Source organism: Balaenoptera physalus (assembly GCF_965194825.1).
Source record: "Balaenoptera physalus genome assembly, chromosome: 21".
Lineage (NCBI taxonomy): Eukaryota > Metazoa > Chordata > Mammalia > Artiodactyla > Balaenopteridae > Balaenoptera > Balaenoptera physalus.
Window position 1 is genome coordinate 1,089,532 of NC_138902.1, and position 144,179 is coordinate 1,233,710.

Sequence of the window (144,179 nt, forward strand, 5' to 3'; positions counted from 1 at the left end):
GGACTTTGAAGATCTATTCTCTTAGCAATTTTTAAATATGTAGTACGGTATTATTAACTATAGTCACATCCCCAAGACTTATTTATTTTATAACTGGCAGTTTGTACATATTGACCATCTTTACCCATTTCACTCACCCTCCACCCCCTGCCTCTGGTAACCACCAGTCTAGGTATCTATGAGCTTTTTTTAAAATTCCATATAAAGTGAGATCATACAGGATTTTTCTTTCTCTGTCTGACATATTTTACCTAGCATAACGCCCTCACGGTCCATTCATGCTGTCACAAATGGCAGGATTTGCTTCTTTCTCATGGCTGAATTATATATATATAATATCTATATATAATATAGATATAAATTATATACATATATAAATAAATAATTTGGCATATTATGCCAAATGTCCTTTATCCATTTATCCATCGATGAACACAGGGGTTTCCAAGTCTTGGCTATTGTAAATAATGCTGCAGTGAATACGGGGGTACAGATTTCATTTTGAATTAGAGTTTCTGTTTCCTTCATACAAATACCAAGTAGTGGAATTGCTGGATCATATGATAGTTCTATTTTTAATTTTTTGAGGACCTCCATACTGTTTTCCATAGTGGCTGCACCAATTTACATTCCTACCAACAGTGCACAAGGCTTCCCTTTTCTCCACACCCTTGCCAACACTTGTTAGTTCCTGTCTTTTTGATATTAGCCATTCTAACCTGTATGAGGTGACATCTCTTTGTGGTTTGATTTGCATTTCTCTGCTGATTAGTGATTTTAGGTGCCTTTTTAATTACCTGCTGGCCATCTCTGTATCTTCTTTGTAAAAATGTCTATTCAGATCCTCTGCCCATTTTTTAGTTGGATTTTTTTTCTATTTTTTTGGTATGAGTTCTTCATATAATTTGAATACTAACCCCTTATAAGATAAATGATTTGTAAAAATTTTCTCGCATTCGGTACGTTGCCTTTTCATTTTGTTGTTGGTTTCCTTTGTTGTGCTTTTTAGTTGGATATAGCCCCACTTGTTTATTTTTGCTTTTGTTGCCTTTACTCGGATCAACGTCTTTGCATAAGTTCTGGAAACAACTCTTTCATAGTTTCCATGGATCGTTTTTAGGGGAGAGGGTGAGTGAGATGAACTACTAGTGAAAAGAGGGTCAGTGGGTCGAACTATAGCCTCTGTTACTGTAGGTGGCCTCAAGGCCACAACTGGTAGTCATTGTCTCCCTCCTGTGCTATCCATTCTCAATTCCCCTCATCCTTGGATAATACCTCTGCTAAAATGGATGGCTTACTTGGTGGGGTGACCCTCACCCTCGTCCCTGAGTGAGTGTTCTGAGCCCTGGTCATCATTTCTTTCTCAAACCATGGCTGCTGTACTTGACCATTTACTGTGTACTTGACCATTTACTGTGAAAATTGGGAAAGGCAGTACCAAGAAATACCCCACAGACTTTTGTTTTTAATCAGTCATTTTCCAATTAAAAAAATTTTGCTTCCCACAGACATTTTTATCACCCCAAAAGGAAGCTCTGTACCCATTGAGAAGATACTACTTCTCTCTTTCTATCAGGCCCTGGAGACCACCAATCTGCTTTCTTTCTCTATGGATTTACTTATTCTGGATATTTCAGATAAATGGAATCATACAATGTGTGACCTTTGTGTCTGGCATCTTTCACTTAGCATGATGTTTGTGAGAGTCATCCACACTGTAATATGTATTAGTATTTCATTCCTTAAAAAAATGTTTTTGGCCGTGTAATTGTTTGATATTTAGTTGCTCCATTCCTTTTTATGACTGAATTACTATTCCACTCTAGGTATATACCACAATTTGTTTATTCATTCATCCATTGATGGACATTTGGGTTATTTCCATGATTTTTCTACCGTGAATAGTGTTGCTATAAACATGTGTGTACGTAGGTTTGTTTGTTTGTTTTCAATGATTTAGGTGTGGAATTGCTGAGTCATACGGTAATTCTATGTTTATCCCAAAAAACACACCCCAAGAAACTTCCTGAAAGTCTGTCCTTGTCTCAGAATCAGCTTTTCAGGGAACATGACCTGCAACAGTATGTACAGTGTCCAATGAGAGCTTATTTGTGATGCCTGGGGGTCTGGAGTTGGGAAGGGCTTCCCTTAAGAAGTGGCAGCTAAACTGAGGGCAGATTCAATGTTTTTTCCTTCCTTCCTTTCTTCCCTCCTTCTTTCCTTCAGAGGGATGACATAGATGTTTTACACAGTATATCCTTTTAAAGCTTTTGCATTTGAACCCTGAACTTATTCATAAGACAAATAAATGATTATTTTAAGCAGGGTATTAGGGCTCAAATTATTAATATCATAGAACCATTATAGTGACAACTTGGATTGGAAACAATTTATTAGGAAAACATATGGAGGGTTTTTTTGTTTTTTTTTAAAATTTATTTATTTATTTATTTATTTATTTTTGGCTGTGTTGGGTCTTCGTTTCCGTGCAAGGGCTTTCTCTAGTTGCGGCGAGCAGGGACCACTCTTCATTGCAGTGCGCGGGCCTCTCACCGTCGCAGCCTCTCTTGTTGCGGAGCTCAAGCTCCAGACGCGCAGGCTCAGTAGTTGTGGCTCATGGGCCCAGTTGCTCCGTGGCATGTGGGATCTTCCCAGACCAGGGCTCGAACCCGTGTCCCCTGCATTGGCAGGCAGATTCTCAACCACTGCGCCACCAGGGAAGCCCTGGAAGCTTTTTTTATAACAATTTTGATAAATAGAAAAGTTGAGAAATCAGAGTGTATAGACAGAATATTGGTTATTTGGGAAATTGTATCATAAAATGGATGGGCTCCACAAATTCTTCCATTTAGTTGAAGAAAAGAGTGCTAAGCCAGTTTGGGCTGCTGTCACAAAGTACCACAAACGGGGTGGGGTGGGGCCTGTAAACAACAAAACTGTATTTTCAGTCCTGGAGGCTGGAAGTCTGAGATCTAGGTGCCAGGATCATCGCCTTCTGGTGAGGACTCTCTTCCGGGTTGCAGACTGTCCACTTCTCATTGTGTCCTCACAGGACAGAGAGTAGAGAGAAAAAATCAGCTCTCATGACTCTCACAAGGGTAAGAATCTCATCATGAGGGATCCATCCCGATGACCTCATCAAATCCTAGTCACCTCCCAAAAGACCCACCTTCTAATACCATCACATTGGAGGTAGGGTGTCAACATGTGAATGCTGGGGAGACCCAAATATTCAGTCTATAACAAGTACTAATGGGGAAATGAGAGCTTCTATTGAGGATGTTAAGGGCTGCTACAAAGATCAACGGTACATGTGTTTCCAGAGAGAACTACAATATAGAATAAGTTCTATAAGGCGTTCACCGAATAGATTCGTCTTTCTTCCCCAAAACAGTCCTTGGTATCCAGGAACCTGTTCCTGGAAATTGACTCTTGCTCAAGGAAATCCATCCTCTCGTTAAAAAAAAATCTTACGAAGCTACATGAATGACACAAAAGACTTTTCCCAGCTCTAAGATTCTGTGTGTAAAACCTGTTAGTCTAACTTTATTTCCAAAAGATAGACCCTCCGCGGGGTCTGCTCCTGCGGGCAAGGTGGGACCCCCGCTTGTGCCCCGGCCCCCAGGTGTGGCTTCCTCAAGTTTGGGGTGAAGCCCCCAGCCCCCTTGGGCTCTGCAGCGCTGCGGTGGGCTCGGGGGAAGGAGTACGGTCTCTGGGGTTTCTCAGCAGGAGATGCTGGGGCTGCTGCGCAGGAACCCAGCGGCCCTGCGTGGGGTGCAGACTCGCCAGGCCTGGGTGTCCCTGCTGCGCATGGCTGCTGAGAACAGGGTCCGCGATGAAGCTCTGCCTGGCAAACGGGGACTGTGGGCGGCTCCATCCTCCCCTTCTGTCGGCACAGCCCCATCGCAGCCCTCCTTTCCGACAGGCAAAGCCTGTGACCTGTGGCCGGACGGCTCCACACCCTCAGGCCCTGGTGCTCGCCCCACGCCGGGAACAGGCACAACCCCTGGGCCGGCCTCTCCAGACGGCAAGAGAAGGATGGCTTCTTCGGCGCACCTGTCGCCCACCCCGAGCCCAGGGGCCGGCAGGGAGGTCTGAGGGCCACTCGGGCCTGGGCGGGGCGGAGACACGGGCTTCGCAGCTGGGCCGGCCCGCCTCGCCACCTCCTGCCTCTGCGCCCCGGCCCGGGGTGGGCTTCCCGTGGCCCCATCTCCTTCCCAACCCCGTCGCGCCTCTTGCCCCCCGGGCCGCGGGCTCCACCCGGAGCAGCACCGCGTCGTGAGGGTGCGGGAGGGCGCCCGCCCTCGGGGCTTCCCCGACACCTACCGGCTGTTCGGCCGGCCACGTCCCGGATGGGCACCGGCAGGTCAGTGGAGCGGAGTCGGCCCGGGTCTCCTCCCCCCTGAAGAGGGGCCGACCGGCACCGCGCACGAAGCAGCCCTGGCGGGAGGGAGACCAGGGAGGAGGGGTCGGTGGGGAGGTTGACTCACAATCACTTCCGAGGGGAGGCTGAGCCCCCAGAGCTGGGGGCTGACTGGACTCAGCACTCCCACGAGGGGGTGGTCAGGAAGGAGGGACCCTGTGCCTGGGGCCCAGGGCGCTCCCGGGTCAGGAGGAGTCGCCAAGTGTGTCGGGTGCCGTGGACAGCTGAGGCATGTTTAGCCCAAAGGAAAGTTCCAGCGCATTGCAGAGAGCAGACGAAATACCCGGTGGTGAAAATTCATTGTTGCTAAGGGTTGAAACGAGCCAATAATTCCTCCTGTTTCTCAGGGTGTTCCATTTGGCTGTAAATGAAATGTATTTCCAAGGAATGCAGGCATGTGGCTGGAAAGGCCAGCGGTGCCTGGGGGTCACAGCGAGACCCTCCCATCTCGCCCCCCTCGGCCACCCTGTGCTCTGGGAGCAGAGCTCTCAGCTACAGGTGAAACATAGTAGCTTCCATATCCGGATTCTAAGATTTTCCAAAGCGCTTTAAAGACCCCCTTCTCTGAGTGGTGCTTGACCTGCTGGTGTTTGGGGCGGGAGGGTGGGCTGGGTGGAGGGTCTGAGCGCCATCCTGAGGGAAGGGCTTTGGAGGCCTGTGTGCGCCTGAGACCGGGGGCCCAGTGCCCGTGTCCGAGGGGAGGCTAGCGCTGACTCCAGCCTTGCCGAACCAGACGTCGCCCTCCTTCCCGACAAGCCAGCAAAGCCTGTCGCTCACCTTCCTGGCTGTGCTGCTTACACGTGCCCTCTGGGAAGGCCAGCCTGGCAGAGCTCTGTTCCTGCCCTTTGGGCTGCTGGTAACTGAGTACCTAGCCTGGGTGCTGGAGGGGGGATCCATAGATGGTGGAGGCCCAGCGCCTGCCCAGGGTGCTGCCCCTCTGCTGAGGGGCGCTTGCCCAGCTGGTTAGACCTGTTCGCACCCAACTGCCCACAGTCAGCACCCAGGCTAGGAACAGCAGCCTCTCCATTTCCTCGGTGTCTTCTAGTTTTGTTCCTTTCTTCTTTTCGCTGCCTTCCTCCCCAAAGAGGCAAGATACTAATCTTCAAGAACCAAATCAGGCCATGATTTTCCAGCTAAACTCATGACAGTTCTGCACTTCTGAATGACTGGGTACAAACATTTGCAAGGATGCGCTCTTGGGTGAGGCGCCAGCCAACTTTTCTAGCTTCTTCTCTCTTGCTCGTGTGTGGGCACCCCCTGCTGCCCCAGATGCCTTGACTCCTCCATTTTCATATATTCCTCCTCAGAATGCTGCCACCACCCCATCCTGGCCTTTGGGAATGTTAGCTGGCTGTTCCCCACAGCATCCTGTCACCCTGGTCCACTCTTTCTAACCTCTGTATGCCCTTCTATGAAATCTTGTCAGGTCCAACTGGAGGAAGACTACCGTATAGGTCAGTTAGCTTGGGAAGGAACCCAACTGTGTGACCTGCTTCCCCTTTTCCAGTGTCTTTAAAATAACGTTAAAAAAAAAAAGAAAAAATGTTGTTCTAGAGCTCCTATACCATCTCTTACCACCATCAGAAAACCACCCCCCAAAAGGGGAACCTCATTCATAGTGAAAATAACTTCTTAACGTGTAGCCATTACCTTAGGGCATTCTAGACACTGGGGGAGGGAAAAACCATTGTATTTTTTTCTAACGTGCATGTTAAACTTCTTTCCAAAGTTCTTTAAACTGTGGTATTCTTACAGATAGACAATGTTGCTGATCAAGCACTTGTTTCTTCCCTTTTTCTTCCCCCAGGCTCAAAGATTTGGAAAGAGATAGTTTAACAGAAAAGGTAAGGAAATCTCCACCTTAACAAAATTTATGATCAAATGTGACCATTTGACAGACACTATGTAGTTCCTAAAAACAAATTTAAGTGGAATTGGCTCTCTTTTCCCTGAAGTTGAGGATAACGTGGATGTTTTTGTCTAACGTGCTGGACTAATAGACTATTATTGGTTAGCTTTTGGTAACTCATCGAATTTCCCAGTCTGGGTTCCGTACCATCAAGTCTGGATTATAATTTGTCCTGGTCACACTGTTTTTCAAAATCAGGTTTGTTCTAGTATGCTATTATGTGTCTGTTTCACCTTTAATCTTTCCATTTTTCACCACTCTGGAGATGGTGCGATATGATCTTAACGAAAACAACAGGAACATGTCTTGTGAATGTCTTGTGAATATTTAGTTTTCTTTTTGGCCGACTCAGCATTGCCTGCCATTCAGTCATTGTTATGTGACCAGGCAGTGTAACTATTTGTGTATTAGTCCATTGGTTCATAGCTTGGGAATGTGGAGACTTCTAAACCTATATCCTTCCCTTAGGAATGCGTGAAGGAGAAATGGAATCTCTTGCCTGAATTTCTGCAGACAGAAATAAAGAATCAGTTATGTGACTTGGAAACCAAATTACATAAAGAAGAATTATCAGAGGTTAAGTCGTCAGCATCCTGGTGGCTAGAAAACGTTTCCTCCCATGTAACTTGTCTGTGACCAGGGAGGCAGGATAATCCCACCTCTCCCTGTTACCTGATAGTTATAAAGGAAGCGCATGTGTTTCCTTATTCTCTCATGGCCACTTGTTTACATTCACTGCTACTTAAATTATCCTTTCCTGCTGTAGGAGGGCTACCTGGCTAAAGTCAAATCCCTTTTAAATACAGATTTGTCCTTGGAGAACGGAGCTCATGCTTTCAGTCGGGAAGTGAATGGATGTCTAGAAAACGGGAGCCAGACAAGTGGTGAGGAGCTCAGAGTGGAAATAGCAGAGAAAAAGAAATCCCCCAAACCTGTTTCCAAACTTTGCATGCCCAGGAGAAGCAAGTCCGATGGAGAAACAAAATGTAAGAGCACTTGACTCGTTTGACCTCGTTGGAATCTGGTACAGCCTAAGGGGAGGACAGACTTGGTGCCATAGGGTCTGTCTGTTCCCCCCACACACAACCACTCCACTGGCAGTACTTGTTTTTTGTGTATCTTTTTTTATTTTATTTTTTGGGGGGTGGGGGGTGGGGGGGTGGCTGTGTTGCTCGGCTTGTACCATCTTAGTTCTCCAACCAGGGATCGAACCCGGGCCCTCGGCAGTGAGAGTGCCAAGTCTTAACCACTGGACCGCCGTGGAATTCCCTCTTGTGTATACTTCTAACTAGCTTAGATATATACTTGAAATTTTTGTCTTCGACCAAGTTATAGAGCATTAGATCCCCAAATGTGGTTGAATTTATGAGGTATAAGAAAACAGGAGCTGCTGATATTTATGACTTGTAAGTTACATGCCTGTTTAAGCTAAACATTTATTCTTAGACTCCTTCCCCGCTTGTAGTCAGAGTAACTCTTCTGGAATTTTAAAAAATAAGAGCCTGGGACTTGAGCTCAGGTCAAGTGCTTGGCCACTTCATCGTTTGACGAAATAAGCAGAGGCTCTGTTTCCTTGTCCGTCTCAGGGTTGGGCCCTTCATACGAGAGTTTGTGTTAAAATGGCCTAGCAAACTGGCAGGTGCTAATTCGATGACTTTATGAAGACGGTGGTTGCTTAGAATAAGAAGAGAAGGATACTTAATCCTCAGAACCTGGTCTCTGCACCAGCTTGCTAATGCTGAAGAACTGTACCTTGGCTGTGAACTCTTTATTCACAGTGGCTTTTTTTCTGTAAGCAGCTGAATTCTCATGTAGCCCCAGGATTACAAGGTCAACTACCAGGCAGACCACCATCACATCTCATTTCACAAGGGGGTCAGTATATAATGAATGGACAGCCCCCATTTTAGGGGCCAACTGTTTTTGGTAAAACACATATAGAATTAGTAGGATGTAACTTAGTAATTCTGACTTCCACATTGCTTAGGTTTTCCTTTTGATATTCTGTTTTTAGACATTCATGAATAGCATTTCTGAAGACCTCATCCATTTTTACTCTTAACATCTTAAACTTCAAATGTACATACACAAAATACCAAGGACAGTAAAATGAACCCCTGTGTACCTATCAGCCAGTATCAACAGTTAACAGCTCCTGGCTGTTGTTTCATCTATACCCCCATATGCTCCAAGTGAAAATTATTCCAAATGGATTACAACTCCATACACACCCATGTCCCCCCAGTTGGATTACTTTGAAACAAATCGGACATGTCATCTTATCCACAAATACGATATTTCTAGATGACAAGGTCTCTTTCTCTGACAAGTTTTTTATTCATATTTTGCTATAATTGCTAACATCTAGCAAACAGTCTTTTGAAGAAGACAAAACATGCCTTATAAAGTGTAACAGTTCCTTACTAACAAATATATAGCAGTGTTCATACCTCCCCTTGTGTAACAGAGTTTGGTTGATTTGTTCCTTAAGCCTTTCAAGTGATAGATTCCTTATTTTCTTGTCATTTATTTAAAGAAAATAGGTCTTTTGTCTAATAGCTTCTAGGTCTGGCTGACTGCATCGTTTTGGTGGTTAATGTGTTCCCTTGTCTCCAGTTTTCTGTCAACTGGTAGTTAGGTCTAGAGTCCTGATCAGATTCCAGCTTTATTTTGTGCGACTTCATTGACGGTATGGGGCTGTCCATCAGAGGCATGTAATGTCTCTTCGGTGATTCTAGCAATCGTTGATCAAAGTCTAGATCCATTATTTCTTAGAGTTTGCAAAGCAGTGGTATTCTAAACCTTTCATCCAAAGAAACATTAAGCTCGAAGCTTGTTTTAATGTCCTGGCCAAAAGGGCTTCTCCTTGGAGGGAAGAGGGTGTCCATGCCCTGAATCTTTCCAAACAGAAGGTACTCTTGGTAGGGAGGAATATAAGTTGTTTTGTGCCCACTGAAAGTCTAGGGTCTGGCTGAGCTAACAGCTGGCCTTACTGTGTGTGACAGCCCTGCCAAACAGAAACCTGAGGAAGACCCTGAAAAAGCAAAATCAAGTGATTCTGTCGGTGAAGAAGAAAAAGACCAGGTAGGGCTTGCGTTTAAGTTTCTTAACTCTGCCTTATTTTGGTACACTTGCTGGTAATTGTGAATTTACACTTGGTCTGTGTATGGACCGTAAGTGACTGAGAGGGTGTTAGAACATATCCCTGGACCCAGGGCAGTACGAAGTGTATTATGGTTAGACCCGAGGACTCAGCAGGCCCGTAACTTTGGTGTGTTCTCTCCTGTCTACCTTCCTACCTCTCCAGCTGTCAAGATTTGACAAACCAGCAGATGTGATGCGTTTAAAGCATTTCCTTCTGATGTCAGATAAGCTCCTTTCCCACATCTAATCTCTCTATAAAAGCAGAGTTGTCGTGTTACTATGTGTATTGTAATAATGCTGCTTCGACTTTTTAGGTTAGAAAACTGGTGGCTTGCCAAAGGCCTCCAATATAGAAAATGTCAGTCTCTAGCACTGTCCCATGTGACTTGAGGGGCAAACCTAGATACTACCAGATGGTCACATGCTATTTCATTCCTGCCACAGGATTAGCTGTGTAAGTCGGGAAGTCTGTAGGTTTACAGGTGGGTAGTAAATGCCCTGTTACCTGCTAAAGATGAGTATCCGTGGTTTGCTCTAAGGCAGGGTTTCTCAACCAAGGCATTGACTTTTGGGGCCAGATAAACCTTTGCTGTGGTGTGTGAGTCCTGTGCATCGTAGAGTGTTTAGCAAGGTCCCGACCTCTACTCACTAGATGCCCGTAACATTCCCTCTCTCTCCTCCCAGTTGTGACAACCAAAATCACCTTCTGACTTTCCCCATTTCCCACAATTGCACTGAGCGAGAAGCACTGGACTCAAGGCTAGTAATATCATTGAGGTAGACATGACGTCCTGTTGTAAAAGGCATACTCATTCTCCTATTTTTATTTTGGAAATTAGATGCCACTGTTCATGATCCTTATTCAGATGTCTGTAATTAAGTTGAGTCAGACTACTCACTCACAGGTGGGACACTGAGACAGAGGGAAACAACTTTTCCAAGTCACATGGCCACATCCCTTGCCTCCTAAGAAAACGTGTCACAAGGGAAAGCAAGCTGGCTCTGGTAATATTGACAAGTGTTTTTTTTTTAAACAAATGTGCCAGTTTTAGAGTTGTTCTTTGCCCTCTAACCTTTTGGAGGGCTTACACAGCCTTCAACCTTCTGAAGAAACGAACTGGGGCACTCTTTCCCAAGCAGGAAGCAGTTTCGCTGGCAGTGTGTGAGAGGCCTTGGGGACTTGGAGGATGAACACTTGTCGCAACAGGGTTTATCCCGATATGCTAGAGTAAGGCTCAGTGCACCACACCGGTGTTATCAGGTAGTGTTTGTTGGTCAAATAAGTAGTACTACAGAGAGAATCTTACTTTAGTCAATTTAAAGTTTTGAGATCTCACTATGTTTTTTAAAACAGGTATTAAATACATGCATTTGGTAAAACAGTACAAAAGGCTGTTTGGTACATAGCAGCCAAAGAAAAACAACGTGGCTATTCCGTGCTGAGCTATGCTGTGAGCGTTATCAAATAGATACTGGATTCTGAGGCCTTTGTTCAGGAACAAAAAAGAATATAAAATATCTGATTACCACAACTAAGGAGCCGGCCTGTGGAAACTAAGACCCAGCACAATTAACTAAGTAACTAACTGACTAACTATTCTTTAAAATCTCATTAATAGGTTTTTACTATGATTTTTAAAAATTTATTTATTTATTTTATTTATTTTTGGCTGCGTTGGCTCTTCCTTGCTGCGTGCGTGCTTTCTCCAGTTGCGGCGAGCGGGGGCTACTCTTGGTTGCGGTGCGTGGGCATCTCATTGCTTGCTGTGCGTGGGCTTCTCATTGCGGTGGCTTCTCTTGTTGCGGAGCACGGGCTCTAGGCATGCGGGCATCCGTAGTTGTGGCTCGCGGGCTCTAGAGTGCAGGCTCAGTAGTTGTGGCGCACGGGCTTCGTTACTCCGCAGCGTGTGAGAACTTCCCAGACGAGGGCTTGAACCCTTGTCCCCTGCAGTGGGAGGCGGATTCTTAACCACTGCGCCACCAGGGAAGCCCGAGCTCTAACCTTTTAAGAAATGTGTTCCTTCCACCTTCATGGAGCAGGCGTAGGGGATGAAGAGGAGTGAGAACCCGATTGGCAGGGGTCCGGTCGCAACCCCGGAAGGGGACGGGGGAGGATCTAAGAGGTGGCACCGGGCCACAGTCGACCCCCAGTGACAGCTAAGAGCTGCACTGCTGCCCCTTCCTGCCCCAGGACCTGAGCTCAGGTTCCGGGGCGGCTGGAGAAGCGCACTGTTTTTGGTGAGATGCTCTTACTTACTGTGTGGAGCTGCTCCAGCTGCCCCGGCGACCACACCCCTGCAGGGCCCTGTGCCCATCCTCCCTGCCCCCTGCCCAGGGCTCGGGGAACAGCAGTCTCTGTGGGGCAACCTGCTTCCAAGTCCTTCAGTGACCACGGAGGAGTGGGAACGGGCTGGGCTGCCGGGGAGCCTGGGCATGCAACACCTGAGCTCAGCCCTGGGGGCTGACGTGAGGGCAGGGGCTGGGGGGTGCGGGCGGTGAGCGGAGGGCCCTCCAGTCGGTGTCAGTCTGGGCCCTGGACCTGGGGAAAGGCCTCACCCTCTCAGTCCTGACCTGCCGCTCAGGAACCCTGTGGCCCACCAGCCCGAGGCCTGTGGCACCCGCCACAGACTGCCCGGCACACAGCTGGGGTGCCAACGCCACACCTGGATTTTGCACGGGGACCATCGAGGGGCTCGGTGCACGGGAAGACGAGCAGCCCCCAAGCCCCAACACGCCCCTTCCATGTCCATCGAGAAGTGCTGGATGGAAGGCCGGCTGTGTTCCTTTTCGAGCCCCAGGGAATTCGCAGGAACAGCCCTCCCGGCCACGGGGTGCCTGCCCACCGGCTCTGGGCCTGCGACCAGCCCAGAACACAGAAGGCACAGAAGTGGGTGCAGGGAGCTGAGCCGGGTCTGCAGAAGGGCAAACACCACAGCCTGGTCCACAGCCGACTGGCCCAGGGCGGGTGAGAACGGGCAGGCAGGCTGAGGGGAGGAGAGAACGTGGCACAGCCTACCCGCCTGGGCCCTGGGGAGAAGGTCGGGGCACTGCCCGCTCCCTCGCTCCACTGCCTGGCATCCTTTGTGGGGGCGAAGGGCCGGAGGCAGGGCTCCCGAGGAGCTCAAAGGCCAGGGAAGGGCACACGGGATGGTCCAGACCCACCCTAGCACTCCAGTGGTGCAGCACCCTCTCTGAATTCCTACTGCCACCAAACCACATCCCTAAGGCCTTTGGGAAGAATCGCTAGGACCCAGGAAGGCGGCCCCTTGCTGTGGTCCAGACTTCACCAGCTGCCGATGACCGGAGAGAGCCAGCCGGCCGGCCACGGGGACAGGGACAGCCACAGCAGGGCTTCCCGCAGCTGTGCCCACCGCCAGAACCAGCTGCAGCCAATCACAGCCCCCGACATGCCAAACAGTGCCGGGCGAGAGGCCGGCAGGAACCTGACACCCCCTCACTAGAGAGCCGGCCCGGCCAGGGTCGGGGGAGCCATCCCCGTCTGAACTCACCCCACAGCTCAGCCATCTCCCAGTGACCCAGACGCTACACCAGCAGAGAGCAGCCTGCAACAGCCGCAGGGCTGATCCCCGACCAAGGTCAGAACTCCCCCCAGTGTGACGGCCCCCATGACGCTCCTGTGGTGGAAGGGACCGCAGGCAGAGACCAGGAGTGGAGTCTTTTTATTAATGGCTGCGTTTTCAAAGAACCGTTTTGTAAGCAGGAAAGGTCCCCAGGAAGGGATTGCATTAGTGCAACAAGGGGGAGCCTTGACGCCAGGCTCTCCAGACACGTCCAGGTGGAGACTTTTGGCCAAGGCCGGCCGCCAGGGACTCAGGGGCTGGGAGGACACACGGCCCCTCCCCCATCCCGGCGGGGCGCTAAGGCACCGGGCCTGCCTGGGTGGGCAGAACCACGTGCCATCAGCAGGCCGGTGGCTTGCAGCCCTCAACCTGCAGCCCTTTGCTCAGGAGGAAGGCATCCTGCGTGGGGTCGCAACCCAGGAAGAGCTTCACCATGCCCTTGGCATCCTTGGAGCCGCCTGGCCTCAGAATGCAGCTTCTGTAGTCCATGGCAACCTGCCGAGAGGGGGCGGGGCTGCAGGAGGGTGGAGCTCCGCCTTCACTGAGGGTGTGGGTGTGGCCACCTCTGCTGTGACTCAACAAAGGGCAGGGGAACAGGAGGTCCAGGGCAGGGCCCTCAGAGCCTGGCAGGCCCAGGCGGGCGGCACAAGCATCTAGGCCGAAGCCGAGGACCTCCGTGTTGGTCTGCGCGGCAGGACGGCCTCTCACCTTGCCACTCAGGATGTCCTCCTGCTTGAAGCGTGTGTGGAACGTGTCCGCGGAGTACACCTCGCTGCACAGGCAGCCATAGAACTGGGCGGTGTATCTTTCTGCCGGGCAGCCGAAGGTCGCAGGCAGGTGGGTCCCTGGGACACACGCGGAGAGGCTCCTGCCCGGCCCCTTGGCCGCTCCGTGCCCCTTCCCCAGAGCGGGGGCCTCAAACAGCCCTGTCTGAGTCCCCTGCCACTAGAGGGAGTATTGGCCCAACACTTCTAGAAAACGGGGACCTTGAGGGCAACTCAGTGGAGGGACACAAATCAATCTTTGCCGACTTTCTGCTGAAGCTCACGAGGGTTCGCCCCTAAGCCTCTTACAAGGTCAGCTGCCGAGGCTCCGAGGGATGAGTCAGGGCTCGCCCTCCAGCATGGGGAGAGCGTGGGTTAAAGCACTCACGAAGGAGTGAACCGCGTGTCCGCACCGACACGCACGGGCAAACCTCGTTGACGCGTTCTGTCCGGGCTATGAAGCCCTCTCCTGCCTCTTCCAGGTTCTCCAGAAAGCACGTGCAGATACGCCCACCCCACCCTCGGACACCGCGGGCCACAGCTGGAGGTACCAGCTAAGGACCTGAGGCAGGAAGAGGCCAGAGGTCACCGGGCCTCGGCCAGAGCCTGTCAGTCGGTCCCCTTTCACACACCACCAGACGATCCTCTTGACCTGGGCAGTAGCCGCCAACCGACTGCTAAGGTGAGCCCAGCTCGCGCTTGGCTGCCTGGCATGGCTGGGCCCCCGAGAATCTCCTGGCAGAGGCGGGCATTCTCCTGGGCCGGGTCCACGGGCGTCTGCGTATGCAGTGCCTGGTCCACCTCAGCCAGGACGATCTGGCACAGGTTGAAGGGGCCTGGGGGGAGGGAGGAAGGAGACGGGGGGATGGCACTGTGTCCAGGCCGCGCTTTCCAGCCAGGCGGTCCGGGCGCCCCCTTCCCTTCCCTCGGCCCGGCCGCACCTGGGTTGGCCTGCCGGGACTTGATGAACTTGTCCCGCAGCCCCTGGGGGATGGTGCTGCCCGTGCCCCACCGAGACTGGCAGCAGCGCCAAGGCCTCACAGGGTGTGGTGCCCCCGGCCCCGGAGCCTTCCCTCTGGTTCTCATCACCGGCTGCGCAGGCAACGTGACTTTCTTTTCTTTTTTCTTTTTTCCGGCCCTCAGCCATGCAAAGGGGTGAAGCCCTGACACTCGCTGCCACGTGCATGGACCCTGAGAACACGATGCTCAGCGAGAGAAGTCAGACACAGAAGGACACACAGGGTGTGATCCTACTGAGAGGAAACGTCCAGAACAGGTAGATCCACAGAGTCAGAGTGGGTTCCTGGTTGTCAGGGGCTGGGGAGGGGAGGGAGTGATAACTAAGGGCGTGAGGGACATTTTTGGGGTGATGGAAATGTTCCAAAACAGGGCAGTAGTGATGGCTGCACAGCTCAGTAAACTGTCCCCACGCGCTCCGGTGCAGCCTGTGAGAGCATTGCTCTCAGGACGAAGGGCTGACCGCAGGAAGACTGAACGAGCACTGGGTCCGGGGCCCAGACGCTGAGCTGGGGTCCCCCCGTGGGGAAGTCACTGGGACTTGCTGAGCCTCCACGGAGACTGGCAGCAGCCCCAGGGCCTCACAGGGCGCGGCGCTCCCGGCCCCAGAGCCTTCCCTCTGGTTCTCATCGCCGCCTGTCACCAGACTTGCAGGCAACGTGCCTTTCTTTTCTTTTGTCTTTTTAAAAGGCAACTCTTGAGTACATGTACTTAACATGCAGGGAACCAGTCCTGACTCCTTGATCTGGGGCTTCCAGACTCCAGAGTCTCGAGGACATCCATTTCTGTTGTTTACGCACCCAGTGCGTGGGCTTTGATGATGGAAGCTGACACCGAGGGCGTCGCCACGTGCGGGGTGACATCACCAGAAGAATCCCGTGGCGAGGGCCTGCCTGAGGACCACACGTGCCCGGGCCCTCCCCGGCCCCTGCCTGCAGCCCTGCGCCCGCACCCACCTGGGAGCGGAGCTGGTGCATCGCTTGCCAGAACTCGTAGAAGTAGGTCTCCAGCTCATCGTGCTGCAGCAGGGAGGGCGGGTCGGGCGTAGGCTTGGTGAAGTTGGCCACCATGGCCACCATAGCGATCTGGCGGCTCCCATCCTGCTGCAGGCAGCCCGGCTGCAGGCCGAAGCAGGCCGCGTGCCCGGACTTCCCTTCCCTGGGGAGGGACGCGGGGTGAGGCCCAGCTTCCTCAGAGGAGCTGCAGCCCACGGCCGACAGGTTCCCACACGCACTCACGCACCGAGGGTAGAGGTCCAGGTAGAACTTGCCAATGGATGACCTTGCCCGAGGCCGCATCCCGGACCGTGTAGAGCCTCACGTCTTCGTGACACACGTTGGCGCCCTCCTCCAGGTAGAAGGTCAGCCCCAGCAGCTCCTGGGAGATGCCCAGAAGCCCGTGCGTGACCACCTGCATGGGGAAGGACTCATTGAGCAGGTACTGGTCCTCGTGGTAGCACGTCTCCTCCCCCTGGTTCATGTAGTAGCGCAGGTCCCAGGCGTTGATGGGCCCGTCACAGTGCAGGCCCCGCCTCTGGCACTCGGCCTTCTTTAGCTCCAGGATCACGGCCGCTCCTGCTCCCCGAGGGGCTTCAGCTTCTGGGCCAGCTCATCTGCGGGCAGAGGGGAGAGGCTCGGCTACGTCCCTGTGGCGGCTCCCCAGCCGCCCCCCACCCTGCGCCCCTCGAGGCAGAATGGTCTGGGAAGGTGACCCCCAAGGGCTGACACAGTGGGGTCTCAGGCAGCACCACGCCCAGTTAAGGTCCGCCTGACGCCCTCCCCACTGGGACTCAGGTGGAGGCGGGGTTACCTAGGAAAGTGGCCACCACCTGGCTGGTCTTGGCCACGTTCATCTCCAGCACGGAGTCGGCACGCGTGCTGAACCCCAGCAGGCAGGACTTCTGGGCCTGCAGCCTCACCAGCTCCCCGAGGATCGTGCAGTTCTCCTGGAACCCAGAGACGGCCGGCGCTGGGGACCGTGGGCCATGCTCTCCCTGTGGGACCCCGGGCCAGGTCTCTGCGTGTGGGCAGGGCTCTCAGGCCACTGGCGGGCACAGCCAATCCCCCTCCCTCCTCCTCCTGGCCCAGATTTCTAGACACTTTGGTGCTGTCCTAACACGTGGTCTTTATTAACACAGGTCCTTTTGGAACCAGAAACAGCGTGAACCGTGATGGGCTCTAAGGCCAAGGACAGGAAGAAATGCGGCCAGGCTCTCCAGGAGCCACCCAGGGGCCTCCCTGGGCTCAACAATACAAACTCGGCTGCCGTGCAGACAGCAGCTCATCCCCACGGCGCCCAAACACCCAGTCCCTGGACAGCGAGACGCCTGTTGCTGCAGGTGGCCCGTGGCTCGCTGGTGAGGCCCGGCCCCAGGCGTACGCCACCTTCTCTGGGGCCACCTCTCCGGTTCTCCTGGGAGCCCCCAGTCACCACAGGACCAACGTGGCCTGTCTGCAGCCCAAGAAGGTGGGGACACAGGACTGTTCCCCGTGCCCCCCGCATCACCCGCGAGGCCCGGCAAGCACCAGTGGTGTCTGCCGGGAAGATGAAGGGCTCGTGCACAGCCCCCATCTACTGAAGATGCTAAACGGTAGAAGCACAGACTGCAGCCACATGCGGTGTGGACCAAACGCAAGTGTCCTTGCACGACCCGATGTCTGAATGTCAAGGCCGTGCCCAGGCCACAGTGAGAAGGCCCAGACCCCACGCAAGGCACAGAGAGGGGATGGGGGGAACATCTGCGAATCTGAGCTCATCAGGCATCACCCCAGAGGGAGAGGGAGAAGGAGAGGGAGAGAGGCAGAAGGAGATACGGAGGGAGAGGGAGAGAGAGGGAGGGAGAGACTTCTCTCCCTTTCCTGGGGGTTCTCTAGTGCAGCCAAGGCCGAAAACCACTGCATTTCGGGAGATGGGTCCTCGTAGAAAAGTTAAATAATAGCTCATGGCATTATGGACACATATTAAAAAGGCCCAAAATCTTGGGGAGTCAGGGAGGGGAGCTGGCGGCTGCCTCGTAAACGAGGAGAGATTGGGCGTCAGAGAAGGGGCCTGTGCAGCCTGCCGCCCAGGGCCCCGTAGACTTCATCTCCCAGCTGTGGTCCAGGGCTGGAAGTCAGCGGGGAGGTCAGGCCGTCCAAGCATCAACGTTGACTTCAGGGCTGATCTAAAAGGTGCCTGATGTCTGTTGAAGCAGAAAAAAGAGAAAACAGTGGGGAGAGCATGGGAGGGGGAGGGAGCCCCCCTCCTCAGCCCTTCTCCCTGTCTTCCTCCCTCCCTCTCCCTCGCTGCCTCTCACTCTCCCTCTCCCTCCATCTCTCCCTCTGCCTCTCTCTGTCCCTTCCTCTCCCTCTCTCCTTCCCTCTCTCCTTGTCCCTCTTTCCCTGTCCCTCTTTCCCTCTCCCTCTCCCCCTACCCCTCTCCCTCTCTCCCTCCCACTTTCCCTGTCCCACTTTCCCTGTCCCTCTCTCCCTCTACCTCGTTCCCTCTCCCTCTCTCCCTCCCTCTCTCCCTCTCCCTCCTTCTCTCTCCCTCTCCCTCCACCTCCTTCCCTCTCTGGAGAGGGAAGGAGGTGGAGGGAGAGGGAGAGAGAGAGTGGGAGAGGGAGGTGGGAGAAGGAGAGGGAGAGGGAGAGAGGGAGGGAGAGATGTCTCTCCCTCCCTCCCTCTATCCCTCTCTCCCTCCCTCTCTCCCTCTCCCTCTCCCTCTCTCCCTCTCCTCCCTCTCCCTCTCCCTCCAACTCTCCCTCTCCCTCCGTCTCTCCATCTCCTCACTCCCTCCCAGAGAGGGAGAGACAGAGGGAGAGGCAGAGACGAGGGAGAGGGAGATAGGGAGAGGGAGAGGGAGGGGGCAGAGAGGGAGAGGGAGAGAGGGAGGGGAAACAGGGAGAGAGAGGGAAGGAGAGAAGTCTCCTTCCCTCTCTCTCCCTGTTTCCCCTCCCTCTCTCCCTCTCCCTCTCTCCCCTCTCCCTCCCTCCCTCTCCCTCCCTCTCCCTCTGAGTCTCCCTCTCTCACACTCTGTCTACCCTCTCTCAGGAAGGAGTGGGAGCAGGAGGGAAGGAGAGGCAGAGAGGTAGAGGGAGAGAGAGACAGAGAGACAGACAGAGAGAGAGGAGAGGAAGCAGGGAGAAAACAGAGAAAGAACACACCATCTACATTTCTGTCAAATGACACCGGGGATCCTTACACAACCAGGAGAAAATTACACAGCGAGGCTCTTTCTCAGCTGGAGCTGGAACTGCAGACGGGGCCAAACACCACCAGGCTGGCCACACATGTCCAGCCGCTGCCCCAGTCCCGGGAGTCCGGTCAACAGGGCTCTGAGTGTCTGCTCCAGGGAGCTGGGGTTCACCCTCTCACCGGGGAGGCTGGGCCAAGCCAGTAGGGCCCCGGGCTGGACACATAGCGGGGAAAGCATCCCCACAGGACAGCTTGTGCGAGCAGATTCAGCTGCCAGATTCTAGAGGCCCGGGATCACCCTGTGGCCCGTGAAACCCAGGAGCCACGTGGGTCTTGCATCGTGATTCCTGTCCGTTGGACTGTCAAGTTTATGTAGGGAATCTTGGAAACAGTGGTAACAAGACTGAATTGGAACGAGCTTTAGGCTATTATGGACCACTCTGAAGTGTGTGGGTTGCTAAAAACCCTCCCGGCTTCGCTCTTGTTGAACATGAAGATCCCCGAGATGCAGCCGATGCTGTCCGAGAACTAGATGGGAGAACAACATGTGGCTGCCGAGTAAGAGTGGACCTGTCGAATGGGGAAAAGAGAAGTCGAAATCGTGACCGCCTCCTTCTTGGGGTCGTCGCCCTCGAGATGATTATCGGAGGAGGAGTCCTCCACATCGCCACACATCTCCAAGACGGAGAAGCTTCTCCCTCAGCCAGAGCAGGTCCCTTTCTAGATATAGGAGAAGAGAGAGATCACTGTTCCAGGAGAGAAATCACAAGCCGTCCCGATCTTCCTCTAGGTCTCCTAGCCGATCTAGGTCAAATGAAAGGAAATAGAAGACCACTTTGCAAGAGGAGTGGTGTACAGGAAATAACTTCATTTGACAGGAGTATGTACAGAAAATTCAAGTTTTGTTTGAGACTTCCAAAGCTTGGTGCACTTTTTAAATGTTTTAGCTGTTCACATTTGTCTCTTGGGACAGTGACACATAAAGGTGTCATTCTCTATGGTTTGAAATGGGTCATATGAGGCATGTAATATGAAGAATTGTTACCTTACAATGTTCCCTTAAGCAAAATTGAATTTGCTTTGAATTTTTGGTCTTGCCTAGACTGATAATAAAACTCTGACTCCTGCCCAGCTAAAGTGTGATGTTTACTATTATGGAAACAACACTGGCAAACATTGAAAAGGCTTTCTGTAGCTGGGATATGGTATGCAGCTGTAGTTAAGCAAGCAGTCTTTAAAAGGTGCTGTGAACACAGCCAGCAGGTAAAAATTAAAGCTGCACCCTTACCCTAGATTAGACGTTTAAAAATTCCACTAGTCTTCACACCGGACAAGAGGTTGTCCAGTGACTTTAGAATCTAAGAAGTTTCAAGAAAGTTAGTTTACCTTTGATTTAGGTCATAAGTCCCCTGTGTGATTGTTGTACATGAATACATGGCTCTTTGTAATATTACTTGGGAATTTGAGAGTATTCAAGACACCAATGTCCTGCCAGATTAAGAGTATATTGTAGAGCTGAACTTTGAGTTACTGTGCAATTTTATTTTTTTTAATAAATTTATTTATTTATTTATTTTTGGCTGTGTTGGGTCTTCGTTTCTGTGCGAGGGCTTTCTCTTGTTGCAGCGAGCAGGGGCCACTCTTCATCGCGGTGCGCGGGCCTCTCACTATCATGGCCTCTCTTGTTGCGGAGCACAGGCTCCAGATGCGCAGGCTCGGTAGTTTTGGCTCACGGGCCCAGTTGCTCTGCGGCATGTGGGATCTTCCCATACCAGGGCTCGAACCTGTGTTGCCTGCATTGGCAGGCAGATTCTCAACCACTGCACCACCAGGGAAGCCCTGCGCAATTTTTCTTTCATGCTGTCATTTGTAATATGTTTTGTGACAGTCCTTGGGATTAAAGTTTTGGTTCCAAAAAAAAAAAAAAAAAGAATCCGCCTGCCAATGCAGGGGACGCGGGTTTGAGCCCTGGTCCGGGAAGATACCACGTTCCGCAGATCAACTAAGCCCATGGGCCACAACTACTGAGCCTGCGCTCTAGATCCTGGGAGCCACAACTACTGAGCCCCCGTGCCACAACTACAGAACCCGGCACGTCTAGGGTCCGTGCTCCGAAACGAAAGAAGGCACCGTAATGAGAGGCATGTGCCCGCAACGAAGAGGAACCCCCGCTTGCCACAACTAGAGAAAGCCCGCGTGCAGCAACGAAGACCCAACACAGCCAAAAATTAATTAATTCATTAATTTTTAAAAGAAGACCGCCATTGGGACGGCTGTGGGACAGCTCCACGCTCTGCTTCCCGAGGGGGACCTGCACCCAGGGACTCAGGAGGCGCCCTTGCTCCTGGCGATGCGTCCAGAGGCCCCAGCGCAGGAAAAGCACACATGGCATCCACGCAGGGAGGCCAGGCCCGGGGAGCACACGGGGTCTCCCTGGTACTATTCTTGCCACTTCCCTACAGGTGTGAAGTTTTCAAAATAAAACATTCGGGCAAGAGGGCAGAAGCTGAAAAAGCCGCCCAGGCCCCAGCCCTTCAAGACCCCACGCCGGGTCAGGTGCGGGAGGACCCTGTGAGATTAAAGAAACATCACAGAGAGCAGGGGCGGGGTGGGGTCTCGAGGGACAACCTCCTTCGGGGCAGAATCGAGGTAGACAGACCACCACCTTCTCCTAGGAAGGATCCAGAACCTTGGGACCCAAACACTCTGAGCGCCTCAGGAGAAGAAGACCTTCCCGGGGGCAGGGCACACGGATGCCTCTCGACCACCCCGCGGGGCCCACAGGGCCCGCAGGCACCCAGCTCCTCACGCGTGAATGGCAGGAAGGTCACGTCCCCGTTCAGGTTCTTGTTGAAGTCGATGCACAGGAGACTCAGCTTCTTTTTCTTTATTTTTTAAAAATTTTTAAAAAATTAAATTATTTATTTATTTATTTATTTATTTATTTATTTGTGGCTGCATTGGGTCTTCGTTGCTGCACACGGGCTTTCTCCAGTTGCGGCGAGCGGGGGACACTCTTCGTTGCAGTGAGCAGGCTTCTCATTGTAGTGGCTTCTCTTGTTGCAGAGCATGGGCTCTAGGCGCATGGGCTTCAGCAGTTGTGGCAAACAGGTTCAGTAATTGTGGCTCACGGGCTCTAGAGCGCTGGATCAATAGTTGTGGCGCACGGGCTTAGCTGCTCCGTGGCATGTGGGATCTTCCCAGACCAGGGCTCAAACCCATGTCTCCTGCATGGGCAGGCAGATTCTTAACCACTGCGCTAACAAGGAAGTCCTCAGCTTCTTCTTGATGCTCTCGATTTTCTGAAGGAAGAAGATGGCTGTAAAATCGGGGGGTGGGGGCACGAAGGGGGGGTTCAAGGAGAAGAGGTGGACGAGAGGAGGGAGATGGGAAGAAAGGGCCTCGGGTCCTAACTGTTAGGACCCTCCTCAGGAGTTACCCCAGAGTGACAGCCTAAGCTTCAGCCGTTTCAACGGACCTAAGTTTCTGTCCCTTCAGGGTCTATCTGGTTTGCAGAAACAGGTAGAAATGGACCAGCCTGGGGGAGGGAGCGACGCGGGGCGCAGAGGAAGGTGCCGGTTCCCCGGGGCCCCTGCCGGGCCAGCAGCAGGCGGGGCGCCTCGAGGACCTGCCCAGGCTGCGCCCCCTGCCCAGCCCAGGACTCAGCGCGCCTGGCCCCGCTCCCGGGCTGAGCAGACGTGCCTGTCCGAGGACAGGAAGGACGCTGGGGGAGCGTGCCCGCTGGCTCTGCCAGGCGCAAGGGCTCGTCGGGCACGCCTGGCTCAGAAGCAGCCCGAAGGACGCCGGGCCTCTGCGGGCAGCAGGCGCCATGCCGGGCACTGGCCTCCCTGCAGCCTCACGGCCCCACCGGCCACGACTGGGCAGGAGCACAGGGCGCCCTGGGAGGGCGGGGCGGCACTCAGGACCCCGCCCCACGCCAGCGGGCCGCCTCTCCTGGGCGCCCGCCTCCACGGGCGTCCCCGTGGTCCCTCGGGCCAGTGGTTCTCAAGTGTCAAGGCAGTCTGCGCAGCCCCACTGTCCACACCGTCACCTCCCCCAGCCTCGAAGCTCCATGTGCCCGCCGCTCCGGAGGACTTCGGGGCCCATGTGCCGAGGCCCCACCCTGGATGCCGGAGCCCCACAGTCCTCTGAGTCCCCGTTTCCTCCACCGCAAGGCACAGCACCGGCCAAAGCGGGACAGCGTTTGTGCTGAGGAACAAGAACTGTCGCTGAGCCCTGGGTCGGGCCTGGTACCCGCGTTAACCACGTCTATCACTTTCTGACGCAAACCAGCCAGTGCAGGGCTGCACCCCAGACCCTTCTTTATGGGGCTCCCACACTCGGGGCCACCGTCCCCTTGCCCTCATCACCCCGGAGCCCCAGGGTCATTCTAGCCAATCCTGAGCCTGCTTCTTGCCGGGGACCCACACCTCAGGCTCCAGTCTCCAGCCACCCCTCCCCTCATTCCTGCTGAACCCTCGTGCTCCTGGGAGGCCCTAGGTGACAAGGCGTGCCCCTGCCCAGAACCATGAGTGACAAGCTCTTTCCTCATCTGCTGGCCTCACTCTTCTCTGTCCTCCACACAAACCGACTCGGTCAGCCCTCACGACCACCTGTGAGGGGGTCCTCGGGTCACGCACGTTGCAGATGGTGAACAGGGACAATGGGGTCCAGGGACCGGCCTCCGAGGACCCAGCCAGTTGGTGGCAGAGCTGGGTCTGATCCCGGCCATCAAGATGCGTGTAGCCACGGCGCCCCACGCCACGCACTGAGGTGATGCGCTCGACCATGGGTGGCTCGCAGTGCCCGCCCCCCTCCCCACCCCACAGGGCTGCCTCCCGGGAGGGGCCGGGCTGCCCATCGCCCGCCTGTCCAGGGTGCCACAGGGACCCCGTCCTGCTGGACCAGGAGTGGGAAGAACTGAGGGCTCTGGGGTCCACGCTGGGGGCAGAGGGTTGTCAGGCAGCTGGGAGGACCTGAAGGGACAGGCCCCCCGGGAGGGGCCCACTGGGAACCCGCGCGGCCGCAGGGCTCAGCCAAGAGAGGGGAGAGGGGGTGAAGGCGGACGCCATGCTCTTCAGCCTCCCATCGTCCCCCAGCCTCCGTGCCCAGCAGGAGCCACGCTGTGAGAGGGGTCGGGCCTTGGCCTCCAGTCCTGGCACACAGCTCCTAAACCTAAAGCCACAGGCCGGGTTGCATCTTACAGCCCCCCTGCCTGCCCACCTCCTGCGAGGGGACAGGGCCAGGGGTTGCAATGTGAATCCGTTGCCCATGGTCCCCGCTGTAATCGTGCTCATGGAACAAAATCTCGGTAGACACAGGGTTCAGAGAGCTGCGGGGTGGGTACCTGCAGGCGGCCTCGAAGCCCTGCGCCCCGCCCCACGCCTCCCCACCTCCTCCTTCCACCTGGCTGTTCCTTTATAATAGCCCGGTGCTCTAGTCCGTGGACTGGGGGCCTGTGTTCTGGGGGCCCATGTTCTGGGGGCCCGCGCTAGCCAACGAACGGAACTCGGGTTGGGGGCGTGGGAACTCCTGACGCAGCCTGTCGGCCACAAGCGCAGAGGACGACGTGGACCTGTGGCTGGCGTGGGCCGAGCCCTGACCTGCGGGCTCTGACTCGGGTAGATGGAGTCCGAACTGAACTGCAGAAACACGGCAGTCCCAGCGCTGCTGCTGCAGGAGCCCCACGGGCCTGGCGTCGGGACGGAAGCTCTGTGGGAGCGGGGGCTGAGGGTGGAGTAGGCTCGGAGGAGGGGGTCCTTCCTTGAGACCCTCCCACCAAAGCCACGGGGGGCGGGGGGCCCGGATGAGGCGGGGGTGGGGCGGGACGCAGGGAGGGGCCCACGCCGCCCGTGCTCTGGGGAAGCCCTGTGACCCTGAGGACCGAGGGCAGAGCAGGTGCAGAGGGAGCGCTGGTCCACGTGGACCTTCCTTCCTAGGGTTGAGGCGACAGAGAGATGGGCAGAGGCCGGCACGCGGAGCTCAGGCCAGGCGCTCCCCTACTGTGAAACTTCCTAAAAAAGCAGCCATCGCAGGACTCGGCAACCGCAGTCATGGGCACTTACCCCGGGGAAATGGAGACTGAAGTCCACACAGAAGCTGTACACAAACGCTCTCCTGACTGGGAAGAGCCCCAGACCGAAAGCCGCCGGGGGCCTTCCCAGGGCAACGGATGACAGGGGCAGTCGTGTCAACGTCAGGATCCTGCTGGGACGCTGACTTGACTTTCACAAGAGGTGACATTGGGGAAAAGTGGGCAATGCAGTTTCGCTTTCTAGGAAGCTGGCCAACTCCTTTCCAGAGTGGCTGCACTGTCTTCCGCTCCCTCCAGCGACGACTGCCCTGTTCTGTGCTGCCTCGCCAGCACTGGGCACCGTCTCCATGTTCTGCTGGGAGCAGAACTTAGGTTTTCTTGTTCTAGGAGAAGCTCCAGAGTGACTCGCTAAGGCCATTAGCGAGTAATTATTTCCCAATGAGTAGCTATTTCCAGTTAAAACCAAAAGCCACGTAATTATTGCTTTTCCCATAAAATTAAATATGGAATCTACATTATGTAATTGTACACTTATTTCCCCCTTTGTGTATTCTAATTTCTTTCTGAGAAACCTAAGATGCCATCTTGCAGACTGCTCACAGTGGCTACGATTTGGGCAGCAGCAAAGGTCAACTTTAAACATTTTGCATCTAAAGTGGCTTTGGATACCTTTGGATAGAAAGTACAGTCTGAGCCATTTTACAAAATGTGCGGCCATTTTACAAAACAGCTTGACAGTTCCTGCAAGTGTTAAACATAGAGTTACCCTATGACCCAGCAGTTCCACTACTAAATATATACCTAAGAGAAATAGAAACTTATGTCTGCACAAAAGCTTGTACGTGAATGTTCATAGAAGCATATTTCTAAAAACAAAAGGTGGAAAAAATTCAAATGTCAATCTGACAAATGAATAAACAAAATGTGGAATATCCGTACGATAGAATAACATTCAGCTATAAAAAGGAATGAAATATTGATCCACGTTACAACATGGATGAACCATGAAAGCATTCTGTAAAGAAAAGCAGCCACTCTCAAAAGATCACATATTGTATGGTCCCATTTATATGAAATACCCATAATAGCAAATCTGTAGAGACAAAAAGGAGATTAGTGGTTGCCTAGAGCTGAGAGGGTTGAGAGAATGAAAAAACATGGTTAATGTGTAATGGGTTTCTTTGTGGGAGGACAGAAATCTAAAATTGGATGGTTGTGATGGTTACACACGTCTTTTAGTGGTTACACTAAGAACCACTGGGGCTTCCCTGGTGGCGCAGTGGTTGGGAGTCTGCCTGCCAATGCTGGGGACACGGGTTCGAGCCCTGGTCTGGGAAGATCCCACATGCCGTGGAGCGACTAGGCCCGTGAGCCACAACTACTGAGCCTGCGCGACTGGAACCTGTGCTCCGCACAAGAGAGGCCACGATAGTAAGAGGCCCGCACACCGCGATGAAGAGTGGCCCCCGCTCGCCACAACTAGAGAAACCCCTCGCACAGAAACGAAGACCCAACACAGCCAAAAAATAAATAAATAAATAAAATTAAAAAAAAACCCCACTGAATTGTATACATTAAAGGGTTAAATTATGGTATGTAAATTACATCCCGATAAAGCTGTTAAAATTATAATTTTATATTTATAAATTTGAAAATTCATCCAAAATTACAAATTCTTAAAACACGCAACCTAACAAGACTAACCCAAGAAAAGAAATATCTAAAAACTCTGCAACTACTCAAAAAGTTGTTTGTATAATTAAGTCCCTTTACAGAAAATGATTTCCAGGGATAAATGGCTTTCCAAGTAAATTCTTCCAAATATTTAGGGAAGAAATATTGGTAATCTTACATAAAACCCTTCCAGGAAACAGAAAATAATATATTGCTCAAAATTTTTATAAGGCCAACATAAGCTTCAGATCAAAAGTAAAAAGAATATTACAAGAATAGAATCATAGACCAGTTTCTCTTTTGAACATGCATGCAAAATTTGTAAATAAAAGCACAAACTGTATCCATGGTATGTAAAACAGTAATATATCACAATCAAAGTGGCTTTATTCTAGTAATGCAAGGTTGGTTTAATGTTCCCACATGAAACTGATCCCAGGAATGAATCAGAGTGGGAAAAAAAGTCATTTAAAAAAGAAGTCTTGGGAATTCCCTGGTGGTCCAGTGGTTAGGACTTGGCGCTTTCACTGCTGGAGGCCTGGGGTTCAATCCCTGGTCAGGGAACTAAGATCCTGCAAGCCATGAGGCAGGCCCCCCCCAAAAAAAAAGAAAAAATGAAGTTTTAACCAGGAGAAGCACAAGAGTGAATAAACATAACAGATAATGCCTTATGAAAAGTAGGTGATTATGGAATACTCTAAACTTTTAAAACAAACAGAAATTGCTAAAGATTCAAGAGGATGTGACAAATGTTGTACATAGGCAAAAGATAAAATAAAATAAAATATACAAATGATGGGAGCCCAAAAATCCAGATGCCCAAGTCCCATCTCTGAAAATCCTCATTCAATGGGTTCTGGATTTCCTCTCTGTTTAAAAACCTACAGGTGATTCTCATACGATTCATAGACACAATGTAAAGCTTCTGCTTTACAGGAAATAATACCAGATTATTTTGTTATTTTGTAGTTATATTAACAGGCTGTACTATTGACGGATAAGTCTGATGTCAAAATGCACTCCCCACTAGGGTTAAAAAAGGAACTAGTACTCGCTACTTCTACTTGGTGGCAGCACGCATAATTGCAATGGCAATTATTGTAGGAAGCCAAATTAATGGAACATTTTAGAAATGCAAGGCTACATAGAGGTCACCTAGTCAAACTTCCAACTATTATAGTTGTGAAAACTAAGGCCCATATAAATGAAATGATTTATCTCCAAAGAGGGTTAGTGAAAGAGTACGAAATAAAAAACATCTCTGAACTTTTAATTTAGTGCTATTTTTATTAATCTCAATATTAGCTCAAACTTCAGTGTGACAGATTTGAGATTGAATTCTTGCTTGAATTTAGTGGTTGCGTGCCTTTTAGTAAGTTACTAAAACACTTTTAACTTCGCTTTTCACATATGTAAAATGGTGAGCCTTGACTGATATAGAGTATGAGATAGCCTAGCACTGTTTTTAACACAAACAAGTACTTAAAATTTTTTGCCTCTCATCCCTCTTAAACAACCTCTACCCTCTTAACAATAAAAGTGTCTTTCAGCTAGCAAAGCACCCCAGAGCTGACCACATTCTGGCAAGAGATATAAGATTCCTTTTCTTACTGAGGGCTCTTTATACCTGATATTTGAACTGCACTGAAACATGAACATCTCTTGTTTATACTGTATTAATGGATTTGATAGATGAATTTTAAAAAGTAATATGCAGGAGTTAAGCTGCATTAGTCTCAAGAAATATGATTCGATAGTGGTGGCTAGAATGATAAACAGTGTTTGGACAGGAAGTCCATATTGGATATGAACAACCTGTACTCCCATTCGTCTGTTAAGTATAAATAAAATCCTTTCAAAATCTGTTTTAAAGGGCAGTTAGTTTCTTCTGCCTCATTTAAGTTACCTGCAAGAAAAAGACAATCTCCTGAATCCTTGTTTAAAAGGCTTTTAATATAAAGCAAATAATTTTTTGCAACATTTCCCAAACTTTTCATTATCAAATTAGCTGAGGCTTCTCAACGATTATCATTTCACAACAATATCTCCATTTTCACCTTCTTTAAATGAATTGGCCTAATAGATGTGCCATTAAAACAGAGCTTCGCCCTCAACATATTTTAAAGTTTGTATTCAAACAGTATGAAGAAAACAGGATCAGGGAATTCAGCAATAAAAGTGAATGGATTACTGATACATGCTACATCATGGATGCAACTAAGTGAAAGAAATCAGGCACGAAAGGCCACATATTGTATGGTTCCATTTATACGAAATGTCCAGCAGTGGCAAATCCATACACACGGAAAATATTATACATTAGTGGTTGCCAGGGGTTTGGAAGAGAGGGAAATAGGGAATGACTGCTTAAAATGGGTGTAGGTTTCCTTTTGGGGTGATGAAAATGTTTTGCAACTAGGCAGTGGTTACAGTTGCACAGCATTGTGACAGTACTAAATTCCACTGAATTGTATAGTGAATTGTAAAATGATCAAAATGGTGAATTTTATGTTATGTTCATTTTACTACAATAAAAAGGAGAAAGAAATAGGGAAAGACTTTGAGTTTGGGAAAGTAAGGTGAACTGGTCAAGAAAAAGACAGCTCTACTATTCGGTTTTCTCTCAGCTCTCCCAGTGCATTAATCGTCAGCAAAAAGTAGCTTGAACTTGTAGATGACAGTCATTCAACAGAGTCCAGGGAAAAGTAAATAAAATAAAACCCAACTATTCTGATTTAGCACATCTATGACAGGTTAACTTCCTGCTCAGCCACATGGACATTCATGAGGACGTTTCAAGTTAGGTGTCCTCTACTCCAGTACTTTACTCACAGCTCATACGCACATGTATGCAACAGCATTTCTTCATTTAATGGACTCTGCACGGCTGGTTGTGATCAGTCTCACGAAAAAGAAAGGAGGAAAAAGCCTCCACACTGGTTTGGTGGTCTTGGGATGAAATGGATGCAGAAGACAGCTTGATTGTCAAACTGGAAACTTTTATTTTCCTTTTCCTCTTCTTTTTATCTTTCCTATCAGGTCTTCTGTCCACTTCCCACTGCCTTCTTTCAAACAGGAAAGACACTGATTAGCTGCTGGATTTTTTTTTTTTGTTAAAACAACTATTGTTTTAGATTTCTTGTTGTTCGCTGAATGTTATTGTTTTTACTGCCAAATGAGCTTCGGTGGGTGATGTAGGGGGTCTCTTGGGAACTTAACTTTTTCAAGTTGAAGTGGAAAAGCTTTTTTGTTTGAATTGGCTTTTACTGGGTGCTTCAAGATTTGCTCTTAGCTCTTTGATGGGGGACTGAATAGCACTATGTTTCCTTTGAGGTCCCAGTAAATAAAGGATCCCATGTCCTCCTGGGCACTTTATCGGGATTTTGTTGTGTGTGCTCTCTAACAGCCAGATACAGATTCCAGGAAAATGACATATAAGTGAATATAAATAATCTAATATTTTTAGAATTTGCTTTGGCCATACTCCTGGTCTCATTCTACTTCTTGTAGCAGATGGCTTTAAAGAGCATTAGCTATGTATATATTAATATAATATACATATACCAATACTAAATATTATATTGGTGTATAAATGTAATATATTACTGTTTATATGAATGTATAACAATTATATATTATATTAACATGTATTTTTGCATAGCATATATTATACACAAACTATATGACTAATGCAATGTATTTATATGTTTAATATGTTCACAGTATTAATATGATATATCATGTAATATTGATTATTAAATAATTATATCATAATATAGAAATATATCATTGTTATCTGATATAATACATTATATTTAATGTATTCTATATAACAATACATAATATATTATTATAAGACAAGTATATTATATAATATAAATATAATACTTATATAAAAGTATATATATTTTAATTATACACTACACATACAAGTATGTATAACTATTTATAATTTTATTTACGTAGGAATCTGTTCATAACAATTGACGTAAAAATATGCAATACTTTAAATCAAATGGGCCATAATCTCACTACCTACACATAATTACTTTTAAAATCTTGAACCCTGTCTAAATCATGCTTACATATCTCTCAACCTGTTTTTCTACACATGCACATATACACACATTTATACACAATATATATGTATACTACCACTTTTCAGTTCAATGTATATAAATACATGATATATATAATTATATTCCTGTGTATGTAGACAAATATAAATCAAAGGTATGGGTATAGGTATGTATTTCACATATTTATACAAATATATCATATAAATAATGTATGTGTATATAAATACATGATTATATACATACATATACAGAAATATACTTATTTAAACAAGAGACCTAAATAAACATAGTTCTCAAAGAATAAAACTAGTTATGTCTCACCGTTTCAATAACAGTTTATAGTTTTCTACTGTATGTGCTTCTATAATTGTTATGAACAATTCCCATTTGTTGAATGTTAAGTTGTTTTAATTTTTGCCATTATTAATGAGGCTCTGAAGAACATGGTGGGCAAGATTACTTGAAAAACTCTCCTAAAAGAAAAGAGTTCGGTATGCTAGGTGAAATGGAAACAACTTATTTTTAAGTGCATGTCTGATTTTTGAAGTGTGCAGTAGAAATTTCCAGGACCCCTGAAAGAAGGGGAGTACATGTGTGAGAGTTATAGCTATATTAAGAGTGGACTGAAGATCTTGATAGCTTAGAACAGAAGCTGGCAATCCTGTTTTTATGGAGCGAAATAGCAAGTATTTTAGGCTTTGTGGACCAAAGAAGCAAAATTGAGGATATTATTTAGGTACTTAAGTAACCATTTAAAATATTACCAGTTAAAATGTGAACATTATTCATAGCTCATAGGCCATAAAAAATAGGCAGCTGTCTGCATTTGGAATACAGGCCATACTTTAATGACACACGTGACCTGACACAGAGACTTGCTGTTAAAATGGCCATGACCACATGGGAGGCAGGAGATAAGACTCCATCCCTCCTAGATGGGAAGTTAGAACTAAACCTATCTATCCCTAGGTTCACCTTTAATGAAACGGCGTGCCATTAAAAAATATATCTGCTGGCAAAGGGAGACTAAGACCAAATTCTCTTGACCTCTGCTCTGGGTAGGAAACAGGTAGGAAATCTTGAGAATTCTGAACCCCAGATCTGTGTTCACAGTGTTTGGGTTGCAAATTTATTTGCGGTCTTGCAAACAGAAGGGAAGAAATTACCTTAAAATGCTCCCAGATGGGTGGTATTCCAAACACAGAACTAAACACTCTCTGGAGAGGTAGACCTTCAACCCAGGCCTATAGCGTTCCCACAGATAAAGTTTAGCTAAACATGAGCTCATGATCTAAATTTACACAATAATGAAGAAATCAGCTACAATGGGAGAGAATCAGCAAAAACAATCAATAACAGAATTAGATTCCCAAGGCCATCCATTGAATGTTGGAATTATCAGGTGCAAGGCAGAAAATAGACATAAAACTAGAACTGAAACAAGGAACAGGATGTTTTAAAAGAGTGGGTAGGCTCTTTAAAAAATTTCTAAAGTACATGTCATTGATAAAGCTAAAAACTCAAAGCTTGTGTAAAACAGCAGATTAATCATGGAGAAGAGTGAAATTATGCTGTTTTTAAAAATATGGCAAATCAGATTTTCTGCCTAATTATATAAGTAGATTTATCTTAAAAAAATACACATATTTTAAAGACTTATTGGCTGGAAAATAACTAAAGGATATTTCAGAGGGCTTCTCTCCAAAGAAAAGTGAGAAGTAGCAAAACACAGAAAGTCGAGGGGAAAAAATGTCAATATATACATTGCTATAGGGTGCACTAAGGCTTAGGCCAGCAATAATGTGGAGGTGCTGACCCTTAGATACTTACAACTAAGATGGCATCTTCAAAAAGTGCAACTATTTATAAGTAAAAAGATTTATTAAAATTAATAACCAAGTGTTTTGACATCAGAACAGCAAAACAATAAACCCTGAGAACATAGAAAAAATAGATAATAAAGATATGAGCAGAACTTAATAAAACAGAAAACAGTATAAAATTGAGGTGATTTAGTAAGTCAAAAGAATACTCTTTGAAAAGATTTTAAAAACACACTTTGATTAAGCAAAACAAAAACGTAAGTAAATAATACACAGAAAGAATCAGGACAATGTTATAACAGAGGGTACAAACAGAGAATATATGAAATGCCAGTAAATTTGAACATTTATGTAAAGTGGACAATTTCCTAGCTCCTAAAGTTTACCAAAACTGACACAAGAGGAAATATATAGCTGGAGTTCTTTCACCAGTAAAGGAATTAAGTCAATAGTTTACAATCTTTCACCAAGAAAATACCAGACCCACCCAGAACGTTTGGGTGGGGAATTCTATCAAACTTCTATTAAACAGATAACATCAGTATTAATAAAGAAAAACTGCTAGAGAGTAGCAAAGGAAGAATGCTCCTTTATTCATCTTAGGAAGTCTATATAATCCTATTACTGAAAATAGATTAGGACTGTAAGGAAAAAGAAATTTACAGGTCAAATTTACTTGTAAATATAAAAGCAAACATTTTAAGCTATGATATTAGCTACTCAGGTTCACTAGAGTAAGAAAAAGCATGAGCAAGTTAGGTCGTCCAATGAATGAAAAGGTAGTTTAATGTCAAGAATATATTTCAATAGATTGAAATCACCACATTTTATTTCTTTCATCTGTCTCTTTAAAAAATTGATAAGTACTTATATTGATCTCTCTTGTACTAGGCACTGTCCTAAGTCATTTACATATTTACTCCTTTAAACCTTCTATTATCCCTAGGGGAAGGTTCTATTTTGCTTCCTTTTCTTAGCTACGACTCTAACCCCCAGGAGAGTAAAGCAACATTTGCAAGTTTTTGTGGATGGTCAGTGATGGGACCAGTAAAGGAACATCCAAAGCCTGTGCTTGGAAACAGTGCCCCATGTTGACACTCACGTTACAGATGAAAGGAAAGGAACCATGCACTTACCATACAGATGAAATCTCATGTTACAGGTTAAAGGAAAGGAACCACGCACTTACATTATAGGTTAATACCCACATAACAGGTTAGAGGAAAAAGAAACATGTGCTTCTCTCAAAAGCTGTAAAGAGAGCATATCTATTTCTAAATATATTTCCCAATTTCTTTTGCTTGTTTTCTGACCTTTGTAGTGCATTTTGCCATGAGGAAAATTTTAATTCTTATATAATTAAATGTATCCTTTTTTCTTTGTATCTTAGAAAGGTGTTCCTCATGAATAATTTATTTCAAGTCTCCCAGGTTTATGATACTTTTACAGTTTCATAATTTATTACTTTTAACTAGTTGCTATATCTAGAATTTATTAATGATAGCCATATTTTCCCACTTTTGTTGAATAAGTTTGGCTACTGATCCAAAATGTCAATTTTATTTTAATCTCAAATCCCTTACGCTCTTGCATCTAATTTTAAGATGCTTCTTATTCCACTGGTTGTTTTGTCTATCTGAAACAAAATGCTACCTTAATTATAATGTAATTCTAATACAATAAATGTAATTAGTAAACATAATACCATATATAATAAAGAGCATAATATAAAATAACCAAATATAATTTACCATATAACAAGGTCAAAAGAGAACAAAACTATACAATCAGTTGAAATATCCTCCAAAGACATTTTATAAAATTCAATATTCATTTCTAATTTAAAAGAAATAGTAAAATAGGGGTTGATGAATGCTTCCACAGTAAGAAGAAATTATATATCTAAAAGAGAAAGAGATAAATGATAACCTTTAGTAACACTGGCAATAAATACAGGACAAGATGAAGATGCCTGATATAATGTTAAAGAAAAACTATTATGTAACATTGTCTTTGCAGCACTGATGAGTTCAGTGAAAAGAGAGTCTCACAGAAAAGAGTATCTCGTTCTTCTTAATGTCTGTACACTTGTCCATTGCATGAACAGAACAGCTTATTTAACCAATATGTTACTGATCTGCATCTGGATTTCTAGGTTTTCATGGAATTTTATTAGGCACAATTGTTACAAACTCTAGGACTTCCTCTTATGTTTATATCTTTGGAAAGAAACAATATCTCCACAGATGATTTATCTGGGCTGGCTGCTAGCCGACCATGGCTACTTCTCAGTTCTTCCCTTTACATTCCTAGTCAATATGAAAACGGAAGGCAAGAAGGTCTTCTGTTTAGAGACTGTAAAGATAGGTCTTGGTGATAAAGTCTTGGTGGTAAAGGCTAAACATATCAACCCAGAACAAGTGTTTTTCCAGCTGTAACTATGTGTGATTCCCTTGGCTTGATGCTGTAGAGGATGTACGACAGGACTGTAGGATCTGCACTCAAAGTGCTTCCAGTAAGATGAGCTAAGTCAAGTATGGTGGCATATCTAATTCAAGACAAAATATAATGGCTCCTTTTCTCTCATAGCAAAACTTCGTGGAGTGAATGTACAAGTCACTGTAGGCTCTTAATTAAAGGAACACAATAAATCTTGTATTGGAAGGTGATTATTCTGGTCTCTTTGTAGAGATGAATTGGAAATTGCCTAGAAGAAGGAAAATTAGCTTAACCAAAGTTAAACTCATAAATAATTGAGCATTAATTAAACATCTGTGGCCTATGTTTCTCTTTGATCATACTTTCTCCCAATTTATACACCTCTTTGATACCCGATTAATCATTGTCAAAGATGCAATTAACAATGATTATTACTGTGTATTAGGTTTTGCCTGGGCCCTGAAGAAACCATCCTAAATTATGAGCTATGACTGTCACTTGATTTTCTCACAAAGAAAAATCAAAACTCCTGGTCTTAAGTGGCTTGGAATGTGAAACTAATGAGTCTCTTAGATATTATTAGAGGACCCTACAGAGCCCATTGGTGAAAGTTTGGAAAACACTGGGCTTCTTAAAATTAATTCTTGTAGTGTGTTATGAAAGATGACTGAACCAAAAGGATAACGGTGTTTCTGGTTCTGTTGTTAGCGTTCTCCATGGAAACATCGCGGAAGCTTCTGGACTCAATTTCCTTCCCCATGTGTGAATGTCACTGAAAATATCCAACTCCATTCTATCCACATAGAACTTCAGAAACTAAGCAAAATGAAGACTCAAAATTCATTTCAAATAATGAAATGAACATATAATGTAGAATGGAACTGGGAAAATACCTGGTTTAAATTCTGGGAAGTACTAACTATACAACTCTGGGTAAGTTGCTTAATCTTGTTTAGTCTGATTTCATGCGGATCTCACAGGATGTTATGATGATTAATTTAATACCTTTGTATAACGTACAGTGTTATGTAATTTCTTCTTGTTCTTCTTGAGTCAATTCATATCTTTAAGCAACTCACTTTAAAAAATAGTTACTTACTTGCTTAAATTACTCTTACCTTCTATTATCAGCTGAATTGTGTCCTGCTCAAGTTAATATGTGGAAGTCTTAACCCCCAATACCTCGTAATATGACTGGATTTGGAGAAAAGGCCCTTAAATAGGTAGCTGAGGTCAAACGAGGTCAAATGGGTGGGCTCTAGTCCAATATGACTGGGGTCCTTATAAAAAGAAAATATTAGGACACAGACATGCACAGAGAGAACAAAGTGATTATTAGTAACCACGATCATGTCCTGAATTCATGGAACACGTCACCATTTGCCAACCACAGTGTCAAGTCCGCAGAAACTACAGAAATTGAGAGCTCTCCGCAGAAATTCACACACCCGTGCACCAGGTAACAGACCACAGGCAGACGTTCACTCAGCCTTTCACGTGTCCCTCACGGAGGGCACGCTCTCTCCTGGGCGGGTCGAGCACAGACACTTATCGGGAGTTTTACTACTTTTAAAATGCGTTGAGTCTGGAGCCTGTGCTCCGCAACAAGAGAGGCCGCGACGGTGAGAGGCCCGCGCACCGCGATGAAGAGTGGCCCCTCACTTGCCACAACAAGAGAAAGCCCTCACACAGAGACGAAGACCCAACACAGCCAAAAATAAATAAATAAATAAATAAATTAATTAAAAAATTAAAAGATTAAATTATATAAAATTAATTAAATATAAATATATAAATATATAAAAAATATATATTTATATATAAATATATATAAATGTAAATAAATTTATATATAAATATATAACATTAAATTAAATTTTAAAAATAAATTAATTAATAAAAAAACAACACTGCAATTAAATATTAAAAAAAAATGCGTTGATACAACCATGTCTCACTTTTGCTTGGGTCAGTCAGCAAACGCTTCTTGGAAACCCCAAATTATCCACACCTCCTACCTTTCCGGCTGCCCTGCTCCTCAGGCCGGGTCCCCAATGGAGGCGGGGCTGCGTGCAGACGCACGGCGAGTGCACTGACGTCCTCGAGCCCCGCCCCCACGGGGCCGCCTGCCGGTTGGAACGGCAGCCCCCCGGTGCGGAGGGCGATGAGGCCGGCGATGTGGCCGTCGCCGAAGTGAGCGCGGCATGGAGGGGCCTGCCTAACTGGGGCCCGTGGCCCTGCGTCTTCTGGCTGCGACGCGGGTCTTACCATTTTATTTGTCAATTATATCTCAACAGAGCTGAGGAAAAAAAGAAGGAAAACAACAGAGTCATCTTGGATATTTTCCCTTCCTGTACTGCCACACTGTCCCCCCAAGTCCCTTAGGATAAAATATAAAAGTTAAATAGTTAAAAACAGAAAGAAAGAGCCACTCCCTTACCTGAGGAAAGAAGGAACATTCCACTCAGACACAGTAAAACCGGCCAGTGCAACCAACGGAGCCAGGGGTCAGGGGCAGGCTGTCACCCTTGCTCCAAACAATGGTGTGGAGAAGCAAAGAGCAAACCAGATCAGAGAAGGAGGCTGCACTGCACAGGGAAAGCCCACAGAAAGGGACTCACACGCAGCTGTTCCGAGGCCAGAGATGAGAGAGGAAGGCCTGCTGCTGGGAGAGCCTGCTGACCGCCCTTCAAGATGGGCACTTAGTGCCTCCACAGAGAAAAGAACAGCCGGCCTTCCCGTGGAGGTAAGTCTCCATCAGTTCCGCAGGACCCAAAAAGAGGTACCCTTCAAGAGCATTCCAGGTTAGGGCAAATCTAAGCATTTCAGCTGAAAATCACTTCTGTGGAGGGCCACAGACTGCAGGTGCTTTAAATCTGAACTTGCAGACATCTCATGTACCAAAGCTTCCAGGAGGTCAGTTACAGTAGATGAGAGCATGAGATAATAAAAGTGTCACCTTGTTTGCAACTCCAATACCAAACTCGAAAATCAGTCCAGTAATGTCATCTCCCAAAAGTACAGTCAGAAATGATTTACACAGTTCTGAGCAACGGTGTTTATTTTCATACAAGGAACGGTGCTTGTACACTTGCCAGGCTGGGCCAGAGGCAGGGCCATCCCAGACCTCTACCTCGAATGAGGAGGACTCAGGTAGGGAATGGTGTACTTTATGACATCAGTCTCAAAAGTTCAAGAAAACAAGTAAATAATTTAAAATGTGAATAAATACTCATGTACAAAGATGTTTATTAACAGGGTCGTTTATAATGATCATGAAAAAGAGGAAACCACCTAACTGTCCCCAGACAGGAGAATGGCTGTGGAAACACGGGTGACTTCTAAAGACGAAATATTATGTAGTCACTAAAATGGTGTAACTTGAGAGTTCTACATGACATTGGAACATAGTAATAATGCTAAGTGAAAAATCAGTACACAAAATGGCCTGGGCCATATCTCAACTGTGTTTAAGAATGCACCGGGGTCTAAGGGACTAAAGAAACACGCCCAATAAGAGCGACTCTCTCTAGGTGTTCTTTACATTTTTTGATATTATGAAAATTGTCTACAATGAGCCGTTACTACTTTTATCAATAAAAAAAAAACCTTCAAACACTACAAAGAAAAGTACTTTTTTTTTTAAATTAGGTATGTACAACCAAAACATGCTTAGTTTTTCCTAGTAAAGAAAATGAATTTCATATGAATCTGTCTGTTTTCAGCCTAGGCCTCTCAGACAATTCTTTCTTCCTTACGACCCACAACTTAAGATGCAGAATACGTCTTCTGTTCTCTTCATTTATCTTATCTTTGTTTTTCACTTTCAAGGCTGTCCCTTCGTTGTGGTGTCTGAGCCTTTGGTGGATAGGTCTCTGCATGGTTTGGGGCCTAGATGTGCAGGAGTCTAAAGGTTCCTTCTCGGTCACACTTGCTCTTTCTCTGGATTCTTTCTTCAGCCTTCTCATGCTCCTCTGGAGGCTTTGGCCATCAGGACTGAACTTCACCCAAAGAATAAGAACATTTCCTGCTGGTCCAAGTACTTCACAGTAGTTGAGGTTAATGTTTACAAGAAACAACCTAGGATGAACTCTTTTAGCCTATCTTGGTTCACAGAATTAGAGAATCATAAAATATTCGATCTGAAGGGACTTTTAGAAGTTATCTATTCCAATTTTCGTCCTTCTGAAGATGTGACTCTCCTAACTGAGAGTACAGCTTGTGATTATCCACTTACTACGTAGGCGGCGCTCAAACGAAACCCGTGCGAAGGCAGCGGAAGTGATGTCCCTGGCTGACATGCATCGGGCTTTCTTAATGACCCTACTCCTGACACCGGGGGTTGGGACACCTTGAGGTCCTGGCCTCAGCCAGGGGTGGGGAGGCAGAGACCATGGGGAAAGAGCAGAGGGTGATAAAGAGAGCGGGTTACCAAGAAGGCTGCAGAGCCTGCACCCTGGAACATTTTCAGGGTCAGCTGATGTCTCAAGTGCTGTCCAGCTCCATTATTTTACATCATCCAGAGACCACAGGGCCGGGAAGAGGCGTTTAGCCTGGAACTATGAACCACAGGATTGTCCTGCGGGGAGAGGGAGTGGAAATTTCTGACCCTCTCCTGAGCAGTGCAGTCAACGGCCTTCATGAATTTATGGAACATGAACACACTTATTTTGGTCCTCTAGGTACAGTTTCCACTGCAGAGCCTGTGGGCTCAGCCCTTCTGTACCAGGCCCCATTCCGGATATATTCACTCTCCCTCCTGCATTTTTGTCATTCTGACATTTAAATTTCTTGTTGGCTCATAAAGTGTGTGTGTTATTCAGATGTTTTCCACACAGCCTTTTGCTCCCTGGGAAGGCACTGTCTAAACCTAGTAAGTAAAAATATTTTTTAAAGGATGAAGAAATAAGAGCAAAATTAATTCAAATGAATTAAAAGTTAAAGGAGTTAGGATGATTTGGCCTGAAGAAGGGAAGATGTAGGAGGTCCTACATGACTTACATGAAAAATATTTCTTAAAAACGAAAAGACAGCCTCAGGAGGCGTAAATGCTAGTTTCCTGGAGGTGTTCAAATGGGATCTGAATGACTGAATGGTGGGTTAAAGCAACAAAGCCCCTACCTATTGTTTCCATTTGAAACGGATAATTCAATGATTCCATGAAAAGGTTACCAAAAGGAAATACATTATCAGCCACTCTTTACCCAGCTGGAGATACAGCAAACACTCTTTCCAACGACAGGCGAATGGATAGACAAGATGTGGCACGTACATACAATGGAATATTACTCAGCCATAAAAAGGAATGAAATTGGGTCATTTGTAGACACGTGGATGGACCTAGAGTCTGTCATACAGAGTGAAGTAAGCCAGAAAGAGAAAAGCAAGTATCGTATATTAATGCATACGTGTGGAACCTAGAAAAATGGTACAGACGAACCTATTTGCAGGGCAGGAATAGAGACGTAGATGTAGAGAACGGACATGTGAACACAGAGGGGGAAGGGGAGGGTGGGACGAATTGGGAGATTAGGTTTGACATAAATACACTACCATGTGTAAGTAAAATAGCTAGCTAGTGGGAATCTGCTGTATAGCACAGGGAGCTCAGCTCAGTGCTCTGTGAAGACCTAGAGGGGTGGGATGGGGGCTAGCGGGTGGGAGGGAGGTCCAAGAAGGAGAGGATATAGGTATACATAGAGCTGATTCACTTTGTTATACAACAGAAACTAACACAACACTGTAAAGCAATTATACTGCAATTAAAAAAAAAAAGTCTTTCATTGTAATAAGAAAAACTACACTCAGGAGGAAAAAACTTTGTAACTGAATGGGTTGCCACACACTGCAATAAGCTCCCACAGGAAATGTGGAACTACTTGCAGTGAAGATTTGAAAAAGATTTGAAAAATAGATTATTACCATCTTGCGGAGTGTTTTAGGTGCAATACTGCTTGAAAGCCAGGGACTAGAATAGCTGAGCTTTACACATTTTCTCCCACTCCAAGACAGAAGTGGCTTCTGAACGTTTTTCCCTTTCTGTAGGCACTATAGACAGATTCCCTCCAAATCTTCTAGGTAAATTTTTTTCTTCACTCCTAACCAAAAATAGATGCATTTTCATGAGCAAATCACTTAACATCCTTTCTATCAACTGGCCAACCTAGGATCACTTGTTCCAGTTCTGTGCCCTGAAGTGTTGGGCTCCTTGGCTAAGTTCCAGGAACTATATTAGGGAAATACTTTCCCTTCAGCCACAGTTTAAAATGGAACTATGTATATAAATAGGTATCTTGGTTCTTACATATTTATTTGCTAATTCTGTTCCAAGAATAATGGAAGCTCAATAAAAATGTGAATGACACAAAAACATTGATTCCTGATACCACTACATATTATTTCTATTAATGGAACATTAGTATAAGTAGAAGAGTTGATAGATGAAGATTATTATCTTAAGTATTTTCCATGCTCAACTTATAGCTCCATATTTCTTGTTCTCATTCCAGAGGTTCTTAAGCAATAGTTCTTAGGCAGCAGAAGCAAGAGAGGACAGATAACTATTAAAATGATTTAGTCGGACTTTTTGGGATGTAGCAAAGTCTGTTCAAGGCTCTGAAGTGCCTCATCAGAAGGCTGCAAACTTGATTCAGTTCCACCAGTAAGTGCAAAAGAGCAGTGTAAGTAGCCTAAACAAGGCAGTAAGTCCATAAATTGTTCATCTGGTTTGTAAGTCAGGTGAAAATTTAGCAGTTCTTCATATCTCTGAGACTATGAAATTAAAGTCTTGTTACTAAATTAAGAAACCATAAGCATTTACTTGATATCACCTTCAAAGAACCACGGAGACAGAAGTTAAAAAATATAAGAGCGATAACACAGTTTATAAGATTTCTTTGAAAATTATTTCCCAATTCTGAGAGTACTCCTGGCACTTCATTCCTTATGCATGATTAAGATAAACTTTCCTGGGCAAGTCACTAGCTCCCTTTGCCTCAGTTTTTCCTTCAAAAAACTTAGAGCTGGGGAGGATGCTTTGATGTGAAAATAAAGGGCTTTCTTATAATAACCAGAAAGCAACCAGATATAAGCTACTCTTTTTTTTTAATTTTAATTTATTTTTATTTATTATTTTTGGCTGCATTGGGTCTTTGTTGTGGTGTGCGGGCTTCTCACTGCGGTGGATTCTCTTGTTGTGGAGCATGGGCTCTAGGCGCATGGGCTTCAGTAGTTGTGGTTTGTGGGCTCTAGAGCACAGGCTCAGTAGTTGTGGCGCACGGGCTTCGTTGCTCCGCGGCATGTGGGATCTTCCCGAACCAGGGCTCAAACCCGTGTACCCTGCATCAGCAGGCGGATTCTTAACCACTGTGCCACCAGGGAAGCCCATAAGCTACACTTTAGTGATGTTTTAAATCACTTAAGAGAAGAAAAATATGTAATTATACTGTCTTTTATCATTACCTACTTAATTACCTTCACTGGAGTTCGTGTGTGTATTCAAATTGCTGTCTTGTGTCACTTCCTTTCAGCCTAATGAACTTCTTTTAGTATTTCTTGTAAGGCAGATCTGCTAGGAGGGGATTCTCTCCGTTTTCATTTACTTGGGAATGCTTTTATTTCGAAAGACAGCTCTGCAGGATGCAGGACTCTCTCAGCACTTTCACACGTCTTCTCACTGCCTGCGGGCCTCCACTATTCCTGATGAGACGTCAGCTGTAGTCTTGGTGGGCTTCCCTCATACTCCACAAGTCACTTCTCCCTTGCTGCTTTCCGATTTTGTCACTTTCAAAATTTTGACTATAATATGTCTGAGTGTGGATCTCTTTGTGTTTATCCTCGTTGGAGTTTGTTAAGCATTCCGGGTGTGTAGGTTAGTGTTTTTCATCAGCTTGGGGAAGTTGTCAGCCATGACTTCTTTGAGTGTTTTTTCTGCCCCTTTCTCCCTCTTCTACTTCTGGTATTCCCATTGTGACACTTAACAGTGGCCTATCTTTTTCTGAGGTTCTGTTCATTTTTCTTCATTCTTCTCTCTTTCAGTTCTTCAGACCAGATAATCTCTGTCACTCTATCTTCAAGTTTGCTGATTCTTTCTTCTGACAACTCAAATCCACGGTGCAGCCCCCTAATGAGTTTTTCATTTTGGTTACTGTACTTTTCAAATCGAAAATAGCCACTTTAAAAAAATGTTTTGGGGCTTCCCTGGTGGCACAGTGGGTGAGAATCCGCCTGCCAATGCAGGGGACACGGGTTCGAGCCCTGGTCCGGGAAGATCCCACATGCCGCGGAGCAACTAGGCCCGTGAGCCACAACTACTGAGCCTGCGCGTCTGGAGCCTGTGCTCCGCAACAAGAGGCCGCAAGAGTGAGAGGCCCACGCACCGCGATGAAGAGTGGCCCCCGTTTGCCACAACTAGAGAAAGCCCTCGCACAGAAACGAAGACCCAACACAACCAAAAATAAATAAATTAATTAATTAATTAAAAAAAAATGTTTTAATTGTGGTTAAAATAAACATAAAATTTACCATTTATCCATTTTTAAGTGTATAGTTCAGTGACATTAAGTACATTCACATTATTGTGCAAATATCCCAATCATCCATCTACAGAACTTTTCATCTCAAACGGAAACTCTATACCCATTAAACAATAATTTTCCATTCTCCCTGGCAACCACCATTTTACCTTCTGTCTCTATGAATTTAACCACTCTATCATATGAGTGACATTATACAGTATTTGTCTTTTTGTGACTGTCTTAATTTCACTTAGCATAATGTCTTCAAAGTTCACCCATGTTGTAGTATGTGTCAGAATTTCCTTCGTTTTTATAGGCTGAGTAATAGTCCATTGTATGTATACACCACATTTTGTTTATCCATTCATCTGCTGATAGACCTCTGGGTTGCTTCTACCTCTTGGCTATTGTGAATAATGGTATTAAAATGGGTGTACAAATACCTCTTCAGGTCCCTGCTTTCAATTCTTTCGGGTATACACCCAGAAGTGGGATTGCTGGGTCGTATGGTGATTCTGGTTTTAATTTTTTGAGGAACTGCCGTACTATTTTGTACCGCAGCTGCACCATTGTACATTCCCACCAGCAGTGCACAAAGGTTCCAATTTCTCCACATGCTCACCAACACATTATTTTCTATTTTATTTTGTTTTTTAATAGTAGCCATCCTAATGGGTGTGAGGTGATATGTCTCACTGTGATTTTGATTTTCATTTCTCTAATGATTAGTGATGGTGAGCATCTTTTCATGTGCTTGCTGGCCATTTGGAAATCTTCTTTGGAGAAATGTCTATTTAAGCCCTTTGCCCATTTCTGAACCAAGCTGTTTTTTGCTGTTGTTGTAGGAGTTTTTTACACATTTATATTTTGGATAATAACCCTTTATCAGATATGTGATTTACAAATGCTTTCTCCCATTCTGTAGGTTGGCTTTTCACTCTATTGATTGCGTCTTTTGATGTGCAGAAGCTTTTAATTTTGATGTAGTCCAATTTATCTGTCCTTACTTTTGCTGCTTTTGCTTTTGGTGTCATATCTACATTTGGTTCTTTTTTTTTTTTTATCATTTCTATCTCTAAGAATACTCTCTATGCAATGAGTCACTGCTCCCACACCTTCCTTTAATTCTTTAAGAATGGTTTCTTTTAGTTTTTGAACTAAGAAAATAAAATAATAGCTTCTTTGAAGTCTTTGTCTGCTAAGTTCAGTAACTGGGCCCCTCCAAAAGCAGTCTCTACTGCCCAGTTTCTCTAACATGTCCCATAATTTTCTGTTGAAAAATGGACATTTTAGATAATATATTGTAGCAACTCTGGTTACTGGTTACTCCCTCCTCACCAGAGGTTTGTTGTTGTTATTTGGTTGTTTGTTTACTTGGCTGGACTAATTCTGTGGAAGTCTACTTTCCCTACAGGGTACAGCTGTTGATGTCCCTGCTCAGATATTCTCCCTTTTATATACTTCAGTCTGGCTTGCTAGGGATCACCCTTGGGACAGCATAAGACACTTACTGGTCAAAGGTTGTGCTTAAATCCCCTTAGCTAGTTAGATTTTCACCCTCTACCATGACGTTTGGGGCTTAGAGACTACTTTCACAGTTCAGAGAGCAAGGGGTAGAGGGAAGGTCTGAATATAAAGGAGCTGCACGAGAGTTGGAATTATTATGTATCCTAGCTGTGCTGGTGGCCATAAAAACCTAAGCATGTGTAAAACCTCATACCACTGTACACCAGAAAAAGTGAATTTTACTGTACGTAAATTTTTAAGTGACTGGATTTGCCTTTTAAGAAAAGATACCTCGGGGGCTTCCCTGGTGGCGCAGTGGTTGAGAATCTGCCTGCCAATGCAGGGGGCACGGGTTCGAGCCCTGGTCTGGGAAGATCCCACATGCCGCGGAGCAATTGGGCCCGTGAGCCACAACTACTGAGCCTGCGCGTCCGGAGCCTGTGCTCCACAACAAGAGAGGCCACAATAGTGAGAGGCCCGCACACAGCAATGAAGAGTGGCCCCCACTTGCCGCAACTGGAGAAAGCCCTCGCACAGAAACGAAGACCCAACACAGCCATAAATAAATAAATAAATAAATAAATAAATAAATAAATAAATAAATAAATAAGAAAAGATACCTCTACACCGGTACTGCTCTTACACAGCTGGATCCAATTTGATCACTTGGGTTCTTAAAAGTTCAGTACTTAATAGTTAATAAGGGGACAGAAAACAAAATCTTTCTTATTATACTACTGCCTACTGGGGGTCATTTCTTCTCAGAACACAATATAAACTAAACTTAAAAAAGCACATCCTTCTAATGCTTAATAGTTAGTATGATAAGGTCAAGCTTTTATACCTGACCAAAGAAGTCTCTTCTGGATTAGGCGTCGTCATTTTTCTTTAAGTAAAAATTCTGGATTTCCTTAATTGTTACTGACAAGGCCCACAGAGCCTGAAGACACTATGACTTAAAGATCAAGGAAAAATCAAACGAATGTAAACAAAAGTAGAGATGGCAAATATCAGGCCTGACAGACGAGGTGTGACGCTGGACGCACTGCCTGCCGGGTCCCCAGGGATTCTCAAGTCTGCACAGCAGGCTGAGGTACAGAGTGACAGAACAACTCAGCGAGCCTCTCTTCCCGCTCCGGCCACTTTAATTTCAGGTCAAGTTGAAAGCAATCCCTCTTTTTCTTTTTTTTTTTTTAAACCTTTATGATAGTAGATGAGCTCATTTATAACTCCCAACCACCTCGCTACGTTGAGTACATCCATACCCTCTCATTTTTGCTTTTAATCTTCAGAGTAAAGGCAAAAACAAAACAAAAAGGGAATGAACAAACAAAAAAAACAAAAAGGAAGGAAATAAACTCAGTCCAAATTTTTAAGCCAAGATTCATTCTCCTCTTGCTCTTACAAAAGCCACCCTTTCCCTCGACAGCCACCAGTTTCCTGCCTTTTCTAAGGTAGCTTATAGTTGTGGCGCACGGGCTTAGCTGCTCCACGGTATGTGGGATCTTCCCAGACCAGGGCTCGAACCTGTGTCCCCTTCATTGGCAGATGGATTTTTAACCACTGCGCCTCCAGGGAAGTCCCTGCTTTATCCCTTTTAAAAAGATGCTCTCTTTCTTCCTTCGTGTCACTCAACTGGCAAAGCCTTCTATCAATCAAACTGTGACCACCTGCTTATTCATCTTGATACACATCTGTGCTCTCACTGTGTGCGGATAGCTCTGTGTCTCACTGAAGTTGGAACCGCTTGGTGGCAAGGATGTGCGGAAGTGGCCTCCACAGTCCTCACTGGGAACAGGGTTCCATCCACTGAATATCTGACTATCTGGGTTAAACCGTTCACCCACTGCTCTTTTCCCCTCCCCTGCCCAGAGAAAATGAAGATAAACCCATGGGGGATGTGTCTTTACTTCCTCGGGGAGGCAAGAGTGTGGAGAAGGATTACGAGATGATTCCTACTGTATAAGTGCAGGAGAAAGAGACAAAGATGATGAAGAAAGGAAAGAGAGGATGAGGAGAAGAACGCTCCTTGTAAGGATGAAAACAGTAGGAAGGAAACTTGAAAAACCAGCTTTCTCAGTTCTCAGGATTCCAGGAAACACTCCTGATGAGTAACAAAGTTTCTGAACCAAAGACTAGGTCAAAATATGGTTGTACAGGATCCTAGATTCCTTCTGGTTTCTCAAGGCTCTTTGGCTTTAAATTAAGCTTAAGGTATCAGTCCTCTTGACAGTAGATTCAACTGAATCTCAGTCCAGACCTCCGTCTTCAAGTGAACCTGGGGCTGGATCCACTCATTTGGGCCGAGGCTTAGGAATAGACGAAATGAGAGACCCTTTACATAACCATCAAAAGGACTTACCCTCTCGACTCACCATACAAAGCGGGTAGAAAGGGAGGTCTCCTGCTTCTGCTCAAGACTTTCTTAAATCAACGGCCACCCGTACCAAAGCAGCTCCCCAAAACAGCCTTCTGATTAAGGCCACAAGGACATCCCGGCAGCGTGTGGCAGAAGTAACTGAGACAGCCGGTGCTCTCCTACAGGGCCATCACTCACCTCAGTAAACGCTGCTGAGACACACGTAGATACCACACAGCTAAGTACTGTGGAAACACTACCCGAGACCCCAGCACATGGTTCCAACACCCACTACTCTGGATCCACGATCCAGAAGGATGGCCCCTGACAAAACTTAAGTGGGTAATCGTAACACTAGGCATACCATTTTAATGACTTTTTAAAATATGCTGGATTCCCCAGCTCCCTGTCTTCGCTCTCCACAAAACACTGAACCTGAGACCCTGGCCAATTTGACATTCATGTGAGAGTTCACGGAACCTCCAGAGCACCCAGTAGTGACGGCAGACCCCTGCTGAATGTCCTTCACACTGCAGAATTAACAGGATCAACCTTCACTGGTAATTGCTACACATCAGCCTATGTGGGCCTCTTCCCAAGAAACAAGATCTCAAGTCTCTGCCTTACAGTTTTCCATTGTAAAAATAATATGCGTGCATATAAAATTTTTGGTAAATATGGAAAAGGAGAAAGTAAGGCAAGGAATAATGCTCCTAGCCCACCACTGCAAAATGACCATTGTTTTTGTGTACATTTTGGTGCACTAGTTTTATCCACAGGGGTAGGCATTAATTATGTAAGCCACTGGGAGGCCACTGGTGAATTAAATAAAATGGAAGTCAAAATAAAAATGAGTTGCAGGGCTTCCCTGGTGGCACAGTGGTTAAGAATCCTCCTGCCAATGCAGGGGACACGGATTCGATCCCTGGTCCAGGAAGATCCCACATGCCGTGGAGCAACTAAGCCCGTGCGCCACAACTACTGAGCCTGTGCTCTACAGCCCGCGAGCCACAAGTACTGAGCCCACGTGCCACAACTACTGAAGCCCGTGTGCCTAGAGCCCGTGCTCCGCAACGAGAAGCCACCACAATAAGAAGCCCGTGCACAAAACGAAGTGTAGCCCCCGCTCGCTGCAACTGGAGAAAGCCCGCGTGCAGCAACGAAGACCCAACGCAGCCAAAAATAAATAAATAAATAAATTTATTAAAAAGAAATTAATTATAATAGTTCCTTTTTGAAAAGAAAGTTTTTCATTATTACATAAGTAATATATGCTCGTTGAAGAAAGAAAGTCTAAAATACAGGTAACCAAAAGGCCAGGGGAAAATCATGCATGAGCTCATTTCCTACAGATAACTATTGTTATATTTGGTGCACTGCATTCTTTTTTTATGTACATATAAATGCCTTCCTTTTAAAACAGGAATTAAAGCCATTAGCTCATTTAAAAATGCCTTCCATTCAAAAAATGAGGTGATACACGTTTTCTCTAACCTGCTAGTTTTACTCCATGTACATCCAACATCATCATTTCAAACGGCTGCAGTGTGTTGCATTATATGGCAACACCATAAATTATTTAACCTGTACCTTACTTGGTTGTCTCTGGGGATCTTTTATTGAATTATTAGGTGAGTAATTCTTGTGTAGTCTAATATCCAGCTAAGGAGTTTTTTTTCCTCTCCTTTCGAAGACATTAAATTTTTTGACTCAACAACTACCATGAGACAAAGTTAATCCCAAACCATTTAACCACTCTCATTTTTAAAAAAAAAAATTTAATTAATTAATTAATTAATCTTTGGCTGCGCTGGGTCTTTATTGCTGTGCACGGGGTTTCTCTAGTTGTGGCAAGCGGGGGCTACTCTTTGTTGCGGTGCACGGGCTTCTCATTGCGGTGGCTTCCCTTGTTGCGGAGCACAGGCTCTCGGTGCACAGGCTTCAGTAGTTGTGGCATGCAGGCTCAGTAGCTGTGGCTCACAGGCTCTAGAGCACAGGCTCAGTAGTTGTGGTGCATGGGCTTAGTTGCTCCGCGGCACGTGGGATCTTCCCGGACCATAGCTCGAACCCGTGTCCCCTGCATTGGCAGGCAGACTCTTAAACCACTGAGCCACCAGGGAAGTCCCACCACTCTTTTTTTTTTTTTTTAATTAATAGACTTTTTTTTTTTTAATATTTGTTTTATTTATTTATTTATGGCTGTGTTGGGTCTTCGTTTCTGTGCGACGGCTTCCTCTAGTTGCAGCAAGCGGGGGCCACTCTTCATTGCGGTGCGCCGGCCTTTCATTGTCACGGCCTCTTTGTTGCGGGGCACACGCTCCAGACGCGCAGGCTCAGTAACTGTGGCTCACGGGCCTAGTTGCTCCGCGGCATGTGGGATCTTCCCAGCCCAGGGCTCGAACCCGTGCCCCCTGCATTGGCAGGCAGATTCTCAACCACTGCACCACCAGGGAAGCCCCCACCACTCATTTTTAATAACACATCTGTGGACTAGATATGACTGATTTTAGAAACAAAATTACTTTTGCCAGGGCGAAATACCGAAGAAGACTATTTTGTCACTTCTCTTTGTACAGAAATGAAAATAGCCTTTTGCCTGCTACCATGAAGAACCAAATCAAGCAGCCATTTGGATTTCCTCTACTGGATATATAGTTATTGAGCGTTCAGGGGTTTTAAAGATAGTATTTTCTATTCAGAGACTGATCCAGGGCGTTAGAAGTCAGTCGTCTCTGCTCTCTGAATCACTAAGACAAACCTGTCTCCTCTGTGTGCAACCACCACAGGGACCAGGTCTCACATACTCTGTGCGTGGACACAGATGTAGAACGTGACAGTACACGCGGCCTCATGTCTGAGAAGTCAGTTTTTTCCAACATAACGAGGTCTGAAGACTCAGTGACAGCCTTGGAATACTCACCTGCCACCTTCACCCTCTGCCTCCCATGACAAGGCAAACGAGTCTATGCCAGACTGCCCTCACTTGAAGGAATGTTGAATACTCTGCAAATGTGTGATAAAGAACAGCTATAAAAGCTAAGGATGCCACTATCCCCGTTCCCAGCGCTGAGCTCTGAGGGCCTCAGAGCCGGGCCAAGGCAGGACGTGGTCTCTCTGGGGACAACAGTGCGATCCTGGTGCGACACTTTCTAGGCAGCACTGGCAAAACATGTCCTCAGAGAACCCTTTCTTCACTCTGATCACAGGAAGCTCTGATTGTCCTAAACGCTATACAAAGTGTAACACACACACTCTCCGTAGTTTGTTTTCAACCCCAGACAACTCCTTCAAGCAAAAGTACAAAGGAAAAATACACAAAAGGGCAAAGACAACTAAAGTAAGACGCATTTTTATTATGTGCAAAATGGGGGGCTGCGGGGGGAGGAGAGGGACTCAGGAGTAAGTACCTGGACTGGGGAGGGTCAGAACTGCCAGCTGCCCGATTCGAGATCATTAATTACACGGGCAAGGGCAGAGCACCTGTGGCCTTGGACGGTGCAACGGAATAATTCACTAGGTATTTGTGTTAAGTGCCTACTAGGTGTCCCGTTGGTTGTTTGCTGCGGATACAAAACAACAGGATAAACAGGTCCCTATCCTCCGGCTCTAAGGGAGACCCACTACCACAATATATTTAGGTCCCGCTGTCCCCAGCTTCCAGATGGCAGGTGGAGCTCCCCGTGCAGGCACGAGGGATGGCATCCTGCAGGCGGAAGGGACAGAGTTGGGAAGATGGGGTGGCATCACACTGCCCCTGTCCCCACGCTTCTTCTGAAATGGGGAAGAGCCCCCTTGAAATGGGGACTGTCACAGTAGTCTGCGGCACAGAGGGGTCACGGGCCAACATCAAGGGGCTCCCTATTTTCACAGCTGCCCAAACCTGCCCCCAGGTGGCTGCTGAGAAGTCACACGGGGAGCAGACAGTCTATTTAATGACACTGTGATAGAGCAAAAGCAGGAGATATTACACAGTATGACTTCTATCACAATATCTCATCTGCTCCTCATCTGAAATGGGCACTGTCTTAACTACTGAGTTCAGAAAAGTAATTGCAAAATTCTCCTGGGTAATTGTTAGTCTTCTCTCGGTGACAGAGGAAATCCAGAGCAAAGTTAGGGCTAGAGGGGGCTGTGACAGGTCATTTAACTCCTGACTTCAGACAGAATATTGAAGACACTGCAAACAAATATAAACCCATTTTTAGATGACTTCAGGAAAAACTTTCTATTTTCCAGTACCCAAATTCCCCATTTTGTAATACTCTTCTTTGTACCTCATCTAGTGGTCCTCCAGCTTCATCCAAGTCACTTGGGGGGTGAGCTAAAACACAGATTGCTGGGTCCCACCTGCACAGTTTCTGAATCAACAGGTCTTGGGTGGGGCCTGAGAATGTGCATTTCTCACAAGCTCCCAGGTGGTACTGATGCTGAGGGTACTAGGACCACACATTGAGGACCACGGTTCTAACCTAACCCTTACTGGACCGAACCCTTACATACTCAATAGAACTGGATACTAGTTGGCCATCATCCCCTGGTCCAGAGGCACACAGATACTGGAATAACAATTCAAGAGTCCCCTGGTCATTTTTTTCCCTTCAGCCTAAATAATAGACGTTCCCTAACCTCTTATTATAGGCATCATTTTTCAACCCTTTAATCATTTTTGAGGTTCTCTGTTGGGATCTCTCCAAGTCCCTTTTAGTTGTGGAGCTGTGAACAAGACCCGGAACCTTAGTCAGAGATGGGATGAGGTTGACTATAAAGGGAAAATGACTCACAGATTCATACCACATCCTCCTTTTATTAATCTCCTATACCCGAGCTTGCCTTGTTAGCTGCCTCTGATTCCTGTCCTTCTGACACCGTTCTGGGCTGCAGTAATGCTGAGCTGACCTTCGAAACGCCTTTCTTCAGAGAAGCTCAGAGCACTTCTCTAACTAATACAACTGTTGACTCGACATCCCCAGTCAGATTGGGGATGAAGTAACTTGTTCAATCGTGTATCAGTTTAAGAGGGAGAGAAAATCGGGAACCCAAATGCAGGTTTCTATCCAGACATCACTCTGTGGAGAAAGATGCTCCTTACTTTTATGTGGTATCAAGTTTCCTCCTTTATAGACTAATTAACAGTCCCTTTCCAGGTGCAGGTGAAACTCCTGATCTCCTTCCCTGTGTGGGGAATCGTGCCAGAGACCTGGGGCTATGGATCGGGCCCTGGGGGCCATCCCACTCTTACCTCCATCACTTCCCCAGCTGCTGGAAGAGACAGGGAAGCAGGGCCCCGTGGCACTGCCGGCTGCCCGAATCCTACAAGGCGGAAGCCCAGACGGACTGAAAGCAGCCCACGGGTGACCCCCGACCCTCCCCATTTGTCTTCCTTTCCTTCCTTCTATTCCTTGCTCTGCAGGTTTACTCAGTGTGCAAGTCACGGCCCAGGCTCTGTCCCGCCTAATTTGAGCATGTGGGCTCTTTGAGAGTAGGAACTATGCTTTCTTTGTGCATTGTATGGCTCTGGGGGTGCTTAATACATGCTAAATAGTAACAGCCGTGCCAGCATTTCCAGAAGCAATCGGCATTCCTGCCGAGGACCAGATCCTATTACCATACACTTGTGCCCAAGACAGGCAGCGCTGAAGACACCCCTCCGCTCACTGCTCCTTTCATCCGGAACTCAATGTATCAAATCCTATTCCTTCAAGAGTTCCTTCTGAAAGAGAACATTCTAGAAGTGTGATCACCGAGCACATGCATTAGGCTCCCAACCAAAAGGCAACCTGTTAGATAATGTAAGTCTAGCCACACAGTTACCTACTAAAAACCGCATGTGGATGAAGGGGAGCCAGAGAAAAGGTTCCTCTCCACTTCCCTGAAAACCCCACAAAGCTTCAGAGCAGACGGCTCTTGTCTAGGAATGACGTCACAGTAAAATAAATCTACTGCGATCAGGAGTTACTCTGTCAGAGCCTCTGGGGCTGTAACTATTTTAAGAGGGAGAGGACTAGGACAGGAGGGCAGGCTGCCAGGGAGAGCAGCTTAAACAGCGCTGGAGGACACACCTGCACCAAATTAAGTGCAGGAGGGCTACGGGAGGCTCAGGCGTGCCCGGCACGCGGCCGAAACCACGGGTCCCGGGCTCCTTCCACAGCCCACAAAGCTGCCCACGTTTCTCAGCATCTGGACCCCCTGTTGGTGACTCTAGGTTGAGCTCATTGTGATTGGTCACGGCCAAGGTCACAAGTAGTCAACAGAGCCTCTTCTCAGGAGGGCACCGAGACCACTGTCCCTTTACCAGGCACCCGGGGTGAACAGCAGGAGGAGAATTGCGGCTCCAGCAAACAGGAGAAATTCCCACCCTGACACTGACATCACCTCCTGGCCTAGGGCACTCTCTCAAAGCGCATAAATCACAAAAACAAACACTCGGAAAGTGTCTACAAGCATTTTAGTAACTCCTCCTAAAAGAACATATGCTTCCTTGTAGTAAAAACACCTTTGGAAACTTCTGTTAAATTAAAAACATGGATAAATCTTAAACAGCTTTTCTTTTTTGCAGGACTAAACGACAATTGAGCAGATGAATAATAGCTTGAAAAGGATCTAATACCCAACCACAGTATACCTCTAAAAACACTCCACTGAGACTCTGATGGTGCCTTATTTACAGTCAAAAGTAAGAACAGTTACTCTCTTTGGATAAAAGTATATATTCTGCAGAATATCCTGGAACAAAGTCCCTTTTACTGCTGAAGATGACATTACAGACTTTTCTGTTATAATTACAATGAATCCGGATGGCAAATTTCTCTTCTACTCAATAAAAAGACTTAAGTTTAAAAAAAAGGTTTATTTCTAAAAATAGCCCAAGAACTCAGTTCTATTTTCCCCATCTTACATTCTTTTTCCTACTAAATGTACCACTGAAACATTTCCTTTCATTGTTGGCACCTTGGGTTGTTCAGATTTAAAATCAGACAATACACAGTAACAGAGAAGTCTTTAAATACAGCTTTCCAAATGGAAAATGGCATCTGAGGGCAACCCTTCCTCCGGGCCCACAGATGATGGAGCCCTAACGCCTGGGAGCAGCTACTACCCCCTGTTAGAACTGTTTCATTAAAATCAACATTCCCAGGGGGGAGATAATCTACGTATTAATTGATAAAGAAATTCCTGCCAGGTTCTGTGTTATAAGCAAGTTGTTTGGCATGAAGTCCGAGTCTTCTGAATTAAAACACACTTCAAACTAAGCAAGGTGATTCAGACTTAATTGAAAATATTCTACATTAAAATCTTTAGTTTTCTTCAGTCCAAATTTAAGTTGGCGACTTGTTACGTTAAGAGCAGTTAAGATTAGGGAATTCTTCCAGAAGATAATTTCAATTACTTTCCAAAAGCTTCCTCCTAAATTCATTTTATTTTTTAAGGGCTTCTCTTTAGAAGTATATGGATTTAAACACCAAATCCTCCTTTGACAAAAACTGTACATCTACACAGTTTACAAAATTACATTTGACACTCCCATTATTTCTGCACATAAGCTTGTAGCTCACAGTAAGTGTAACAGGAATCCACTTTCAACACTTTTTTTTTCCCCTCTAAGAGTTTAGGTTACCGTTGAAAATAAAGCTCAATGACACACCATTCCATTAATCAAATATTTGAGCAGATAAAGTATGTAACAATCCACAGACTGCTTTTGCAAAGATAAAAATAGTAAGAATCATATGCTTTCTCTTGGGAAAATGGAGTAAGGCAGGTTTCTTGCATTAGGATACATTTAAGGAAAGCCCTTTCGCCACCATTCTTAGAAGCCTCTAAAGTGCCCACCCCAGAGCTCCCAGTTTTCCCAAGAGATGAAGAATTACTATGATAGCAACATTAGGAAGATTTAAGGAGAAAAGAACAAAGAGAAATCTGAAAGATTCACCCAGTACTCACAAGTACTTTCAAAGGAAATCGGGGCTGCAATTCTTCAAAGACTGCTCTCTGGGGATCACCAACAACCTGAGTCTAAAATAGACGCCTCTCACATGGGGCGGAGAAGTCACATTTCAGCTTGCTAACTTCTACTTGGGTAAACAGGTTTACAACTCATAGAACAAACCTTGGCTAAAATTAACTGCACCGGCGCAGCGGGCAGGAACTCGCTGATCTGCATCATGCGTGCGGGGATTTATTCGCTGGGACAACATTGGTGTCCTCTTAATGGGAGATCTGGCCAAGGGGCGTGCCCTCGGGAACAATACGGAGCATCATGATTATGCTAATTATTGAGTTCAGTCCCATGGTGCTATCTCCTTTTACGCTGTTTTCCTGTTTTCACAAGTACTGACAGAGGGAGAGAGAGTAAGCTCTTTTTCACAGCAGGCGTTCACTTGATTTTTAAGCACTTTCAAATCAGACAAAACTTTGGCAACAAGGTGGCAGTGCTGTATGATCTTCACAAGGAAAAACCAAGTCAAGGGATATTCTCTCAGATTATTTACACAGCATGACTAGACGTGGTACTACGTGAAATTAAACAGGCATCAAAGACACATACCAGTAAGTCTACCAACAAAGAGAGGTAAATGAAAGCTCTTTTCTTGATATATAATGAACGAATTTCGTTTGCTTTCTGGCTTTGTCTTCTGCACCTCCCAAGGAGTCGCTATGAGGATACAGGTTCACTAATAAATTACAGCTGAGAACAAATATCTCAAATATTTGCAAAAGGCATCGTCCTTAGCAAGAAGCATGTTGAAGTGTATTTAACTGCCTTGCCTGGCTGCCTGGAACTGGTAAGTTGTCCTTTATAGGTGACAGACCATCTATCAATCGTGTTGAAGCTCAAGTTGACAGTTAAAGACCCCAAGTACATAGCTGATATTCAAAAGAAAATTAGAAGTAACACGGAACTTTCTTTGAAAAATACAAATTGCCTTAAAAAGTACAACTTGGATCAAAGACACAGAACTGCTTATCTACTCAAGATGGTTCAGACTAGTTTGTGTAGATATTTAAGTTCTTATGACATATTTTGCTCTTACTGGACACTTTATGAGAGCTATCCAGGCACACTACGAACATCAATCAAATCTCCAAACATCTCTGGGAGATGTCATTTTCCCATTTTGTTTTTTAAACAGATGGGTAAACAGGGAAATTCAATGCCTTGTCCAGCGCTTCTCACTGAATCAACAAGGGATTATTCCACCCCTGCTCCTAACCTCTCTATGACATGTCTTCCATGTTAACTATTCAGCTATAATCCTACAAATCTTTTCAGAGCTGTTTGTTTTCCCAATTTTAAAATGTCGTGTGTCAGTTTAGATTTCAAGAGATTTATTCTGCTCAGCTCCCAAATCCCAGGTCTGAGCTCTGAGGCTCACACCCCAACTCCCTGGTACAGGCAGGTGACATGGACCCCTAAGGCCTGGCTGTGTCCTTATGAAGCACTGGCCACCTGTGGCACGCCACCCAAAGAGGCGAACGGGTTGGTTTTCACTGGCTTGAGCTGGCAGCCACCAGCACAATCCCCATCCCGGCTGTTTACAAAAACTGCTGGCTGCCAGTCTGGGCGTCCACCCCCAGGCCCAGCCTTCGGCGGCCACAGCCAGCACGAGCTCACCCCCGTGAGATGGTAGCTGCCCTGCACTCACCATCCCAACCCCAGTCGCTGGAGTGGGCCCCCCACTCTGCGCCCAAAGGAAAGAACTTATCGAAGATGGCTGACCTCTGATTAACATGGTCAGTTCTCAGTGATCCACAGCGAACTGACTCTGGAATTCTTCATGCCAAAGGAGGACATCAAGAGGCTATTTTTGACACAATTATCCTTATCCTATTATGTCATAGTTCAGTCAAAGAGTTTCTAAGCCAAAACATTATTTCTAGCCTAAACTGAATAAAAGGAAAAAGCCAATACACCATAAATACTTATGCATAGGATCTGGCATCGGAGAGGGCCAAGATGATGGACCCACATCCCTTACACTGAAGGCAGGGGACGCCGAGCAGTTTTCCAGTTCCTCACGTGTCAAATATGCGGAGTATGACCCCACTGTTGCTTTCAACAGAGGCCACACCTGTTCCAAAATGCAAGAATGAAAACATTCCAAAGAAAATAGTGTATCCTCCAATGTACGATTCACCCTGCTGTTTCCTTTTCATTAGTGAAAAGAATGTGAGAGTCAACTGTACTCTTGTTCCAGGCATACCTGTGACAGTAGAGAAAAATCTCTGTGCCTCATTTTAAAGCAAGGTAAAGCCTCCCGTTCGCTGTCATGAACTGTGGGTGGCAGGGATGAGGCAGAGGCAGAGGCAGAGCTATGCGCATGGGGGCCGGTGCCTAGGGGCTCTTCAGTCCGACAGACCCATGAAATTCAGACAATGAATCTCCATCTTCTCCCTTTCCCTTTATTTCCTGGAGAACTCCCAGAACTTCCAAAGAAACAATGCATGGGATATAAACCTCTGAGTCCTTGAACATCTCAAATTACTTTTATTCTCTCTTCACAGTTGTTCACTTATTTCCTGGTAGATACATTTTAGGATTAAAGTTACTTCCATTAGAAATCGAAAGGCATCGCTCTGTCATCTTCTAGTCACCAGTGATGCTGAAGAGTATCTGATTTTTGTTTCTTTGCAGGTAATTTATTTTTCTTCAGTGGAAGTTCTCAGGGTGTTCTCTTTATCTTTCATACTCTATAATTTCACAAGAATAGGTATAGGTCTTTTTCATTTGTTGAGTTGTACCCTCAGTAGGCCCCTGTAACCTTCATCTGGAGAAAAATTTATTTTTTATTACTTCTTTGACTGTCTCTTAAACTCTTGCTCTCTTTCTAGAACATTTATTAGATGAACTTCCTGAATTAGTCCCCATGTCTCTTTATTCGTATTTCTATTTTTTTCCTCTACGTTTTGAGAGATTTCTTCTATTTTGTTCTCTGGTACTTTTATTGAACTGTCTCAGCCCTCATCAGCCATACTTAAAGTCTCTGACTTTCTGATTATGTATTTTTTAATGGCATGTTTTCATTGTTTGGGGATGGAAAATATCTTTTTGAATAGGATGCTTTAAAAGTGCTTCCTTGCTCCCTGAGTTTTTTCTGTTTCTTCTGGTTCTTCTTCTTCTTTTTAAAAAATCTCTTTTAAAATCTTGTTCAGAATGAAGATACTTGATTCTCTTTGTACACCTGACGACCTCTGGTTTCCTGTTCACATTTAATGTAAAAGGACTGTGCAGCCTGGCAGGTTTCCTCTGGTGCTGTGTAAGCAGCCTGGTTCCCGGAGAGGCCTCCCCCCTCAGGAGGGATTCTTACCAGGCCTGTTGCATGAGGCAAAGCAGGGTTTGTGAACAGGCAGATTTTACGTCACCTGAGATAGGAGTCAGCTGGGAGATTGGGGGCCTCCTCCATCTCTAGCCCTGGAAAAAGCCCTTATTCTGGGGCATCAGTATTCCCACTAGAAACCTAACTTCCCCCCAGATTTCTCTGATTTATATAGAAAAGATTTGGATAGTGCTGTATTGGTGATAATGGTAGGGTAATCAATTTTTTTAGAGCCTCAATTTGGGACAGTTGCACCAGAGTAAAAACAAAAGAAAACCAAAAAACAGGCCCCCAAAACCCATAATAGTATAATATAAAATAATTATACCTAAGTGTGTTATAATTTAACACAAAAATACGAAAAACAGGTGTTTATTTGCAACTCTAGGTCATTCCGTAATATTTACTTTTCTGTTACATACATGCTATTACTTTTTTTTTTTTTTAACATCTTTATTGAAGTATAATTGCCTTACAATGGTGTGTTAGCTTCTGCTTTATAACAAAGTGAATCAGTTATACATATACAATATGTTCCCATTTCTCTTCCCTCTTGCATCTCCCTCCCTCCCACCCTCCCCATCCCACCCCTCTAGGTGGTCACAAAGCACCAAGCTGATCTCCCTGTGCTATGCGGCTGCTTCCCACTAGTTATCTATTTTACATTTGGTAGTGTATATATGTCCATGACACTCTCTTACCCTGTCAAATCTCACACCACCCCCTCCCCATATCCTCAAGTCCATTCTCTAGTAGGTCTGTGTCTTTATTCCCGTCTTGCCACTAGGTTCTTCATGGCTTTTTTTTTTTTTTTCCCTTAGATTCCGTATATTTGTGTTAGCATACTGTATTTGTTTTTCTCTTTCTGACTTACTTCACTCTGTATGACAGACACTAACTCCATCCACCTCATTACAAATACCTCCATTTCGTTTCTTTTTATGGCTGAGTAATATTCCATTGTATACATGTGCCACATCTTCTTTATCCATTCATCCGATGATGGACACTTAGGTTGCTTCCATGTCCTGGCTATTGTAAATAGAGCTGCAATGAACATTTTGGTACATGACTCTTTTTGAATTCTGGTTTTCTCAGGGTATATGCCCAGTAGTGGGATTGCTGGGTCGTATGGTAGTTCTATTTGTAGTTTTTTAAGGAACCTCCATACTGTTCTCCATAGTGGCTGTATCAATTTACATTCCCACCAACAGTGCAAGAGTGTTCCCTTTCCTCCACACCCTCTCCAGCATTTATTGTTTCTAGATTTTTTGATGATGGCCATTCTGACTGGTGTGAGATGATATCTCATTGTAGTTTTGATTTGCATTTCTCTAATGATTAATGATGCTGATCATTCTTTCATGTGTCTATAGGCCATCTGTATATCTTCTTTGGAGAAATGTCTATTTAGGTCTTCGGCCCATTTTTGGATTGGGTTGTTCGTTTTTTTGTTATTGAGCTGCATGAGCTGCTTGTACATCTTGGAGATTAATCCTTTGTCAGTTGCTTCATTTGCAAATATTTTCTCCCATTCTGAGGGTTGTCTTTTGGTCTTGTTTATGGTTTCCTTTGCTGTGCAAAAGCTTTTAAGTTTCATTAGGTCCCATTTGTTTATTTGTGTTCTTAGTTCCATTTCTCTGGGAGCTGGGTCAAAAAGAATCTTGCTGTGATGTATGTCATAGAGTGTTCTGCCTATGTTTTCCTCTAACAGTTTGATAGTGTCTGCCCTTACACTTAGGTCTTTAATCCATTTTGAGTTTATTTTTGTGCATGGTGTCAGGGAGTGTTCTAATTTCATACTTTTACATGTACCTGTCCAATTTTCCCAGCACCACTTATTGAAGAAGCTGTCTTTTCTCCACTGTATATGCTTGCCTCCTTTATCAAAGATAAGGTGACCATATGTGTGTGGGTTTATCTCTGGGCTTTCTATCCTGTTCCATTGATCTATATTTCTGTTTTTGTGCCAGTACCAAACTGTCTTGATTACTGAAGCTTTGTAATATAGTCTGAAGTCAGGGAGCCTGATTCCCCCAGCTCCATTTTTCGTTCTCAAGATTGCTTTGGCTATTCGGGGTCTTTTGTGTTTCCATACAAATTGGGAAATTTTTTGTTCTAGTTCTGTGAAAAATGCCAGTGGTAGTTTGATAGGGATTGCATTGAATCTGTAGATTGCTTTGGGTAGTAGAGTCATTTTCACAATGTTGATTCTTCCAATCCAGGAACATGGTATATCTCTCCATCTATTTGTATCATCTTTAATTTCTTTCATCAGTGTCTTATAATTTTCTGCATACAGGTCTTTTGTCTCCTTAGGTAGGTTTATTCCTAGATATTTTATTCTTTTTGTTGCAATGGTAAATGGGAGTGTTTTCTTAACATGCTATTACTTAAAATAACAGTAGGACTAGAGAACAGTGGCAATGAGTAGTATTTAATAGTAAAAGAACTAATAATAAATAAAAAATTAAAATTAATTGATAGTAATTAAACAAATACTGTGTAAGAAAATGTAATTATATTTTTATAATGTTTCTCTCTTTTGATACAACAATTTATCTTACCCCTTTTTGGAAACTATTTATTGTATATTTTCATTTTTTAGGCTATATTATTATATATTCCTAAGATGCATAAATGTGAGGGTTTTTTTTTAAAAAGGGAAACACAATAGGAATAATTAAATAGTTATTACCTATATTTAATAAAAATGACAATGACATATTTTTTCCGTCCCTTGATACAGTTGGATATTTTTACTCTTTCTGTTTCCTTTTCCAATAATGCTTCTTTGAATTGCTTACAGCTTTTTCTTTTTCTTTTTTTTTTTTTTTTGGCCATGCCACGTGGCTTGTGGAATCTTAGTTCCCCAACCAGGGATTGAACCTGGGCTCTCGGTAGTGAGAGTGCGGAGTCCTAACCACTGGACCACCTGGGAATTCCTTGAATTGCTTACAGCTTTAAATAAAAAGCCTTCTTTTCTTTTATGTAGTAGTAAAACTGAATACTGTCAAAATTCACTGCCTCACAGTGCTCTTATTAAGCCCACATTATACTGATTTCTGGAGTCAGGCCAATGTGATGGCCTCAAGCTAAATAACCCCTCAACAAAGGTATTTGGCCATAGGATAGTTAGGATTTTTCCTTACCAGCACTAGCAGGTTTGTAGACTTGTAGGAATTTGTTTGCAGCTCTCCCAAAATGTTCATTCACTTTGTATCTATGGACTTTTCCTGTTGGACCAGCTCTCTGCTAATCAGGTCCTTTGCATTCATAATTTCATCATATAGGCTGGCCATCTCCAAAATGTCCATCATTTTAAAACACTCTGAAGCACGTCGGGTGTCATCATAAATTAAATCCCTCTCTGTGGGGGAAAAATACTTTAAAAACACAGAAGTAATTTGAACTTGTGAAATCAAAGCTGGATTTCAAATAAGTTATGGTTTTAGTAAACAAAATAAGAAACTCCTATTTAACTTGGCTGCTCCTTTCCAGTAAAAGATTTTTGAGTTTGGAAGTAGTCTTATTTCCCAAAAATGAGTCATTTCTTTTTTCTGTGTGACTTTTTACTGCAGCCTACATTTCACATCAAACAACTCAGATGCGGTGAGCCTCACCTTTTCTAGGAGGCTTACGGGCTCTTCACAGATCATCAAATTGTTTTGCAGAAACAGCGCATACATTTCTGTTTTACTGTAATCCTCTTCTCCATTCTCATCCCCAGTGTGTTTCCAAGCACTCTTGTGTTTCCACGTTCCTCTTGTCCCACATTTAGAGAGCATGATTATATGGGAGGACAATCTTTTAATTTAATTTCTGTGGCTGGCAACAAAAATAGCCGTCTTGTAGCAAGAAGAGACCTCCTTACAAAATATCAGAAATCTAAGTGCTTCCGCATGTTCTGAAGAACCTGGAAAGTGATCAAAAACTTTTCATTACGAAAGCCTCAGTATCACACAGGTAAGCAAATTACATCTTTTTTTTTTAAGCAGTGTTCTGTACGAGGTGTGAAGGACATTTGACAGCTGAGATCTTTCATTTTCTTTGGTAATAACTTGACGCAGGAAATGGAATTTGCCAAAATTTACATTTGTGTTGTCTGCCAAATATGCAGCTAGAGGAGGGAAGCTGAGTTTTTTTGGACAGGATAGTTGATTAAAATGATTTGAAATTCCATTTTTGAAATCAAAGTGCCTAAGAACTAGGGGGAGAATTTTTTAGTTGCTACAATTTGATGCTTCATTTGATACACAGTAAAAAGCATAATCCCTGGTAAGATTTTACAGAATGAGTGGAGTGCTACAGCATTAGGGGCCAACACAAAATTTATCAAAATATTCCCTTTTGTTTGCCCACAGGTCATTTCAGTTGCATCTTCTTAATCAGAAAATGTAATTTTACTACATTACTCAATTTCATAGAGCAATCAAAAGAAGAATACAACACTATGAGCTTTTTTGCATGGTGTACTCAAGATAATTCAGCAGTCACTATTTTTGACTGAGCATTGGTGTCTTTGGGGAAACAAAAAACTGGATGGATTTAGAAGTACTTGCCTGTCTCATCCCAGATGTTTGAGGTCCAGTCTCTAGGAGTACTTTCGTGCCCTCTTCTCCACAATGACCAAACTCTTTCTGGCATGTCATGCAGTGTGCCCTGCTTTGGTTATTTATTTCCCTGATCCAGTTGTATGCGTCCTTCTGTCTGTCATTAAAATAACACAGCTGTTTAGTCTCATTCAGTGATGTCTGGGTCATGCGGGTGTGAGTTCATTGTTCTCATTTTGATGGCATGAACTGTTAGAAAACACGATCACAGTATTCACAGTGTGAAAAGTTAAACAAGCACTATCCCAATACAAAGCACAGCCATTACTTCACGGGCAAAGTCAAAGTTCCAGTGCATTTGAATTGCACACTGGAATCTCATAGCTCGGGGGATGAAACCACAGAGGATCTAATGAATGAACCACAAGTGGTGGTCACCAACATCAGCGGTCAGGAGAGGTGAATGACAATGACAACATCTATGAAGGCAAATAATCTCTGCCACGTCCACTTGACATTAAAGATAGTGCTGCTTCAGTCCCTATTTTGGGGGTCACTGTATGGGTTTTATACTTTCCCCCCAATCTCCTGCACTCGCAATGGAAAAGCAGGACTTTCCACATCTGGGAGGGATTTCCCAGATGGTGGGACTTTCAGTAAAAATCCAGGATAGTCCTGGGCAGAGTGAGGCAGTGGTTCTAGAAAGATCTGTCTGTGCTCCATGGGGAAGGAGTGGGTGGGATACAACCATCCCCCATATAGACCTGTCTTTAATCCTCAGCTTTCAGCTTCATTTCTCAGTCTTACCCCTCGAGGTGACTCAGCCCTCAAGATCTCCAGGTAGACTGACAGACAGACAGACAGAGGCATGATCTAGGCTAGACGTTCTCAAACATGTTGGTCTCTGGACTCTACATTCTTAAATATTATTGAGGCTGCTAGCGAGCTTTTACTTATCTGGATTGTATCTGTCAATGTTTACTGAATCAGAAATTAAAACCGAGAAATGTAAAAAATAATTATGTATTCACTGATTTAAAAATAACAATAAAATCATTGCATGTTAACAGAAAAAAGCATATTTTTTCATGAACAATAACTACATTTTCCGAATCAAAACAGTTTAGTGAGAAGGGTGGCTTTGTTTCATTTTTCTGCAAATCTCTTTAATGTCTGGGTTAATAAAAGGCCTCTGGGTTTTCATTTCTACTTCTGCATTCAATCTTGGTTGAAGTATTAGAAAAATATGACTTCACACAGATATGTAGCTGGAAAAGGGAGGAGTATTTTAGTAGACTTTGTAGATAATTCTGTATACATATTCTATTCGACACCAAAACTTAAAGGTCAAAATTAATACAATTAGTAACTTTACTGTTTCAACCTGTAACAATTGTTGTAACATCCTTAGGTGAAATTGACTTTTTTCCTGCAGGTGCATGGGAGTGAATAATACAATGACTTCTGGGACAGTATGGTACCTCTGCCTGGATTCATGATGAGACCTCTGCAGTTTTACCCACCATTGCTTTTGGACCATCAATGCAAATGTCAACAAATGAAAATGGCAAATAGGATCTTAGTATTATCATGAAAATATAATAATGACATTACCGACAGCCCACACTTTGAGAACTGCTCATCCAGGCAATCTCTTTCTTGGCTTACTTTATCCATCCACTAACTCCCATTCACTTTCTTTCAAAGGTATTTTGAATTCTCTTTTTGATCTAGGTTATTCCATTTTATGTTTTCAATCCTTATTACAGTGGAATCCCACTGCATTTAGAGAAAGCAAGTATGTCTGGTGTATCGAAACATAGGGTTCACATAAGTCCTTTTTACTGTTTGCCCAAGAATCATGAAATTCATAGGTAAAAACTTCAACAAAGGTGAGAGATGTTGTTTTGCAAACATGCTCATTTCTTAAACAGAATCTTTTAGAAAGTTCAACATGAGGAAGCTCTCTGTTCTCATTTAGGTAGACTTCAGCCTCAGCCAGAATTGGTTCTCATTTGGAAGCCTAGGTGGCCCTGCTTAGAAACCCCCTGCGATTGGTCAGAACATGAACCTGTGGTGAAGAGTTTATCTTCCTTTGATTCTGTACAATAAAAGGTTGACTCAGCAGGTCCAGATTGTCCAAACCCTACACATTCCAGAGAAGTTCTGCCCCTTGACAGCTGCTGGGAAGTTCTGCCCCTTGACAGCTGCTTGGAGATATACTCTAAACCCTTGAAATATCCTGCCTGATCTCAGGTATCTCTGTTTACCTGGGGCCCTGATCCATGCCCAGATTCTTTATGCTAACAATGTGATTTATGGTGGGGACCTTATCAGTCTGACCTCTGGAGTGACCAGAGACTAAGAAACCAAATTCAACTCTGTGGACACTCCATGCCTACATGACTGACCCCCAATAAAAATGCTGGACACCAAGGCTCAGGTGAGCTTCCCAGATGGCAATGCTCCATGGTGTTGTCACACGTTGTTTGCTGGGAGAATTCCACACTGTGTAAATGCATGGGGAGAGGACAACTACAAGGTCATGTGTGGTCTCTTTTCTGGGCTCTGCCTTATGTGTCTTTACCTGTCTGATTGTAAACTGTATCCTTTTGCTGTCATAAACCACAACTGTGAATATCATCGCTTTTCTGAGTTCTGTGAGTCCTTCTAGAGAAACACGGAACCTGAGAGTGGTCCTGGGGATCCCTGAGAACAGATCCCTCTTGCCCACTCTGCTGTACCCAAAATTACCTAAAAGACAGAAGCTAGGCACAAATGCTGCCTGCCTGCAAGTTCATGGTTTAGTAAGAGAGGAGGTTAATATGCCCAAAGTACAGTACAAGGTACACAAGCAAGGAACACTGTCAGATAGATCCACAGGGTCTCATGGCTTAGAAAGGAAAAGGAATCCATCAGGCTGGGGGTATTTTGACACAAAGGTAGTGAGGCTAGAAATACATGAAAACTCACAGAACAAAAACATTCAAATTGCCTTTGGAAATAGAATCAATTGTTAGCCAAATGCTGAATCAGAAAATCCAATGTCTGTAGTTATTCCTCCCTGAACTTTTCTTCCTCTTTGTTTTGTTCTTGCTTGAATTCTTTGCCATCTGGCTGGCTCTATCCAAAAAGATATCTAATCTTTTTTGCACTTTGACAGAAACTCTTTCACATCAGGAAATTCTGCCTCCCAGGTATTTGCTCATAAGAGCCTTTTATCTGTAACTGGGGTCTGGGACTGCTCTGTCTCTGGTTAGAGTAACATCTGGCAACAGCAAGTTAATATTTTCAGACAGGTGGAGAGAGAATTCTCCTGGCCACTGAGCTAACTGTTGCCAAGGCTGCCTGGGAATGTACATCTGCTTTAGTTCGTTTGGGGCCAGAGATGGGTTAGAAGGAAGAGTAGGGTATCAAGACATCTCTTTTCTTCTTCCTCTCCCCCGCCCCCAGTTCTAAACATCTCATCTTATTTCTCAAATCCAAGACTCTCCCCCAAAGGTTTCTCCCTGTAACATTTCCCCTCCCCTTCATTTCCTCTCCCTGTAGGTGAGCATGACCTTGGGAGCAGGTACCCACAGCCAGAGACCTGGAGTTTCTGACATCTGGGCTCTCTCCTAGGGCATCTAACCTGGGGGAAGTGAGCTGGTGGCAGCTGCTTGATGACAGTGTGTGTGTGTGTGTGTATGTGTGTGTGTATTGTGGGGTTTAATTTTCTGTGTTCAGTAGAGGCTCAAATAGAACACTTCTAATTTTCCAGTTCTACTTCAAGATGCTACGGATATTTGATTAAATGAGAGCTGGGAATTACAGATAAACGAGTCATCATTGATGTCAATTATAAGTAATGCAGAACAGCAAGCAAACAAAACTCTGAAACTTGGTGTTCTGGGTAAGAACATTACCAATAGAAGTCATCTATGAGCATGACTGACCATTGCAGCTCATTCACCCTGCAATATAATAACACTTATATAGAGGCGGCAACATGCCATTTTCTTGGTTATGTTTTATTTGATCAATAAACTACGTGATGCTCACTTTTCATTCATTTTCCCTTTGGATACAGTGGTTGTCTGCACACAACTACAAGTGAAAAGGAACATAGCCTGGGAAGGGTCTTCCCTGGTGGCACAGTGGTTGAGGATCTGCTTGCCAATGCAGGGGACACGGGTTCAAGCCCTGGTCTGGGAGGATCCCACATGCCACGGAGCAACTGGGCCCGTGAGCCACAATTACTGAGCCTGCGCATCTGGAGCCTCTGCTCCGCAACAAGAGAGGCCGCGATAGTGAGAGGCCCGCGCACCGCGATGAAGAGTGGTCCACACTTGCCGCAACTAGAGAAAGCCCTCGCACAGAAACGAAGACTCAACACAGTCATAAATAAATAAATAAATAAATAAATAATAGCCTGGGAAGACTCCGTTGATGGATGTGCCATTTTGGTGCTTTTGTGGTTTTCGCATTCTAGATGGTTTGCAAATTGCATTTCTGACAAAGGACTGTTATATTATGCATATAAGCATACATAACTGAATACATTTTGGTACTGTTATTTTGAACAAACTGTCATCTGTTAGATCAATTAAGAAAAGTAAAGTGTTAATTGTGCTTTCACTTATTCCTTCTCCAATGCTCTTCTTTATCTAGATCTGAGTTTTTGATCTATAACATTTCTTGCAAGGCAGGTCTACTGGAAACAAATTTCCCCAATTTTTATCTGAGAAAGTCTTTATTTCTCTCTTACTTTCGAAGGATAATTTCACAGGGTACAGTATTCTTGGTTGGTGGGTTTTCTTTTCTCTCAACACTTTAATATTTTACTCCACTCTCTTCTTGTTTGCATGGTTCCTGAGGTGAAGCCAGATGTAATTCTTATTTTTGTTCCTCTATAGGTAAGCTTTTTTATCTTCTACCTTCTTTCAAGATTTTTTCGTTATCTTTGGTTTTCTGCAGTTTGAATATGATATGCCTATGTGTAGTTTGGGGGCATTTATTCCGCTTGGTGTTCTCTGAGCTTCCTGGTTTGTGTTTTGGTGTCTGACGTTAATTTGAAGTAATTCTCAGTCATTATTACTTCAAATATTGGTTCTGTTCCTTTCTCTCTTTCTTCTCCTTCTGGCATTCCCACGATACATACATATGTTATGCCTTTTGTAGTTGTCTCACAGTTCTTGGATATTCTGTATTTTTCAGTCTTTTTTCTCTTTGTTGTTCATTTTTGGAAGTTTCTATTGTAATATCCTCAAGTGTAGAGATTCTTTCCTAGCCGTGGCTAGTCTACTAAAGAGCTTATCAATGGCATCCTGCATGTCTATTACAGCGGTTTTGATCCTGGGCTTTTTTTTTTTTTTTTTTTTTTTAGAATTTTCATCTCTCTTTTTACATTATCCACTATGTCTTGCATGTTGTCTGCTTTTTCCATTAAAGTGCCTAGCATTTTAATCACAGTTTAAAAAAATTCTTGGTAATTCCAACATTCCTCCCATATCTGACTCTGGTTCTGGTCCCTTCAAACTGTGTTTTTTGCCTTTTAGTACACATTGTAATTTTTTGTTGAAAGGTGGACACGATGTACTGAATAAAAGGTATCGCGGTAAACAGGGCTTTAGTAAAGGAACGGTAAGTGTGGCGGCGGGGTAGCATTCTATAGCCCTATGATTAGGTCTCAGTCTTTTGAGCCTCTGTGAACAACCCTGGTGCTTCTCAGTTCCTCTCCTTGTCTTTGGTGGGAGAGGATGGGTAGAGGGGGCTGGAGTTGGAAGTTTTTCTTCCCCATGTGGAAAGCACGAGGGGGCTGCAGTTGGGTATTTCCCTTCCCCACGGTCAGCTAGGCTCTGATAAAGCCCTAGCAGGTCAGGCTCTGGATAAATAGTTTCTCCCAAGGGAAGACCATGTTAAGAAGAACAGAATTCTCTGGGTTTGTCAAAATGGTTACTTTTCCCTTCCCCCTGGTGGAAGCACAAGGGAAATTTTTCTGATAAAGCCCTAGCAGGTCAGGCTCTGGATAAATAGTTTCTCCCAAGGGAAGACCATGTTAAGAAGAACAGAATTCTCTGGGTTTGTCAAAATGGTTACTTTTCCCTTCCCCCTGGTGGAAGCACAAGGGAATTTTTTCTGATATTCCCTGTGAGCTCCTAGAGGTAAAACTCACAAAATCGTGGGGACCCCCTATGACTGGATCCTCCTGCAGTTTTTAACTCTCAGACTGTCCCCTCTGAGTCTCCAGCAATTCATCAATTACAGTTCAGGTTTCCCTACCTGGGCACTGGTTCCCACGGAGTTTTCTGCCAGGGGGTTTCAGATCTGGTAAATCGTGATTCTCTCCATTTACCTGTTTGTCTCTTTAAATTTCTGGACAGCTGTTTGCCCTGTGACTTCACTGCTCTGACGACAGATCTAAGAAGAGTTGCTGATTTTTCAGTTTGTTCAGCTTTGTTCTTGTTGTTAGGATGGCATGATCACTTCTAAGATCCCGCTGGACCGGAAACCAGAAGTCACTCACCGTAATACTTTCAGAAATAATAATGAATTATTAACATGTATACAACCAAGGAAAAGGTAATATTCACCATATTTTTATTTCTTATTCACAATTTCACCCTTTTTCTTTGAAAGTTCCTGCCTTCTGAGCCAGAGAAATGACTATATGCAGATCGTGAAGCTGTGGGCTGAGAAAGTAACCATTCACCTTTAAAAATAAGAAAGATATATTATAAATATATTTTCTTTTATTTTAGAATAAAATTTTATTAAATTTCAAAAGTTTTACAAAATGTTTAAAATTTTAGAAAAGCTTTTAATATATAAAAATGATTGCAATAGAGCCAATATTTTACAGTAACTATAAATGGAGTCTAACCTTTAAAAGTTATGAATCACTACATTGTTCACCTGTAACTTTTGTAATATTGTACATTAATTATACTTAGATATTTAAAAATCTCAAAAAAAAAATGACTGCAAATCAAGACAACAAAATGTGCTTACTTAGTTTCCACATAGGCTGGAGACAAACTTTAGGATTTCAAAATAACAAGTGTTTTGACAATAATGAGATTAAAGACATTATAGCAAGTATAACTGAAGTAGTAAGAGCTCAGCAAAAGTACTGAGAACAAACTTAGTTAATGTCTGAAAATGCACATATTTATATCCTAAGTATACTTTCTTGGAAAATTCTGGAAAACGTTCCTGAGCAAATGAGAGCAAAAGGCAAATAATGTTGTAATATTATTATAAGAATAGTTTCAACCTTGAAAACTTCCTGAAAGGGTCTTGCAATCTCACAGGGGTCCCCAGACCACATTCTGAGAACTGCTGGATTAGCACAAAGGTCTGGAGATGGACAAACAGGGTCAAACACAGCTCCTGGCCTGAATATCAGTGAAGGTGGGATGTCTTGACCAGGTGTTTTCACTCTGGTGCTTATGGTGGAAACAGTGACTATTGTAGGTGCTCCTCTGAAGTGTTGAGACATTTTAAGTTCAAGGAGAAAAGACAGTGTAAGTTGGAAGAGACGGCACCCACTCTGGCATCCAAAGTCTGCAATTTTAATTCATCACTTTTCAACTACCTTGGCCTTCTTCATCTATAAAATGAAAGCTTTAGACTAGATGCCTGATCTCAAAACTCCCTTGCTGTTCTAACCATTTCTAATGAATTAATATGCTGAAAGCATAGTGATTTTTATACTCCCAGCACTGCAGAGTTGTATCAGTTCACAAGAGGGCATGAGAATATGGCCTTAGCAATTTCTACAGACATACAATCATCCACACCAGTGGGGTCCTCGGAACAGATAACAGCGCTGCTGGCCTGCTTCCTGAGCGCTTGGCCTGGAGACTTGATGAGATCAAACTCCAGTTTTACCAAAAATATCTCCACTATTTGGCTTGAGGAAAAAAAGCATAAACAAAAACCTTGATTTGACTAAAATACGAGCAAAGAGGGACACCATCTGTGACCTTGCTGAGGAATTTTGAAACTGAGTGGCTAAGAGAGAAATTTGCAAGAGAGCTGTAGTATTAACTTACTGTTCTCAAGGCTGCCTAGGAAACTTATCAAGAAAAAAAAAAGCAACGATTACTAGGCTGGAACACTTCAGGTGGGTCCCGCCTAAGAGCCCAACTGGGGAAAAAAAATGTATAAATTATAGCCAATTGGAGGAAAATATAATGAAAGAAAAGACAGACATTTCAGTTGTCCCACAAAAAGATAAAATAGCTAGAAATAAACTTACCAATAAATGTGCAGTTTCTACAAAGAAAATTTTTAAATTTACTTTTGGACACAAAGGAAAAGCTGACCAAGTGAAAAGTGTACTGTTCTTAGCTGGGAAGACTCAATATCATAAAGATATCAAGTCTCTATAAATTTAACATAATTCCAATAAAATTTTTAAATGAATTTTTAAATTCGAGAAGTTGAGTCTAAACCTTGTATAGAAGACAGAGAAAAACAAATACCACTATGATTTCACCTATATGTGGCATCTAAAAAGCAAAACAAATGAACAAACAGAAGCAGAGTAATAGATACAGAGAGCAAACAGGTGGTTGCCAGAGAGAAAGGGGGAGGAAAGAAATCGATGAGGGTTCAAACTTCAGTTACAAAGTAAAGGAGTGAAGGGTATGAAGTGTACAGTGTGGGGAATATAGCCAACAACTATGTGATATCTTTGTGTGGTGACAGATGGTAACTAGACTTATGGTGATCATTTGAAATGTATAGAAATATTGAATCACTGTGTTGTACAACAGGAACTAACATAGTGTCATAGGTCAATTACACATCAAAACAAACAGACTCAGAGAAAAAGAGATCAGATTTCTGGCTACTAGTTGGGGGAGGGGAAATTGGATGAAGGCAGTCAAAAGTACAGACTTCCAGTTATAAGATAAATAAGTACTAGGGGTGTAATGAAACACATGATAAATATAATTAGCACTGCTGTATGTTATATATGAAAGTCATTAGGAAAGTAAATCCTAAGAGTTCTCATCACAAGGAAAAAATTTTTTTCTTTTTCTTTTATTTTGTATCTATATGAGATGATAGATGTTCACTAAACTTACTGTGGTCATCATTGCATGATGTATATGAGTCGAATCATTATGCTGTACATAAATATACAGCTGCATGTCAATTACATCCCAATAAAATGGGAAGGAAAAAACAAGATTTGCCACTAACATTTTGAAAAACAAGTAATTAAGGGGGATTGGACCAATTAGATATTTTTTTAATGTTGTAAATTTCAATAAATAAATTGTTATGCACAAATCAGTAGAAAGGATGAGAAAGTTTAGAAACAGACCCAAATACATATAGGAATGTATAGTATAATATAATATGTATAATATGGTGAAGATGGCATTAAAATCAATGGGGAAAATACAGAGTATTCAATAAATGGCCTTGGAACTACTGGGTAAACAAATGGACAAATTCCAAAGGGGCTACATATTTAAATACAGAAAAGCAAGCTGTAAAAGCAGATGAGAAAACATGACAGAATTTTTTCTAAGCTGAGAGTGGCTACAGCCCACCTCTTCACTCCAAGGAGGTCAGCCCACAGATGAGCCACAAGTCTTGTGAGCTACAAAACCACACGGTGGTCCTGCCCTCACCTTCCAAGGTCAAAACAAGCAGTTGCATCTTTACATCTGTCCTCCAATCTCATGTGACCAAAATGTCTTCTGTGATCCACCCTGCAGGAAACATACATGACAGGGAATTGTGAAGCCCGCGGTTCAGCCTAATCAAGGTGACACATTTCAAAACCACCACCGTCGGATGACATGCAATCAAAATTCTCTATTCCGGCACTGTTAGTGAAAGCAAAATATTGTAAATAACGTTTATAGCTATCACAAAGGGTCTGGTTAAACAAATTATGGTAATCTAGAGATGGAAATACTGTACAGTCATAAAAAGAATGAAAAAACTCTTGATTTATTGACATGACACAATCTCTGAAATATTGTGTCAATTGAAAAAAGGAGTTGAAACCAGAGAGTATATATACATATGTGTGTGTGTGTATATATATATATATATATATATATATATATATTTTTTTTTTTTTTTGCTCGCATACGCATAAACTATCTCTGAAATGATATGCAAGAAGGTGTTGCTTTTCATTGATTCCAGGGAGGAAAAATAGTGGCTGAGGGACAGGGATACCAAGAAGATATCCTTTCACACTCATTGAATTTTGAATCATATGAATTGACCTATTTTTAAATGAATTAAATTTAAGAAACTAACGGAAACAATCAAAAGGGTGTGTATAAAAGTGAGAGAGTGGCATGGACATATATACACTACCAAATGTAAAATAGATAGCTACTGGGAAGCAGCCGCATAGCACAGGGAGATCAGCTCAGTGCTTTGTGACCACCTAGAGGGGTGGGATAGGGAGGATGGGAGGGAGACGCAAGTGGGAGGAGATATATATGGGGATACATGTATATGTATAGCTGATTCACTTTGTTATAAAACAGAAACTAACACAGAATTGCAAAGCAATTGTACTCCAATAAAGATGTTTAAAAAAAGAAAAAAAAGGGTGTGTATAGAATATCCAGTATGTACCTGGCACGGTGCTAGGTAATATCCGGGCCACAAGGATAACTCAGACCTGGAGCACCTCCTGCCCTGAAGGACCTAAGAATCCTCCTGGGTTTTAAATGTCAGTGTCCTGCCAGGTTCTGCGGACCACTTCTTTTCTCACTCTGGGGTAATCCCAGCCACTCTAGTAGATTTAACTATCATCTGTATGCTGAATTGTCCCAAACACATGTCTCTAAGCTTGGGGTCACCCTCAGTTTTAGACGCGTGTGTCTATTTCTAGTTCATTTTGACAGAGCGGTTCCCACAAATACCAACACTCCCCAAATCAAATCAGTCATCTTCCCCTCCCCGCAAGACGGCCCCTGGAAGCCCTAACCCTGATCCTCCTGCCAAATTCCCTATCTTAATTGATTTTTCATTCTGTGCTTTATTGTTATTAAAACAGAAGAGTTAATTTTTACAAGTCTGTCTTTTTTGTCTTCTGCTTTGGTTTGAATGGTAAGAAAGGCTTTTCAAATCAGATAAAAAAGTATCCATATTTTCTTCTATTTCTTTTATGGGTTAATTACATCTATTTTTTCTTTCTGAAATGTATTTTGGTGTGAAGTAGGGATCTAACATCCCAACACCACTTACTGAATTAAAAAATTCATCCTTACTCTTATTTGCTTGAATAAGTTTTCAGCTGATTCTCTGCGGGTTTCCAGGTAGTTAATGTAATAAGTGAAAATTTTTCTCTCCTTTCTTACATTTACACCACCTGTATTAGTCAGAATGTTTTGGTGACCCACAAGAGAAATCCTCCTGAAACTTTCTTAAGCAAGAAATGAAAGTACCAGAATGGACAGAAGTTGCTTCCGTCATGGTTGAATTTGGGGATACGTATGATGTCTTAATTTGTCTCTCTGGCCCTCCGCTCTTCTTCTTTCTGTGTGGTTCTCATCTTCAGATGGGTGCACTAGAGCAGAGGCAGGGTGCTGAGTCACCCATGGGCCCTCACTTAACAGACTTTTCTTGGCCTGGTGACATAACTACACAGAGCCTTAGTAGGCTGCCTGACAATGTTTGTTTTTTATTAACATCTTTATTGGAGTATAACTGATTTACAATGGTGCGTTAGTTTCTGCTTTATAACAAAGTGAATCAGTTATACATATACATATGTTCCCATATCTCTTCCCTCTTGCATCTCCCTCCCTCCCGCCCTCCCTATCCCACCCCTTTAGGTGGTCACAAAGCACAGAGCTGATCTCCCTGTGCTATGCGGCTGCTTCCCACTAGCTATCTATTTTATTTGGTAGTGTATATATGTCCATGCCACTCTCTCACTTTGTCACATCTTACCCTTCCCCCGCCCCATATCCTCAAGTCCATTCTCTAGTAGGTCTGTGTTTTTATTCCCGTCTTGCCACTAGGTTCTTCATGACCTTTTTTTTTTTTAAATGTTATTTTTAATTGCTTGACTTGCCAAAACCCAATACAGAGGTTAGCATCTTGTCGTGCTGGGCCAGGCAGTTCTATGAATAACTACCAGTTAGCTAAACAGCTGGAGCTGGACCACACCTTCTTGTCTCATTGTAAACGTCTTAGTCTCGGCTTATGGAGAGGAAAAATGGACTGGGGAGGTTTCCATGGCATCAGCATCCACTGATGCTGCATTTCAAGCCTGTCATCCAGAATGGCTGCGAAGGGAGACCTGTCCGCCCTGGCGCAGCAGCGGTGCCTGGAGGGAAGCGCCCAGCGCAGCCCAGGAGTTTGGGTTTCCTCCCAATTCAGGATCCTCCCACACACCCCACTGCAATCACCAGACTCCAACTCAACGGACTTAACCCTCAGCACTAGAGGTGACAGCAAAGTACATATCTCAGTTGTTGCAATTCGGCGTGATTACTAGACTGGATTTCAGTATTTTCAAATGTTTGGCTTTCTTTGTTTTGTGTCCAGCCAAGCCACGTTGGTCTGGAATTTGTCACTTTTCTGGTACATTTTATGCAAGACTTTGAGTCTGATTTAAGCCTTAACTTCAGGGAGCCTGAGGCCCAAGGGCATCCTTCCCTGACTACGTAGATGACCAGCTTCCCTGCCTGGGATGGGGTAACCCTCACGAGCCCCAACTTCACATTTTCCCTGAGGGTCTTTTACTTACAGACCAACTCTCCAAACCAATTTCTACCCTGATAAAGCCTTTTTGTATTTGAAAACCTACTGTTCCAGGACTTCCCTGGTGGTCCAGTTGTTAAGATTCGGAACTTACACTGCAGGGGGCACAGGTTCAATCCCTGGTCGGGGGAACTAAGATCCTGCATGCCGTGCGGCCAAAAAATAAATATAAATATAAATATAAATGTAAATAAATTTTAAAAGCACTTAAAAAAAGAAAACCTACTGTTCCTCCCCAAAATTCCCCTCGGGCTTAGCCCTCTGCCCCTTCCCCATCCCACTCCCCCATCCTCCTTGGGAGGGGTCCCCACCCTCACTGCCTCATAGGGTGCCCAAGTCACCTTTGGTTTTACGGTTGCTGGGAGGCGGGTGAGGGAATATTCCAGAAGCTGTCACAGTGGAGCCAGGGGACAGCAGAGCACACCTGTGGCAGGGGCCGGGCCCCTCTACCCCTGTGGTCGCAGGTGAGGGCGTCTGTGGCAGAGTCAGGTTTCCACTGGTGTGAACTGGTATGAACTGGTGTGGACTTCACTTCACTGGCACTGGCTCGGGTGTAGGCGGCTTGAATTTTCTAACCACACGGAAAATGACAGACCACGGGGAAAAAAATAACAGCAGGATCAGACTGGGAGAAGATATTTGCAGAATATAAACCAAACATGGTCTCTTATCTAGAGGATACAGGGAAAGAAAAAAAAAAAAAAAAAAGGAAGTCCAATTGGGAAAAAAGAGAGAAGCAAATCCAAACAACAGTAACAACGAAAAACAGGCAATTCAAGAAGAAGAACCCAGAAGGCTAATCGGCATATGAAGATACATACAATGTCAGTGGTATTGAGAAGTGAGACAAAACAAGAATATATCCCTTTATACTGGCTAGAAGGGCAGAAAGCAGAAAGCTGACGATGCTGGGAGCCCGTGGGGTTATGGGAACAGCAATGGAAGTGTGGATTGCTGCAGTGATTCTAGAGAACCATGCGGTGGTACTTGGTGGAATCAGGTGGTCGCTCAGCCTGTACCCAGTCCCCTCCAGAAGAGCAATTCTCACGCCCGCCCACAAGGGGGCAGGTACGAGGATGTTCACTGAAGCATTGGTTGGAGGGGGATTTGGAGTTAACCTAGGTGTCCATAGCAGAGGGAGTGGATAAGAAAAATGTGGTAGATTACACTAGGGACTTCTCTGCAGCAGTGAGAAGCAATGAACCAGATGTGCATGCAGCAGCGTGGATGCCTTACAAAAATAGTAAGAAACAGAATGACAATACAGAATACCCTTATGTAAATTAATTATACATGCACAGTAGTGGTAATGCTTACACAACACAGTGACTATGCTAAAAACCACTGAACTGTACATGCTAAAATGGTGAATTATATGACATGTGAATTATATCTCAAAATACACATGCACATAAAACAACAGTAAATGTTTTCATACGAGCAAATAAAAAAAATACTTAGCATTTCAAACACATTAGGATGCTTGCCTATGCAGGTTAGGAAAGAGGGAGTAAAAACAGGGGCAAAAGTGAATAAAAGAGTAAAGCTTGCGGCTTCCCTGGTGGTCCAGTGGTAAAGAATCTGCCTGCCAATGCAGGGGACCCAGGTTACAGCCCCGTTTGGGGAATTGAGACCCCACATGCCACAGGGCAACTAAGCCTGCGCGCCACAACTATTGAGCTCGCGCGCCTCAATGAGAGAGCCCGTACGCCACAACTAGAGAGAGAAAACCTGAAGGCCGAAACTAGAGAGAAGCCCAAGCACCGCAACAGAGACCGTGCGTTATAACAAAAAGATGCCGCGCGCCTCCACGAAGATCCCGCGTGCCGCAACTAAGACCCGACGCAGCCAAAGGAATAAGGAAAATTAAAAAATAAAATGAATATTTAAAAAAAAATTTTTTTTAAAGAATAAAGCTTTGTGCAGTCAATGGTTAAAAAGCCGGGTGGTGGGTCAGTGAGGACTCTGGCCCAGCACAGCTGGGGGACCCCAAGATCAGCCTCCACAGAGGGCCTCCTCTTGCACACTCACCTGGCACCTCCTGGAAAACAGCTCGTTTTCAGAATGCACATCCACTTCTTTCCCAGCCTCCTCCAGTGTTGAGGCCAAGCTCCTTTCCACACCAAAACAGCCTGGTCTCTCCTTTTCTTTCATAAGAGCTCTTGATTCTAGATTAGGAAAAGCCCTGATTGTCAAGAAACATTGAGCAGTTTTCCTTCCTCGTGGACAAAGAGTAGTGACTCAGCATTGAGATATCATAATTCTCTGGTCTCCCTTGCCTGGAAGGGAAGCGAATGTTTACTTCTTCGTGGGACAAACCGTTTCCGAGGGAACAGAGACACTGAGTTCAGTTCTCCATCCAAACATCCTTCATACCTGCTTATGCAGGGAATAGAGATCCACTCAAACTGCCCTAGGCCAAGAAAAGGAGTTTACTCTAGTGTACAGTAGCATCTCTTGGAACTCAGAGGTTGAAATGTAGTCACACTTCAAGAAGAAAATAAAACAGGAAGCTGGAGAATTGCCAGGAGCCAAGGATTCAGTCTTCTGCCCTTCCCCCATACCTCTCCCTCCCCCCTCCTTCCCTCTCTTTCTCCCCACTTTACTTTTCCATGCACAAGGTACGATATAGGTTTCCCCACAGTTGGAACAACCAGAGGAGAGCAGAGCTCCATATGTCACTGAGCCTCAATACCTAGTTCCTGGGAGAAAAAACTTGTTTGGCCCAACTTGGATGTGTTCATTTAGCTCTTGGGGAGGTGGGAGCAGGTGTGGCATGGGAGTGGAAAGCAAAGACATATTACGAAAACCCACCCTGCGGGGGAGATGACAATTCTCAAAGAAGGGGTTCAAGTTGGCCAGACAGCTCCAGAAGGAGTCTACTGAAATGTTTACAAAAATCTATCATGTATTAATCAGAAATAAAAACTCCATTTAATTTAAAAAAAAATTTTATTGGAGCCTAGTTGATTTTCAATATTGTGTTAGTTTCAGGTGTACAGAAAAGTGATTCAGTTATGCATATACAGTCCTTTTCAGATTATCTTCCCATATAGGTTGTTACAGAATATGGAGTAGGGTTCCCTGTGCTATACAGTAAGTCCTTGTCGGTTATCTATTTTACATATAGTAGTTTGTATATGTCAATCCCAAACTCCTAATTTATCCCTCCCCCTCACGTTTTCCCTTTGGTAACCATAAGTTTGTTTCCGAAATCTGTGAGTCTGTTTCTGTTTTGTAAATAAGTTCATTTATATATATGTTTTTAATATAAATTTATTTATTTATTTTTGGCTGTGTTGGGTCTTCATTGCTGCACAGGGGCTTTCTCTAGTTGTGGTGAGCAGGGGCTACTCTTCGTTGCGGTGTGCGGGCTTCTCATCACCATGGCTTCTTTTGCTGTGGCGCATGGGCTCTAGGAGCACGGGCTTCAGTAGTTGTAGCACGTGGGCTCAGTAGTTGTGGCTCGCGGGCTCTAGGGTGCAGGCTCAGTAGCTGCAGTGCACGGGCTTAGTTGCTTAGATCCCACATGCGGGATCTTCCCGGACCAGGGCTCGAACCTGTGGCCCCTCCACTGGCACCGGATTCTTAACCAATGCGCCACCAGGGAAGCCCTCATTTATATGATTTTTTTAAAAATTAGATTCCACATATGAAAACTCCATTAATTTTCAAAAGCAGAATCATAATTTTCAAAAGCCAGAAAGCCACTTTCTGTTGTCACAATACAATAATTTTAAAAATTAAAATAGAAGATTCAGTGAAAAACAGTCAAAAATCATTTCAAACACTCCAATTATGGAATCAGGCCAAAACGGTATTTAAGAAAATTCATTACTTGAAATGGCTTCGTTATTAATTAGGAAAAAGTTAAAATAAATACATCAAGAATTCTCAAGAAATTAGTAAAGAAATTGCAAAAAAATATGTATTTTTTAAATCTGAGGAAAGCAGAAGGAAGAAATTGAGAAAGATAAGAGCTAAAATAATGAATTTAAAAATGCAAAAATGATAGAATTAAATTCAAGAGCCATTTCTCTGAAAACAACAAACAACAATAAAATAGACATACCTCTAGCAAGTACAGTTCTGAAAAATAAACATATAACATTAAATATTAGAAAGGAGACATGTAGAAGAGATTTGATAAGTATAAGAGAAGGCCTTCTACAAATTAACATTAATATATTTGAAAAGTTGAAGAAAATAAATGATTTTTCCATAAATGACCAAAATTAATGCAAAAAGGAGTAGCAGAACTGAACAGAGCAGTAACTTTGAAAGAGATGAAATTGTCATTTTAAAAAACTGCCAGGGATTAAGACTCTGCCTGCCAATGCAGGGGACATGGGTTCGAGCCCTGGTCCGGGAAGATCCCACATGCCGCAGAGCAACAGAGCCCATGCACCACAACTACTGAGCCTGTGCTCTAAAGCCTGCGAGCCACAACTACTGAGCCCGTGTGCCACAACTACTGAAGCCCGCACGCCTAGAGCCTGTGCTCCGCAGCAAGAGAAGCCACCACAACGAGAAGCTCGCGCACCGCAAGGAAGAGTAACCCCCGCTCGCTGCAACTAGAGAAAGCCCGCGTGTAGCAACGAAGACCCAACACAGTCAAAAGTAAAATAAATAAATTTATTTAAAAAACTGACAGGGACTTCCCTGGGGGCGCAGTGGATAAGACTCCATGCTCCCAATGCAGGGGGCCCAGGTTCGACCTCTGGTCAGGGAACTAGATCCCACATGCACGCCGCAACTAAGACCCAGTGCAACCAAATAAATAAAAAAACAAGTAAAAATTTAAAAACTGTCAGTGAAACAGGTACATATTCCAGCCAGCCCAACAGCTGAGTCTCTTCGAACTTTCTAGGAGTAGATAGTGTAAATATTACTTAAAATCATGGAGAACACAGAAAAAGATTAATGATCTCCCATTCACTGGGACCATGTTCAACTTCATACAGTTAGACAATGAAGCCCAGGGTGAGTGTTTCACACTTCGAGACAGCACCCTTTTTTGGCATGTGTGCTGGGAGGTGGGTGAACTGAGAATTTAGTCCACATGGGGTTGGTTCCCTCCTTCAGGACAGGGGCTGACTACAGTTGTGGTTGTACCAAGAATTTAGTGTTTTGTAAACTTCTTAGACAAATATATATTTTTATATAAAACAGAAGCTGAAAATCTCAAAACAACACCTAACCTTACAGGTAAAGATATGCTGATATTTTCTGTTATTCTGTTTCATTTTTTCAAGAGCCAAACAACACACTAAATTAATCTTCTACCATTAATAGGTGACAACCCACAATTTGAAAAACACCTGAGAAACTGGGATCCCCTTAGGAAGTGCCATCCTTGGAGGAATGAGCATTTGTGTACGTGCGTGCCTGTGTTTGTCTGTGTGTGACACACACTTGTTCTCCGAAGGCTGTCGTGTCACAGATATGTTTTGAGTATCTGCTCAACTCGCAATCCCCTCTCGGATAATGCCTTTTTCCATCATGGGGGTGAGACCTGTTCCCTTGGTCATGGCCACTCAGACTAGGGCTGGAGCCTGCAGCCAGCTGGATTATGGCTCCTTAGATGCTCATCATGGCTCCTTCACCACGTTAAGCTAATTCGAGAGAGTTTCTAAACTTGCAACCAAAGCAGCTCTCGTTGTACAAGCATAGAAAACATCTCTAAGGTACAAAGTTTGATGCATACTTTAAAAATTCATTATAAATTGCCTTATTAAATATATTATTTGAATTTTCCATTTCAGGGGTTGGCCCACTATGGTCTACAAGTTAAATCCAGCCTGTGGCTTGTTTTTGAATAGCCTACAAACTAAGAAGGAATTTTACCTTTTTAAAGGGTTGTTAAAAAAAAAATAAAAAAGAGTAGAATCTGTGACAGAGACAGCATGTGGCCCACAATACCTAAAATATTTATTATGTGGCCCTTTACAGAAAAAGTTTGCCACTCCTGCTCCCTACCCTTCGTATTTCTCATCTATTTGGTCTGTCAAATATTCAGAGGTTTACGAAACAGTCACACTTCTATTAAGCTTTAGTCAGTTTACACATTGTGCTGCTCTACTAGTCAACAAGTAAAAGTTTATGATGAGCATATTTTCTCAGTCCCATTAAATGCTTGGATTCTATTTTGTAAAATAACTTATTGTAATCCTTGCTATATATATATATTTTTTAAACATCTTTATTGGAGTATAATTGCTTTACAATGGTGTGTTAGTTTCCGCTTTATAACAAAGTGAATCAGTTATACATATACATATGTTCCCATATCTCTTCCCTCTTGCATCTCCCTCCCTCCCACCCTCCCTATCCCACCCCTCTAGGTGGTCACAAAGCACCAAGCTGATCTCCCTGTGCTATGCGGCTGCTTCCCACTAGCTATTTTACATTTGGTAGTGTATATATGTCCATGACACTCTCTCATCCTGTCACATCTCACCCCTCCCCCTCCCCATATCCTCAAGTCCATTCTCTAGTAGGTCTGTGTCTTTATTCCCGTCTTGCCACTAGGTTCTTCATGACCTTTTTTTTTTTTTTTCCCTTAGATTCCATATATATGTGTTGGCATACTGTATTTATTTTTCTCTTTCTCACTTACTTCACTCTGTATGACAGACTCTAACTCCATCCACCTCATTACAAATACCTCCATTTCGTTTCTTTTTATGGCTGAGTAATATTCCATTGTATATATGTGCCACATCTTCTTTATCCATTCATCCGATGATGGACACTTAGGTAGCTTCCATGTCCTGGCTATTGTAAATAGAGCTGCAATGAACCTTTTGGTACATGACTCTTTTTGAATTCTGGTTTTCTCAGGGTATATGCCCAGTAGTGGGATTGCTGGGTCATACGGTAGTTCTATTTTTAGTTTTTTAAGGAACCTCCATACTGTTCTCCATAGTGGCTGTAGCAATTTACATTCCCACCAACAGTGCAAGAGTGTTCCCTTTTCTCCACACCCTCTCTAGCATTTATTGTTTCTAGATTTTTTGATGATGGCCATTCTGACTGGTGTGAGATGATATCTCATTGTAGTTTTGATTTGCATTTCTCTAATGATTAATGATGTTGAGCTTTCTTTCATGTGTCTGTTGGCAATCTGTATATCTTCTTTGGAGAAATGTCTATTTAGGTCTTCTGCCCATTTTTAGATTGGGTTGTTTGTTTTTTTGTTATTGAGCTGCATGAGCTGCTTGTAAATCTTGGAGATTAATCCTTTGTCAGTTGCTTCATTTGCAAATATTTTCTCCCATTCTGAGGGTTGTCTTTTGGTCTTGTTTATGGTTTCCTTTGCTGTGCAAAAGCTTTTAAGTTTCATTAGGTCCCATTTGTTTATTTGTGTTTTTATTTCCATTTCTTTAGGAGCTGGGTCAAAAAGAATCTTGCTGTGATTTATATCATAGAGTGTTCTGCCTATGTTTTCTTCTAAGAGTTTGATAGTTTCTGGCCTTACACTTAGGTCTTTAATCCATTTTGAGTTTATTTTTGTGTATGGTGTCAGGGAGTGTTCTAATTTCATACTTTTACATGTACCTGTCCAATTTTCCCAGCACCACTTATTGAAGAGGCTGTCTTTCCTCCACTGTATATGCTTGCCTCCTTTATCAAAGAGAAGGTGACCATATGTGCGTGGGTTTATCTCTGGGCTTTCTATCCTGTTCCATTGATCTATATTTCTGTTTTTGTGCCAGTACCATACTGTCTTGATTACTGTAGCTTTGTAGTATAGTCTGAAGTCAGGGAGCCTGATTCCTCCAGCTCCATTTTTCGTTCTCAAGATTGCTTTGGCTATTCGGGGTCTTTTGTGTTTCCATACAAATTGGGAAATTTTTTGTTCTAGTTCAGTGAAAAATGCCAGTGGTAGTTTGATAGGGATTGCATTGAATCTGTAGATTGCTTTGGGTAGTAGAGTCATTTTCACAATGTTGATTCTTCCAATCCAAGAACATGGTATATCTCTCCATCTATTTGTATCATCTTTAATTTCTTTCATCAGTGTCCTATAATTTTCTGCATACAGGTCTTTTGTCTCCTTAGGTAGCTTTATTCCTAGATATTTTATTCTTTTTGTTGCAATGGTAAACGGGAATGTTTTCTTAATTTCACTTTCAGATTTTTCATCATTAGTATATAGGAATGCAAGAGATTTCTAAATTTTGGGTCCTAGAAGAAGAAGAGAAAAAGAAAGGGACTGAGAAAATATTTGAAGAGATTATAGTTGAAAACTTCCCTAATATGGGAAAGGAAATAGTTAATCAAGTCCTGGAAGCACAGAGAGTCCCATACAGGATAAATCCAAGGAGAAACACGCCAAGACACATATTAATCAAACTATCAAAAATTAAATATAAAGAAAACATATTAAAAGCAGCAAGGGAAAAACAACAAATAACACACAAGGGAATCTCCATAAGGTTAACAGCTGATCTTTCAGCAGAAACTCTGCAAGCCAGAAGGGAGTGGCAGGATATACTTAAAGTGATGAAGGAGAAAAACCTACAACCAAGGTTACTCTACCCAGCAAGGATCTCATTCAGATTTGATGGAGAATTTAAAACCTTTACAGACAAGCAAAAGCTGAGAGAGTTCAGCACCACCAAACCAGCTTTACAACAAATGCTAAAGGAACTTCTCTAGGCAAGAAACACAAGAGAAGGAAACCACCTACAATAACAAACACAAAACATTTAAGAAAATGAGAATAGGAACATACATATCGATAATTACCTTAAATATAAATGGTTTAAATGCTCCCACCAAAAGACACAGACTGGCTGAATGGATACAAAAACAAGACCCATATATATGCTGTCTACAAGAGACCCACTTCAGACCTAGAGACACATACAGACTGAAAGTGAGGGGATGGAAAAAGATATTCCATGTAAATGGAAATCAAAAGAAAGCTGGAGTAGCAATTCTTATATCAGACAAAATAGACTTTAAAATAAAGACTATTACAAGAGACAAAGAAGGACACTATATAATCATCAAGGGATTGATCCAAGAGAAAGGTATAAAAATTGTAAATATTTATGCACCCAACATAGGAGCACCTCAATACATAAGCAAATACTAACAGCCATAAAAGGGGAAATTGACAGTAACACAATCATAGTAGGGGACTTTAACACCCCACTTTCACCAATGGACAGATCATCCAAAATGAAAATAAATAAGGAAACACAAGCTTTAAATGATACATTAAACAAGATGGACTTAATGGATATTTATAGGACATTCCACCCCAAAACAACAGAATACACATTTTTCTCAAGTGCTCATGGAACATTCTCCAGGATAGATCATATCTTGGGTCACAAATCAAGCCTTGGTAAATTTAAGAAAATTGAAATCGTATCAAGTATCTTTTCCGACCACAACGCTATGAGGCTAGATATCAATTACAGGAAAAGATCTGTAAGAAATACACATGGAGGCTACACAATACACTACTTAATAACGAAGTGATCACTGAAGAAATCAAAGGGGAAATCAAAAAATACCTAGAAACAAATGACAATGGAGACACGACAACCCAAATCCTATGGGATGCAACAAAAGCAGTTCTAAGAGGGAAGTTTATAGCAATACAAGCCTACATCAAGAAACAGGAAACATCTCGAATAAAACAACCTAACCTTGCACCTGAAGCAATTAGAGAAAGAAGAACAAAAAAACCCCAAAGCTAGCAGAAGGAAAGAAATCATAAAGATCAGATCAGAAATAAATGAAAAAGAAATGAAGGAAACAATAGCAAAGATCAGTAAAACTAAAAGCTGGTTCTTTGAGAAAATAAACAAAATTGATAAACCATTAACCAGACTCATCAAGAGAAAAAGGGAGAGGACTCAAATCAATAGAATTAGAAACGAAAAAGAAGTAACCACTGACACTGCAGAAATACAAACGATCATGAGAGATTACTACAAGCAACTCTATGCCAATAAAATGGACAACCTGGAAGAAATGGACAGATTCTTAGAAATGCACAACCTGCCGAGACTGAACAAGGAAGAAATAGAAAATATGAACACACCAATCACAAGCACTGAAATTGAAACTGTGATTAAAAACCTTCCAACAAACAAAAGCCCAGGACCAGATGGCTTCACAGGTGAATTCTATCAAACATTTAGAGAAGAGCTAACACCTATCCTTCTCAAACTCTTCCAAAATATTGCAGAGGGAGGAACACTCCCAAACTCATTCTATGAGGCCACCATCACCCTGATACCAAAACCAGACAAAGATGTCACAAAGAAAGTAAACTACAGGCCAATATCACTGATGAACATAGATGCAAAAATCCTCAACAAAATACTAGCAAACAGAATCCAACAGCACATTAAAAGGATCATACACCACGATCAAGTGGGATTTATTCCAGGAATGCAAGGATTCTTCAATATACTTAAATCAATCAACGTGAAACACCATATTAACAAATTGAAGGAGAAAAACCATATGATCATCTCAATAGATGCAGAGAAAGCTTTCGAAAAAATTCAACACCCATTTATGATAAAAGCCCTGCAGAAAGTAGGCATAGAGGGAACTTTCCTCAACATAATAAAGGCCATATATGACAAACCCAGAGCCAACATTGTCCTCAATGGTGAAAAACTGGAACCATTTCCACTAAGATCAGGAACAAGACAAGGTTGCCCACTCTCACCACTATTATTCAACATAGCTTTGGATGTGTTAGCCACAGCAATCAGAGAAGAAAAAGAAATAACAGGAATCCAAATCGGAAAAGAAGAAGTAAAGCTGTCATTGTTTGCAGATGACATGATACTATACATAGAGAATCCTAAAGATGCTACCAGAAAACTACTAAGCTAATCAATGAATTTGATAAAGTAGCAGGATACAAAATTAATGCACAGAAATTTCTTGCATTCCTATATACTAATGATGAAAAATCTGAAAGTGAAATTGAGAAAACACTCCCGTTTACCATTGCAACAAAACGAATAAAATATCTAGGAATAAACCTACCTAAGGAGACAAAAGACCTGTATGCAGAAAATTATAGGACACTGATGAAAGAAATTAAAGATGATACAAATAGATGGAGAGATATACCATGTTCTTGGATTGGAAGAATCAACATTGTGAAAATGATTCTACTACCCAAAGCAATCTACAGATTCAATGCAATCCCTATCAAACTACCACTGGCATTTTTCACGGAACTAGAACAAAAAATTTCACAATTTCTATGGAAACACAAAAGACCCCCAATAGCCAAAGCAATCTTGAGAACGAAAAATGGAGCTGGAGGAATCAGGCTCCCTGACTTCAGACTATATTACAAAGCTATAGTAATCAAGACAGTATGGTACTGGCACAAAACAGAAATATAGATCAGTGGAACAGGATAGAAAGCCCAGAGATAAACCCACGCACATATGGTCACCTTCTCTTTGATAAAGGAGGCATGCATATACAGTGGAGAAAAGACAGCCTCTTCAATAAGTGGTGCTGGGAAAATTGGACAGGTACATGTAAAAGTATGAAATTAGAACACTCCCTGACACCATACACAAAAATAAACTCAAAATGGATTAAAGACCTAAGTGTAAGGCCAGACACTATCAAACTCTTAGAGGAAAACATAGGCAGAACACTGTATGACATAAATCACAGCAAGATCCTTTTTGACCCAGCTCCTAGAGAAATGGAAATAACAACACAAATAAACACATGGGACCTAATGAAACTTAAAAGCTTTTGCACAGCAAAGGAAACCATAAACAAGACCAAAAGAAAACGCTCAGAATGGGAGAAAATATTTCAAATGAAGCAACTGACAAAGGATTAATCTCCAAGATTTACAAGCAGCTCATGCAGCTCAATAACAAAAAAACAAACAACCCAATCTAAAAATGGGCAGAATGGGGCTTCCCTGGTGGCGCAGTGGTTGAGAGTCTGCCTGCCGATGCAGGGGACTCGGGTTCGAGCCCTGGTCTGGGAAGATCCCACATGCTGCGGAACAACTGGGCCCGTGAGCCACAACTACTGAGCCTGCGCGTCTGGAGCCTGTGCTCCGCAAAGAGAGGTCGCGACAGTGAGAGGCCCACGCACCACGATGAAGGGTGGCCCCTGCTCGCCGCAACTAGAGAAAGCCCTCGCACAGAAACAAAGACCCAACACAGCCAAAAATAAATACATAAATAAATAAATTTATAAACAAAAAATAAAAAAAAATAAAAATAAATAAAAATAAAAATGGGCAGAAGATCTAAATAGACAGTTCTCCAAAGAAGATATACAGATTGCCAACAGACACATGAAAGAAAGCTCAACATCATTAATCATTAGAGAAATGCAAATCAAAACTACAATGAGATATCATCTCACACCAGTCAGAATGGCCATCATCAAAAAATCTAGAAACAATAAATGCTAGAGAGGGTGTGGAGGAAAGGGAACACTCTTGCAGTGTTGGTGAGAACGTAAATTGATACAGCCACTATGGAGAACAGTATGGAGGTTCCTTAAAAAACTAAAAATAGAACTACCATGCAACCCAGCAATCCCACTACTGGGCATATACCCTGAGAAAACCAGAATTCAAAAAGAGTCATGTACCAAAATGTTCATTGCAGCTCTATTTACAATAGCCAGGACATGGAAGCAACCTAAGTGTCCATCATCGGATGAATGGATAAAGAAGATGTGGCACATATATACAATGGAATATTACTCAGCCATAAAAAGAAACGAAATGGAGGTATTTGTAATGAGGTGGATGGAGTTAGAGTCTGTCATACAGAGTGAAGTAAGTCAGAAAGAGAAAAACAAATACAGTATGCTAACACATATATATGGAATCTAAGGGAAAAAAGAAAAAAGGTCATGAAGAACCTAGTGGCAAGACGGGAATAAAGACACAGACCTACTAGAGAATGGACTTGAGGATATGGGGAGGGGGAGAAGTGAGATGTGACAGGGTGAGAGAGTGGCATGGACATATATACACTACCAAATGTAAAATAGATAGCTAGGGGGAAGCAGCCGCATAGCACAGGGAGATCAGCTCGGTGCTTTGTGACCACCTAGAGGGGTGGGATAGGGAGGGTGGGAGGGAGGGAGATGCAAGAGGGAAGAGATATGGGAACATATGTATATGTATAACTGATTCACTTTGTTATAAAGCAGAAACTAACACACCTTTGTAAAGTAATTATACTTCAATAAAGATGTTTTTAAAAAAAAAATGTTGACCCTGATTTATCTAAGTAGTGGTAGTTCATTTAAATTTTATGTTTTTCTTTGTAGTTTTTCCCCTTTTTTCAAACATCTTGGAATAAGAAGTTTCACAGTGAAAAAAAAAAGTTGTTGCCAAAACTCAGGTTAACTAAAATGCCTATTGTGCTACTGTGAGTAATTTAAATTCATCAGTACTCTTAGAAAACTTTTAATAACAAGAGATATGTGTTCCAGGAGGACAGTTACCATTAGAATATTTATCTCATTTGGAGAAGATCATCCAATAGAAATCCTCTCAACCTTACTGAAATAAATGCACTAGAAAAGTTTAGTCACTAAAAGACATGCCTTGAAAACATTAAAGCATTTACAACTTAAACTGCTGCAGTTGAATATAATTCCAAAGATACTCAAATTTTAGAAATGTAAGGCTAGCATGATATCACCTGACCAGAGTAAAAACAGTGGTTTCCTCCTTGGCTCTTGCATCAGATGTCAATTCCCACCCTTGCCCCACTTCCACCTGCTCTATTTTTTAATCACACTGGTGGATCTCAAAATATTTCCCTATGGAAATAAAAGGTATAGAAAATTATCGTTAGTTTTTGATAGGATAATTTAATAGGGCTATATGGATTAGGCTGAAGATGATCTTAAAATAAAGAAAAAATATTGCTAGGTAAATTAAAGGAGAAAACTAGGAGATATGATTAAAGTACTGAGGGATTATTTTAAAGTCTTTAAGACACTGTAGGAAAACAGATGAAGTTTTCCAATTAATTATATCTATTCATTAGCACAGGTTTGGCATTACTTCAAATTTCTGTTGGAAAAGCAGCTCCAGTTGCTATATACAATACAAAAAAACATTTAAAAAACATCTTAGTCACACTGGCCTCTTCTTGATTAGTCCTAATATATCAGATTTTAATATGTGCAAAGTCTTCCCAATAAAATGGGTAAGTTGTGATGTATTAAAAGGAATACAATGCATCTTTTTCTAAAACAAGAAAACTAATTATACATATGTGTATATATACACACCCACATATATATATTAAATTATACACACACATACACCATACACACAAGCAGAGAACCCCAAATTAGATAGAACTGGCCAATAAAGTAGATTATATCTCCCTGGAAGTCACAGAAATGCAAAATAAGACAATGCTATTAATTAAGTAGAAAACTGGAACACAAAATTACATATAAAATTATATAATTATATGTTAAGTTTTGTGTGCATTTGTGTGTGTCAAAAACCGAATGAAACATACTAACATATTAACTGGTTGGGGTTATGGACGTTTAGAGATTACTGTTTTTTCATTTGAAAATTTCCTCATAGAAAATGGTCGTGTATTATTGATTGTGTATTATTTTTATAAGAAGAATTTACTTCGAATTTCTAAAAAGGTATAACAGATATATGCTTGCATAAACTGTCAACAGAGTCTATTCTAATTCTGAAACAAGTTGAAAAATATTTTCTCAAGACATTCGGCAAGTATCACCTAAAATTAAATAGACAAGTCATCTAAATTTGTGTTCAGCTTGGCTTTCTTCATCTTCTGTAATAACCACAGTTTTGGAACAAAGTCCTATCAAAGGTTCAGACCTAAACAAAAACTACTGAGTAAAAACACATCTGTTTTGGCTTTTTCTCCGAATAGTTCCCAGTATTTGTTAAAATTGAGATCTTTATATCAAACTACACGCACAGATAAACCCTACCAGGACCAAGTGTTACAAAATACAGCATGAGGCAAAGCAAATATATTTCACGACAATAAACTAGGTACCTTCAGGAACAACTTCATTTCTTTTAAGCCATCGCAATAAAACTGCCAATAAAATCATGTCCAGCTTTTTATTCTACAATGTTTTGAATTTCCCTAAAAACATCAAAATATTTCCTATTTCCTCAGTTAATAACCATTTCTATATTCTGACATGGCACTTTATGTGGGCAGTAAAGAAATATTAAAGCAAGCAGAAGAGTGATTAAAAGCAGTGACTAATGTCGGAGAGAGCTGGGTCTGAATCTTCAGTCCTGACTCCTACTTTTATGGTCATTAGAAATTCCTTAACTCCCCCTGAACATTACCTTTGTCACACATAAAATGACAGTAGTAATATTACACCACAGAATTGGAAGGTTAAGTCAGACCACGTATATATAACTCTTAAATTACTATATCAATTATATTAAGCAAGCAAAACTATGCTAACTAAAAGAAAACAGCCAATGGTATTGATTCCCAAGGAAATGGAGGGAAGTAATGAAGGAATCCTTCAGCCTTTGAATAATAGTCAAGTTTTTCTGTTTGTTTAACCTATTTCCATCTGAATAAGTCAAAGGCGAAAAAGAAATCAATCATGAAGTCCAGTCTGGAGATAATTCAAGAAATCAAGAGATTATATTACAACTAAGTCATGCAACTCAGGTGGAATCAGTAAATAGATTTTAAAACAAACTGGGTCTGGGTAATAAGTAGGAAAACAATACTGTTGTATAGGTCTCTTGGGTCTTTGCTGAGATCCACAAATTCTCACAACTTCCGGTGACTAAACAACTGCCTATCACTTCCCTAAGGAATGGGAAATAAAAGCAACAGGAATAATTAAACTTGGTCCATGACCAAAGGTAGAGTAACAATCTCTAGAAAAGAAGCTTACTGGTCAATACTCTTCAACCTCAAATTTGATTTCTCACTGAGATACCAAGAAAAGTGTTTGAGTTTGGCAATCCCAAGAAACTGACATTTTCCTGTCAATTATGATACAGTTTGGACCTTACCAAGTTTCTAAATGTACATGTTGTAAAAAAAAAAAAAAAAAAAAAAAAGGCATACCACAGAAATAGATGTGGGTAGTGGCAAATCGCTATGTTAGAACACTGAGCCTGATTCAATTTCAGCCAGATACTTTATATTCTGCTCAAATTCAGTCTGTCTCAGATATTTACTGAGAATAACATTAAATTAACACCAGGTTGGGGGTGAAGGGTTTAGCCTTACTGACCCATACAATAACTGGTCTTGAGAACACTAGGAACACTGTTAATTCTGTACCCCTTATACTCACTGAAAGAAACCAACATTTCCAGGGAAGTCAAGACCAATTTGTCTTGCCAGATGCTTAGAACGAGGAATTACAAAAGGACAGTTTAGAATATACTCCACCTTCCTGGGTCATGTGTTGCTGTCATCAAAGGAAAAATTCTTTTTTTCCTCTTTTGGAGGAGAGGGGGTGAACAGGTGGTGGTTGTTTACCTGAATACAGAATAGACTAGTATGAATAAAATAGAATGAAAAGATGGTTGAGAAAATACATAAATAGAAAAGTCTGAGCTGGAAGTTTCTGGTCCCTTTCTTTCCGGTCAGCTTGTACTTTGGTCCTAATGTATATGACAGTGTCCCAAAATGCTTAGCCTACATTCATCAGGATTATGTGCATGTTGCGTCTAGAGCACTTAGAGCAAAATTTTCCTTCAAAGAATTTTACCTTTAGGTTGAAAAGAAATATGTTCCTTGTAACACGGTATAGAAAAATATTCCACAAATGGGACTTCCCTGGTGGTGCAGTGGTTAAGAATCCACCTGCCAATGCAGGGGACACGGGTTCAAGCCCTGGTCCAGGAAGATCCCACATGCTGCGGAGCAACTAAGGTCGTGCACCACAACTACTGAGCCTGCGTTCTAGAGCCCACGAGCCACAACTACTGAGCCCAGATGCCACAACTACTGAAGCCCATGCGCCTAGAGCCCATGCTCCACAACAAGAGAAGCCACCGCAGTGAGAAGTCCACGCATCATAAGGAAGAGTAGCCCCCGCTCGCCACAACTAGAGAAAGCCCGCGCACAGCAACAAAGACCCAACGCAGCCAAAAATAAATACATAAAATAAATTTATTTAAAAAAAAATTCCACAAAATAAATCTGATCATCAGTGGAATAAAATTTCTGTGCTGCCTATTTTATGCCAAGGGCTATTCTAAGTACTGTAAACAAAGGTAAACAAACACAACCTTTGGACCAGAAACCAGGTTCTTCAAACGACACTTGAAAACCTGAGATCCTTTAGGTATCCCATAAAATTTGTTTCTTTAACCCAAATTTCACAAAAAGGCAAAAATAATCATATTCAATCTGAGTAATTTAACCATGAGAAAAGTGCCCAACGCAGAGAAGGTTGTACCTAAATATTTGTTTAGTGAATAAAAGACACAAGAGATGAACTGCTACAGCTGGCCAAGACTAGAGCAAGAACAATTATCAGAAATATACAGGTTAAAGAATTTCTCTAGTCAGAAAAAAAAAAAAAAAAAAAGCTAGATATTTTTAAATGTCTGAATGTTTGTTTCGCGGGGTTAGAAGGCAACATAAGGAGAAGTGGTTCAGTACCCTGGATAGCTCCAGGGAGGCACAGTTTCTCAAGTCCCAGATCTACTTAGTTGCTGGTGTCTTCCAGCTGCAATTTCCCTGTTAAAGGGCTCTGTCATTTTTAAGCCAGATTCATGCCCCATAAAAACAGAGTAGACTCCTCAACCCCATCCTCACCCCGAAACACATGGAACAAATACGCACACAGAGAAGTCTAGCCTGTTCGTTAAAAAGAGAGTATCTTCTGTCCTGACCAGGGAATAAACCTGTCACTTTAGAAAACTGATCCAGGAAGTCTTACCTCTTGCTGTGTGACAGCTGATCCTGAGAGGGCTCACCGCCCAGATCTAGCGTAAGGGTTTGCCCACGGGATCGATAAAGTAGCTATCTTCTAGTTGAAATAAAACGTATTACCAAACCATAATTCAGTGTTATAAACTCAAATCAATAAATCTCTTTCTGAAGAAGACTCTACCGGAAGCATAGTACCTTTTCATAACATTCACATAAGTGAAGCAACTTACACATGAGCTATGACTACAAAGTCGTGGTAATGATTATAAAGTAACAAGAACTGTAAAGTAAAATGACACCATTTCATATCTCAAAACTATACAGAGCTAAAGTAAAATACTGACAAACAAAAGAGCCTCATCTTTACTATTCTACTTATTTTGCTTACCTACTGAGTTCCTAAACCTTTGCTTGTTACTATACCGTAGCAGTCGTCTTACGGTTGGACATTTATTTGCATAGTTTCTCCCATACTAGATTGCAAATTTCTTGATAGGAGGGATCATGTATCATTCACCATGGCCAGTGGTATCCTGGACACAGTAAATGTTCAATAACTGTTTATTGAATTAAACTGAGTTGAAGTAACTCATCTCTGGTTTATGAAACTTCTGTTTTCATAGCGATACGAGTGGGAGCTATCCCAGGACACAATCATGTCACCATAGAGAAAAAGGAAGAGTTGTTGGTTCTTATAGTAAACGTAACAAAGAGATTTGGGGCATCTGGAAATATTTACCCCATAAAGAATCCTATGAGAGAAAGTAATACAAACCATACCTTCCTTTCTGCTGAGAAATCACAGAAGATTCTATTTATGTTGTATTTTTAAATCCCCAAAGACTGTATTATGAGGGAGAGAAATATAAAAACAATTGAACCCTTGAGGAAAACACAGGTCAAAAGAGATTCCTTTTAAAGAAAGAAAAAGGAGGCAGGGAAGAAAAACAAAGGGGGAGAGGAGGAGGGAGGGAGGGAAGGAGAAAGGACAAAAAGAAAGATGACGCTGTTAAAAGTGATGCTGGAGAGTAATGAAAGTTATGTCTTGACAGATGGTGAGAAGGTTAGGAAAAGCAGCATCACCCAAAAACTGTACAAGTAGAAAATAAGCTTACTCTTGTTGGTCCATGGATTATATTACACGGAATAGAGGAATGGTGGGTATGTATGTTTGTTCGTTTGTTTGAAGATTACTTGTTGGGCAAATGCTTCCAGGAAATGCTTTGGGAGAGTTCAGTTAGATATCTTGCAACAGACGCTCAACTTCAATAATCTCAAAAACTGCCCAAGTTTTCCAAGGCAAATCCACATTGTATGCTCAGTCTCACCAAATTCATATACGCTGTCCATTTTTATTCTTACGTAAAATTTATCTTACATGAAATTATCAAGTGTTTTAAAATAGTTATTAAGAGCTTGGAGCACTCATGTTAGAAAATTAAGTGTTACCAAGTGAGGCTCCTTTTTTTTTTTTTTTTTTTTTTGAGGCCCCTTTTTAATTCAGGACGTTTTCCATTTTACTGGGAATCAATTCTGTCTGGTGTTTCTAATCCAGCATGTTAAAAAATCATCCTACAAGGCCTCTGATCTTGTTTAAACACTAAAATTTCACAGTACAGATCCAAATTTCCATAAAAGTGACTCTGCTAGTGAATCCATTTCATTGTCCCCTCCATCTGCAAAGAATAGATTTTTCTTTTCTACCTCAAGAACACCTAATCCTTACATTTTAAGAAACAGTACTTGAGTGCTTTTACTGCCAAAAGTCTCATTGTAATATAGCTGGAATATTCCCCTGTGAGTACTAGTTAGTGCTATTGCTTGTTCACACATGCTTTTTTAATTTCAAGTATTAGTTATAGGCAAGTCACTGAATATTTAAATTTGGTACAGATAGGTTTTCAAACTACCTGTGAACAGAAGCCTGTAAATTAGAGGGAGTGTGGGAATATGAAATCTGAGCAGAGCTGTTTAAAATCTGGCTGTTGTACATTATGCTCCCTTCCTTACCTGTAACACCTGCTTTCTGTGGAACCAGAAGTCTGTGTCTCCTGTGGCTTAGGTTTTAGACCGGGGTGAGCGTTGTAACAGCCTCACCATAATGTTTGGCATGTTCCAGACTCCCCTGTGGTTGAGAATATGCATAAGTTGAGATGGAGCAGGGAACAGCAGAATCTTCAAAGCCGAGAGAGAAGTCCAGAGACCACAGGGAGACCTCAATGCCCATTACAGGCTTAAAGAAAATAAAAATAAAACTCTAGAATAGTATTGACTTGCTAAAACCCAAAATGAACATAAGTATTAAATTTTTACTAAACTGTAAATCAAACCTTAACAAAAACCTAAGTCATCAGTTTAAAAGGAAACCAAACTGTTGTAATTCTAAACCCAGAGGCAGTAGTGCGGTGTGAGATAAAATGCGTGAGACCAAAAATTGGCAAGTTCTGGATTCTTTTTCCTATTCTGTTTCTTCTGAAATGTACCACCGAGCATATCACTTAACCCTCCTAGACCCTGGATTTCCATTTTTTCATCTGTAAAACAAAGAATCTGGACTAGAAAATAACTAAACTTGCTTCCAGAAATAAACAGGCATTTCATTCCATTTGAACTCAAATCTGACTTGCACTTGAACAGTTCTAAAAAGAGAGAACACTTTGTGTCTTTTATAAATGTGTTATAAGTTTCCGAAGTTAAACTCTAGTTCCTTATGAGGGTAATATGCGTTTTTCTTTCAAAACAATTCCAGATGATAGGAATGAGGACATAGACCTGAAGAAGTGAAAATATATATATATATGAATCTATGTGTGGGTATATGTATCTCCAGTTCCAGAGTATATTCTCATTTTCTTCCAAAATCCTGCAAAGTTATAGAAAGTAGAGCATAAGGGCCAACATAGCGGCTCCTGGCTTGAGGTATGTCTACTTCACCACTCCTCTGAGTAAACCAAGGAGCCAGAACATGTCAACAGCAAGAGAAAGCTTCCTGCAACGTCATACGAGAAAAGGCCCATATCAGAGTCTAAAACCAGGCTGCCAAGAATTGCACTTAAGTTGTCGGAACCACAAAGGACAAGGTATCTGCCGCTCCTCTCCTACTGTATTCCATGGTCTTATAATGAGGGACAAAACTACAGCCAGCCTGTACTCAGAGCTGTGGTCCTGCCCTGGCAGCCTGAAATCCTAGTCAGACAGGCCACATGATGCTAATGGAGAAGTCTAAAACATTTAGCAGCGTCAGAAATGAAAAACAGCTCAAGAAAACCCAATGAGGATCCAAGCACTGAGAATGACGTATTTCCTAATGACCAAATCCAAGTTTGGTCCACTGAGACATAGGCCGTCTCTTAGAGTGAAATACCTTAGACAACATTAATTAATATTGGGAGTGATGGTTGTTAAAAAGCAAGGCAGAAGAAATATTCAAAGTTTAATCTCAAGGAACATGTGTAAAGCATAGCTTTGAGAGGAGGTGCCAAACATATAGGTGACTTCCCCGTTCTGTTTATATAGCAAACAGTCCTAATCGATAACATTAGTCTTTTCTATAGTACCTGGCTCTCAGTTCCACAGTCTTTCTCAACAGCCAGGCCTTACTAATCAACCTGAATTGGCATGAGAAAGAAAACCTATTTACCCCTTTTCCTATAGGAGAAAAGAGCCCTGTGTGTGGAGAACTGTGAAGCCTTGTTAGTCCTTTGGGCTTCACCATTAACCAGTTAGACAAGTCACTTTGTAATTCAAGGCCTCTCCACCCTTAAGAATAAAATTTCGAGTAAGGGTGGACTATCTCTAAGTTTCCTTTGTGTGTTCAAGCCTCATATATTTATAATCTTAAGCGACGGGGAGTATCTATGACGACTGAAAAAAGCATGACTATCCCATAACTCAAAGAAATAAAGTTACTCATTGAAGTTAACAATTATCGTTATTTTTTTTCCTCCTGAAGAGCTGCAGATACTAATTATAAGATTCTTTGTCCAACAGTGGTTATTTAAGCCAGGAAATATATTCTAATCCAACTCCTTCACAGATGAGGAATTAGATTTTCAGAAAGGTTAACTGATTTGCATAATGTCATGCCAGTAAATCTGAATACCCAGATTATGATTATCAACACCAAGGTTATTAGCACAATTATTAGTTCTTGTGGAGTTTACAGAGTGGTTTCCAAACTGCAAACCCAAATCTATTGACAAGCCAGTACCTTTCCTCCATCATGGTCTCGTTTGTGGTGATTTCTTTGTACCTGAATACATTTAAGGTGCTTACATTCTTTCGATTCCTTCTGATTCCTTTTGATTCCTTATTCATTGAGCACATTGTACTCATCCATTCATACCTGCAATTTGCCAGTTTCCCAATTTAGCATCTCTGAAATATTTACTAGTGGGGAGTATACTTCTTTACCGCATCATAACTATGCAAAGTAAGACCTTATCTAACACAAGCCCTGTGGAACCCAAAGGGCAACCATTTACTGCTACCTTTTTGTCTGTTGTCTTTTACCTGCATGTAGTTGCTGTTTATGCTTCCTTGAGCGGAAATTAATTAACTCCCTAAAAATCATCATGATACGACATAAAATGATCTTAATACGTCACTGTGTCTGTTGTCTAAGCTTGAATCCAATTTTCCAGTGCTTTATGTTGATTTGATAAGCAAGAAGAGGCATTTCAGGTTGTATATGAAATAAATGAACATAAATTCACCAAGTGACCATATTCCTGTGGGAGCAAAAGGAGGCACGGTATTTAGCATAAATGAGTGTAAGTGGTGAGTTAGATAAGTAGTCAGGAGACCCGAATTCCATCCTCAACTTTCACACTAAAGATACAAACTTGCACAACTTTCCTCACTTCCTTGAGCCCCAACAAAAAGTGAGGGAGTTCAACTCGCTTTTCTAAGATTAGATTCATATCTATCATTTTATGACTACCATGGGCAGCCCCGAATACCCCCTCCTCTGCATGTATGGCAGCTCTTCTGGGCAGTTATCTAATACTTCACGTGGCAGCGTACACCAGCCACTGTGCTGTGCTTCGCCAGGATGGCCCACTGCCAGACCGGCAGGCACAGCCTCCGGCCCTATGACGAATCCCAAGCATCCCAGGGCAGCAGTCAGTAGCAGCCTGCTTCAACAACACCTAAGAAAACAAAACTTCTCATCTTCACCTTCAGTCTTTACTACACGCGACAAATTTAAGACCTTAATGGCTACTTTTTCCTCCAGTGTAAAGTGCCAGGCCAGCTGGCTCTAAAATACTTCATAAAGCATGCAAAAAGCCCCAATTCCATAGGCATGTATCACTGCACTAAGAAGGGACCTTGGAGAGTTTTAATATTAAAAACTGAGACCCACAGAATGGAAATGTTAGGACTAGAACCAAGCATTCTTGATTCCAAACCGGTGTGCTCCCAAGGGGAATTTATCAAAGTACAGAGAGAATTCACAACTTCTTACTTCAGTGGATTTTAGTGGGTGTTTCTGTAACACATCATGCAATCTAGTGTTTTCTTAACATTCATGGTGAAAATGTTAGAAATCTCCACATCTTGTTTGTTATAGTGAAGCAGTACAGTAATGAGACAAAGCATTTGTTCTCGAGCTAAAATCACGTCTCCTTCACTTATATTTGGCCAAGTTAACTTCTTTGCACTTCTTTTCGCCGTCTGAAAAATGGCATGAAAAATGCTTTCAAATTATTTTTGAAAGTTAAAGACAGATAGCTAATGTAGCATTAGTAGTGCTGTGCCTTCACACATTCTTTAATGGAGTCAAAAGACATATGTTGTCTGATGGTCACAACAAATCTTACAAATTAAATTCTCTCTTCAATGTGGCCTGATATCCCAGTTGGCCCTTGGACTAACATCCTAAGATGCACTAGTGATCTTGAGGACATTTCCTGCAAAGGTCCTGGACTGATACTGTTCTTTGTTTCCAGGACTCTTAGAACCAAGCTGCATGGAAATATGACTGGGGATTTGAGAAGATATTTTGTTTTTTAAACACAAGTTTAAATAAACTTAAGTAATGGAAATAAAAGAAAGTTCTTATTTTTTTTTTTTAAATCTCAAGATGGTACAGGAGAGGCTTCAAATGTACCACTTCCTGGTAATGTAGAAATAATTTCTGAGAACATTAATCTCAACACAGCAATTTAAACCAACACATGTGTGCATTCATTATAAAAACAAATATCAGCTGCAAGACGTATTATTCAATTTAGGATCAGACAACTAGTCCTTAATACCTTACCTGTCTACTAGAAATCACTACAATGCAACTTATTTTTACTGTGTATAATGTCACTCTAATTTACCTGGAAAGGATTAAATTGTGTTCAGCATTTTCTTTTTAAGAAGCATGAACTCGTTAAATTTAAAAGTTTTTTAGTTAAAATGTTTATAACATAGAATCCTAAAATAGTTTTCTCCTGATAGTCTGTCTTCCTCTATATGTACAAGCACTCATATGTGATGATCTGACTGGACCTGTTTAGAAAGAAAAGGCAACTTTGCCCAAGAAGCTACTTTGCATGAACCTGAGATGTGGTGGAAGAAGGAAAATCACTGGACTGACTGAAGCAGAGGAGTGATGATTAGGGATCCATGAAAATAGAACAGTAAACTGAGGGCCATGAATCCTGGCACAGCAAACAGGAGTAAATGAAAGTTTTCAGGAAAATAGTTATGTGGGATGCATATGCAGTCAACTAACCTTTGACCATGGTGCCCAAAACAGAAAATGGGGAAAGGATAGTCTATTCAATAACTGGTGTTAGGAAAATTGATACCCACATGCGAAAGAATATCATAGACAAAACTTACTTGAAATGGATTAAGGACTTAAATGTAAGACCTGAAACCATAAAACTTCTAGAAGAAAACATAGGTGGTAAGCTATTTCACATAGGTCTTCGCCATATCTTTCTGGATTTGACACCAAAAGCACAGGTAATAAAAGCAAAAATAAACAAGTAGAACTACATCAAACTAAAAAGTTTCTGCACAGCAAAGGAAACAACCAACAAAATGAAAAGGCAACCTATAGAATGTGAGAAAACATTTGCAAACTACCTATCAGATAAGGGATTAATATCCAAAGCATGCAAAGAACTCATATGCCTCAATAGCAAAATAAAAAAAAAAATCCAATTAAAAAGTGGGCAGAGGACCTGAATAGACAGTTCCCCAAAGAAGACATACAAATGACCAACGGATATATGAAAAGGTGCTCAACATCACTAATCATCAGGGAAATGCAAATCAAAACCACAATGAGATATGACCTCACTACCTATTATAATGTTTATTATGAAAAAAGACAAGAGATAACAAATCTTGGTGAGGATATGAATAAAGGGAACCCTTGTACACTGTTGGTGAGAATGTGAATTGGTGCAGTCACTATGGAAAACAGTATGGTGGTTACTCAAAAAGTTAAACGTAGAACTACCGAATGATCCGGCAATCCCACTTCTGGATACATATCCAAAGGAAATGAAATCAGTATCCCAAAGAGATATCTGCATTCCCATGTTCATTGCAGCATTATGACAATAGCCAAGATAAGGAAACCTGTGTCCATCAATGAATGAAGAAACAATATGTGGTATATATATTCAATGGAATATTATTTAGCTATAAAAAAGAAGGAAATCCTGTCATTTGTGACAACATGAATGAACTCGGAGGGCATTATGTTAAATGGAAAAAGTCAGACTGAGAAAGACAAATGCTACATGGTATCACTTACATGTGCAATCTTAAAAAAAAAAAAAATTGAACTAATAGAAACAGAATACAAGGGTCCTTGCCAGGGTCTGGGAGATGAGGGAAACAGGAAAACGTTGGTCAAACGTACAAACTTTCAGTTTTAAGAAGAATATGAATAAGTTCTGAGGATCCAATGGACAACATAGTTACAGTAGTTAACAATACTGTCTTGTATACTTGAAATTTGCTGAAATAGACTTTAAGCATTCTCACCACCAAAAAAAACAAAAACAAAAACAAGGGTATGGGGGTAGAGGGGAACTATGTGAGGTGATGAAAATGTTAATTAACTTCATCAGGACCAGTATTTCCCAATGTCTAGGTGTATCAAATCAGTTTGTACAATTTAAATATATACAATTTTATTTGTCAATTATACTTCAAGAAAGCTGGGAAAATAAGAACTAAATAAATATTTAGTAAATGAAAAAAAGTTATGAGGTAGGTGTTTAGGAAATATTAATTAGGAAACACTGTACAGACAGGACTAGAGCAAACAGGTACTGCAAACAAGGAAGTAATCTCTCTCTTCTTCTATGGCAATAAACTAAGAGTACCCATGCCTGACAGCAATTCATCAGCAATGTCCCAAAATTCAGTTTCCCAAGAGAAAGAACAAACGAATAGGAGAGAAGAGATGCTACATATATCCTCACCCATAGCTTTATCTGTTTTCAGTCTACAAACCAGTTTCTTACAGTCCCCTGGGAATAGGAACATTAACCTGCAGGAGGATAATGGCTGCTTTAACATCGCTCTCTAAGCTCATCAACGATGTGCTAATAGTTCATACATTTAAGCCAGACACTCATAACTCATTTTCAGTGGTGCAATTGTCTAATAAATTGTTTGAAACTTTAAAATATCTTCAGTGTTCCATAAAAATGGAAGCCTTTTCACAATAATTGAAACCAGTAATGCAAAACAAATGTATTTCTTTGATAAATTTAGTTTTAAGTAAGCTTTAATTTATATGCTAAATTTTTAAATTTAGTTCAAGTTTTGGCAGAGACATGTTTATTTTAATTGTTGGCCTTCAAAACTCTAGCTTAGGAATAAGCATCTGCTTCTTTTCAATTTTCCGCATAAACTGGGTAAATTTCTTCAAGTTGCAAATGACGGGTGAACATACAAACTTGCAGCACTTTTTGTGATTCCTTTATGAGAGATCTTATAGCATTACCCTTAAATCTTAACTAGGGTTCTTATATGTACTTATATTTAAGCTGTTTTCAAAGAACATAAAACATTAGCATCCAGACCTTGTGCCCAAATATCCCTCTTTGGAGCACCTGTCCAATACTCTAATAAATTTTGAACTCCTCTCATTGCTTTATAGAGATTCACAAAACACATGGATCCTTTCTCTAAGATGAAAAACCTCCCAGAGGAAAAGCACAAACACAGCCTCAGCCCACCTATATTGGAGACCCTGTAAACAATCTGACAAATAATAACATACAGTGCGTATTTCTCCAGCTATAGCCTTTGGAGGAAATCAATAAAACTTTCAGAAAATTAAAGTTAGAGCTCTTGAAACACTGTAGGAGGTAACATTCATCCTTTGCAAATACCTTAAGAAAACTGACTTCTGAGAGAATCCAATCCCTATTATAAAATACTCTTCCTTCACCAGTAATGGCAACACTGGTAAAGGCACTGCTAAGCATGTTTGCACCCATCTGAACCAAGCAGGCATAGAATCTAGGTAACAACGCCCACTGGCTATTAATATGATTGAAACTATCTGTGAATTGGGACTCAGTTGATATTAAGATGTAAAACCCCTGAAAATCTACAAGAGCATTTTCTTCTGGGGTGTTTTATTTCGTTGGTTTCTTTTTCAGTCTACCTTTTAAGGTATTACCCAATCGCCATGTTATGTATGGTGTCTAGCCATGGTACTGATGTTCATGATTCCATGAAGTGGCATCTTTGCTTTACAAAGTATCAGGGTTATAACAGAGAGAGTGGTGAAGGACTAAGAAACATACTTTAATAGAGCCAGTTAACTTGCTGGACACTAACATCCAGTCAGGAGCCTCAAGTAAAATCTCTGCCCAAAAGTTTCAATTGCTAAATATCAAGGGAATAATACCAAGGCCCAATCACAGAGTAGCAAATACCAGAGGCCTGGGAAAATCCCAAGAGAATAGCTTCAATGGCAGCGATTCTCAAATGTTCAAGGTACACAAGAATCACCTGGTGAATGTGTAAAAACAGTTTCTGAGGCCGATCCTCTGAGATTTTAATTCAGCAGGTCAGGCGAGGTCCATGAATTTATAGTTCTAACACGGCTGGTGGAACCAGAGCTGCTGCTCTGAGGAACACACTTTGAGAACCACTGCCCCACCACTATTAAACCAGAGTCGGCAGTCTTGGAAAATGCAAGGTGATTTGCATGTTCATTCAAGTTTGAGAATCACTGCTTTAGGAAATGAGGCAACAGGTTTGTTTGGTTTTTTCCCTCCTCCTGTGATATCAGGATAGGGAGATGGTGAAAAGACATGTTTTCAAAAGAAAGTAAGTGCTTAAATCACACTCTGTGTCATGAAACAAACCTATCTGGCCACCTTGCTCACCTTCCTCAATGAAGCATCACTCACTCCTTCCTTTATCCACCTCTCCATCCTCACTGTACCTTACCTAGGGCTCACGAGGAGACAGAGGTCCCATATGAACTTCAGATCTGCATGTTATAGATTTCCCGGGAAAATCTAGAATTCATATAATTTTTTTTCTAGTCAATAAAAATTACACTGGCATTAAACAAAGAATCAAGTTTGAATTACATACGTTTAGAAAATTTTCAAGTAAATAACTTCACAAGAAATTCACAGAAAAATATGTTTTTAGACTGATTGGCAACAGGGCCACGACAAGAGCAAGAAATGTCAACAGAGTGGCCTCCTGTGGTCACCCATGTCTCAGAGATGGAGGAAGGAAAGATAGCCTCTTGACTGATTTGCACTGTATGTAATTTTACATTATATGTAATTACATGGACTAAACCAAGTGTAACACAGAAGACTAAACATGCTATCATTCCATGTGATGAGCCTCTACAAAGAGGAAAAAACAGAAGATGTGAAAAAAAACACTTTTTTTCTACTTTAATTTTGTACCTATATGAGATGATGAATGGTCACTAAACTTACTGTGATAATCATTTCATGATGTATGTAAGTCAAAGCACTACGCTATATACCTTAAACTTTTACAGTGCTGTATGTCGATTATATCTCAGTAAAACCGGAAGGAAAAAAAAAAGTGGAAGATGTGAATATATCAAGCCTTGGCAATGGGAAATGCCTAAGTCCACGTGACTAATTACACCTCCTTCTTGCTGATTCATGCTATTGTAGATTCAGCAGCTCCAGCAGCGAAACAGCTTATCTGCTAATAAGCTACAGAAAGAAGAGCCCCAAGTCCCATCACGCACTGCAGAAATGTGATTTGAACTGGCAAACATCTCCCTATCCACCACAATAACCCCTTGCCTCGCTTACCTGAAACTTTCACACATACCACTTCTCCCCAATTACTTCCATAATCAGTGAGCCTATTGCTGATCTAAAACCTGACACATACATGAGTAGATTCCAGGTCTGTTAAGTACCAGGAGCAAAGGAGGACATAGAAAAACACCGCATTTAGTCTCATTTTCTCTGAGAAATTCAGTGCACTGCAAGACAGCACTGGACTGAGAACACGGAACCAAGGTTCTAACACCAGTTTTTCTACCAGATACCTTGAAGCAAGTCACTTGGCCTCTTTCATTTCATTTCTTTCGAAATTAGACTACATTATCATTCACATACTTCCATATCTAGGAGTCTGTGATTATGCTGGGTATCCATGCTATTAGAAAGCCAAAGAAACAGCTACTCAGAAGCACATGGAAAATAACCATCTTGGATGAGACTTAAGAGCTGCAGTGGCACTAGCTCCACACAAGGCATCCTAATCCCAGGTCAGAACTCGGTACTGCAGGCTGCCCAGAAACTGGCACATATAATAAGGTTTATTCATATGGGCATCCTTCCTAACTTGTTCAACCAGAAGTCTTTCATGAATACCACCCAGATGCTGAAATGAGGATCGCCATCCTTAGGTATCAGGGATTAAAGTATGATCCAAAGAGTTCAAGTTGCCTCCAAAATGTCTGCAACTGCATGGAAGTTGAAGGCCTCACTCACCTCATTCCCACCACATCCTGCAAATCTTTTTCTTAGAAGGAAATCAGAAACTCCCTTTTTTGAAGACAGACGGGTAATTCATGTACAACCATCTATGAGACTGCCTGCATGGGGCCTCCTTGTTTGAAGACTACAGAGATTTTAAATTAAAAGAACCATCTATGTCAACTCTGTCTAGATGATGTGTTCAAAGGGAAGACTCAAAGCAGCAAACTAGAGGGAACTTTTCGTTTACTTATTTCTAAAAAGCCAAATAAACCCTCTAGGAATGGTTATCTGTCATTTGCTTTCTCAGCACCCACTGTTCCTTCCTCTGGCTGCAGTCACAATTTTTATTTGCAAACCATGACTACCGCCCTCAGTGGACCCATGTCTTCTGTCCCAGGGTTCCTTTTCCTCTAAGAATTTTATGATCTGCATGAATCACTTTGCATAGATAACTAAAATTGATCATTAAAATCTGAAATTAAAAGAAAAAAAAAAAGAGCATGCAACACCCTGTTCTTATTTTGCTTCAAGGATACTCCTACTGAGCTCATGGAGTTGCAAGCTGCAAAAACTTGAAGGATACTCCTCTCAGGTTGAAAGACTAGGACATGAAGTACCCAAGTATGCCACACAGAGTTCAAGAAAAGGAATACAGCCAGATCTTCCATCTAAGTATCAGGAAGAAATCGGAGGTAGGGAAAAGAATTGGGGTAGCTCAGCAGTAGCCTTTTTCTTAACGTCAGAACCCTGATTTTTATTCCGAAACGAGACTATAAAACAACATTTCCCAGACGTTCTCGCGTGGAGGTGTAATCATGTGACTGTGTCTGGGCCAATGACCTGCAAGAACAAGTGTTATGCTGGCTTCCAAAAGGCTCTGGCAAAAGTCCAACTTAATGAAATGAAAATGTCTGATTAGACCCTGACTTGTCCTGACAACTCTGGTCACAGGGAAAGCAGTCTTATTGACTCATCATGTCATATCGGTCAACTATTAATGCAAGGAGTGTCATGAGGAAGAAAGAACTGCTTGCAAATGTACAAAATAAGCAACAAATACCCCTGTCAACAGTATTAAATTATTTATCAATCACACACTACAGGTTATATCACAGTAGTTACAATGATGGAGGCCACTGGGTCCTCACCAACAAAAAGACTGGTTCTTCCACTTTTAGGACAGTTATTTAGAGCAGGGGTCCCCAACCCCCCAGGAACCTGGCCGCACAGCAAGAGGTGAGTGGCGGGGAGCGAGCGAAGCTTCATCTGCCGCTTCCCATCACTCACATTACCACCTCAACCATACCCCCAACCCCCCGTCCGTGGAAAAGCTGTCTTCCACGAAACTGGTCCCTGGTGCCAGAAATTTAGGGACCGCTGATCTAGAGGACTACAGGGCACTCAGCGTTTATCAGGAGTCTGTGCTTTCATAGAATCTACTCTTCAGTAAGTCTACAAATCTTTTATCCTTGGCCCTAAAAGCCAAAATCAGGGTTGTACTTTATTATAATCAAGGTGTTTAGGAATTTCGGGTGAAAATAAAAGTTTACACTCATATTAAAAGTGAATAAATGTTTCTGAATCTACCTTTCATCTTTGGTTAATACGTTTCTTGCTAAACAAGCCAAATTCATAAAGGAAAAGACAGGTTACCTCATAACACTTTCTTTTCAACTAAAGCAGTAAAGAACCACACTAACACTGCATTTTTTTACTTCCAAATTCTAGACATCAGGCTTCTCACAGAAACTTTCACTTCAGCCAGTGGAATACCTTGCAGGAGGCAGGCACTCAAGAAATATTTGTTAAGGTGACTTGAACATAGTAACACGTTAGGTGAACATTATAGGAAGTTAGCCTAAGGGCTCTTCACTGAGAAGAAAACAGCTTTTTACCATGTTCTTTATTGCCAAGTGAAAGGATATACATATATAGCCTTGTTCGCTCAAAATGTACCCTCTCCACATCACTGACATCCTGTAAATGGCCATAAATCACAACTGGTCCTTGTCATGAGAAAAACTGTGTGTCAACTTGAGTTTGTCTGCCTTAAAGGGTAAAATCAAACATATTTAAGTGCTTGGGAAAGAAACACTGCTCTACAGAAGCAAGGGACTATTAGGGGCAGGAATTATAAACATATACACCTTTTATAGCAATAGACTCCAGACAGGAAATCAGGATGAGACTGGTCTATCCTGGCATTCATTTCATAGAGTTTAGTTTTGTCTGATGAATATTTAAACCCAAAGCACTGCAGTGGTAGTGCCAATATATGTCATATTTTCAGCTGCATCTCCTTTCTGGACTAGGAGCGCCCCTAACTATTCATAAGCCTTAAAATCCTAATTATTGGGGAGACCAGCGGCAGACTGGAGTGAAACGAAATTAAGGTTGACTTTTAAGAAAATAGGCACATGTCTTGTACTGCTCTATTAGATACACTTTGGCATTTTGCAGAGCCCAAATGAATTACAGAAGAGACACAGGTACTGTTAATACATCACATGCCTTCTAAAAATTCTGGAAGACATGGGGAGTCCCACATCATTTCTTTGGGACTAGAGACGTTGCCAAGGACTAAAACTGATGAGGCATAGAAGGAGAACCCTCCAAAACTAACTCCTCTGCTTTGCTGACCCAAAGGAAGCCAAAGGAAAGAGACTCTCTCACTCCAAGTAACTCCCTAAACTAACAATGTTTAGAAAAAACAAGTATTTTCAAGATGGTTCAGAGTTGGAGGATAGAAGGCAGAGAGTAGAAACTGCCTTGGATTTGATTATGGGGTCACTAGAAAGGATCAGGAATGTTCATTTTTAGTTATTACTGAAGTTTTTATAAAATCTCAGGACATTCATCAGAACTTTACTAATTAAGACACGTAACCCACACACAACTAGACTACAAATACTTATAATACATGTTTTTGGTTTTTGTTTTTGAGAAAGAAATCTCAACTACCAAAGGTTCACCAGCTGCAGGATTTCAAAGGCAGTAATAGGAGCAATGGTCTCCAATGACTCAATTTGGAAAGAAAAATCTCTCACACAACCCACCCATTAGACAAGATGACATATACATCTACTTCAGGACACCTTACGTTTTGGATGACTAGCCTTGAATTTACTTCACAGCCAATAGCTTGCCAGAGAAAACTTAGAGTTGGATCCTATTACTTAATAAACTAAATCCACAACTCAAAGTCCATCTCAATGGATAATTGAATATAACTGCGATGGGAATTAAAACTGAGGATGCTAGCAGACCTGATTTCACTGTTATTATTTGTACTGTGTGAAATGATTTTCATATTGGCAAGTATGGGATCTCTGAAACTGTGCACTCTTCCTATCTACCATGGTACATACGATTATTTGCCCATGCACGCTCTGAGGGGCAATGTGGTACAATGAAAGGAGCCTGAGCTTGAGTCAAAACCAGTTCTAGTGCCAGCTCTGCCACTATCCGGCTGAAGACATTGGACCACACTTTAGGTCGGTTTACTCATTAATTTATTTAATAACCATGATTTGATCACAGACCTAAAAGAACACAACATTGCTCAGCTGTAAAAGGGGGGAAACTAGACCTAGTTTATAGAACTGGTGTTAGATTTAAATGAGATAATGGGTGTACTTTGCATCCAAGACACACTGGTGCTAGTCTTCTCCTACTGCAACTATCAGGCACTGTGTTCAGTCTAAAACACCATTGCAGGGAGCACACTGGAAGCCCTCATCACGTTTGTCATCACTGGGTAAGCCTCTTGTCTCTTAGTCGGTAAAATCCATGAAGGCCAGGATTTTCTTCTTTCTAATACACAGACACATCCTCTGAACCTGCATGTACCTCAGCACCTAGTAAGCACTTAATAAATAATTGTTGAATGAATAAATTCTCTTTTATTCCTTAAAATAACTCTGGATCACCTAATATTTTTACCATTTTACAGTGAGGAGGCTGAATAATGAGACAAACTGTCTATAAAATCAGGTGATAAGTCCCTTCCAATTCCACAATGTTATCTATAGTGTTTATATTTTCCAGTAGTTCATCATTATATCATTCTTCCTAACTAATTGCTACTTACTCACATTTATTGGTTATTGCTTAAATAATAGCAAGAGTCTCAAACTATAAAATCTACTCCTATCTTTAAGGAAAATAAAATATTTGAACTATAAAAAAAATCATTTGTTTCTAAGAAAATTTTATTCTCACATCTACACACAAACTATCTAATGAGGTTATTCTTAAGAAACTCTTCCAAGTAATTTTCCCAACCTAAACTTCCATATATTTTTCCCCAAATATGAAGCGAAATAAACAATCAGTCAAGAGTGGTATTAAAACCATGGGGGCAATCCTGTCCCTAAAACATTTCTTCAGCAAAATTTGGATTCCTTCACTTTAAGAGCAGCAAGATCATCTTTTTTACTATCTTTCAGAAGATAACTGTAGCTTCCCTAGTCTGGGGCCCTAAATGAGAAAGACCTGGGTTAGATGCAGCCAATGTCACAGGGTCTCGTGGCTCTGAATCAGTATTTTCACACACTCCCAATCATAAATGCCCCAGAGACCTCCTATCCCCAAAACTGACACTGCTGTATCTCAAGTTCAGGTTTACAGAATGATGGCCTCCTCCAAGGCCTTCCTTAGAAAACATATTCCCAAATTTGCCATCTCACCTCACGCTTCCTTCTCCAAAAGCAGCCTACTCTTTACCACTTATACGTCTTCTCCTCTAAAGGGCTGAATGTCTATTGGGGCACTCAGCAGATATTACACTCTACTCCATCAAAAGGATCTCATAAATTTGTTTTAATTTAGTAATTAACATTCCTCTAGGCTCGCAGAAGTGTTGAGGGCAAAGTCATAACGCTTTCAATGGCAAAATCAAAATGTAAGCCCAGGTCAGACTTCACATCTAATGCTGTTGCTGGTAGACCCAGTGATTTTGAGACCGAGCCAGATGACTTTATCATTAAGGCATCACCACTGCTGTGCAGGGAATTTCTCTTTCATTAAACCTCAGCTCCCTCCCACCTCAAAACACTGTGTAGAGTTCTAACGTACTCTGAAACCACAGCAACTTATGACAGAGCAGCCATCATGATGACCTGTAAGTCATCAAGATACATATCAACCACTGGCTATGTTATTAATACTTGAAGTATCAAATTTGCTAAGGAAGCAAAAAGGAGCTTCATTCTTCCTCAAGGGGAATCAGAAACCAGTATGTTCAAGAGAGGATTTCCATAGGAAAACCGCCCCTGCCTCAGACAGCACCTACCATAAACATGTTTATGGGCACACACAATATCAGAAAAACATGCTGTGAGTCTTAGAAACAGCATATGCCTCATTTCATAGGGGCTGCTATGGTGCTAGGCATTGTTTTTTGTTTTTTGGGTTTTTTTTACTGCATTTCAGAGAAATAACCGTAAAATGAAGGTCTATAACCAGCATATAACACAAAAAACAACAGCAGCAACTTCTGCACCCTTTTTGTGAATGGTTTCCCTATGCTTTAATTGAAAATGTAAATTTTAATATGCTTTGTGTTTTCTCTCAAAATAGTTTGGGACCAATTCTATTCTAAGACTTCTGTATTTACCATCTCCATCCAAGTTCCAAAGAGTACAGAATTTACAAATGAAGGACACCCCCTACACACACACACACAAGTCAGTAATAGAGGAGCTATGACAACAAAATTCCTGAATGACAGAAAGAAACACAGAGGACAGTGGCTTGAAACAGCAAAGGTGGTCACCACAAGCTTTGTCCTAGAGTTCAGCTCAGGTCTTTCTGAAAGCCTGGATCAAAAATTCACAAAAACAAGAAGCAGTAACACAGTTCACATAACTTTCCTGAGCTTAAATATATAATAGATCTGGGTAACTGTCCAACCTAGGTTGTATCTTCAGGGAATCTCAAACTCTCATAAAAAACCAAGGTTTCTGGCTCAAGAAAAGGCTTAAAGTTAGAGATGAGCATTGTTAAATCACTGGTTCCTATTCACATTTCAACCCTTGAAATAACGTTTCACTACTTGTCTCAGTCACCAGCGACTCTAGTCTGTCTTGAGAAAGCTCACACGCCTCCCTGGACTCAGCCATCTCCTTCTCACCGACAGGTCAGGTCCAATACAACCAAAGCTTAATTCACTTTAAAAGATATGTGAACTATTATTCAAGGACAGTAGCTGTCTGTTCACAGAAGCTTCATCCACATCAAGGCAGCTGAGTTTGTGAGCTTGATTTCTGTATTCTTCTTTCATTCCGTCAAAATTCAAGCTTACAGATATTTCTACTTTCAGTCTACTCTTTAATAAATGTCCTGCTCAGTGTAAGACAGGACTCAGAGTTTCAATGACATAACTGTATATTTTCCCAAGAAAACTGTTTATGTACCTTTCCATAAATGTTTTAACTTTTTCACCTAGAATATAAAATCCTTGAAGAAAATGTCTGTCTTCTATAGTTTAGCAAGATACATGTTCAACACAATTTCCAAATCACCGTTAGTACCAATTTTAACCATGAAGAACACTGAAAATTCTACTGTAAATTATCAAATATATGGAAGCAAATATATAAATGAAATTCTTCTGTAACTTAGTACAAAGAACAGAGATACAAATACAGGATAATTTCTCAAATGAATTTCAACTACTTAATTTGCTACTTTAAAGCATATTCACAAAAAATAGAAATAATCAATCTGAAGAACTGGATTCATCTCTATACACAAGGGACATTTTTATACAGTTTCTCCAAGAATTAGCCACACAAGCACAATAGGTACCATAAAGATTAAAAGAAAGTAACTGCATTAAAAATACTTCAGTTTATTAAAAGGAACGGTTCCTATTTTATATGTATACATATATATTTTTATAGAAAAGAGCACATCTATTTTTATTCTAATTTCCATGACTCACTCCCCACCCATTCACCGATGAGATAGATAACAGTTGATCCTATTTTTCACCTTTTAATTTATTCTACCTGGAGAAATAAAATTCATCATTGTCCTATGTTATTTTCCCTCCCCTTTGGACATTTATCCACTAAATAAACATCTACTACCCACTGCTGTTAAGCAGTGTGCTAGGTCCTGGGGCTCCATCCCAGTCTCCTCCGCTGGTTTCCCCTATTTGATCCAATTTCTAAGCGCTGAAGTGTCCCAGGACTCAGCCCTGTCTCATCCTCAAGTCAGTCTACACATGCTCACTTGGTGGTCTCAGCTAGTCTCCTGGTCGAATTAGCATCTATCCTATGCTGACCACCCCCATATTTATATATACTGCAGACCTCTTTCCTGGGCTCCAGTTTCACATATGGACTCACCAACTCATCCTCTGCCAATAGATGTTTTACAGATCTCAAACGTTTAACAGGCCCAACTAACTCCAGATCTTCTCCACCAAACCTCCTTTCAAAGGATGAAGTTGATGACAACTTCGTCCTTCTAGTTAGTTAGGCTGAAATCCTTGAAATCATCCTGACACCTCTTTCTGTCATTCCCCACACCCAAGCGATCAACAAACCTCTCTTGGAAGGCTGGCAAAGGAGACACTTTGACGTAAGCTTCTGCCCAATCCTGACGCCTCTGCCTCCCTCCCACTATGTTGTTCCCAAGGGCACATGCTTACCAGTATTCTACACACTAAACCCTGTCTCAGTCTACTTCCCAAATGATCCAAATGCTTCAAGTCTTCACTACAAACATCCATTACAATATTGTGCATAGAATAGCTTATCCCTACTAGAAATAAAACAAAGGATGATTTTAGCTGATCTATGTGTAGAATCATACAGTTATAGATTCAGAGATTAAGGATATTTCCTGTCTTCTTTACAAGGACACTGAATGCCTCATGCTGCCTTACTACTCTTTTTGTTTATCCTTCATACAGCAATGAAAGGCTTTAAATAAATCTTATCCATTCAAGTCCAACTGGTATTTTTTCTTTCTCTTCCCTGAGGAGCATCTTTTTTCTATACTATCACTTCTCTATTACTTCAGTTATTCACTGCATTTAGTTGTTTATCTTATTTTTTTCACAAATATTCCTTTATAACAAGGAGATGCTAAAAACCTCATTTCACAAGTAGGTATGAAAAAGAATATCTTGAACACCTTTACTAAAAATAAATCTAAAGGTAGGTAATTTAGTACATAAGCCTTTAGGAAAGCATTAGAAGAAAGTAAGACAAAGTCAAATATTAACAATTTACTGAACATAAATTCTCATTACACAAAAAAGTATCTCTTCTTATAACTTCAAAATATTAATAGGGCAGCACAGCAAAATATCAAGCGTCAGATGCAGCTAGACTCCAAAATGTTATGTTTTTATTTTAGAAGTATGTTTTTTATTATTGCTGAAACGAGAATTTTAGAAAAAAAACTACCATCAGTTTCTTAACATATAATTTATTTGTAAAAGTCAACCAAAACAATCTGAATTCAATCATCAGCTCAGGAAGCAGATTCCATGACATTTTTTTCCCCGAAATGCTAAACGACACAGGCAGCGATAAAATATGCATAGAAAGAACCATGTCTCAGAAGATGTGACAATTTTGATAAATGATGATAAATTGTGATGTAGAATAGCCGTTTGTAAGCTGCTGTTTTCAAAAACATGTATTTTAATGATGATTTTTGCCAAATATCATTTGAGAGATATTTTGTAATAAAACCATTGACAAACAAAATTGGTACCTTATTATAAATTAGAACAGAAATGTATTTAAGTTTTCAGCAAACTTGTAATTTTGCTTTGAATGAGAATGCATTTTAGATCCAGTCAGTTCCTTACAATGTTAAACACAGTCATCATCTGACCCAGAAATCCCACTCCGAGGTAGAAAACAGAAATTAAAACATACTTTCACACAAACACTTGTACATGAATGTTCATACATGCAACATTATTCATAAAAGACAAGAAGTGCAAACAACCCAAATGTCCATCAAGTGACATATCATATCAATAGAACAGAATATCATTCAGCAATAAGAAGGAATAAAGTACTGATACATGCTACAATATGGATGAACCTTGAAGATATTATATTAAGGAAGCCAGTCACAAGAGGCTACATATCATTATGTTTATATGAAATATAAATTCTATTTATATGAAATGCCCAGAATAGGCAAATCCATAGAAATAAGACGTAGATAAGTGGTTGCCTAGGGTTGAGAGTGTAGAGGGAATGGAGAATAATTGCTAATGGATATAGGGTTGCTTTCTGGGGTAATGAAATGCTCTAGAATTGTGCACTGTGATGGCTGCACAACTCTCTGGCTATACACAACCTCTGAATTGTACACTTTAAGTGGGTGAACTGTATGTGAACTACATCTCAAAAAAGCTATTTAAAATGCCAGTTAAAAAGGCCAGTCATGGGCTTTCCTGGTGGCGCAGTGGTATAGAATCCACTTGCCAATGCAGGGGACACGGGTTCGAGCCCTGGTCCAGGAAGATCTCACATGCTGTGGAGCAACTAAGCCCACGAGCCACAACTAATGAGCCCACGTGCCACAACTACTGAAGCCCGTGCGCCTAGAGCCCACGCACAGCAATGAAGAGTAGTCCCCGCTCGCCGCAACTAGAGAAAGCCCACACACAGCAACAAAGACCCAACGCAGCCAAAAATAAATAAATAAATAAATTTACTTTTTAACAAAAGGGCCAGTCATGTTGTAGCTGTTTATAACTTGTATAGACTTTTCAAAGTCTAAATCCCTAATTATCAAAATGTTTCTTACTGTCCACAAATCTCATTTCATTTCCTTACATAAAACCATCTGCCTATTCCACTATAAATACTACAAGTAGTGAAAGGAAGAAAGTGCTTCTAAAATTAAATCATGTTTTCAAAACAGATTTCTCCTTAATATATTTAACTTTAATGATTCGCATGTGAATTATCCACACTTTCCATTAGCTATGGTTAAATTTTGAATCTCAGATAAGTATCCCCCAATACAAAAGCACATTAACAGGCCATTCCTCTCCCAACACAAGCTGTGTGGACTAAATTTTTAACGTATTAGCTTGAATTTTAAAAAGCAAAATTAAGGAGGCAGATCTGTAAGAAAAGCAAGCATATGAAGTCTCAGAATTTTAGAATGGAAAATATTTTCAAGATTGATCCTCTTTAGGACTACTGAAACTTTAATATCTAAGAACTAACCCCAGGAATTTGGTGATATTCTCATATCATCTTACTTTTTAAATTTTTATTGGAGTATAATTGATTTACAATGTTGTGTTACTTTCTGCTATACATACCTTACTATTTTGTCTTATTATTTTATTTACATTAAGTTGATTCCTTTCCTTTCCTTTCTTTTTTTTTTTTTTTTTAACTTAACAATGTATGACACAACATCAGTGAACTTATGGGTTTGGTAAGCTATCTGTACTAGTCTAACAAACATTACAATAAATAAAATTTTAAATGGTGATGTATCTATCACTTAAAAACATCTTGCACATGATCAGTACTACATATACCACACTTTGGGAAACACTGATCTAGTTTTAGCTTCTAATTTTATGGGTGAGAAAGTTGAACTTCCTGGTGACTCTCAAAAGTCTGTGCACATCAGAATCTCCTGGAGGGTTTGTGTTAAAATAGAGAGTGCTGGGCTCTTCCCCAAGAGCGTAGGTCTGGGGTAGGGTCTGAGAAATTACGTTTCTAACAAATATCCAAGTGGTACTAATGCTGCTGGCCCAGGGACCGCCCTTCAAAAACCACTGACCAAAACCTACTAACCCCAAATTAGAGTCAGACCAGAATTTAAACTAGAACCCAATCTTCTCTTAGACGCTCTTATAATTATATGCTCTATCAACCATGTTTAATGTTGCTGAATTTTATTCACCTTTCACTTAATTTTACTCTTTTCAATAAAGGTGATTATTAAATACTAAACATCAGGTTTATACATTTTTAAGACTTAAGAGTTGTTATAAAATAGTGATTAATAAAAATTTAAGGAAAAGAACATTACAATCACCTTTGAGGACCCTGAATCCCTTTTCTTGGTCACATACCCTCCGTTAGTCCTTTGAGATAAACATTATCTTCAAGTTTGTGTCTTATCATTCACTTGCTTTTCTTTTTTTTTTTCTTTTTAATTTTTTATTTATTATTTATTTATTATTTTTATTTTTGGCTGTGTTGGGTCCTCGTTTCTGTGCGAGGGCTTTCTCCAGTTGCAGCAAGTGGGGGCCACTCCTCATCGCGGCGCGCGGGCCTCTCACCATCGCGGCCTCTCCTGCTGCGGAGCAGAGGCTCCAGACGCTCAGGCTCAGCAGTTGTGGCTCACGGGCCCAGCCGCTCCGCGGCATGGGGGACCCTCCCAGACCAGGGCCCGAACCCGCGTCCCCCGCATTGGCAGGCGGACTCCCAACCACTGCGCCACCACGGAAGCCCTCACTTGCTTTTCTTGTTAATTTTCTCATAGCTGTATCTCTAAATAATATATTGTTTAGGTTGTATGTTCTGAGATTTATACTATATCTTTTTATGCTAATTGTTTTTTTATTCAATATGATGTTTTTGAGATGTAGCCCTCGGTTTTTATCAGTAATTCATTGCTTTCATGGAGGGACAGTATTTCATCTGCAAGAAAACAGCTCTAAAATTGTTGACTTTTTTTTCATTTTGAAAAAATCAGAGGTAAAAAAGAAGTTGAAAAAATAGTACAGAGAAGTCCTATGCATGCTTCATCCAGTTTCCTCCAATGGTTACATCTTACCTAACTATATTACAGTATCAAAACCAGCAAACTGGTTTTGGGACAATGTTTGTGTACAGTTTCATGCCATTTTATTATATATGCAACTCTCAATTTTTAAGATCATTCTATTTTTTTTTTTTTTTTCTCGCGGGCCTCCCAGACCGCGAGACCAAGGGCAGCGGGGGCCGGGCCGGCGCTCCGCCCCCGCCCCGCCTCAGGCCGCCCGCGCTCGGGCGGCCGCCCGGCGACGCGATGCCGGTCCCACCCCGCCCCCACCCCCGCCGCCGGCCCGGGGGTCGCTCACCTTCCGCGTTGCCCCAGACCACCATGCCCTGGCACGGCCGCCTCCTCCGGCCTCGCTGGCCCCGCCGCCGCCACACGGTGCCCTCGCCTGGGGCGGGGAGGAGGGCCGGGGAAAGAGTCGCACCGCCGCGCCGCGGTCCACGCTCGCCCCACGCTCGCCCCACGCTCGCGGCAGCCGCCCTGAGCGCGCCCAGTGGCTGCCCTGTCCCTCCCCCTCCGACGGACGCGCGCGCCGCGGCTCCGCCCCGCCCCTCCCCCTATGGCGGCCGGCGCGCTCCCAGGCTCCTCCCCGCCCTTCCCCACCCGCGGCGGACTCGGCCCCGGCTCGCATTCCGTCCCGCGCTGCGCAAGCGCCCGCCTCGCGCCTAGCCTCGGGCGACCCCGAACCAAGGGCGCGGCGCCCCTCCCAGGCCCGCCCGCGGGGGTCAGCCCCTCCGCTGCACGTGACCGTCTCGCTCGCGGCGGCGGAGAGGAGCGCGGCGCCGGCCCGCCTTCCGCATCCCGAGACCTGCGCGCCTCCCGCTGGGGTTGATGCGCTGTCCTCTTCTCTGCGAGTCCCCGCCCCGCGCTGCACTCCCCAGTCCGGGAGGACACTAGTTCAGGGACTGACCATGCTTAATCAACATCATTCGATTGATATTAATGAATATCTGAGTTACTTCCTTTGTTCCCCACCCCCCCACCGCCAATTAAAGACAATGCTCCTACCTATTAGAAAAATGAAAATCCAAACACTGACAGCCCCAAATACTTGCAAGAATGTGAAGTAATAGGAACGCTCATTCATTGCTGGTGGGAATGCAAAATAGTACAGCCATTCTGGAAGAGAGTTTGGCAGTGTCTTACAAAACTAAACATACTCTTACTATATGATCCAGCAATCGGAATCCTTGGTATTTACACAAAGGAGTTGAAGAATTATGTCCACATAAAAAACCTGGACACAGATGTTTCATAGCAGCTTTATTGATAATTGCCAAAACTTGGAAGCCACCAAGATGCCCTTCGGTAGGTGAATGGGTAAACAAACTGGTGCATCCAGATAATGGAATATTATTCAGCACTAAAAAGAAAGAAGCCATCAACCCATGAAAAGATATGCAAGAACTTTAAATGCTTATTACTAAGTGAAAGAAGCCAATCTGAAAGGCTACATACTCTTTGATTCCAACTAAGTGATACCATAATTTAGATGGATAATGTCATTAGTCAACACCCATAGAACATACAACACCAAGCGTGAATCCTAATGTAAACTATGGACTTTGGGTGCTAATGAAGTGTAAATGTAGATTCATCAATTGTAACAAATATACTTCTCTGGTGAGTAGTTGATCATGGTGGAGGCTATACATCTGTGGGAACAGGGGGTACATGGGAAATCCCTGTACCTTTCACTCAGTTTTGTTGTGAACATAAAACTGCTCTAAAAAAATAAAGTCTACAAACTTTAAGCTATAAGATGAATAAGTTCTGAGGTTCTAATGTATCGCATGGTGACTAGTTGATAACACTGCAATGTATAACTAAAATTTGCTAAGAGAACTTAAAGGTTGACCCCAAAACATATACATATATATTTATATAGTCCTCTTTACCATAAATGTACGGCTGTGCTCCTGGCTTCTCTAATCTCTTCCAATCATCTATTTTTATTTCTGCTCAGTACCATGCTGTCTTAATTGATAGAGTTTTATAATAGCGAGTCTTAATATCTAGTAGGTCAAAAATCCCCAATTCACTCTTCCATTTGCTGTTAAGAATCAGCTCGCATGTTCTATGTGGGGGAGGGAGGTGAAGGAAATTCATTTTAGTTTCATAAAATCTCTAAAACAATTTGGGGAGAATCACATCTTCTGTAGATTGAAATTTTCTATTGAAATAAGATTTATTTCTCCATTCCTTTAGTTTTTCTTAAGTGTCTTTATTCTATCATTTTCTCCATATAGTTGTTGCCTATTTTAGCTAGAGTTATTCCTAGGTACTTTATAATTGTGATAATATTATAAATGGTATCTCATTGCCTTTTCTAAATAGTTGTAGCAGAGTACAGAAATACAACTGATTTAGGTATATTGATTTTGTTTGCAATGTACTTGCTAACCACTTTTATTCATTCGAATACTTCATCTGTAGATTCTTTTGGTTTTTCTACAGGGACAAGATATCCTCAATGACTAGTGATAGCAGTTTCTTCTCCAATGCTAAGAATTCTTCTTTTTCTTCCTGTGTAAGACTTCCTATGTAATGCTGCAAAGAAGGATTATCTTATCTTGTTGGTGAAAGGTGTCTTATCTTGTTTCCAATATTAAAAAAGAATGTTTTCAATGTTTCACCATTAAATATCACATCTGCTGAATATTTTATACCTTCTAATGATAGTCTTTTTATTTTGTATCATGAATAGATACTGAAAGTTATGGAATGCATTTTCTACATCTCCTGAGATTAAATTTTTTTTTAATCAAGAATTCATTGTGGGACAGATGGATTGAGAGTTTGGGGTTAGCAGATGCACACTATTATATATAGGATGGATAAACAACAAGGTCCTACTATACAGCACAGGGAACTAAATTCAATATCCTGTGATATACCATAATGGAAAAGTATGAGAAAGAATGCATATATATGTAACTGAGTCACTTTGCTGTACAGCAGAAATTAGCATTATAAATCAACTGTACTTCAATAAAAAACTTACTCTGCACCCATAATGTGTCACACTGTTCTAGACAGTAGAGGTAAAGCAGTGACCAAACAGATGAAAACACTTGCCCTCAGGGAGTTCACCTTGTATTGAAGAAGAACAAACACAATGAATAAATAAAATGCATAGTTTGTTACATATTGATCAACACAAAAGACAAAAATGAAGTAGAGAGGGGAACAGGTAGTGTGGGGAAGGAGGTCTGCAACTTCAAATGCAGTGGTAGGAATGGGTGTCATTGAGAAAATGACATCTGGCAAGAGTCTGCAAGCAGAAACAAGAGCATAGCTTGTATGCAGTAAGCACTGCAAGGCAATATGAAGTTCTGTTACAAATTCTGTGAAGGAAAAGTGAATTTCAGAGTAGGTTCACTGGAAAATATAAATGTTAACATACTATTTTAGTTGCTAATTCCCTATCACAAGCAATGAAGCTTAAAAATCTTACATCAACTATTAAGTAAATTAAAAAAACAGCTGAAACCATTATAACCACCAGTAGTACCAAAGTAGCATTCTTGTTAAAAGTATGAAAATAACCATTTCAATATAGAATACAGAAAGATAACAAAAATTATTCTGTTGTTCAAAGTAAATTATTATAAAATTTCAACTTGGGTCACAGAAGCCTATCAAAAAAATAAGTATGGGAAAAGCATAAATGGAAAAAACAAATATTCACAAGTACAAGACCTAAAACTCATTGTAAGTACTCCCCATAAGTTATCTGACCCAATCCAGGGCTAACACTCTAAAGAAACATGAAAACAAAAAGACAATCACTCAGAGACCAAATGACAGAAAGAGGAAAGGAATCGTTTCAAAGATGTGTTACAGAAAGTTCAAGTACAAAATTTTCAAATTAATATTGAGAATGCAAAAGGAAAAAAGACCCAGCAAGTCTAACTAGCAATGAAATAAATAAGCAAAGACAAAAAGAGAAGTACATCTACAAACACAAAGACTGACCAAAAGAGAATAAGGAAACTCCTAAACCAAAAGGTCACAGAGGTGTCCTATCCAACATTAGCTCATGGAATGATAATAGGTATTTATGGGGGTGGGGGGGTGAATAGGTCAAAGTTAATCTATTAGATTCTTTATGCAGTACATCTCAGAATCTTTCAAAATGCCACTGTGAATTATGAATCACTAACCTATTTTGAGGGTAGGGTATGGGGGACACAGAGTAAGTATGCATAAGAATGTAGTCTTTCTCATGCCAGCTCACCACAGAACCCTTTATTTTGGCCAAAAACAAAAGTCTGTGAGAAAAATGTTGCTCTAAAGGATGGTAAGACATATGAAATTCATAAATCATTTGGTAGAGTTAAAAGAATGCTAAAAAAAAAAAAAAAATTTTAAGGACTTTCTGGTTGTTGGTTTTTTTTCTTTTATTATTGGTAGAAAGCCAGCCAAGAAACAGTTGGACTTACAAACATGAGTACATGGATGAATAAAAGATAGAAAAGAGAATAAATCAAAATTCTGATATATTTTACTGAAGAGGATATTTGGATACAAATGTTGTTATGAAGCAGTCCAACTAAGTCCAGCCAAGCAGCTGGGATTCTCCATCTTGACTGATTAAGAAAGTATTTCCTGAGATTATGAAGTATATGCAGAACTTCTCCAAAACTGGGAAAATTCTGCTGGACTCTTCACCCTGATACTGAAGGTCTTGAGAGGTGGGGGGGCGGGAGGTGGTCATCAAGAAAAGTGTATCAAAGAGCCCTGACCAATAGAATATTTTAAAAACCGAGATCAACGAAAAGAATGTTTACTGTTCAATATGTACCAATGATGGGAGGTGGGGACTCTAAGAGCACAGCACCTGGTACCCACCAGGGCTCCATGAATATGGGTTGAAGAAAGAACGAGGGGGTTAGTGAATTGTATCACTGGCTTAAACCTTTGGCTCCTTTAAGATGAACTTTCATTTCCTGGAGTAACGCATTGTATGTTTATAGGGGGAAATGATTTCCCTTCTTAACTTTACATTGAAAGATTAGGAACGCCTCCTCACCATCACATCTTTGTAAGTTCCTGTGCACACAGGCGACAACACACACAAAGCTACTTTCAACTTTTCCAATTTATTTCCTCAGATCTCTTCACCAGGTTTGAAGAGGCTCCTAACGCTGCCTAAAATCACCTCTGGGTAAAAGACTTTCTTAGGTCATCCTGGAAGGACCCCCTCACGTCATTGCTAACCTTTTACTATATTTTCATCTGATCGGTGTCAAGGCCGTTGATGCTAAGAAGGGTTAGTGAGGAGTTGGAGTTTTAGGAACTATCCTAAAATAGAATGTGTCTGTATTAGTCAGCTTGGGCTGCCGAAAGAAAATACCATAGACTGGGTGGCTTAAAAACAGTCATTCATTATGTCACAGTTCTGGAGGCTACAAGTCCCAGATCAAGTTCTGGCAGGATGGAGTTCTGGGGAGGTTCTCTTCCTGATTTGCGGATGGCCATCTACTCACTGTGTCCCCCTGTGGCAAAGAGACAGAGCTGTCTGCTGTCGCTTCTCATAAGGGCACGAATCCTATCAGATCAGGGCCCTACCCCATGACTTCATTTCGCTTTCATTACTTCCAAAAAGGCCCTGTCACCTATAGTCACATTGGAAATTGGGACTTCAACATATAAATTTTAGGGAGACACAATTCAGTCTATAGTCATGATCTTTTATCTTATTGGAATAGTGTGAGTGTAATTCTTCCTGAAGGTGAAGAAATGGAATGTATGGCATCCCAATATCTTATACCTTCCAAATTGTATTTGTGTGTGGCTTCTGGAAATTATCTTCCTTTCCTTTCCTTATATTTTAGTTTAGCTATCAGTTATGACTCTAAGCCAATCTCTAGCTTCTAACAGATGCTTTTTCTTCAGCCTCTCCTTTTTCTTTTTGCTGTCATCACCATTAAATTCATTAATTTTTAATATTAGAACATTTTTAAAAATGTAATAGGACAAAAACCCTACTATTTGTACATTATGATACATGATGTCTGCACCATTTTTTGCAGTCTGCTCTATCCCTCCCTTTCATGGCTTCCAACTGCATCTTCAACCTTTGAAGCACTCTCCAGAATCCCAGGTCTGCATACTTCCCCTTGAGTGACCTCCTCCTCTTAACCCTGGTGTGACTGGCTCTCCCAAGCCCTACAACCTGCCCCTTTTCCACGTGAGCAGACGTGCAGGATGACAAAGCACCTCGTCCACCAGGAGATCTCTGTGCAACAAACTAGGTGCTCAATAAATGCTTATAGAAGGAATGACACGTCTGTTGGTCTGACATAATGGCCACTCTCAGAGCAGGTTGAAAAAAAGATGTAACTAATTGACCGATATTTGGCATGTTGTTTTTAACCTGGCAAGAGCTGAATTAGGAATCAGATGATCTGGTGTCGATTCTCAGTTATGCCCTTTTCTATCAGAGCAAGCAACCTTGCCTGAGGTTTAGTTCCCATAACGTTAAAAGGTGTATCAAAGCCTATCTTAAAACAATGTTAGGAGGATTATTACATGAGCTAATGTATCTGAATTCATCAGCAGAGTGCTGGATACAAAGCAGTTCTCAGTACATGTAATTTCAGCCTGTCACAGGAGAACAATGCATGACTTCTTGATAATGTATTTATAGAAGTTTGCTGGGCTGTTTACTACATTTTAGGTAAATTCTCCTTGATTGAAGTACACTGCTACAAAGGAAATTACGGTTCCTTCCTTATGAATTATAAAATAGCTCCTCTTAAAATGATTGCTTGAAAGGAATTTTGCAGGCCAAAGATAATAGTAATTTCCCTTTTTGAAATAATAACAGTAAAAAATATGTTAATCTTTTGAAACAATTCAAAAGACAGCGTTCAGGAACAATGTATTAAAGAAATAAAACAATAAATACAGTTTGGCACTTTAAACAATTATCAAAGTTATTTTAATCTGACCTGATTTTATTCTCCCAAATATGAAACTTTATGTACATACTTGTGTGTATCCATATATAGATATCAGCACAAAGGCTAGTGTGAGGCTTAACATACAACAAGCATTTCCATTAAAGAAAAAACAAAATAAGTATATCTACTGTAACCATTTTTATTTAACATCATTCTGGAGACACTAGCTTATACAACTATATGAAAGAGACAAGTATGAATTTTGAGGGAAAGGAAGTACAACTATTATTATGTGTGTGTGATATATAATTGTATTCTAAAAAATAACGTTACAAGTAGTACAAAATTTTAAATGCATAAAGATGTCTGGTATATAATTAATATACCAAGCTAAATATTTTTGTATAATTAAAAATTAGTTGGAAGATATAATGAAAATATAGTAAGAGTAAAGTTAAAATACTTGGGAATTTACATTAAAAATGTGTAACCAAAAAAAAAAAAAAAAAAAAAAAAAAAAAAAAATGTGTAACCTGTATGTGATTAAAATTTTTAAATGCATTAAGGGACACAAATGAACCATTTAATGAACAAAAGGCATGCCATGTTCTTGAGCAGAAATATGTAGTATCACAAAGATATCAATTCTCCCTAAATTAATCTGTAAAATAATGCACATAAAACCCACAGGACTTTTGGAAGGAGAGGGGCAAATAAACAAACAGGTTCCATTCTGTACAATAAAAAAATCAACAAGAAGGAAGAGTGAGAGTAGGAGTGTTTGTTTGTTTGTTTGAGGACTTACCTGCTTTAAAATTTTTTGTTTAATTTTTTTAACTTTTTATTTTATGCTGGAGTATAGCCGATTAACAATGTTGTGATAGGTTCAGGTGCACAGCCTGAAAGTGACTCAGCCATACATATACATGTATCCATTCTCCCCCAGACTCCAGACTTCCCTGGAGGTCCAGTGGTTAAGACTCCAGCTTCCACTGCAATGGGCATGGGTTCGGGTTTGATCCCTGGTTGGGGAACTAAGATCCCATGTGCCGCATGGTGCCACCAATAAAGAAAGAAAGAAAAAGAAAATAAAAGTTGAGCCCCACCAATGGATCATTGAAGAAATCAAAGAGGAAATAAAAAAATACCTAGAGAGAAATGATAACAAAAACACGATGATCCAAAATCTGTGGGACACAACAAAAGTAGTTCTAAGTGGGAAGTTTATAGAAATACAATCTTACCTCAGGAAACAAGAAAAACTACTATTAAAATATATTGTAAGCTATAAGAATTAAGAGAATGTTGTACTGTTTCTTGACTATACAGAATAATTAATGGCTCTAAATAGAAGTCCCGAAGTAGATTCGAATTTATGTTATAAAGGTAGCATTTCAAACCAATGTAGTAAACATGGCTTATTTTATAAATGGTACTGGGATATCTTGGCTACTATCTGAAAAAAATAAAGTATAATCTTTAGTGCATATTTTACATGAAAGGATCTTCAGATGAATGAAAAATTTAAATGCAATAATGGGAATACTAAAAGTAGTCGAAGTATACTGTGAGGAGATTTTGTATGACAGATTTTAATGGGGAGAGCCTTACTAAGTATGATAACAAAATCCAAACACAAATAAAAAGAAAGATCCACACATTTGTTCACAACAATAAAAAAGCTTCTGAACTGCCAACGGGGGTGGAGGGAGAGGGGAACAGGGGAGGTGAGAGGCACCCAGTAAACAAGATCAGAAGGCAAGTAACAAAATGGAAGTAAAATTTGTGAATAATGGTACAGAGAGACAATGAATTGCCTTAATATATAGAGATCTCTTGTAAATCAATAAGAGAAAAGACCAGTAACCGGTAGGAAAATGAGCAAAAGAGAAAAACAGAATATTTCTGCAAAGCCTCTTAAACATAAGGATGTTCAATACAACTGAGTCTGAATAGAAATGAAAAATACAACCAGATATTTTCCACCTACCATAATCGCACCTAGCCTAAAAGTGAAAAACGTTTGATAGGGTGTTGGCCATGGTGGGGAGAAACAGGTACCCCAATCTTTGCAATTCTCTAGAAATGTCAACAAAATGTCAACAAAATGTAAGACACATCCTCTTTGTCCTCACAATTTCACTTCTAGGGATTTATACCCCAGATAGATAGATCCCCTTATGTGTGAAATGATGTATGTACAAAGATATTTATCACAGTACTATTTGAAATAGCAAAAGAGAGGACGTGACCCAAATGTGCTAAATAAATTCTCGAACCTCCAGACAATGAAAGACGATGCAGCCATTTAAAAAAAAAGAGACGACTGGATGGGACCTGATGTGTTAGCGGCCCCCAAGGGATGCTGCCAAATAATCAAAGTAGGATGAAGGACGCCACGAATAGCAGAGAAGTGTGTAGTTACGTATGGGCCTGTCCACATATGGGATGGTCTGGGGGGCACATGGAGACCTGTTGGCAGTGAGTCCGAGGGAGGGGACCTGCTTGGCTTGAGCCAGGAGTGAGAGGGAGACCACTTTCTGAATCTATAATATGCACATATTGTTTTAAAAAATAATGTTTAAAGCCCTTGACTTTGTTCTTTTCTCTAATGCAATCTTGAAGGGAGAAAAGAGAGTTTAAAAGGCAAATAGTATTAGGGAGATATGGCCAGAGACCAGAAAAGTAAATGTTACCTTTTCTGCTTCTCATCCACACAACTACATGTTCAAAAAATAATATTTAAATGAGTTTTCTGCATAACAACTATATCCCTGTGACCGTAGGGAGATTACCCCTCCTCTGCTGGCCTCAGTTCCTGCATTTTTATAATGAGATCATTGGACTGGATGCTCTGCAAGTTCCCTCCAGCTCCAGAATTCTATAAAACACTACCCTGGTCTTTCCCTGAGGTCATTTTATTAACTTGCTTCAACATTAGCCCACAAATTAGGGATTTCCAGCTGCTATCACTTGAAACTTCCTCTTCATTTAACTAAAATGGTTCCCTTATCAACCTTTCTCTTAAAGCCAAGCTTATAGGAACAGACTCTGTGTATCTTTTTTTACTAACAAAGCCTGTTTTCCTATACAATTTAATTTATACCATTGTCTGTTTTCTAAAAGCCAGTCTTCTTCTGGTTCAAACAATGCCTAACCGAAATTTAAAACATGGCAAACTTTACATCCAAAGGGGAGGAATGAAGTAGTTTCGCTTCATAGGTTTTTTTTTTAAGGCAGGACAATGCTCAGGAAAGAATTTTTCACTTCCAGTTAACAATCAATTTGCAAAATCATCCTCTGTTCTCTTTTCTGAAAGGCACCAGGGGCCTAGGATATGCTTCTCCACTGGACCAGAGGGGTTTCTAAAAACGGGGAGGGGGAAGGGTAAGCTGGGAGGAAGTGAGAGAGTGGCATGGACATATATACACTACCAAATGTGAAATAGCTAGCTAGTGGGAAGCAGCCGCATAGCATAGGGAGATCAGCTTGGTGCTTTGTGACCACCTAGAGGGGTGGGGTAGGGAGGATGGGAGGGAGACGCAAGAGGGAGGAGATATGGGGATATATGTATACGTATAGCTGATTCACTTTGTTATAAAGCAGAAACTAACACCACTGTAAAGCAATTATACTCCAATAAAGATGTTAAAAAAAAAAGATTACATTCTATTGGAGGAAAACAGTCAATAAACAAATATACAAATTAATTAAAAAAAAAAAAAAAAAGTGGGTCTGTTTCCAGGGGCCTATTTAGCCAGTGGGTTCTTCACCCGAAACCTCAGGCTCCCTTTCATTATTCCTGCTTGATCCTGCCTTTTGATAATTTCCAGTAAAACACTGTTGTCTTATTTTCTGCTTTAGACAAGCTTAAGGGAGAGTTTCTTAAGTCACTTGACCAAAATATACTTTGGAGCATGGAAAGAACATAGTTTCTTTGTTTTGGGGGGGGGGTGTTTCACAAAAGGATTACTTGGATGCAAAATCTTGTTCACTGACTTGATAATCCTGATGTAGTGACATGACCAATTTCTCAGCCTGTTAGAGGCTTTAATTTCTTTTTCACAAAATGTAAAGAATAACACCTACCTTGCAAGGTTTTTTGCAAAGATTCTAAAAAACACGTAGTACGTAAAATAGATAATATATGTAAGACGAACAGTGTATATTGTATATATATAATTGTCAATGAAAAAATGTTGCCTGCCATATCAGTAAACAAAGGATGTTGCAGCCATCAAGCCATCACATTATAGCCGCCCCAAGAGTGAACCCTGAGGAAACTCAGGATGGAAACAGGATGCCCACCATCTAGCAGTCAACTGCCACAGCCTCCCCTGATGGTGCACCCCGAGGGAACTCAGGATGAGAAAGCACAGGGTACTGGCCCACATAGCTGAGGTGCATATCAAAGGAAAGGTTTCAGTGAGCCCAGACTTTTGCATCTTCCCATACACAGAAAAACACTAAAAATTCATTAACTCGAGATGTCTGGTTTTCTTTAATTAACAGGAATCTTTCGATGTTCCGATTACCTGGTCTTTGTTGCAAAAACTCCTATAGTTGATGGCTCCTCCCTCTCCTTTTTGGATCAAACCCTCAGAGAGAGCTGAGAGGCTGTGTCCCAGGCTTAAGTCCTCAGTTTTGCCCAGCAAATAAAACATATTTCTCAACTTTGAGGTTGTGCATTTTTTTCAGGCAACATAATGTATATGTTAAATATACATATATAGAATATATATACACAAATATACATATATATTAGTGTAGGGGGTAAAAACATGGACTTTTCCTTGTTACTTAACCACTCTGAACCTCAGTTTCCATTTTAGCAAAATAGACATATTAACAGGTCCTAAATCACAGTGTTGTCAGAAGGGCTAAAAACACATAAAGCATGTACCCACTGTCTGGCAAACAGTAGGAGCTCAACAAATGTTGTCCAATGGCAAGGCAGCCCTCAAGATACCAGCGGTCAGTACGTGGTGGGTATTATGATTATTGTTCATTTCTTTCAGGGGCAATCTGGAAGCCCAGAGGCAGAGGTTTGCAGGAATTTTAGGGGTCCACACAATACACCCAGGTGGGAACAACACAGATCCCCTGAGTGGGGTTCAGGGAGCACCTCAGCAGCTCTGGCCCTTCCTGCTCTCTCAGTTAGGAGGGTCTCAATGCTGGACTTTGTATTTTCAAAAGATGGCCCGGGCCTTCTTCAGAGAAGAGGAGGTGACAGACAGCATGATGATGGCTGATGAAGGTGTGGGATGATGAGCGGAGAGTCAGCTTGTACCAGAAACATCAACACTCAACCAATGCCTGGCTCTACTTCCTCACCTGTTTATCGATGAATAGGCTTTATCTAGTTTCAGGACTAGAGTAAAACACAAGGATTCGAAATAGAGTCACAGATGTAGAAAACAAACTTATGGTTACAAGAGGGGGAGAGTGGGGAGGGGAGAGGGTTAAATTGGGAGATTGGGATTGACATATACACAACACTACCTATAAACTAGATTACTAATCAGGACCTACTGTATAGCACAGGGAACTCTACTCAGTACTCTGTAATGACTTGTATGGGAAAAGAATCTAAAAAAGAGTGGATTATATGTATATGTATAACTGATTCACTTTGCTGTACACCCGGAACTAACATAACATTGTAAATCAACTATACTGCAATAAAAATTTCAAAAAACACACACAAGGATTCTCCAAAGATCTTATGTTTGGACCTGATTCCTAGATCTTCTTCTGGGAATTGGGGGTGGGAGGAGAGAGAGTAAAGGAAACAGTGGGGTGGGGCGGGGGGACGTGCATAGGGAAATGAGCGCTTCATGGTGGAAGCACTGAAGCACCACAAAAGGAGTTCCATCGATCCTGGAGAAATCCCCGCAAGTCCTCTCCAGGAAAACTTCAAAACTCAGGACTGTCGATTCAGCGCACCTGAAAAAAACAGGGCAGATGGACGTCAGGACCCCGTTGGGATACTGCAGTTCCACGGCTGCGGCCCCAGCAGTTTTGAGGGCAAACAGCTCACTCCAGAGTATTGATCCAGCCACAGCAAGGTGCAATCTGCTTAAAAAAAAAAAAAAAAGTCTGTTTGAGAAATAGACCCAGAGACACAGAAAACAAAATTTCGGTTACCGAAGGGGAAAGGGTGAGGGGAGGGATAAATTAGGAGTGTGGGATTAACAGAGACACACACATATATGATATATGTAAAATAGATGAACAACAGGGTCCTACTGTAGAGCACAGTATTACTGTGCTCAATATTACTCAATATCTTGCAATAAACGATAATGAAAAACAATCTGGAAAAGAATATATATATGTATGTGTGTATACGTATGTATGTGTGTATGCATAACTGAATCACTTTGCTGTACACCTGAAACCACCAACAATGTAAATCAACCATTCTTCAGTTTAAAAAAATTTAAAATAATTTAAAAATAATTTTAAAGTCTGTGTATGTACAGCAACCCTACCCCGTCAAGCCGGGAAGACGAACAGCAGTTAAGTGTAGACAGAGGCAACCCACCACATTGTCCCCAGCACGCAACTCCAGACATGGTCAGAAGCCTTTTACTGCCTGAGAGTTTTAGCACATGAGGGGGAAGATTTTCAACTCAATTAGCGTTCAATGGTCCTGATGCTCAATCACAGGGATCAGCTGTGAAGTTACTAAAGCCATTACCAGGGGCTGGAGTCGCCAGTTGAGTTTGAAACATCAGTGCCTTTCCCCTGACACCACCTCCCCTCTTCCCACTGTCCCTCCCAATCAGAGGTCCTGATAAATTGGTAACCTTTCACAACAGCAGGGAGTCATCCTTCAGTCTTGGGATCAGGGACTTTGAAATGCCCAAGGAGTCAATTACAGCTTGGCTCTGTCCCTGGGAAAAGAAAGCAGCATCTGAGAGGTGGAAGGAATTGGGGTCCTGGGCACCGCGGGCATGTGAGTTCCGAGGCGCCTTCTCCCAGATGGTGCCTGCATCCCACCAAAGCTTCCGAGGAGACCACAGCCTGTAGGGTAGAAAGAAGAGACTGGGAAGACCCAGCTCAAGGTTGCTCTAAGCAAAAGAGAATATGAATGGAGAATTGTCTCGAATTAGAGGAGGATTGCAGGAATGTAACCCTTTGTATTCTAAAGATCTGACAGTGAATTGGTAGGTAGGTAGGACCTTGGCTAGTTGTTAATCAATACCCATTGGCCCTTTCTCTTTGCTGCATCCAGATTCCCTTCGACAGCCCCCTTGCCTCTGGGTGGGGCCCTGGGATGAGCCCTGACCAGTGGACCATGCGCAGAAGTGGCTCTGTCCTCTCTGGGCAGAAGAGGCCAAGAGCGTGCATGCCTTCTCCAAGCTCCCTGCTTCCAGCGCGGGGCTCTGAGGACCTGAGGAAGGCGACGCCACAATGTTGAAGGACCCTGAGTCCCTCACATCTGCAAAGAACAGAGTCTCCCACTCCAACCCTAGCCAGTAAATCGAGCAAGAAATAAAACTTGAACCTGTATGGATGAAGAATGTCGCCTGCCCTATCAGTCAACAGAGTGTTGCAGCCATCAAGCCATCGTCAGCCATGGCAGCCATCCCCGATGGTGCACCCGGAGGGGATTCAGGATGGAGAAAAGCAGGATGCTGGCTCTAGATACTTCAAATGCACATCAAATGAAGGATTCTAATGAGCCCAGACTCCTGCCTCTTCCCATACATAGAAAAATGCTAAATTCATTAACTTGAGATGTCTGGTTTTTCTTTAATTAACAGTAATCTTTTGATGTTCCGACTACCTGGTTGTTTTGGGGTTTTATGTTTTGTTTTGTTTTGTTTTTGCAAAACTCCTATATGTCCTGGTTCCTCCCTTCCCTCTTCAGTACAATCTCTCAGAGCGATCTGACACTGCTTCCCGGGCTTAAGTCCTCAGCAAGTCCACCAAAAAAAAGATGATTCTCAACTTTTAGTTGTGCATTTTTTTCAGTCAACACCTGCTAAGCCACTGAGATTTTAGGTTTTTTTTTTTAGTACAGCTACTATCAATTATCCTGACTGACAAAATGACATAATCAGAATTACAAACAAAAATATCCATCATATATATATATATATATATTTATAAACAACAAAATAACTGAATTAACTGTCCAAAAAAGGGAGCTCGTTAAATAAAGGATGGTACACGATACAGCCGTTAAGACACGTCTTTAAGATGATGCTAATGACATGGGGATACGATAAAAAGTGAACTTATTGTTTTTTATACTGCAGAGTAGTAACCAAAAAGTAATTGTAAAATAATTTAAGTACTTTGCTTAGAGTCTTTGAAGGGGATTTATGGATCACAGATTTTTTGTTTTTAATTCTCCCTTTCCCGTCTTACCACAGCACTTGCTCCCACACTTCCTTCTTCAAATATTCTTGCACAAAATCCCCGCCACTAGCCTACTTACCTCTAGCCTCCCCTTCCTTTTTTCCCCAATACTGTACCCCCAAAACTAAAGGACATTCCACCACGCAGAAAAGGAAGAATAGGTGGAAGGAGGGTAAGACTGCTAACAGTCACACATCAACGATGCTCACCCAGAACCTCTGGCAAAAGGAACTTCATTTTTCTACATCTTTCCAGAATTAGAATCTTGCTCACCTCTGGCCCAGGCTCAAAGGGAGCTCTTGTCATCAGAGAAAAATTAAGGAGCTCTCCACTGCCTGTGAAAGTAACTGAGGATGCTTTCTGATACATTGCAGGCACGGAGAGAGAGCATGTTTAGCTTAGTCAAGGCCTCTTTCATGACATGGAAAGAAAAGAGGTCAAAGTTACATTAAAATGAATCAAAGAGTTCTTTGATTTTTGAAAGAAATCATTAATTGCATGACTTTTGATCAGATGGCATATCTTATCAAATCTGGAGCTCATACTTGCACGTGGATGAATAATACAAGGGTCCCCACAAGATCCCTCTTCCTCTGCAGCCCCATGTTATTCTCCCTTTGGCTGGTGACAGTGGTTTTTTCCTCTACGTGAGTTGAATGGGTTGGGAATGTGTCACTTTGAAAAGAAGACGCCCTAACACCTGTCCATAAAAAAGGCAGAGTTCCGGTTACCTCAGCCCTCCCATCCATTCTGGGCACCCACTCAGGGCTCCAAAATGATCTTGTTGGCTGGGCCTTCACAGTAGATAGGTGTGAATTAAATGACGAAGCTTTGGGCTGCGTCAGACAGAGGGGGTAAATCATAGTGTCTGATAGGACAGGTATTTTGCCTGTTTTTAAATTTCTACACAATGGGGGATCCTTTTCTAGGCTGACCCATCTGGAAGTTGCTTTCCCCCCCACCCCAGGTATCAAATTTAGCCTCAACAGAACATGGGCCCTCAGAGATGCCACAAACATAGAGACCCCAGAATGAGAAAAAGGAGAGCGCTGTAAACCTGGATCTCAAGGAGGACAGAAACAGGCATTTTGCAGACAGCATGAAAGGAAAGCACAGAAAATGATTCCACTTAAAACAGAATTTTGAGCTACAAGAGCTCCGGGGACTTGAATTCTCTCCAGTTAGTAAATACATAGTTTGCACCATCTTACCACCGAATAATCTGAGATAAGACGAGAGACAGGGTACTAAAGATCGACAAAACCCAGATTTTCAGTGAGGAGAACTCTGAAATGGGCAAGAATAGAGACATTTGCACTCAAAACAAAACGCTGAGAGTTTTGTCCACCCTTGTGAGGAAGGTGAGTATTAAGAACATCAGTAAAGGGGCTTCCCAGGTGGCGCAGTGGTTGAGAATCTGCCTGCCAATGCAGGGGACACGGGTTCGAGCCCTGGTCTGGGAAGATCCCACATGCCGCGGAGCAACTGGGCCCGTGAGTCACAACTACTGAGCCTGAGCGTCTGGAGCCTCTGCTCCGCAACAAGAGTGGCCGCGATAGTGAGAGGCCCGCGCACCGCGATGAAGAGTGGCCCCCACTCGCTGCAACTGGAGAAAGCCCTCGTGCAGAAACGAAGACCCAACACAGCCAAAAACAAAAATAATAAATAAATAATAAATGAAAAATTAAAAAAAAAACCCAAAAACATAAAATGTGGAAAAAAGTTGAACACCTATATACCCACTGCAGACTTTACAATTACTATTTTGAAAAAAAAAAAAACAAAAAAGAACCTCAGAAAAAAGGACTTAGAGTCTTCAATTAATCATTTTCTTAGTAAAATTGGAGGGAGATAAACAACCTTAGTAATCGTTACGGATAATATCCGGACTATGGGTGTGTCATTGGCAATGATATTATAACCATTCCTGGAGTATTACAATGGGCTGGTCATTGTCAAGGGCACTTTCAAATATTGTGCTGCTCTGCCCGAGCGCACTGCAGTGTAGATGTGATGAGTCCCACTTCAAAGAACATAAACTGAGACTCAGAGAGGATATATGATGCTTTATAACACCAAGAACAGAAAAAGTTAAAGAAAAAAATGTCCCGTAGTCAAATCAGTACTGTTCTCTTAATCACGTTTTCTGCACATGTATTATTAAATTTTAACAAAATGAAATACTCCATCTAGTATTTTGTACCCTGCTTTTACACTACATCTTCCCACCATTAAATATTCTTGGAGAAAATCATTTTTAATGAATGAACTGTTTTCCATCCTTTTTTTTAAAAAAACATCTTTATTGGAGTATAATTGCTTTACAATGGTGTGTTAGTTTCTGCTTTATAACAAAGTGAATCAGCTCTACATACACATATATCCCCATATCTCCTCCCTCTTGCGTCTCCCTCCCTCCCTCCCTATCCCACCCCTCTAGGTGGTCACAAAGCACCGAGCTGATCTCCCTGTGCTACGCGGCTGCTTCCCACTAGCTAGCTATTTTACATTTGGTAGTATATATAAGTCCATGCCACTCTCTCCCTTCGTCCCAGCCTCCCCTTCCCCTTCCCCGTGTCCTCAAGTCCATTTTCTACGTCTGCGTCTTTATTTTCCATTCTTAAGTTGGGCCATCCGTTATTTAACCAACCCCCTATTGTGGGATTTTTAGGTAGCTTATAATATTTTTTCTATTACACTACTGGCTGAGATGAATATTGTTGAACATAAGTCTTGTACATAAATTTGACTTTCACCTTAGGATAAGATGCTAAAAGCAAAACTACTGGCTCAAAGTGTATGAACATTTTAAGGCTGTTGATACACAAATTGCCAAATTACCCTGCAGAAGGTTCGCACCAATTTCCATCCCCATCAGCAGCAACAGACTAAAACGGCCTTTTCCTTACATCCTTAGCAGCAAATTTTGTGCATTCTTAAAACTTTCTACCAACGAGATGAGCAAAAAAGAAACAGATTTATAACTTGAATTTCTTTGTTAGGTAGTGAAGTTGAACATCTTTCCATATTTATTGGGGATAAGCTTCTGTTCTATTGTGAATGCCCTGTCGCAACTTCTACCCGTTTATCTATCACTGTGTTGGGAGATGCTGGGATGCAGAACCTCCTTCGGTGCCTGGTGTGGTTCTGCTCCTGCTGACACAGAGTCCTCTCTCAGTGGAAGATGGCTGCTCCTTAGCACTGAGAAAAGTCAGCACCCATACAGCCCGCCATGGGCCTGGAAGTGATGTCTCAGTGGCTCTGGAGGAATTACATTCAGGTCCCTGGATTTAGCAACTCACCAGCAACCAGAACTGGTACTTCAGGACTAAATGACTCTGCAGTGTATCAGTTCTCATGAACTTGACCTTCTTCCCACCTTTTCACCCAGTGACTGAATCAGGCCAAGCTGCGGTGGAGACACAGCTTCGTCTCTCTTCTCCCGGGAGTGGGACTGAAAAGCCAGTACAGAGCAGATCATCCCTGCAGACACACGCTGGGTGACCCCGGGGCACAGCAGGAGGAAAGAAGGGTGATCATCCTCACCCTTCTTGGAGGGTGGAGCCACGTTCCAAAAACAGATGCAGTAAGCACGAACCACACAACCACCCAGATGAACTTGAACTCAGCAGTTGGAATGAATAAATAACCCGTCCTTTCTGCAAGTCACTGCTCACCCTGTGCCTCTCTCCATTGGTGAGTGGTTCCTTCTGGCTTGAAATCACTACTGGTGACTTACCACTGGTGGTGCTTTACATTGTTGTTTCCCCCACGAGAATGTCAAGTTCAGGGCATCCAGTTCCTCCGCGTGAAACACTTTGTAGTTGCTCTGGGTGAACGGATGAGTGAGAGATAAATGAACAAAACAATTTTTCCCTAGCACTTCCATGCTGTTTCTAAATGACAGAGTTCCACAGCTCCCTCCCCCATACAACCACAGACTCTTTGAAGACATTTCTCTCTCTCCCCCCATGCCTGGCACAAAGGGGGATAAATGCAAATCGAGGGAATGAATGAACCAAACCTTATCTGGACCACAATAACGCCTACTTGAGCTCATCTTTCTTCTTTTTTTTTTTTGATGTTTCAATTTAAATTTTATTTCCTGCCCCCAAACATCCATTAAGCGCACAGGAGAAGGAAAAGGGGATGTGACTAGCAATAGAGAGAAATGTTCTTCACAACAATGGCCATGGCAAGCTTAGGCACTTTTGGTGAAATCTCTCTGGGAAGTACTGGCAGAGGAATAAAAGGCAAACTGACACAGAAGTATTGGTGGTGTGCATTTCCAGGCTCTGCCTTCTTTCTCATCTCTTGGTGGCAGGCGGAGGAAGAGGAGAAAAGGTTAAACTTTTTGATAAGCCGGCAGAATAAGCTTATCACATCCTCTCACTATCTCTGCATAGGTTCTAGTCTCTGCAGCATTATATAAGCTTTTCCCAAAGTAATGAACAGTTGAAAGTCAAATGTAATACTTCACCAAACAACTTAAAAATGCTTGCACACCGGAAAAGATTAAGTTGCAGAGAACACAAATGGACCCAGAGCAACCTTTGCCAAAAGAGAATATTGTGCTAAATGTACAGCCATAGCTCTTTTCCATATGAAGAAACAGTCAGAAGGATAAAATAACTTGGTCAAAATCACACAAGTAAGTAGGACAGAATCTGGTCTGTCTGTCTCTCCCAAGGGTTGTGTTCTTTAACCACCAGGCTAGCTTTTCTCAAATCTGATTCATGCATAGAATATCTCTACCCCTCTGTTTGCCTTGAATATTCCCTGTATATACGTATGCCTGCTGCAGTTTTTCACATTGCCCACTTTGACTCCCAAAAGCAACGGAGAATACAGAGTAATTTGGTCAGTCTCTCCATGGACCACTGTGGTGGGACTGCCCAGGAAGCTTATTAAAAGTGCAGCTTCCAGAGCCCTACTCCAGATCTAGATAAGTTTTCTGAGGGTTGGCTCAAGAATCCAGGTACACGTGTTTTGAAGTGGTTTTGTGCAACCCCCCAGGTGAGTCTCTCACTCTCTTAAGTTAATAAACCATTTATTCTGCCTCCCGCAGATGCCCAGCCAGGTCCTGTTAAGGTAGGGGTCACCGCACCACATCAGAGGGATGCTCCCAGCCAAGTCATCTCTGGAGCCTTGGAGAATCTGGATGGTCTCGTGCTGGCCCACCTGCCATGACAAACCTCCTCCAGAGCATTCCCCTTCCCATTTTACCTTCTACCACTCCCAAAGGCAGTCGGCTCCAATGAGGCCTGACTTCGTCTGTCCTAACGTGCACCCGCTCATTCAAGCAGTTTAGGAATACAAGGTGCTGTGGTTCTCAACCAGGGGGGCCCAACCTCTAAAATAGTAGTCCAAGCAGTCTCTACCTCCTGGGCACATCCCCTCTGCAACAGCCCCAGTAAACGAATGTCCCATCCTTGCTTTTTCAAGGTCGGCAACAGGGAGTCCCCTCCTAAAGAAGGTTCTCTCGCATTGCCACACTCTCAAAGGCTGCCCCCAGTGTGCTTCCTTCCTGTGGGCCTGATCAGGCTAAGGGCAGAGTTGTCTCTTTCCTTCTCTGAGTCGGACCAAATCGTCTTAGTAACACCTCTTCACAGTGGTGACCATGTGTTTCACGGGGGCTGCTGCTGAGCCTTTACCTCATCCTTTCATGGTGGAGAGAGGGAGGATTATACTGATTTTTACTTCTAGGGGAGAGGGGAGTGTAATGATTATGTTGTCATTTTGTATTATGTCCTTTGGTCATGAACTTGTTTTGAATTTCATATGAAAATGGGCCCACCATTCCCACTTTGTGAGGTCATTCAGCACGCTCATTTTGCACCTTTAACGTCTCTCTCAGTATCACTTGGAAATGTTTGAAATGGCATGAGCTTGTCCTCACATTCCTATCAGCTGTAAATCCGGAGCCCCAACATGAACCTAACCATTGAGCAGAACACCTCTCCACTACCTGTGTAACACTGGGTAGGCCCCTTCACCTCTTGCTTTTCTTCAGTCCTCAGTTGTGAAAATGTGAGGGTTCTATGAATTTATATTTGGGGCAGGAGAAGGGCGAGGAGAATGTGTCTTTGCTTTTATTCTTCCAAACTGGAATGTCTTCCCTCTCTTCCCCATGGGTCCAAATCTCACTTGTCCTTCAGGCCCACTGCCAAGGAGCCTTCCCTGATTCCCCAGTCCACACAAATCTCTGCCTCTTAGGGTCAGTGCCATACAACCTAGCTCTCTCTTACGTTAATCTTGCCTCTCAAGCCAATCTCAGAATGTGGGTCTCCTTTGCCTTCCTGGGGCCCCTAGGGCTGTGCCAGCCCACCGGCACGCCCCACCTGGGATGTCTGCTAGACTAGGGCATGGGTGGGGAGGCCCAGGTGTGAGGGGCCAGGCAGAGTACCTCTGCCCTCCCCCTGCTCTCCTCCACAAAACTGCCCCTCCTCCTGAAGCCTGACCCCCAAGTCACAGGTTCCTTATTATGACCTCACTGGGTAGTGATGACCTCACAGGCCTTCTCACAGTTTCCATGGCAGCGTAACTGCCAACGTGCTGCCCTCAGACAAACTTCCCTGACAGTTCTCCAGCAGAAGTCCTCCAACCTCTTTGGTTGTCTGAGGGAGAATGTGTGACCGGATCCTCTATCTTTACTCGAACCTGAGCTCTGTTCCGTGGGTGGGCAGTGCGGCAGAAACACCGAGACCGGGCATCTCTAGAGGAGCCATGGTGTACACACCACCTCACCTGGCTGCCTCATGTTCCTGTGGGGCTTGCCCACTACGTATACCTGAGCGCGTTCCCAGCTGTAAGTAATACCAATGACCTGGGACATCTTCAGGGACCCACAGTGCTCACTGTTGAGGACAAGTGAAAGGTCATCCCTGGACAAGTGTGCAGGATGGTCCTGATCTTTATAAATCTAGCTTCCCCTTTGGGCTACAGGATGCTTCCATTCAGACCCTTTCCTGATTGGCCTCTTAGCAAAAGACAAGTGCATTTTTGTTGGCAAATGGAAAATGGAGCAGTTTGAGGAAGAGGGCCACTCTTGAAACACACCTTCAAACCCAGGCACCTCTGTGCTGTCATATAGACATCTACATCGGTGCCCTCAGATACATCCCATCCTGAGCTGCTGAGTACTAGGGGAGAGGGTGGTGCCATATTGATGGGAAGACCGGAAGAACCAAGAGGGGTGTTGAAGTGCTAATGAGACTGGAGGGCTGAGGAGATGGTGTCCCAGGAGGCTGGGTTGATGTGAGCCTAGACTTGGTACCCAGAACGCGGGTCTCAGGCTCCTGATCACTCTGCCTCAGTATTTGGCCTTGTTCTAATCTACATAAAAGTATCAGAGGGCTAGAGTTCAGTGTGGTTGAAACAGGCAGTATAAATGGGGCCCAAGAGGGGCTGCCAAGGTGGGAGGGGTCCTTAACCAATTTATATTAGATTAGTTTTTTCCAAAACTTGAAAGACATTTCCATTAAAGCCTCAGAAGTGACAGACTGCAAGAAATGTTTTCTCTGGTGTGCAAGGGAGAGATGGAGAGGCTCATGATTGCAATGACTTTCGGCTTCTACTGTTTTCCCTGGAAACGGTGAAGAGACTTCCTCATGTGCTGCAGCCGTAGGCTCTAGGAATTGCTTTTGCAGCCAGTGTCCCTTCTCTAGGGACTCATAGAGGTGATGGGCCAAAGCTGTGTTTTGGATGTCAAGTAGATTAAAGGTCTTCAGCCAGAAAGTGGGAGAGACGTGAGAGAGGGAAATTCTGGCAGGAGGCTGTGTACAGCAGAAGTGACTGATCAGTTCTGATTTTCTTTGCAGCAGCAGTGGCTCCCGTTTCTCCCCCTACCCCTGGTCACTACCATGTCCTCTACCGAGGGTGTGGAGCAACGCAGTTGGGCTGGCATAGGGAGACATACTGCCTGGTTGGTGGCTACCGGGCCTACGGGGATGTTCCTTTGGCCACGCCAGCAAAGGTGGAAGTAGAGAAGCCAGTCCCCAGACGTGCTCCCAAGAGAAAGCACTCTCCGGAAATGTCGCACAAAGATCTGGGTTGCCCCAGACCCAAAATCCGGCGATTGGAGCATTCAAGCCATTTCGGACTAGAAGGTGCTTTGATTCTCAAGCAGGGTGGCCGAACCTCTGGGCACATCCCCTCTGTAACAGCCCCAGTAAACAAATGTCCCATCCTTGCTTTTTCAAGGTCGGCAACAGGGAGTCCCCTCCTAAAGAAGGTTCTCTCGCATTGCCACACTCTCAAAGGCTGCCCCCAGTGTGCTTCCTTCCTGTGGGCCTGATCAGGCTAAGGGCAGAGCTGTCTCTTTCCTTCTCTGAGTCGGACCAAATCGCCTTAGTAACACCTCTTCACAGTGTTGACCATGTGTTTCACGGGGGCTGCTGCTGAGCCTTTATCTCATCCTTTCATGGTGGAGAGAGGATTATAATGATTTTTACTCCTAGCGGAGAGGGTGGTGCCATATTGATGGGAAGACCGGAAGAACCAAGAGGGGTGTTGAAGTGCTAATGAGACTGGAGGGCTGAGGAGATGGTGTCCCAGGAGGCTGGGTTGATGTGAGCCTAGACTTGGTGCCCGGAATACGGTTCTCAGTCTCCTGATCCCTCCGCCTCAGCATTTGGCCTTGTTCTAATCTACATAAAAGTATAAGAGGGCTAGAGTTCAGTGTGGTTGAAACAGGCAGTATAAATGGGGCCCAAGAGGGGTTGCCAAGGTGGGAGGGGTTCTTAACCAATTTATATTAGACTATTTTTTTCCGAAACTTGAAAGACATTTCCATTAAAGCCTCAGAAGTGACAGACTGCAAGAAATGTTTTCTCTGTTGTGGAAAGGAGAGATTGAGAGGCTCATGATTGCAATGACTTTCGGGTTCTCCTGTTTTCCTGGAAACGGTGAAGAGACTTCCTCATGTGCTGCAGCCGTAGGCTCTAGGAATTGCTTTTGCAGCCAGTGTCCCTTCTCTAGGGACTCATGGAGGTGATGGGCCAAGGCTGTGTTCTGGATGTCAAGTAGATTAAAGGTCTTCAGCCAGAAAGTGGGAGAGACATGAGAGAGGGAAATTCTGGCAGGAGACTGTGTACAGCAGAAGTGACTGATCAGTTCTGATTTTCTTTGCAGCAGCAGTTCCTTTGGCCACGCCAGCAAAGGTGGAAGCAGAGAAGCCAGTCCCCAGACGTGCTCCCAAGAGAAAGCACTCTCCGGAAAACTCGCACAAAGATCTGGGTTGCCCTAGACCCAAAATCCGGCGATTGGAGCCCGGTGCCAGGAGGTAGACCCCACAGAATCCTGCTGGCTGAGCCATTCTGAAGAGAGAGCAATGGTTTAACTGCCTAAGGCAGCGAATGCCTCTTCCTGCTGTGACCCACCCCGTCCCCCTACTGCCCACTGCCAGAGATTAGAACTTTGAAAAGATGGGCACATCTATTAAAATGGCATCATATAAAAATAGGAAATGTTATATACATTTGCTTGATTATGCCATCATATGATGATCCTGCTTGACTTCCCTAACCTAATACGTTCACAAGAATTCTTTACAATCTTTAAAATACTTGATTTGTACACATTGTATATTTATGTATATATGGGTTTCCAACCTGCTCTCGCTGAAAGGGTTCAGACCCAAGCGTGTACATGGAGGGTCTGATTGGTGTAGTTCTGGCAGGGGTCTCATCATAAGCATCTAGGGAAACACCAGGGAAATAGCTCCCCTTGAAGGAAGGGCAAACAGATCTGGCTTATACACAAAGGGTCGCAATAAGAGGACCTGAAACAGGAAGGTCAAAGCCAGTAGGAGGAACTGGGGAAGGGGACATACAGCAAGCAAAAGACATACCGTTGGCATTGAATAGAGCCGGGAACACAGAGTGAGGGTCCTGGGTCTTCGGCCCTCAGAAGTCCAAGCAGAAAGGAGGCACTGGGCATTAGGACAGTCAGCCAGCAGGGAGCAGGGCCCAAGCCATTGAGCTGGATTCATGTCTAGGACTCATGCCAAGAGTGCCCTAGATGGCAACTAAGTCACCACGATGGGACTCGGGCACAGGACAAGAGAGTTTAACACCTAGCCAAAGTATCCAGTGGTCCATGATGCCAGGATAAGTCTTGAAGCAAGCATGACTGAGGCTGGTTTTAAAACTATCGGGGTGGGGGGGCTTCCCTGGTGGTGCAGTGGTTGAGAATCCGCCTGCCAATGCAGGGGACACGGGTTTGAGCCCTGGTCTGGGAAGATCCCACATGCCGCGGAGCAACTGGGCCCGTGAGCCACAACTACTGAGCCTGAGCGTCTAGAGCCTCTGCTCCGCAACAAGACAGCCCGCGATAGTGAGAGGCCCGCGCGCCGCGAAGAAGAGTGGCCCCCACTTGCCGCAACTGGAGAAAGCCCTCGCACAGAAATGAAGACCCAACACAGCCAAAAATAAAAGTAATAAATAAATAATAAATAAAAAATTTAAAAACAAAACCAGAAACGTAAAATCTGGAAAAAAGTTGAACACCTATATACCCACTGCAGACTTTATAATTAGTATTTTTCTCTTTAATAAATTTATTGATTTATTGATTTATTTTTAGCTGTGTTGGGTCTTCGTTTCTGTGTGAGGGCTTTCTCCAGTTGTGGGGAGCGGGGGCCACTCTTCATTGCGGTGCGCGGGCCGCTCACTATCGCGGCCTCTCTTGTTGCGGAGCACAGGCTCCAGACGCGCAGGCTCAGTAGTTGTGGCTCACGGGCCCAGTTGCTCCACGGCATGTGGGATCTTCCCAGAGCAGGGCTCGAACCCATGTCCCGTGCATTAGCAGGCAGATTCTCAACCACTGCGCCACCAGGGAAGCCCTACAATTAGTATTTTGAAAAAAAAAAAAAAAAAACAAAGAACCTCAGTAAAAATGACTTAAGAGTCTTCAATTAATCCTTTTTTTGTCTTAGTAAAAGTTGAGGGAGATAAACAACCTTAGTAATCGTTACGGATAATATCCGGACTATGGGTGTGTCATTGGCAATGATATTATAACCATTCCTGGAGTATTACAATGGGCTGGTCATTGTCAAGGGCACTTTCAAATATTGTGCTGCTCTGCCCGAGCGCACTGCAGTGTAGATGTGATGAGTCCCACTTCACAGAACATAAACTGAGACTCAGAGAGGATATATGA

The 144,179-nt window shown here is 42.6% G+C and overlaps 1 protein-coding gene, 3 long non-coding RNA genes and 1 pseudogene across 10 annotated transcripts; 1 reads left to right on the forward strand and 4 right to left on the reverse strand.

Moving 5' to 3' along the window:
- Window positions 1–5,315: 5,315 nt before the first annotated feature.
- Window positions 5,316–11,694, forward strand: LOC309651670 (DNA (cytosine-5)-methyltransferase 1-like). The gene is made up of 5 exons (XM_082444564.1): window positions 5,316–5,623; window positions 6,231–6,267; window positions 6,801–6,908; window positions 7,099–7,318; window positions 9,338–11,694. Exons 1-5 carry the CDS (start codon window positions 5,586–5,588, stop codon window positions 9,418–9,420), a joined length of 486 nt encoding a protein of 161 aa, XP_082300690.1. The 5' UTR covers window positions 5,316–5,585; the 3' UTR covers window positions 9,421–11,694.
- Window positions 11,695–12,591: 897 nt separating this feature from the next.
- On the reverse strand, window positions 12,592–39,798 carry LOC309651587 (thimet oligopeptidase-like; annotated as a pseudogene). The gene is made up of 6 exons (XR_014268716.1): window positions 39,789–39,798; window positions 37,081–37,325; window positions 16,648–16,783; window positions 16,081–16,450; window positions 15,531–15,996; window positions 12,592–14,002 (listed from the first exon to the last, which is right to left on the reverse strand). The product of XR_014268716.1 is annotated as a thimet oligopeptidase-like (transcript).
- On the reverse strand, window positions 26,915–32,621 carry LOC309651678. Of its 2 annotated transcripts, none has more exons than XR_014258306.1 (2): window positions 31,122–32,621; window positions 26,915–29,783 (listed from the first exon to the last, which is right to left on the reverse strand). It is a non-coding gene; the product is annotated as an uncharacterized lncRNA (long non-coding RNA). The 2 variants fall into 2 exon arrangements; XR_014258307.1 differs by having other exon boundaries at window positions 26,915–29,786.
- Window positions 39,799–69,645: 29,847 nt separating the features above from the next.
- Window positions 69,646–118,235, reverse strand: LOC309651673. Of its 5 annotated transcripts, none has more exons than XR_014258298.1 (6): window positions 118,034–118,235; window positions 78,084–78,220; window positions 76,394–76,623; window positions 72,944–73,024; window positions 69,884–70,002; window positions 69,646–69,789 (listed from the first exon to the last, which is right to left on the reverse strand). It is a non-coding gene; the product is annotated as an uncharacterized lncRNA (long non-coding RNA). The 5 variants fall into 5 exon arrangements; XR_014258299.1 differs by lacking the exon at window positions 78,084–78,220 and adding an exon at window positions 92,492–92,581; XR_014258297.1 differs by lacking the exon at window positions 78,084–78,220.
- Window positions 118,236–128,262: 10,027 nt separating this feature from the next.
- LOC309651610 lies at window positions 128,263–132,291 on the reverse strand. The gene is made up of 2 exons (XR_014258252.1): window positions 131,456–132,291; window positions 128,263–130,718 (listed from the first exon to the last, which is right to left on the reverse strand). It is a non-coding gene; the product is annotated as an uncharacterized lncRNA (long non-coding RNA).
- Window positions 132,292–144,179: the final 11,888 nt, after the last annotated feature.

Excerpts from the sequence above, each read along its gene's own strand:
- LOC309651670 (XM_082444564.1), top strand. The coding sequence starts at position 5,586 with ATGACTGGGTACAAACATTTGCAAGGATGCGCTCTTGG. Across the intron at positions 5,624-6,230 it reads TTGCAAGGATGCGCTCTTGG|GCTCAAAGATTTGGAAAGAG; the intron begins GTGAGGCGCCAG and ends TTCTTCCCCCAG. Across the intron at positions 6,268-6,800 it reads GAGATAGTTTAACAGAAAAG|GAATGCGTGAAGGAGAAATG; the intron begins GTAAGGAAATCT and ends TCCTTCCCTTAG.